Genomic DNA, 128,319 nt, shown 5'->3' on the forward strand with positions numbered 1-128,319 from the left:
CCTTTTATAAAATGACACTGTATTTACACATAACCCTCACATCCTGTTTTCCTTAATCATCTCCAATTGATTATAATGTCTAGTTTAATGGATGTGCTGTGTGGATATTAGTTATAGTATGCTGTTTTGAGAATAATGGTAAGTTTATACACGTTAGTACAGTTTTTTTCCTGAATATTTTCAGATCTGGTCAGTTTTCACCCTGAAACCTCGGAGCCAGCCAGCTGCATCTGTAACCTGGGAACTGTGTAGGCGCAGTGACCATGGGACATGACTGACTGGAAGCTTAGCCTTACTGTTGCTTCCTAGAAAAGGGCCTGGGGGTCTGGATAGTTAGACTGTCTACTGATAGTTCAGAGAAAGACCTGAAGTGTAGTGTCTGCTTAATGACTCAGTCACAACATGGAGGCCCAAATGGAGAGACAAACCATCATAAGCCAGGACCCATTTTTCAGCCAGTAGCTACCTGAATAGTTAGCAAATTCTTTCAACATTACCTGGCCCCAGATGGTTCCCAGTTGCTTCCTCCAAGAACACTTCTAAACCAGAATTTCACTCTGTAGACCCCTACTGAACCACCCTAGACAGGAAGAGTAGAAGCCTTGAGCTCACAGTGCCACTTCCCTACACATCTGTACCAACTCTCCTGCCCCACTCTTGCCTCCTTCCCATCCTGGAAGAGAGGTCCCTCATCTCCAAGGCTACAGTGTTTCCATCGCTCCTATCTTTTGCCTCTGTGATTTTTAAAAGCTCACCAGTTATCTTTGTCTCCTCACCTTTGTCTATGAATAAACTTCTTCATCCTAAAACCAAGCCACACACATTCCATGTCTGTTGCCTCCTCCAGGGTTCTGCTCCTTCCTGCAATACACAAAGCCTCTAGCCCAACTGTGTGCTACCAGCTCTCCAGTCCTTGTGCTTGCCTGGTCCCCTCCACACATGGACACTGATGGACTCTTCTCACTTAGAGAAAGCCACAGTTGTCCCAGTGGCAAGAGTTTCCTTTTCTAAACCCATCCACAGAGCCCAGTGTCTTGACTTCTAGAGAAGACCCACTTCACTGGTCTTTCCTTTTACATTGGACTCAGCCCTCACTCTTTATTGGGCTCTGATTTGCCCCCTCAGCACTTTATTTTTACCATCTGCTTTTGGGCTCAAATCTGAGGCAAAACAAACCTAGTGTAGAAGTGTTTTTGCAACTTTTCTGCTCATGACAATGTTCAAATGTAGGCTATTACAAGTCATTTAGAATATTGTTTGAAAAAATAATTCAATTTGTAAAATTTATGTGAAAGCGATTACAAATGACCTTCCCTTATGGACTGGAAAGGAAAGCAACCATTTTTTGGTTTGTTTTGTGTTTTTCTTCGACAGTGTTTCTCTTTGTAGCCCAGGCTATGCAGTAGTAACCTGTAGTCTTGGAACTCACCTTGTAGATCAGGTTGGCCTTGAACTCAAGAGATCAGAGCTCCAACTGCCTCTACTTCCTGTGTGCTGGTATTAAAGCTATGCTCCATTTCTGCTGCTAACAACTGCTCTTTTAAAACGCATTGGTTTTGCTGTTTTGTTGCAGTAAATTCAACTGCAGCTTGAATTTAGATGTGTGTCTGTGTGTTGTGGGGGAGATGTGGCCTGTGAGAATTAACAGGGGGCAAATGTGGCATGTCTATAGTGGTATTCTTTTTTGGAAAAATATTCTTTATCAGTAACTGTTAGTTTTCAAACCCAGGACGAAGGGCTGAGGTACCTATTTAACATATCGAAGTGGACCTGCTGCCAGGTTCTCCCTGCATCCCTCAGTCCCTGTCTACTACAGAGTGCTCCAGACTGGCACGCCCCACCCTCTGCCCTAAACTTCTCCAACCCAGGGACTGGGCTGCCCTTCCCCCAGCTGTCCTTTCTTATATAATCCATTTTAGCTCCCCCTCCCGTTTTGAATCTTCCAGCTGCTGTACCTACTTCTGTCTTCCTTCCCCCTTCTCCTCCTACTACTTCTCACATGGCTCAGGAACATGTCCGCTCTGGGCTTTCTCAGCCAGATGTCCATGTCTATGACTATGTCCTATGTCTCCCTCGTATCCGCAATAAACTTTCTCCTTCATTCCTAGGAGTAGTGCCCCCTCCTCCCACCCCCTTTCTCTTTTCATTCAGGAACAAACCTTACTACGGAAATGATACAGTAGACCCAGAAAGGTGACACACAAAGGGCTCAGGTTGTTTAACAACCGTGAGTGGTGCCCATGATATCTGTACCCTCGTTAGTCTTAGGAAAGGCACTTCAGGCTGAAGTTTGTAGTAACTTTATTTTCTAAAAATATGCCCTAAAAGCCCATCCTTACTTATTTAAAAATAAACAGAAACGAAAAGCTTATCTGCACACAGGCTCGATGGAGTCAGCCCAGTGCCCCTCGGAAAGCCTTCAGGTCCTTCTGGAGCAGTTCTGCACCCGGCCTCTGCAGGGCGCGGGCCTCCCAGCAGCTCTGGACGATGTTCTGCAGCGTCTTCCCAGTCAGGGAGGCGGTGAACACCGCCCCTGCCAGTGACGGGCGCAGATTGTAGGCTACCACTGCGTACTGCACGTACTGAGGCTCGCCGGAGTAAGGCACCTCCCTGGTGGTCATCTGCCACAGGGTGATGCCAAAAGAGTAGATGTCGGCTTTGGGCGTGGCGATCTCTCCTTTCAGGAGCTCCGGAGCTTGGTGCGTGTACGTGCCCCCGATGTGGTGAAGGGACGCCTGCCGGCACCGCAGATCCTGAAGCTTCTGGGAGCAGCCGAAGTCACTTATCTTACAAACGTCCTTCTCACTGATCAAAATGTTCGCTGGCTTCAGGTCCAAGTGCAAAATGCTTTGTGAGTGGAGAAAAAGCAGGCCGTTAACAATATCTAGGGAATACTTGAGGCACTTTCCCAAACTCAGTTGCTCTCTGCAGCTGAGAGGCTCTGGGGAGCGGGTGGCACCGTAGATGACTTGGTGTAGAGTCACATTGCCCCCAAACTCCATGATTATGGTACCAAGGCTGTTGGAACCTTCCGGCGTGCGCGTGCTGGCAGCCACAACCCGGACTATGTTGTCGTGGTGCAGCCTTGCAATGTTCAGTTCAGCCCAGAAACTCCGCTGGGATGCACGTAGGTTCCTGGTGCACTTGTTCACTTGCTTGATGGCCACAGGAACACCGTGGTAAGTGGCTTTGTACACCGAGCCAAACCCTCCAGAACCCAGCCTATGCAGCAGGCATACCTGTCCCCAGTCTATGAAGCACCAGGCCAGCCGGCGTGACAGCCGCGGGGCCCGAGGAGGAGTGGCCCCCAGGAACTTCCCCGCCTTCCTCGAGGCCACCAAGGGGCTGCTGCAGGACCTCGAGTCCACCGTTGGCGACAGCTCGCGAGGGAGGTAGCGACACAGGATGAGAGGCGAAGGCATTACACCCTCAGATGGGACAGTCACAAGAGACGCTAGAGAGAAATGACCAGGAACACCCAGGGAAGTTTGGAAGCATGGCTGAAGGTTTCCGCCTTCATCCCATTTCCCTTCTTCTTGTATTCTCAAAACCAGCCACAACTGTGCTCTCACGTCTTGCTGCTCAGCAAGGTTGGTTTTTTGTTTTTTTGTTTTGTTTTTTTTTTTTTATCAGGTGGGGTTGGGCGTGCAGATGAAGCCTGGCAGTCTCAGATGAAACGATTGCTCTCTCACAGCTAAAGTGAATCCTTAGCAAAACAACCTCTCACCTGTTAAACAGTACTGGCCTGCCCCAAAGCTCACCTCTCCTTCCAACTAATTCTTGAATCATAATACAATGAAAAAACATTTCAAGGACCTTCTGACGATCATTAATTGGTCCTTAGACTGAAGAGAAAAGCAAAAGTACAGTGAACTTGGTGCACACTTTTCAGGCTATAATGATTGTTCGTGCTAGTCTCCAGCTGCATTAAATCAGTCCCAGCAGCTATTGGCTGCAAGAGTTGCAGTACAAACAGCAGACACTTGTTGAACTACTTGGCAGGGTTATTAGATGCAACCTTCATAAGAATTAACATCTGTAATTTTAATGTCTTTGATCCAAATACAATCTCGGATAGAAGGCAGAACTCGTACCTCCTAAGTCCATCAGAAGGGAGCAATCTGACACTGTATTTCATTTAAACAGCAAGTTAAGACTCCTTAACAACACACTGACTTCTACCGTCCCTTCCTTTCCCAGGCAAGTTAGGTCACAGAGCAAGCTTGCTTCAAGACAGATTCTAGACTTCACAGCAAACAAGTTCCTGGAATTTAACGCAGAGTTGGAAGGAGGAAGAAAGGGACAAAGGTGATTGTGATGACCATAGCTGAAAATAACAGCAATCATGGAGAAACAGGAGAAAAGCCAGGACAGACATGCCCAGAGTCACTGGTCCCCATCAGATACTGAACATAAATTCAGGGTCTGGCCGTCAAACCACACATTCGTCGTTTTTGGTTTTATAATAATGTGTTTGCTTTTCATGCCCTATCTTCCGGGGAGTAGGGAAGAACAACAACCTTGCTCTGTTCATTCAAAAACGGTTTCTCAAAGTGGTTAGGAGTTACACTTTCTAGCCACGCAGGAACGTGTTTTTGTGCACATGGTGATAAGTGGTCAGTGTTTATGTGGCAGCTGTGTCCTTCTGACCTCAGAATCACAGATTTTGAGAAGGCAAGTTGATAACAGAGAGCCATTTATATAAAAAACTCAAAGTTCACAAAACTCCAGGTTTCTGTTTGATGGTGATGATATGGTTTAGTGTCATCTTGCACAGAGTATATAATTGTTACAGCCTCGATGCTTTATGTAATAAATTAAGAAAGTAAACATTTAGGGAGAATAAAAGTTGAGTAGTTTCAAATATATTAAGGGACAAAATGTTAAACACGTAAACAGTGGAACATTTTAATAGAACCCCCATTTTGTACATGTATATCAAACCCAACTGAAAAAGGAAAACAGTGAGCGTGACAAAATTTAAGAGCACTGAAATTACTCTGCAAATTTGCTCAGCCATCACACAGATAAAATTACAGTTCAGGACTATGACCTGTGGATTTGAGGAGCTTTAAGAGTAATATGATAGGTCACCTTGAACCTCTGGGTATCACACAAAATACACTACGATGTGATTTATTATTTTGTAATATTTAGTTTTAAGACAACCTCATAAACACTTCACTTCTAAAGTCCAGTCTAGTATTCATCCAAAATGCAAGGTATCAGTGAAAGGGTGAGTTGGTGTGTGTGCAAAAATCTGAGCTCATTCCGCCCATCAACTGTCTACTCGAGGCTTTTAATGGCGTGCCCACTGCCCTCTACTTGTTTCCTTTTGTGGGTATTTAAAACTGCAGATGGATTATACCCTGATAACCCCATCACAGGCTGCAAACACCGATGAGTGGAAATGCATTTATTAACTGCTTTGCCTAGCAAATGTCAGAGATGGTTGTTAACCCCACGACAGTGCTACAGAGGAGCATCCTTAGCTCAGGGGAGGTGTGTTGAGTCCATAAGGATGCCATATTGTACAGTTAAAACACTGTGGTTGGAGTCAAACCAAGGAAATCTGGGAGACTAGCTGAATTACATTACTATGGAAACTGACCTTACTCCGAAAAGTTCTACCACTATCAGTTTTCTTCCCTTTAACACCTAAGTTCTTATTGTGATTTTAATTAACTTTAATGCAGACTTTGTGTTCACATGTGTACAGTATTTTGGTATTTTCCACCTAGGATGGGGTTAATCAGGGTGTAACCCATCTGTAGTTTCAAATACCTGTGCACATGCAGTTAAATCCCTTGGGTCTATGGGTGGTCGATCTCAAGCAATGGGCTTGAGATTTGTGCATGCAACACAATTATATTTTCACAACTACGTTGCATTTCTGGTAAATACTGAGATTAGAAATGAAATCTTTATCTCAGAAATGGATAAAGCCTGGTTTTAGAGGTAAAGTACAATGGCTCTGGGGTTAGATGGCTGGGGGTTCTTACTGTCCCACCACCTCAGTTTCCATCCCTGGAAAAGACAGTAAAAGCACACCAAGCCTTAGGTTTTCGAGGAAGAATCAAACTCCAAATTCTCCTTTGCTCAAGCTATATAGTAGACAGCATTTAACTATGAAACTCATAGAAATAAAACTCTGGTATTCGGGGGCTTATACCATATAAGAAACACAGCACTAGGTTAAAATAATCTACTGGGGCTAAATAAATTCATTTTATTGTTAAGATAAAAGTTTAAATCGTGTTTTCTGGCACTTTCGTTTTGAAGTTAAAGATATAAAAGCACGTCGTACTATCCGTAAATGTCAAATCCACGGAACTTTAACTTTAAATCTGACCAGGTGTAATAAGGCTTTGTGATCTCCAAAGACAAAAGCCAACATTTGAAGGTAACAGGGCAGGTGCGACCTAGGAATGTAAAGGAGGCAGCGCTGGTCCTGGCCGCTCCTGAAAGTGTACACATCTGTTCCTTAGATCCAGGCTTCAGGATCTGCGGACATCAGTGTGTTTATCAGGTGTGACAACAGATACGGAATCTACAGCTCCCCGGACGCTGGTCAGCGTAGGAGCCCCTCCAGGCTTTTCCTTCCTGCTCCTGGTTCCGGAAGTCGAGCGGCGGCGCCTTCGGACCCGCCCGGTGGCTGCAGCCCGCCCGGGGGACTAGTGGCTAAGGCCCTGGGGTCCCCAGACGCCACCGAGGAGCACCCCGCCCCATTCTGTGCAGGCTAGCGTGTCTCAGGGTCGTCGCGTAACCGTTGGGAGACAGTTTTTAAAAAAGGTTTTGAAACTCCACAGATGTCATAACGACGCTGAGGGCCCGCGTGTGGGGGTGGGGAAACGGGCCACCGCCACGCTCGCGCACGCGCAGTCCTAAACACAGGCTGATCAGGGAGCTGGGCAGCCTCAGTGAGCTCAGGTTACAGCCAGCCGGATTTCCGAATGGCGAGGGTGGAAGTAGTAGTGTATGGGAACCCTTGGTGTTGTTCCCTCCCCATCCCCCCGCGCTCCCTTTACAAACGCTTATTAAGATCGAAAACTTTTTGACTTAAAAAAAAAAAAAACCCAAACGTTAAAACATAAACGAATGCATATGTTACAAAAAATTCCAACGCAAAGATTCGAGTCAAACTTGAAAACACATCACTTATTTCTCTATCTACTTAATGACAAACATTATGCTTTTTATATTCTTCTGAAACTTGAATTTTATGCCTAGGGATAGAAGACTGACTTGTTTCCATATCTATGAAGTGCGCATAGAATTATTTCCATTTCCCTGCGATCAACTTTGAATTTCAGAGGCTGTCTACATTTTGTAGGACTGAAGCAAGTCTGAGGATGAAACTTGTGCGCACGACTTGGTTCTGTCCCTCATAGAGTGGGTCCCTGCCACCATCTGGGCTGATCACTTGAATTCTTTTATTTTTTATTTTAACTCTGAAGATTTACGTTATATTGAAATACTCTTTTTACTTGATAAAATTTCAATACACACAATTACAGACTTAATACCAAAACTTGTTATAGAGACTTTTGAGTTTAATGATATCTTGCAGTTTTCTCATCTTCTTGATCATAAATTATTCATGGATATTTGAAAACACACCTGACTTTAATTTGGTGATTCTTCATTTCTTTATTAGAGCTTAAAGGATTATTTTGTTGGCTTCTGTCTTTGAGCAGAAAATACTATAAAGTCTGTATTTCTTACTGGCGGTAAATTAAAATAACACTTTTGAATAAAAGATTCAAAATTAATACAGGCTATTCACTTTATCGTGTTAATTCATTTTTTGCATCTGTGTCAATATGGATATATGACTTCATACATCTAATTATTAAATGAACCACACTAATAATTATCTTTTATTGTTCAAACTGACTCACTTGGGCAATGAGTGGACCCTGTTCTGTTTGGCATTGTCCCATTGATTGGAATTATTTCTTGTCCTCCTAAATGCGGGTTGGACCAGGTTCACAGTGCCTTGTAGAATCCATTTCTCAAATGTACCCCAGCAAAATGAAGCTGGAAATTATGACTGCAGAGTAACTTTACAGGTAAGTTCATTTTCTTCCTTCTTTCCTCTCTCACTTTAAGAAACAAAAGTTGGAAAACATACTCTTTTCTTCTAAAAGGCAAATATTCCTATTGATTTTTTAAATTTAGTTTTAGCAGTATTTTTCTCAGTTAAATATGTTAGTTATTATTTTTTCTTCCAGTGTTCTTAGTCACAGCATCCTGAGTCTAAGCAGATATAGCATAATTACCAGCTTTTTATCTCAGGAACTATAAATATAGTTCAAGATTTCTTGCAATTACTTTATCTTTACATTGTTAGTCACTAAAGATTCACAGTCACATTGTTTTTTACATAGTAACTTACGCTGTAAGGATTTGCATGATGCATACATAGCACGTATAATTATGGTAAGGTTTGGTGGTGTGAGAGAAGCACAGACTTTAACTATTATCCCAGGTCCCAAATTCACTCTCCAATGCACAGTAGCGTCAAATTTGCTGCAATCCTTCTTCATTAGCCTCCTGGGTGCTAGACTTATGGACATGAGTCCCTGTGTCTGGCTCCAAACCATTAAAAATCATTACCTTCTAAAAAGGTCTGCCTTCTAGTTAACCAACAACATCTCTGGAACTGTAAGAACCTTTTAAAATCTGCTCTCTCTCTCTCTCTCTCTCTCTCTCTCTCTCTCTCTCTCTCTCTCTGTCTCGGGTTTCTTTTATAACATATGCTGTGGTTTTCTCAATTTAATATAATCACACATCACTGAACGTTACCATGTAGAAAACAAAATGATTCTCTAATTTTACTACAACCCAATGTTGGCCCCCTCCCCACCACATCCACCCTCCCTCCTTCCCCCTCCCTGCTGCATTCCTTTATACATGAGACATTTCACCCAATGACTCTTCTTCCTCTTTTTCTTCACAAAGACTCAAACCATTCATTATTCATTTTCTGATGTTTGGCAATGTAGACTTATGTGAGATGAGATTTCACTTTTATCTGTTCTAAAATGTCCAGATATACCGCCATTACTAGACAGAAGAAACAATTCCTGTTGTGTCGTGTTTGCCTTCCTATTGCCTAGGGGACTTTAGGGCTAATAATTTGGGGTTTAATATGTATGAGATTACGGGGACCATCACAGTGATGTTCCAGCATCCGTGCGAGGCATCTTGGCAAGTCAAGCATTGGGAAATGTGTGAGAACTCCACACGAGGTGAGCTTAGGTGATTGGGGAGTGGGGAATGAGGAAGACGGTCCTCCTTATTAGGTCTTGGCTCTTGGACAGGAGAGACGGCTCAGCTTGCTGCTAAGCCTGATGCTCTGAGGTTTATCTCCAGGACTCATGTGGTGTAGGGCAAGAGCATACCCCAACAAGTTGTTTGGTGAACGCCACATGTGTGGTACATGTGTGCCCCCAACACATAATAATACAAGTGGATGTAAATTCTTTTAATAAAGACTTACTTATTTTATGTGTATGAATTGTTTTGTTTGCATATATGTCTGGGCACCACATGTGTGCGGTGCCTCAAGAAGCTGGGAGAGGGTATTGGGAGTTATGGACAATTTAACCCAGCATGTGGTTCCTGAGAACCAAATCTGGGTTCTCTGCAAGTACAAGTGCTTTAACTGATGAGTTATCAGTCCAGTCCCACTCCTCTGTCCCTCCTTTCCTCCCTCCCCACCTCACCCGTCTCTGTCTTTCTCAGTCTCTCTCTCTCTCTCTCTCTCTCTGTCTCTCTCTCTCTCTCTCTCTCTGTGTGTATGTGTGTGTGTGTGTGTGTGTGTGTGTATTTATGAACTCTAGCTGAGGGAAGAGGATTCTACAATCAGCACACACACACACACACACACACACACACACACACACACACACACACACACACACACAGCAAACCAAGACAAAAATGCAGGTGAGAGGAAGCTCAAAGGGAAACAGGCTGATAAAAGCCAACAAGTTTATCTGTAGCAGCCTTTTTGGATAAATCCAGGTTTCCTGTTGCTCCAAATTTTGTGCAAATGAAGATTGTGGTTTCCAACTTTAAGACTCAGTCAGCTATAGTTATGTACTACATTATGTTGTTCTGGCCAGTGAGAGGTGACATATGCAATGGTGGGCCCAGAGGATTATAATGGTACTGACAATCCCTAGGATTTAGTGACATCTTAACACACCACATCACACATGTTCATGGTGATGCTAACCACATAAGAGGAAAGCAGTACAGTTAGGTGTATCGTGCAATTCTTGTTCATATGCATTTGCTATTCTATTAGTTTGCAATAATACCTTTATCTAAACGAAGTTTCCTGTAAAATTAAATGGAATTTAGCCAAGAACTAATTCACCATATCTTCAATGCATCAAGAGCCCATGTTGATCATTGGCCCACACCATTCAAGGTTATGTATTTCTGATGATGGAATTACCTACCCAGACACTCCTCAGTCTATATCTCTGTCCTGAAGCAAGTGCGATTTCAATACTAATCTACACAAAAAGAGGAAACGTAGAGGCTCATCCCTCACCCTGCTACCCAGTATTCTAAGGATCCTTAAGTTTTACTTGAGTTTTTGATGTATATGTGAGACAAGTATGGTGAACAAATATAAATAACTTGATCGAATAACTTTAGTGTTCCCTTATTGATTAGAAATCCAGAACATTTCTGATGATGACTGTTCTCTTTGCGGGGCTACCATGAAGCAGTGAAGTCCTGCGCATCCTGGAGAAGCAGCAGAGGCTTAAGATGTCTTCACAGTGGTGTTCTACGTTCAGCTAGGAAACAGTGAGCGTGAGGAAAAGGTAGGCCCTCAAAGACTTTAATGGAAACTGGAGCCAGGGTCCAATCCATTAAGCCATAACAGATGGGACACCTGACAAGACAGCAGCAATGCACCCTGGGATTGCTGAGGAAGAAAACAGGCTTCTCTGGGCACACGGTCAGTGACCATTTTTTTCCTTTAGAGTTTGAGTGTAGCATTTCCTTCACTTTGCCTCCTTCACTGGTAGTCTTTCTTCTGCTTGATTAGATCTGTAGTGATTTTCACTGGGTCTTGCATTGGCTCACTGAGTTTTTTATAGCTAGCATTTCTATTTGGTGATTTTTCTATTTTTTGAAACTTCCTTGTTGAGTTTTCTTCCATGCTGGGTGACTTTTCCATCCAAATGTCAACTTTCTCATTCATTTTTAGGACTTCTTTCGTTATGAATCTGCTCCCCGCCCCAGGTTCCAGAGGGAATCCATTTGTGATCATTTTTACTGTTAACATTTTACAAATTGCTTTCTGGCACTTTATCTCTTTGAGTATCTCTCTACTCAATGGTTGAAGACTTACATCCTTTGGAGTAGCTATACTCCCTTCGGTTTTCATACTTCATGTGTTTCTAGTAAATAATCTGTACACTTGCTTATTTGGCTATCTCTTTAATCTATTTTTTTTTTTGGTGGGAGGTGGGAGTGGGATGTCTTCTTATTGAGCACCTTCCTTTTGAGGTCTCATTCTCTAGGTCTACTCAATGAAAAGCAGACAAACAATTCTAAGAGTACCATCAAGCTGTACAAGATATATAAAACAGATGAAGGTAATTAGCCAAAACATTTTTTATTATTATTTTTTTTATTAACTTGAGTATTTCTTATATACATTTCAAGTGTTATTCCCTTTCCCGGTTTCCGGGCAAACATCCCCCTCCCCCTCCCCTTCCTTATGGGTGCCCCCCTCCCAACCCTCCCCCCATTGCCGCCCTCCTCCCATAGTCTAGTTCACTGGGGGTTCAGTCTTAGCAGGACCCAGGGCTTCCCCTTCCACTGGTGCTCTTACTAGGATATTCATTGCTACCTATGGGGTCAGAGTCCAGGGTCAGTCCATGTATAGTCTTTAGGTAGTGGCTTAGTCCCTGGAAGCTCTGGTTGCTTGACATTGTTGTACTTTTGGGGTCTCGAGGCCCTTCAAGCTCTTCCAGTTCTTTCTCTGATTCCTTCAACGGGGGACCTATTCTCAGTTCAGTGGTTTGCTGCTGGCATTTGCCTCTGTATTTGCTGTATTCTGGCTGTGTCTCTCAGGAGCGATCTACATCCGGCTCCTGTCAGTCTGCACTTCTTTGCTTCATCCATCTTGTCCAATTGGGTGGCTGTATATGTATGGGCCACCTGTGGGGCAGGCTCTGAATGGGTGTTCCTTCAGTCTCTGTTTTAATCTTTGCCTCTCCCTTCCCAGCCAAGGGTATTCTTTTTCCTCATTTAAAGAAGGAGTGAAGCATTCACATTTTGATCATCCGTCTTGAGTTTCGTTTGTTCTAGAGATCTAGGGTAATTCAAGCATTTGGGCTAATAGCCACTTATCAATGAGTGCATACCATGTATGTCTTTCTGTGATTGGGTTAGCTCACTCAGGATGATATTTTCCAGTTCCAACCATTTGCCTACGAATTTCATAAACTCGTTGTTTTTGATAGCTGAGTAATATTCCATTGTGTAGATGTACCACATTTTCTGTATCCATTCCTCTGTTGAAGGGCATCTGGGTTCTTTCCAGCTTCTGGCTATTATAAATAAGGCTGCGATGAACATAGTGGAGCACGTGTCTCTTTTATATGTTGAGGCATCTTTTGGGTATATGCCCAAGAGAGGTATAGCTGGATCCTCAGGCAGTTCAATGTCGAATTTTCTGAGGAACCTCCAGACTGATTTCCAGAACGGTTGTACCAGTCTGCAATCCCACCAACAATGGAGGAGTGTTCCTCTTTCTCCACATCCTCGCCAGCATCTGCTGTCACCTGAGTTTTTGATCTTAGCCATTCTCACTGGTGTGAGGTGAAATCTCAGGGTTGTTTTGATTTGCATTTCCCTTATGACTAAAGATGTTGAACATTTCTTTAGGTGTTTCTCAGCCATTCGGCATTCCTCAGCTGTGAATTGTTTGTTTAGCTCTGAACCCCATTTTTTAATAGGGTTATTTGTCTCCCTGTGGTCTAACTTCTTGAGTTCTTTGTATATTTTGGATATAAGGCCTCTATCTGTTGTAGGATTAGTAAAGATATTTTCCCAATCTGTTGGTTGCCGTTTTGTCCTAACCACAGTGTCCTTTGCCTTACAGAAGCTTTGCAGTTTTATGAGATCCCATTTGTCGATTCTTGATCTTAGAGCATAAGCCATTGGTGTTTTGTTCAGGAAATTTTTTCCAGTGCCCATGTGTTCCAGATGCTTCCCTAGTTTTTCTTCAATTAGTTTGAGTGTGTCTGGTTTGATGTGGAGGTCCTTGATCCACTTGGACTTAAGCTTTGTACAGGGTGATAAGCATGAATCGATCTGCATTCTTCTACATGTTGCCCTCCAGTTGAACCAGCAGCATTTGCTGAAAATGCTATCTTTTTTCCATTGGATGGTTTTGGCTCCTTTGTCAAAAATCAAGTGACCATAGGTGTGTGGGTTCATTTCTGGGTCTTCAATTCTATTCCATTGGTCTATCTGTCTGTCTCTGTACCAATACCATGCAGTTTTTATCACTATTGCTCTGTAATACTGCTTGAGTTCAGGGATAGTGATTCCCCCTGAAGTCCTTTTATTGTTGAGGATAGCTTTAGCTATCCTGGGTTTTTTGTTATTCCAGATGAATTTGCAAATTGTTCTGTCTAACTCTTTGAAGAATTGGATTGGCATTTTGATGGGGATTGCATTGAATCTGTAGATTGCTTTTGGTAAAATGGCCATTTTTACTAAATTAATCCTGCCAATCCATGAGCATGGGAGATCTTTCCATCTTCTGAGGTCTTCTTCAATTTCTTTCCTCACTGTCTTGAAGTTCTTATTGTACAGATCTTTTACTTGCTTGGTTAAAGTCACACCGAGGTACTTTATATTATTTGGGTCTATTATGAAGGGTGTCGTTTCCCTAATTTCTTTCTCGGCTTGTTTCTCTTTTGTATAGAGGAAGGCAACTGATTTATTTGAGTTAATTTTATACCCAGCCACTTTGCTGAAGTTGTTTATCAGCTTTAGTAGTTCTCTGGTGGAACTTTTGGGATCACTTAAATATACTATCATGTCATCTGCAAATAGTGATATTTTGACCTCTTCTTTTCCGATCTGTATCCCCTTGATCTCCTTTTGTTGTCTGATTGCTCTGGCTAGAACTTCAAGAACTATATTGAATAAGTAGGGAGAGAGTGGGCAGCCTTGTCTAGTCCCTGATTTTAGTGGGATTGCTTCAAGTTTCTCTCCATTTAGTTTAATGTTACCAACTGGTTTGCTGTATATGGCTTTTACTATGTTTAGGTATGGGCCTTGAATTCCTATTCTTTCCAGGACTTTTATCATGAAGGGGTGTTGAATTTTGTCAAATGCTTTCTCAGCATCTAATGAAATGATCATGTGGTTCTGTTCTTTCAGTTTGTTTATATAATGGATCACGTTGATGGTTTTCCGTATATTAAACCATCCCTGCATGCCTGGGATGAAGCCTACTTGATCATGGTGGATGATTGTTTTGATGTGCTCTTGAATTCGGTTTGCCAGAATTTTATTGAGTATTTTTGCATCGATATTCATAAAGGAAATTGGTCTGAAGTTCTCTTTCTTTGTTGTGTCTTTGTGTGGTTTAGGTATAAGAGTAATTGTGGCTTCGTAGAAGGAATTCGGTAGGGCTCCATCTGTTTCAATTTTGTGGAATAGTTTGGATAATATTGGTATGAGGTCTTCTATGAAGGTTTGATAGAATTCTGCACTAAACCCGTCTGGACCTGGGCTCTTTTTGGTTGGGAGACCTTTAATGACTGCTTCTATTTCCTTAGGAGTTATGGGGTTGTTTAACTGGTTTATCTGTTCCTGATTTAACTTCGATACCTGGTATCTGTCTAGGAAATTGTCCATTTCCTGAAGATTTTCAAGTTTTGTTGAATATAGGTTTTTATAGTAAGATCTGATGATTTTTTGAATTTCCTCTGAATCTGTAGTTTTGTCTCCCTTTTCATTTCTAATTTTGTTAATTTGGACGCACTCTCTGTGTCCTCTCGTTAGTCTGGCTAAGGGTTTATCTATCTTGTTGATTTTCTCAAAGAACCAACTTTTGGTTCTGTTGATTCTTTCTATGGTCCTTTTTGTTTCTACTTGGTTGATTTCAGCTCTGAGTTTGATTATTTCCTGCCTTCTACTCCTCCTGGGTGTATTTGCTTCTTTTTGTTCTAGAGCTTTTAGGTGTGCTGTCAAGCTGCTGACATATGCTCTATCCTGTTTCTTTCTGCAGGCACTCAGCGCTATGAGTTTTCCTCTTAGCACAGCTTTCATTGTGTCCCATAAGTTTGGGTATGTTGTATCTTCATTTTCATTAAATTCTAAAAAGTTTTTAATTTCTTTCTTTATTTCTTCCTTGACCAGGTTATCATTGAGTAGAGCATTGTTCAATTTCCACGTATATGTGGGCATTCTTCCCTTATTGTTATTGAAGACCAGTTTTAGGCCGTGGTGGTCCGATAGCACGCATGGGATTATTTCTATCTTTCTGTACCTGTTGAGGCCCGTTTTTTTGACCAATTATATGGTCAATTTTGGAGAAAGTACCATGAGGAGCTGAGAAGAAGGTATATCCTTTTGCTTTAGGATAGAATGTTCTATAAATATCCGTCAAGTCCATTTGGCTCATGACTTCTCTTAGTCTGTCGACATCACTGTTTAATTTCTGTTTCCATGATCTGTCCATTGATGAGAGTGGTGTGTTGAAATCTCCCACTATTATTGTGTGAGGTGCAATGTGTGCTTTGAGCTTTAGTAAGGTTTCTTTTACGTATGTAGGTGCCCTTGTATTTGGGGCATAGATATTTAGGATTGAGAGTTCATCTTGGTGGATTTTTCCTTTGATGAATATGAAGTGTCCTTCCTTATCTTTTTTGATGACTTTTAGTTGGAAATTGATTTTATTTGATATTAGAATGGCTACTCCAGCTTGCTTCTTCTGACCATTTGCTTGGAAAGTTGTTTTCCAGCCTTTCACTCTGAGGTAGTGTCTGTCTTTGTCTCTGAGGTGTGTTTCCTGTAGGCAGCAGAATGCAGGGTCCTCGTTGTGTATCCAGTTTGTTAATCTATGTCTTTTTATTGGGGAGTTGAGGCCATTGATATTGAGAGATATTAAGGAATAGTGATTATTGTTTCCCTTTATATTCATATTTGGATGTGAGGTTATGTTTGTGTGCTTTCATTCTCTTTGTTTTGTTGCCAAGACGATTAGTTTCTTGCTTCTTCTAGGGTATAGCTTGCCTCCTTATGTTGGGCTTTACCATTTATTATCCTTTATAGTGCTGGATTTGTGGAAAGATATTGTGTAAATTTGGTTTTGTCATGGAATATCTTGGTTTCTCCATCAATGTTAATTGAGAGTTTTGCTGGATACAGTAACCTGGGCTGGCATTTGTGTTCTCTTAGGGTCTGTATAACATCAGTCCAGGATCTTCTGGCCTTCATAGTTTCTGGCGAGAAGTCTGGTGTGATTCTGATAGGTCTGCCTTTATATGTTACTTGACCTTTTTCCCTTACTGCTTTTAATATTCTTTCTTTATTTTGTGCGTTTGGTGTTTTGACAATTATGTGACGGGAGGTGTTTCTTTTCTGGTCCAATCTATTTGGAGTTCTGTAGGCTTCTTGTATGTCTATGGGTATCTCTTTTTTTAGGTTAGGGAAGTTTTCTTCTATGATTTTGTTGAAGATATTTACTGGTCCTTTGAGCTGGGAGTCTTCACTCTCTTCTATACCTATTATCCTTAGGTTTGATCTTCTCATTGAGTCCTGGATTTCCTGTATGTTTTGGACCAGTAGCTTTTTCCGCTTTACATTATCTTTGACAGTTGAGTCAATGATTTCTATGGAATCTTCTGCTCCTGAGATTCTCTCTTCCATCTCTTGTATTCTGTTGGTGAAGCTTGTATCTACAGCTCCTTGTCTCTTCTTTCGGTTTTCTATATCCAGGGTTGTTTCCATGTGTTCTTTCTTGATTGCTTCTATTTCCATTTTTAATTCCTTCAACTGTTTGATTGTGTTTTCCTGGAATTCTTTCAGGGATTTTTGTGTCTCCTCCCTATGGGCTTCTACTTGTTTATTTATGTTTTCCTGGAATTCTTTCAGGGATTTTTGTGTCTCCTCTCTATGGGCTTCTACTTGTTTATTTATGTTTTCCTGGAATTCTTTCAGGGATTTTTGCGATTCTTTCAGGCATTTTTGCGATTCCTCTCTGTAGGCTTCTACTTGTTCTATAAGGGAGTTCTTCACATCTTTCTTGAAGTCCTCCAGCATCATGATCAAAAATGATTTTGGAACTAGATCTTGCTTTTCTGGTGTGTTTGGATATTCCATGTTTGTTTTGATGGGAGAATTGGGCTCTGATGGTGCCATGTAGTCTTCGTTTCTGTTGCTTAGGTTCCTGCGCTTGCCTCTCGCCATCAGATTATCTCTAGTGTTACTTTGTTCTGCTATTTCTGACAGTGGCTAGACTGTCCTATAAGCCTGTGTGTCAGGAGTGCTGTAGACCTGTTTTCCTCTCTTTCAGTCAGTTATGGGGACAGAGTGTTCTGCTTTCCGGCGTGTGGTTTTTCCTCTCTACAGGTCTTCAGCTGTTCCTGTGGGCCTGTGTCTTGAGTTCACCAGGCAGCTTTCTTGCAGCAGAAAAGTTGGTCTTACCTGTGGTCCTAAGGCTCAAGTTTGCTCGTGGGGTGCTACCCACGGGCTCTCTGCAGCGGCAGCAACCAGCAAGATCTGTGCCGCCCCTTCCGGGAGCTTCAGTGCACCAGGGTTCCAGATGGTCTTTGGCTTTTTCCTCTGGCGTCCGAGATGTATGTACAGAGAGCAGTCTCTTCTGGTTTCCCAGGCTTGTCTGCCTCTCTGAAGGTTCAGCTCTCCCTCCCACGGGATTTGGGTGCAGAGAACTGTTTATCCGGTCTGTTTCCTTCAGGTTCAGGTGGTGACTCAGGCAGGGGTCCTGCCGCTCCTGGGCCCTCCCCCACGGGAGCCCAGAGGCCTTATACAGTTTCCTCTTGGGCCAGGGATGTGGGCAGGGGTGAGCAGTGTTGGTGGTCTCTTCCGCTCTGCAGCCTCGGGAGTGCCCACCTGACCAGCCAATACATTTTTTAAAAGAAGGAAAAAGGAAAAAATTTCAATAATAAGAATCTCAATTGTAAGTCCAACCTCAGATTTGATCAATATAAAAAGGAAACCACAAAATAAAAAAAACATGAATTTTAAAGAAAATGACCACACTCCCCAATAACACTACTAAAATCATAGCAAAGAGGGAGGTAGGAGCAAACACAAGTGTCAAGAAAAAAAATCAAAGAAAGCAAAGAAAAAAAGATGGTCTAATAATGAAAAAAAGTGTGATAAATTAGATGAATGTATAAAAAGGACTGAACAACGCATAGAATTAACTACGGTCCTGGAAAATATTCTAAAACGTAATGAAGTAATGGGAGAACAGGAGCAAGAAAAGGGGAACGATGCTGGAGCAGGCTCTGTCCGGGACAGTGCCTATTGGACAGAGTAGACTGATAATGCTAGGAGGGAGGGCTAGTTGAACTTTGCGGGCTCTTTCCTTTCCAACGGTTTATGCTGGTATTGAGCCTCGGTAGCTTCCTGCATTGTGCCTGTTCCCTTTCTCAGACCCACAAGTTAACTCAGTTTCAAACACAATGTTCTCTCTCAAGATAGCACCTGGCTCCTTCCTTCTTTCATTCAGCTTGATGATGTGGTATCCCTTTCCACTGCTAACACAACAGAGGAATCATTCTCTCACCAAAACCTGCAACTGGGTTTAAAGCCTGTTAGGGCTGTAGGCTTGTCATGAAGATAGGATTGCCAGTCTCTTTCCACCAGGGCTGCCTGGCTTCCTTTTTAGAGGAAATTTTTTTCAAAATTTTCCTTATCCTGTATGCCTGGAACTGTGTCCAGTCTTCTTTTGTGTGTACTGCCTGTGTGGATTTCCATACTTTTCAGGTATCTTATCAATACCTTGTGAAGTTCTGAAGCTCTTCCTCTCATCTCAAAATAGAGTCTGTTTAACCTTGTCCTCAGTCTTCTCCTTAACTGAGCCATATGGATGAAGCTTCTTATCTATGATTGTATGTGGAATCCAGAATTATTTGCTATGATTTGCTAAGCTACACACTTAATCTTTGCATATTCACCAATACAAGGAGTATAAACGGTGTAAATAGTTTTTGAAAGTTCTAGCTCTTTCTATGCATGCTTTGCAAATTTTATTCTGCCAAAAGCCCATTATCATGATGTTAGCATGATGAGTTGGCATGGTGGATATCTGTAAAAATGTTCAAACCTTGTCGGTAAGTGAGGAGATGACCCTTTTTCGCATCTATGCCCCTGGGGAAAAAATTCTTGAGGTCTTGGCACACAAGATGGTAGTCCATGGCAAGCTTTGTTCCTTGAGCACATCGGAATTCAACAAGGAAGGAATAATAGATAGAAAAGAAAAAAAGACAGAGTACAATTTCCGAACTCTTGGCAAGTAAACAGTACACTTCCAAGTATACTATGTATTGGAGGGAAAAATCTCCACGGCAAATATAAAATCTACTTTTGTGGGACATAAACACAGCAGTGCTACAATGTAAAGTTACAACATTAGATGCTGACCTCTGGAAAGAAAAGCCTCAGATCAGTAATCTACAATTCACGGGGAGAAAAGGCAACATCAACAGAGCCCAGTTGAGTTTACAGAAGGAGATACTTGTAGTAGAAAGTCAACTGAGAAAATCTGTAGAACAAAGGTAGCTTTCCACAAAGTTCAACAAATTAGGCCGATCTCCACTAACATGACACGCAAAAGGGAAGACGCCCATTACTGACCCCTCTGGAAGAATAGCGCCTGCTCTTAACTGCTGAGCCATTTCTCAGGTCTCTGCTCTCAAAAATAGATAAGGAAGCAGAAGAAGGACCAGTTGGGGAAAAGTGGTTCAAGTGGGGATGGGGGTGGGGTAATCTGGGGTGAAAATACTCAAAAGTCATTATATTTACCAAATTGGAAAATACAAATGAAACCATTTAAAAAATGTTTAATAACCGTCCCAAAGGCATTGCAAGTGTGACTGCTGTGTCACATGTGTGTCAGTAGGTGGCAGAGAGGAGAGAGGCTATGTCTACTTTCAGTGTTCTAACCTATGAACATCATAATGATTAGTAGCCTAACATTCCTGGGGGAAAAAGAAACAAACAAACAAACAAACAAACAAACAAGCCTGAGATGAATAGCACAAGCCTGGGGGTGGGGGTGGGGGTGCACAGACCACACCTGAGATGACCTCTGCCCAGCGCCATAATGCATGGGAAGGCTTAGCGTTTTTGGCCCTCTATGGAATCCCCCAATGCTGATAGGCCAAGGGAACGTTCCCATTGGACAAAGCATTTCTCCTCTTTTCTATAAAGAACAATTCACCACCACATAAAAAATTCCCCCAGATCCTGCTTCCCCACTCCCGGAGCAGTGTCCTGCAGCAGTTTGGGGTAAGTGTGGTCAAACTTCTCACATCCTGTGTCCCCAAGCCCCCATGCCCTTTGGCAGAGCAAATGTGGGACCCCCACCCCCACGCTTCAGAGGAGACACTAAACAAACCGTCTGTCCCTCCTGCCCCTCCCTCTTCCACCCAAGGACTCCATTAAAAAACAAAGGAGCTTCCACCTGCCTTTCCCATTACTCCATGTCCCCCAATCCAACTAGGGAGAGATCTCTTACAAGCCTTGGAGGTAATTCTTACCACGCAACCAGAAAGAGACCACATTAGGACAGAAGATATTACTATAAAGAAAACAATATCCAAGGAGACCCTAAAAACCCTCCTCCAAATCACCCCCAATTCTAAGGGCCACTGTTAGGTTTAATACTCCCTGCCTTGGTTGGCTCTCCAACGAAGCCATCTGGGTCCCACAGTGGCCTCTATCAAGGGGGAAGCTTAGAGCCCCCACACAGCTGGTAGAATTAAGAGCTGTTGCTACAAGATTTAAGGGTAACAAAACCATGTGAGTCTGTGAGTCCCCACAAATAAGGTTACCACACATCCCAGCCATCCTTGCCAGTGTTCCCCTATTAACAATAGTCAGATCTTCATTATAATGAGATACTTAAAGGCCTAGAAGCTTAGCCAATTAGTCTTTCTTCCCAGACATTCCTCCCTGCCTGGCCCGAGAAGTCCCACCACCATCCGGAGCTGTTGGGAAGTCCTTCGAGTACAGAGCCGGGGACTAATCTCCCATGGGAGGCCTCCCTATGTTCCCAGCTACGGCCACCATTAATCCCAAGCCTACAACCAACCACGGACAAGCCAAGGATTCCCACCACAGGACCAGCCGGAGTTCCCCCCTTCTCTTGGCCCCAGGCAATCCTGTCCATGGGCTCCACTCCGTTCGCAACTTTTCCTCGGCATCCAGCAGTGCTGGGGTGTCCAAGAGCCTGGGAACCAGACAGCCCCGGGTCTCCTTGCAGGCTCCGGCACCCCTGAGCCTGCTCTGGCTGTCCATCCCCGTGCCTCAAGACTGTGCTTCCTCACCCCCAGAGTGGTGTTTCTGCGGCTTCCCACAGCCCAACACCCACCTGGTGGTTGCATGGGGTAAACAGGTCAAACTTGCCTTGTCCTGCCTCCCCAGTGGCCATGCCCTGCAGTGGAGCAGACTCGGGGACCCCCCTACCCATTAACCCAACAACTTCTTCTCACTCTGGTACTAACTGTGCTATCAAGACTCTATTCTTCCTTTGAACTTTTCTTCAAAGGTGGCCTTTTCATCTCCTTCCAATCTACATTTAGGATTTACCGGCCAAGAAAAAACAAACTGGGGGGGGGGGCGCGGGGAAACACAGAGATCAGCAGGCCCCGCCCCCACTATATCTTAGGCCCGCCTAAGAAAATGGGAAAGTTTTCAGGCTTTGCTTAAATGCTTGTTCTCTCTAACAGGAACACCTAAGACAACGTTCATGCTTCTCAACCCAAGATTTTCATGTCTCTTTATCTAAATGTTTATTTTCTCCCTAGCATTCTTGATTTATATACAAAAAAATTTCCAAGTTTCCTTTAAGGTTTAAAAGTCATCTAATCTACTCCCACAGGTCAAACCAACTATACTGACAACCATTATTTAATCCTTAATTAACAACCAGTTTTTTTTTTTTTCACAGACAAACTGTTACTGCCTATCCCCGATACATAACCAACATGGTATTTTCTTCCTCAGTCATTTAAAGCAGAGATAAGGATGCCTTCCATGACTACACTCCTCAAACACCCTTGCATTTCTAGGATCATAACAGACCATGATGTGCTCCCATGCTCCCAAGCAAACCATCACAGGCTTAACCCACACTACCCATCCAATGCAGACATCCCCCTGCTGGTGTTCTTCTCTTCTGTTGTGATCACTTTACAGGTTTATCTACAATGCTGCTCCCACAGATCCAGCCGAGACTGAACGCCATCTCCTTGGACCTGCCTGGGACAACAGAGATGTCTTCCTCCAGACACCTCATCTGACTGAAGACTCCCGAGACACACGCTGAGATCTACAGAGGACAGCCGAGACCCACAGACTTGAGACCTTCCAGTTACAGATGAACTCTCTTGACAAAGCCAAATGGCTACTGAACTTGGGGAAACTTACATGATAGCGAGGAAAACATGATGTCTAGCTAGATTAATCTAATGTTGTCTAATACCAATGTTAATACCCTCAAACTGTACAACCAATGGAACAATTACTTGGTTCAATGATCCTTTGTCCTCTCAACCCCCATCCTCATCTCTTGTTACCACTCTAGCTTAGTTGTGCTACCTCTCCGGCCTGTTTAGTGTTTTCTTTTGATACTCCAATCCTGTGCAAAAATTTCACTACAAATGACACCTCCCCTTAAAAAAATAAAAGGGGGAGTTGCGGGGTGGCAGGCTGTGAAAGGTGCCCTGATTCCTGGTCAAGACAGGTCGAATCCCCGGAAACCCTAATAGGGATGGCAGGCCCATGCCCAGACTCCTAGATCAGGGCCACACTAGCTGCAGCCCCCCCATAAACCCCTGTAGAGAGGTTTGAGACAGCCCAGTTACTTAGAGCAATGCCCCAAACTCCTCCTCCACTGGTGAGGACGTGACCACAGGTCGAAGGCTCAAGACAGATCAGTCTTAGAAACAGGACCACGCCCCCGAATATGTAGATGAGGTCTTCCCCAACTCTCAAGCCAAACCGCCAAACCAATAGAAGTACCTGCTGTCAGACACTGACGCATCCAAAAAACTGTATTTAAGTGTTGTGTTCAGAATTAAAGGTGTGCAAGAATTATTCCACCGTCTGAGAGCTTCTGTCATAAGAGCTCTAACAACCGCCGCTTGGGGAGGAGATCTGGTCTCTCCGAAATTGCTGCCAGAAGCTCCCCTGCACCCTTGCTGGCTAGTCAGTCTCCTGCTGGGTCAGCCTGCCAGAGCAACTTAAGTGGCAGTGGCAGAAAGGACCGGGAGCTGAGGTTGCAGAAGCAGTCCCCCATCCCTGAGTTCTCTCCCCCTTTCTCGAATCCACAAACCTAGCCAGGGGAGAGATCACTGTGGAGAGACTCCTGGCTCCAGAGCCCCATAGAGAGATGCTCCCTCCCTGTCCTCCGCCATTTACAACGGGCAGGAGAGTTGGCTCCAAGGTCATCAGAGTGGGAGAGCTGGTCCTGTCCCTCATATGCTTCAGCACTTGGGAGAGCAGGCCCCACACCTTGCCGGGGAAACACAGTAGAGCTGGCCCTGGGTGTTGGGTTGCAGGTAAGCTGTCCCAGACGGCATAAGTTTAGGAGAACTGGCCCTATTTCTTATCTTCTTTTTTTTTCTTTATTTAATACTTAATAATAATTATTTGGTTTCCGGGCAAATATCCCCCTCCCCCCTCCCCTTCCTTATGGGTGTTCCCCTCCCAACCCTCCCCCCATTGCCGCCCACCCCCCAACAGTCTAGTTCACTGGGGGTTCAGTCTTAGCAGGACCCAGGGCTTCCCCTTCCACTGGTGCTCTTACTAGGATATTTATTGCTACCTATGAGGTCAGAGTCCAGGGTCAGCCCATGTATAGTCTTTAGGTAGTGGCTTAGTCCCTGGAAGCTCTGGTTGCTTGGCATTGTTGTACATATGGGGTCTCGAGCCCCTTCAAGCTCTTCCAGTTCTTTCTCTGATTCCTTCAACGGGGGTCCTATTCTCAGTTCAGTGGTTTGCTGCTGGCATTCGCCTCTGTATTAGCTGTATTCTGGCTGTGTCTCTCAGGAGCGATCTACATCCGGCTCCTGTTGGTCTGCACTTCTTTGCTTCATCCATCTTGTCTAATTGGGTGGCTGTATATGTATGGGCCACCTGTGGGGCAGGCTCTGAATGGGAGTTCCTTCAGTCTCTGTTTTAATCTTTGCCTCTCCCTTCCCTGCCAAGGGTATTCTTGTTCCCCTTTTAAAGAAGGAGTGAAGCATTCACATTTTGATCATCCGTCTTGAGTTTCATTTGTTCTAGGCATCTAGCGTAATTCAAGCATTTGGGCTAATAGCCACTTATCAGTGAGTGCATACCATGTATGTCTTTCTGTGATTGGGTTAGCTCACTCAGGATGATATTTTCCAGTTCCAACCATTTGCCTACGAATTTCATAAAGCCGTTGTTTTTGATAGCTGAGTAATATTCCATTGTGTAGATGTACCACATTTTCTGTATCCATTCCTCTGTTGAAGGGCATCTGGGTTCTTTCCAGCTTCTGGCTATTATAAATAAGGCTGCGATGAACATAGTGGAGCACATGTCTTTTTTATATGTTGGGGCGTCTTTTGGGTATATACCCAAGAGAGGTATAGCTGGATCCTCAGGCAGTTCAATGTCGAATTTTCTGAGGAACCTCCAGACTGATTTCCAGAATGGTTGTACCAGTCTGCAATCCCACCAACAATGGAGGAGTGTTCCTCTTTCTCCACATCCTCGCCAGCATCTGCTGTCACCTGAGTTTTTGATCTTAGCCATTCTCACTGGTGTGAGGTGAAATCTCAGGGTTGTTTTGATTTGCATTTCCCTTATGACTAAAGATGTTGAACATTTCTTTAGGTGTTTCTCAGCCATTCGGCATTCCTCAGCTGTGAATTGTTTGTTTAGCTCTGAACCCCATTTTTTAATAGGGTTATTTGTCTCCCTGCGGTCTAACTTCTTGAGTTCTTTGTATATTTTGGATATAAGGCCTCTATCTGTTGTAGGATTAGTAAAGATCTTTTCCCAATCTGTTGGTTGCCGATTTGTCCTAACCACAGTGTCCTTTGCCTTACAGAAGCTTTGCAGTTTTATGAGATCCCATTTGTCGATTCTTGATCTTAGAGCATAAGCCATTGGTGTTTTGTTCAGGAAATTTTTTTCCAGTGCCCATGTGTTCCAGATGCTTCCCTAGTTTTTCTTCTATTAGTTTGAGTGTATCAGGTTTGATGTGGAGGTCCTTGATCCACTTGGACTTAAGCTTTGTACAGGGTGATAAGCATGGATCAATCTGCATTCTTCTACATGTTGACCTCCAGTTGAACCAGCAGCATTTGCTGAAAATGCTATCTTTTTTCCATTGGATGGTTTTGGCTCCTTTGTCAAAAATCAAGTGACCATAGGTGTGTGGGTTCATTTCTGGGTCTTCAATTCTATTCCATTGGTCTATCTGTCTGTCTCTGTACCAATACCATGCAGTTTTTATCACTATTGCTCTGTAATACTGCTTGAGTTCAGGGATAGTGATTCCCCCTGAAGTCCTTTTATTGTTGAGGATAGTTTTAGCTATCCTGGGTTTTTTGTTATTCCAGATGAATTTGCAAATTGTTCTGTCTAACTCTTTGAAGAATTGGATTGGTATTTTGATGGGGATTGCATTGAATCTGTAGATTGCTTTTGGTAAAATGGCCATTTTTACTAAATTAATCCTGCCAATCCATGAGCATGGGAGATCTTTCCATCTTCTGAGGTCTTCTTCAATTTCTTTCTTCAGTGTCTTGAAGTTCTTATTGTACAGATCTTTTACTTGCTTGGTTAAAGTCACACCGAGGTACTTTATATTATTTGGGTCTATTATGAAGGGTGTCGTTTCCCTAATTTCTTTCTCGGCTTGTTTCTCTTTTGTGTAGAGGAAGGCTACTGATTTATTTGAGTTAATTTTATACCCAGCCACTTTGCTGAAGTTGTTTATCAGCTTTAGTAGTTCTCTGGTGAAACTTTTGGGATCACTTAAATAAACTATCATATCATCTGCAAATAGTGATATTTTGACTTTTTCTTTTCTGATATGTATCCCCTTGACCTCCTTTTGTTGTCTGATTGCTCTGGCTAGAACTTCAAGAACTATATTGAATAAGTAGGGAGAGAGTGGGCAGCCTTGTCTAGTCCCTGATTTTAGTGGGATTGCTTCAAGTTTCTCTCCATTTAGTTTAATGTTACCAACTGGTTTGCTGTATATGGCTTTTACTATGTTTAGGTATGGGCCTTGAATTCCTATTCTTTCCAGGACTTTTATCATGAAGGGGTGTTGAATTTTGTCAAATGCTTTCTCAGCATCTAATGAAATGATCATGTGGTTCTGTTCTTTCAATTTGTTTATATAATGGATCACATTGATGGTTTTCCGTATATTAAACCATCCCTGCATGCCTGGGATGAAGCCTACTTGATCATGGTGGATGATTGTTTTGATGTGCTCTTGGATTCGGTTTGCCAGAATTTTATTGAGTATTTTTGCGTCGATATTCATAAGGGAAATTGGTTTGAAGTTCTCTTTGTTTGTTGGGTCTTTGTGTGGTTTAGGTATAAGAGTAATTGTGGCTTCATAGAAGGAATTCGGGAGTGATCCATCTGTTTCAATTTTGTGGAATAGTTTGGATAATATTGGTATGAGGTCTTCTATGAAGGTTTGATAGAATTCTGCACTAAACCCATCTGGACCTGGCCTCTTTTTCATTGGGAGACCTTTAATGACTGCTTCTATTTCCTTAGGAGTTATGGGGTTGTTTAACTGGTTTATCTGTTCCTGATTTAACTTCGGTACCTGATATTTGTCTAGGAAATTGTCCATTTCCTGTAGATTTTCAAGTTTTGTTGAATATAGGCTTTTATAGTAAGATCTGATGATTTTTTGAATTTCCTCTGAATCTGTAGTTATGTCTCCCTTTTCATTTCTGATTTTGTTAATTTGGACACACTCTCTGTGTCCTCTCGTTAGTCTGGCTAAGGGTTTATCTATCTTGTTGATTTTCTCAAAGAACCAACTTTTGGTTCTGTTGATTCTTTCTATGGTCCTTTTTGTTTCTACTTGGTTGATTTCAGCTCTGAGTTTGATTATTTCCTGCCTTCTACTCCTCCTGGGTGTATTTGCTTCTTTTTGCTCTAGAGCTTTTAGGTGTGCTGTCAAGCTGCTAACATATGCTCTTTCCTGTTTCTTTCTGCAGGCACCCAGCGCTATGAGTTTTCCTCTTAGCACAGCTTTCATTGTGTCCCATAAGTTTGGGTATGTTGTACCTTCATTTTCATTAAATTCTAAAAAGTTTTTAATTTCTTTCTTTATTTCTTCCTTGACTAGGTTATCATTGAGTAGAGCATTGTTCAATTTCCACGTATATGTGGGCATTCTTCCCTTATTGTTATTGAAGACCAGTTTTAGGCCATGGTGGTCTGATAGCACGCATGGGATTATTTCTATCTTTCTGTACCTGTTGAGGCCCGTTTTTTGACCAACTATATGGTCAATTTTGGAGAAAGTACCATGAGGAGCTGAGAAGAAGGTATATCCTTTTGCTTTAGGATAGAATGTTCTATAAATATCTGTTAAGTCCATTTGGCTCATGACTTCTCTTTGTCTACGTCTCTGTGTAATTTCTGTTTCCATGATCTGTCCATTGATGAGAGTGGGGTGTTGAAATCTCCCACTATTATTGTATGAGGTGCAATGTGTGTTTTGAGCTTTAGTAAGGTTTCTTTTACGTATGTAGGTGCCCTTGTATTTGGGGCATAGATATTTAGGATTGAGAGTTCATCTTGGTGGAATTTTCCTTTGATGAATATGAAGTGTCCTTCCTTATCTTTTTTGATGACTTTTAATTGAAAATTGATTTTATTTGATATTAGAATGGCTACTCCAGCTTGCTTCTTCTGACCATTTGCTTGGAAAGTTGTTTTCCAGCCTTTCACTCTGAGGTAGTGTCTGTCTTTGTCTCTGAGGTGTGTTTCCTGTAGGCAGCAGAATGCAGGGTCCTCGTTGCGTATCCAGTTTGTTAATCTATGTCTTTTTATTGGGGAGTTGAGGCCATTGATGTTGAGAGATATTAAGGAATAGTGGTTATTGCTTCCTGTTATATTCATATTTGCATGTGAGGTTATGTTTGTGTGCTTTTCTTCTCTTTGTTTTGTTGCCAAGACCATTAGTTTCTTGCTTCTTCTAGGGTATAGCTTGCCTCCTTATGTTGGGCTTTACCCTTTATTATCCTTTGTAGTGCTGGATTTGTAGAAAGATATTGTGTAAATTTGGTTTTGTCATGGAATATCTTGGTTTCTCCATCTATGTTAATTGAGAGTTTTGCAGGATACAGTAACCTGGACTGGCACTTGTGTTCTCTTATGATCTGTATGACATCTGTCCAGGATCTTCTGGCCTTCATAGTTTCTGGTGTGATTCTGATAGGTCTGCCTTTATATGTTACTTGACCTTTTTCCCTTACTGCTTTTAATATTCTTTCTTTATTTTGTGCGTTTGGTGTTTTGACAATTATGTGACGGGAGGTGTTTCTTTTCTGGTCCAATCTATTTGGAGTTCTGTAGGCTTCTTGTATGCCTATGGGTATCTCTTTTTTTAGGTTAGGGAAGTTTTCTTCTATGATTTGGTTGAAGATATTTACTGGTCCTTTGAGCTGGGAGTCTTCACTCTCTTCTATACCTATTATCCTTAGGTTTGATCTTCTCATTGAGTCCTGGATTTCCTGTATGTTTTGGACCAGTAGCTTTTTCTGCTTTACATTATCTTTGACAGTTGAGTCAATGATTTCTATGGAATCTTCTGCTCCTGAGATTCTCTCTTCCATCTCTTGTATTCTGTTGGTGAAGCTTCTATCTACAGCTCCTTGTCTCTTCTTTTGATTTTCTATATCCAGGGTTGTTTCCATGTGTTCTTTCTTGATTGCTTCTATTTCCATTTTTAATTCCTTCAACTGTTTGATTGTGTTTTCCTGGAATTCTTTCAGCGATTTTTGTGTCTCCTCTCTATGGGCTTCTACTTGTTTATTTATGTTTTCCTGGAATTCTTTCAGGCATTTTTGCGATTCCTCTCTGTAGGCTTCTACTTGTTCTCTAAGGGAGTTCTTCACCTCTTTCTTGAAGTCCTCCAGCATCATGATCAAATATGATTTTGGAACTAGATCTTGCTTTTCTGGTGTGTTTGGATATTCCATGTTTATTTTGGTGGGAGAATTTGGCTCCGATGATGCCATGTAGTCTTGGTTTCTGTTGCTTGGGTTCCTGTGCTTGCCTCTCGCCATCAGATTATCTCTAGTGTTACTTTGTTCTGCTATTTCTGACCGTGGCTAGACTGTCCTATAAGCCTGTGTGTCAGGAGTGCTGTAGACCTGTTTTCCTGTTTTCTTTCAGCCAGTTATGGGGACAGAGTGTTCTGCTTTCAGGCGTGTAGTTTTTCCTCTCTACAGGTCTTCAGCTGTTCCTGTGGGCCTGTGTCGTGAGTTCACCAGGCAGGTCACTTGCAGGGGAAAAGTTGGTCCTACCTGAGGTTCCGAGGCTCAAGTGTGCTCGTGGGGTACTGCCCAAGTCCTCTCTGCGGCGGCAGCAACCGAGAAGATCTGCGCCGCTCTTTCCGGGAGCTTCCGTGCACCAGGGTTCCAGATGGCGTTTGGTGTTTTCCTCTGGCGTCTGGATGTGCGCAGAGTGCAGTCTCTTCTGGTTTCCCAGGCGTGTCTGCCTCTCTGTAGGTTTAGCTCTCCCTCCCACGGGATTTGGTTGCAGAGAACTGTTTATCCGGTCTGTTTCCTTCAGGTTCCGGCGGTGTCTCAGGCGCAGGGGTCCTGCCGCTCCTGGGCCCTCCCCCACGGGAACCCAGAGGCCTTATACAGTTTCCTCTTGGGCCAGGGATGTGGGCAGGGGTGGGCAGTGTTGGTGGTCTCCTCTGCTCTGCAGCCTCAGGAGTGCCCACCTGACCAGGCGGTGAGGTCTCTCTCCCACGGGGTTTGGGAGCAGAGAGCTGCTGCGGGCCGGGATCCGCGGGTGTGGGTATTTCTTATCTTCTTGATGGTGGCATGGATGAGTGAGAGAAGGCCTCTTCTCCAGCACCACCCCCCCCCCCAATCCTTTGCCATTTATGACATGCAGAACTGTCAGTGGGTCATGAGAGTGGGAGAACTGGCCATGTCCCTCTCTGGCTACAATGTTTGGGAGACTGGGTCCTGCACCTTGCCTGGGAAGCAGGGTAGAGCTGGTCCTGGTTGCAGGGGATGCTGTGAGCTGGCTCCAAGGGCATGAGAGTGGGTAAGCTGGAAGGCTGACCAGCTTAGATACCTCTCAGGCCAGATCCAGGGTTTGATTGGCCCACCCCAATATCTTCCTTGCCAATGAACTGCTGGTCCTACAGATCCAAAATTACAGGATCTGACACAGGGCAACAACAGAATATCTAGAAGGAGTCCCAGTGAGGTTCCAGTATCGACAGAGAGTAGCAAAATCCAGAGGCCTGGTACCAGAGCAATGACTCATTGCAATCAACATTTTCAAGCAAAAAGATGTGGACGAAGGGATACACTGTGGGGTACGTTGTGACGCACTGCAACTTCCACAATAAGATGTTTTTTTCTCTGTTGTTGGAGGGGGAGGTTGCAAGCATGGAGGGTGGGTGTGAGGGGAGGTGGAGATCAGTGGGATTGGGGTACGTGTTGCTAAATTCACAAAGAACCAATAAAAAGTTTTAAAAAGTTTAATGATGCTTTAATGCTATGATATAAAATTCACACATAGGAATAAGGAGTAAAGCAAGTGTTTTTTTTATAAATATGCATAAGTATATTTTGTACATAAACATGCATAGACATGGCAATATAAGTTCATGGAGAAACTTATGACAGTTACAATGCTCATGTCTATCACTGGTCACATGGTCACAACTGGCTTTTCCTAACTACTGATTTATCTGAGTAAGTACTAACTACTTAGTCTGTATCTCTTCCTCTGTCAGCAGAAATTCAGCTGATTTGGTTCTTTACCTAACGAGGGGACCCAGGACTTCAGTCCTAAATGGTCCAGGCCATTAGTAATCCAGCTTGTGATGAACTATTTTTCAATGATCATAATCATAGGGCTTGATAGCAATAATAGCAGTCACAAGGGATATCCTCTATGGCGGGTAGTTTTTCCTTGCCTAGATTGTGTAGGAGTGCAACTTCTGCTTGATGGTGAGGCTCATTTCCCTGTCGATACAGTCATTCTGCTTCCTGCCTATTGATTTAGAGGGATGGGGATCCCCAGCATGGCTGGCAGCATCCTAATCTTCAGGTCAATGGGATGATTGTTGTATTTCCTAGCAGAAACACTTCTCTTTCCAATTAAGACCTCTGTACCAGAAGGACCCAAAGTCACAGGAGGATGAAGCAGACACTCTTTTTAGTGGATTATTAGATCTAATAGTGAATGGTACCATTTCTGTTTCCGTGTCTTGATTTGTATTCTAACTAGGAGAGAAATGGCACCATGAACTTCAGGGATATATCAGTTAGTTTTTCATTACTATAAGGAAATAGCTGAGGCATAACCTATAAAGAGAAACAATGTATTTTGCTCATTATTCTGGAACTTCCAGTCCCAAGTCAGATGACCTCATTTATTTGGGCCTGTGGTAACACGGCACACCATAGCAGCTGTACAACTGCTCTTGGCCAGGAAGCAAAAGAGAACGAGGAAGAGGCTAACGTCTCAGACTGTTTTAAGGATGTCACTCAAATGACCTAAAAACCTTCCAGTGGGCCTTACCTCTAGAAGTTTCCACCATCTTCCCAACTCACCTTGGGAAACCATACCTCTAGCACAGATCACTGGGAAACACACGTCACAGCCATTCTAAAAGCAGATGAAGCTTTCTGGAGAAACTTATCCAGCCCAGTGGAATATCATTGTCTCAGTGGGGCTGGAACAGACTCTTCAAAAGGCAACCCTGCCTTCTGTCAACCCATCTGATTCAGGATGTTGGGAATATGCTAAAAACCCATGGGTTTCATGAGCATGAGACCTAACCAAGTTTATTTTGCTGTGAACTGAGTTCTTTGACCAGAAGCAATATTATGTGAGACACTATGGCAGTGGATAAAACATTTTGTAGTTCACAGATGGTAATTTCAGCAATAGCAGTGCAGGGAAGAAAGCCTATATCTAGAATGAGAATCCTTACTAGCAGGAACAAGCAGGCTAAGCAAGCTATGGGGAGCAAGCCAGTAAGCAGCATCCCTCCATGGCCCCCCATCAGATGCTCCTGCCTCCAGGTTCCTGTCCTGTTTGAGTTCCTGTCCTGACTTCCTTCAGTGATGAACAGTGATGTGGAAATGTAAGCCAAATAAATCCTTCCCTCCCCAAGTTGCTTTGGTCATAATGTTTTGTCACAGCATTAGTAACTCTAAGACAAATATCTACATATATTTTACATATGTCATTACAAAAAAGAAAATGAAAGAAAAAAATCTATGAACACAGACACAAACATCCCTAACATGATACTAAGAAATCAAACCTAGCAATATATAAAAAAAGAATAACACCTCACAGCAACAGCATTATCCTAGGAGCTCAGGGTTAGTCAGGCATTCAAAAATCAATGACATACATATACAGCCACCCAATTAGACAAGATGGATGAAGCAAAGAAGTGCAGACCGACAGGAGCCGGATGTAGATCGCTCCTGAGAGACACAGCCAGAATACAGCAAATACAGAGGCGAATGCCAGCAGCAAACCACTGAACTGAGAATAGGTCCCCCGTTGAAGGAATCAGAGAAAGAACTGGAAGAGCTTGAAGGGGCTCGAGACCCCATATGTACAACAATGTCAAGCAACCAGAGCTTCCAGGGACTAAGCCACTACCTAAAGACTAAACATGGACTGACCCTGGACTCTGACCTCATAGGTAGCAATGAATATCCTAGTAAGAGCACCAGTGGAAGGGGAAGCCCTGGGTCCTGCTAAGACTGAACCCCCAGTGAACTAGATTGTTGGGGGGAGGGCGGCAATGGGGGGAGGGTTGGGAGGGGAACACCCATAAGGAAGGGGAGGGGGGAGGGGGATGTTTGCCCGGAAACCAAAGAATTATTATTAAGTATTAAATAAATTAAAAAAAAAATCAATGAATATGGCCACCGCCACCAGCGAGCGCAGCTGTTCCAGAGCGGCGAGGAGACTGGCCGCTTGACCTCCCCCTCGCTGGCCGCCACGTCCTCAGATTTGTTCCAACAGTCTGTTAAAACATGGTGGATTACTACGAAGTGCTGGGCATGCAGAGACCTGCCTCACCCGAGGACATTAAAAAGGCGTATCGAAAACAGGCACTCAAATGGCACCCAGACAAAAATCCTGAAAATAAAGAAGAAGCGGAGCGGAAATTCAAACAAGTAGCTGAGGCATAGGAAGTGTTATCGGACGCTAAAAAGCGGGACATCTATGACAAATATGGCAAAGAAGGATTAAATGGTGGTGGTGGAGGAGGTGGAAGCCATTTTGACAGTTCATTTGAGTTTGGTTTTGCATTCCGGAACCCAGATGATATCTTCAGGGACTTTTTTGGTGGAAGGGACCCATTTTCATTTGACTTCTTTGAAGACCCATTTGATGACTTTTTTGGAAACCGAAGGGTCCCCGAGGAAGAAGAAACCTAGGCGCTGGCTCCTTTTTCTCTGCCTTCAGTGGACTTCCTTCTTTTGGAAGTGGATTTCCTGCTTTTGATACAGGCTTTACTCCATTCGTGTCACTAGGTCATGGGGGGGTCTCACTTCAGTCTCTTCAGTGTCATTTGTCGGCAGTGGAATGGGCATCTTCATATCAATATCGACTTCAACTAAAATTGTTAATGGCAAAAAAAATCACTACAAAGAGAATTGTGGAGAACGGTCAGGAAAGAATAGAAGCTGAGGAAGACTGACAGTTAACGTCCCTGACGATAAATGGTAAGGAGCACCCGCTACGCTTGGATAACAAGTAATTCAATGCACGCATGTAACAGAAATGCTAAACCATAGCAAGCACCACTTGAGGAATAACAGGAACCTTTTTTTTTTTTTTTGAAGATTTCAAACGAACTCGACTTTCTGTATCACTGTACCTAATCTAAAGTATTTATAATACAGCTCATCGGAGCCCCCATTCGTCAGATTTTTGAGTTTGTTGTTGGGGCCACAAAATAGGACCTTTCTTTTTCTTTTTTTCTTTTTTCTTTTTTGTCTTTAAACTTGTTGTAATCTCTGTATGCACTTTGCTTTAAACGAAACGTGTTCTGAGGTGAGCCCTGAGACGCCTGAGTAGCGCTAGGACGAGATTGTCTTTAACACCAGCATGGCTCTGCTTCCCACTGAGTTGAATTGTGAGCAGTGTCAGCCTGCTGTGAAGTTACCATTGCCAGATGAATGTCTACAGAAATATTTCAACTTTATTTTCAGTATTTAGTGATGTAAGCTATTACTGCATCAATGGTAATACATTTTTGGTTTAGTGTAAATTAAGGATGTTTTCTAGTTGTGCATGGATGCTGGCAACTTTGTCAGTTTGACTATTGTTTAAATGTGCAATGTTAAGCTTAGGTTTAAAAAAAGCTGGTAATTTGGGTTTTTGTCATTTGCTTTAAAAAAATAAATACAAATGTGTTTGGTGTTTCTTTCAAAAAAATCAATGAATGTAATTCACATTAGTAGAAGACTAAATGAGAAGACACACAATCATATTAGAGAATGTACAAAGGGTATTCAACAGCATGATCAATATCGTATCAATATCATATAAAATACGACCAGATTATTTCCCTAACCTAGTGAGTGATAGTTGTTTTTAAAAAACTTCTGGCAAATAATCCTCAAAGTGAGAAACTAGATGTTTCTTTTAAACCTGGAGAACAGGGCAAAAATATTTTAAACGACCCATTTAGAGAGTAATCTATCTCTCTCTCTCTCTCTCTCTCTCTCTCTCTCTCTCTCTCTCTCTCTCTCTCTCTCTCCAAAGAGGGCAATGGACAAAGGCTTGTTTTATTTTAATGATTGATCCACGTGAGGCCACAGCCAGGCCACTATGTACAGACATGGGGGAAGCTTTATTTCTTGGTCTCTTCCTCCTTGGACAGAGTCTTGATGATCTCTTCCTTCTTGACCTAGCGGCACCCCTCCCGGCGCATTCGCGCTTTCTTGGTCTTAGACCTGCGAGCCTCAGTCTGGTCAGCCAGTAGCTTCTTGGGGGCCCTGTCTGCCTTTAGTTTGTGGATGTGATCCACGAGACTCCACTTGTTTTTGAATACATTCCCTTTGACCTTCAGGTCCAGGCTGTGATACATACGGCGGTCAATCTTTTTAGATTCCCTGTATCTCCTGAGAAGCCGGTGCAGGATCCTCATCCTTCTCATCCAGGTCAGCTTCTCGGACATTCGAGCGTTGGCAGTACCCTCCTCTTCCCTATGCCCATATGCCTGCCCTTCCATCAGGCCAAGGTGTTTTTCCCGCAGCGAGCCGGGGGAATGGACAGTCACAGGCTTCCGGATGATCAGCCCATATCTTTGATCAGCTTCCTGATCTGCTGATGGGAGTTGGCATTAGCGATTTTGTTGGTCTCATTGAGGTCCAACCAGGCCTTCTTTTTACCACATTGGAGGACACTAAAGGCAAGCCTCTTCTGTAGCGGACACAGCAGCGAAAGGAAAGAAAGGAAAGAGCTTATTGGTCGCAGGCCGAGAGTAATCTTAAATTATTCACATTTAACATCACACTCAAAGTGTTAACTTCAAGCTATTTAGGCAATATGCAAGTAAAAGGATTTGGAGGCAGATAGACTAGAACATAAGAAATGACACTGTCACCTCCAATCTGATATAAATCAAGAATACCTGGAACTCCCAAGTATAACAACATGCTGTCTAGCATATATAAGGCCCCGGGTTTGCTCTGACAAACACACAGCTACTGAATGATCTGGTGGCTGGCTAGAGGTAGAGTGCTTGCTTAGTAGACACAAAGTCTGGGTTCTACCGCATTGTTGCAAGAACACAAGGTAACAGTACCTAACATTAACATGCACGAGGCTCTCCGCCCATTAACATAGGACCACAGGATAGCTAACATGGACGACCTTTGGAAAAGCCACATAAAAACTCTTAGACGTTTCCTAAAACATGCCCATATACATATAAAACAAAATTTTAAATAAAGTCATCCTGCATGGGACATAATGGCTCTGCTAGATTCTGTAGTTGCCAAACAAAATCACAGTGCCAGGTGTGGGTTACCTCCTTTCTAGTTGTTGGTCAGTGGGGTCCCGCGGACCTCAAACAGAACAGGCGATTGTCATTGTTCCTGGTTATCCTCCAGAATCCTTGATGGTAGCAAACTATTGTTTCAGCAAACACATATTGAGACAAGGAACATACAGAGAAATTCAGCCGATACTGACCTGGAAGCTTCATCCCTAAATGGCTAGCTTTCACAGTGCTATGTGTAGTACGGTGAAGTAACGAACGGTGCTACCCAGTTGCAAATCCTGTGAACTACAAAAAATATGCGCTAGTGCTTACCCATAATCCCAACACTGAGGAAAGGCAGACCTCTTTGACTTTGAGGATTAGCTTGCTCTACATAACGACTTCCAAGCTAGCAAGGGTTATTTAATGACATCCTATTTAAGACAAACAGAGACATAAACAAACAAACAAACAAACAACAACAACAACAACAACAACAACTAACCAATCAACTGAAAAAATCCAAAAGGTTCTTAACATGTGTCATATGTGATATAAACATTGCATTAAAATGGGCCCTAGGGGCTGAAGAGATGGCTCAGCAGTTCAAAGCACTCACTGCTCTTACTAAGGATCCAGGTTCAGTTCCCATTCCCACATGGCAGCTAACAACTGTAACTCTTGTACCAGGGGATCCAACAGCTTCTTCTGGTCTCCGAGGACATTGCGAGCATACATATGGAACATAGATATACATGTAGGCAAAATATCTGTACACATAAATAAATAAACTAATTTAAAAGTGGACCGTAAACATACCTTGAAAATATAATACTACATAAATTCTACAGGAAACTACAGGACAAATCTGCACAACGTTACATTTAGTGATGACTTTTTAGATTCAAATGGAAAAGTACAATTCAAGAAAGAAGAAAAAGCCATGTAAGTGGACTTGGCAAAATGAGAACACAAGCCATAGGCTGAGAAAATATGTGCAGATCATATATCTGACCATGCTTGCAATTAAAGAACTCTTAAAACTCAACAATAAAAATTGATCTAATGAAATATTTTTTTAAATGGGCAAGCAATCTGAAAAAAAATATTTTCCCTAAATTTTTTACAGTTGGCAAATAAATACCCGAGACAGTCCTGGGCATCATTTGTGATTAGGAATACACAGGAGAACTAGAGAGATGGCTCAGTGGTTAAGAGCACTGGCTGCTTTCCCAGAGGTCCTGAGTTCAATTCCCAGCAACCACAAGGTGGCTCAAAACCATCTGTAATGGGATCCAATAGCCTCATGGGGTGTCTGAAGACATCGACAGTGTACTCTCATATACATAAAGTAAATAAATAAATCTTAAAAAAAAAGAAATACAAAGAATCACATTGTAACAATATAGCAGAAGTCCTTACATTCAACACCATCAGACACCACAAAGATGCGGTTGACACTATCCGGCAACACAAGGAAAAGCACTTCGGAAAGTGGATGCATGGAAATCTGTGATAAAAATAATCACAAAAGGAAACACAATCCTAAAACCTAGTCTTCACCCAGACTCTTTGCTACCTAGGGGGATTACACAGAAGACAACGGAAACAGAGCAACAAAAACCGTAGTTATGCATGCTGTTGGCCAAGCTAGACTAAGGTTATGCCCATAAAATCGGAAAAACTTCATGAAGACCTAAGGATTCCATAGCCTTTTCAGATGCAGGTATTATAAACCAAGGTGAAGAAAACTCACTTTCCCAGTTTCGGACAATTTCACGGGCAACTGAAACAGAGATAAAATTCAGCCTTACCTACATGAAAAACCAGATGGCATTCTTTGGAAGAAAATCAGCTGGTCGGTGAAGGAGAAAATCTCAGAAAGGGAACAGACAAATTCTTTTCATATACTCTGCCCAAATTTCTGACGAATTCCTGACATACTCCTGTGTTGGGCAGACTCCAAGCAGCCGCAGGTAGGCTAAAAGAACTTCTGTATGACTAGCAGCCCACCACCCGAGGGATCAGGCTAAAGCAAACATGACCCTCAACACTCATTAGAGCAGTGCTTCTCAACCTCCCTAATGCTGTAACCCTTTACGGCAGCGACCTTCCATCATAAAATTTTGTTGCCACCTCCAAAGTGTGATTTCACTACCGGTAAGGATTCTAATGTAAACAACAGACGTGATTCCCTCAGGCCTTGACCCACAGATCGAGAACCACTGCTGTAGAGAAACAATCAAATCATGAAATTTAAATTATTAGAAATGCTAAGAAACAGGAACTAACGTGCCACAAATAAGAGCAAAAGTGGCGTGTGGAGGCTGACCCTGGGAAGAAGGAACAGTCGGTAGAATTAGCCAAAGGGTTCTAAAAACAGCGCGCATGGAGTGAGCAGCTGTACATTTCAATAAGGGAAAAGACATTATTTAAAAGATATGACGTGTTCTAGAATTTAAATCACACTACTAGAACGAACCATTCCACAGGCTGAGAGCAGGCCTAGCACGGATGTGACTCTGGCTTCCGTTCTCAGCACTGCAACTATGTCAGCAAGCCAAAACGCTATCATAAATATTCACCGAGAGTTAACAGTGTGTTAAGTGGATGCCTCGGAAGCACTGGCACTGTGCGTGGGGCATAGGAGGTGAGAAGTGAAGTGTGACTGTGCTACGGGCAGCGTCTCCATTGGTGGCTGAGTCGGTTTTTGTGTACAAATAAAAGAAAAATTGGGCACGGAGGATGATAGGGGATAGGGATCGGAAGTGATGGGTTGGAGGAAAACTGAAAAGAGCCATCAGAATTCCAAGGGGTAAACAGGATGATTACTGACTTCTGACTTCCCAAAAATAAGGCAAGAGAAATCGAGAAATGCTTAATAAATCAGTCTATGTGTAAAGGAGCTGGATTAACCCAGTAAATATCAACGATGGTAAGCTATATGTAAAAAAGTAACAATTTTTCTCCCCATCCCTCCCCTCCTTTCTTCCCTTCTCCCTTTCCCACAGGCCACTTCCCCATCTCCCCTCTCCTTCTGTCTCTTCTTGTTTTTTTTCTTTTGTTCTTTCTATTGAAAATATTGTTATCATATAATAATATATCCTGATTGTGATTTTGTTCTTTCTATTGAAAATATTGTTATCATATAATAATATATCCTGATTGTGATTTTGTTCTTTCTATTGAAAATATTGTTATCATATAATAATATATCCTGATTGTGATTTTTCTGACCCCTACTCCTCCTAGTTCCTTCCCACTTTCCTTCCCATGCAGATCCACTTCCTTTCTGTCATTACAGAACAAACAGGCTTCTAGTGGATAATAATAAAATAAGAGAAAAGGAAAACTAACACAGCAGAATTGACAAAAGAAACAAAGGAAAAGAGCCCAATAAAAGACAACAATCAGCGGACCCACTTGTTAATACATTAAGGAATCCCACAAAAACATCTGGTAGCTTTCTACCAGATGTGTAGTTGGTAAAAATCTTTCCTATCCTGTAGGCTACCACTTTGTCTAAATGATGCTGTCCTGTGCTATGCAGAAGCTTTTCAGTTTCTCGAGGTCCCATTTATTAATTGTTGATCTTCCTGTCTGTGCTAACGGTGTTCTGTTTGGAAAGTTCTGTTGTGCCAGTGAGTTCCAGGCTCTTCCTCATTTTCTTTTTATCAGGTTTAGTGTATTTGGTTTTATGTTAATGTCTTTGATCCATTTGGAGTTGACTTTTGTGGGGGGTAGTATGGATCTATTTGAATTCTTCTACATGCAGCCGGGCAATTTGACCAGCACCATTTGTTGAAGATGCTGTCTTTTGTCCAGTGTGTATTTCTGGATTCTTATAAAAAAAAACCCCAGATGTCTATAGGTATGTGGATTTATGTGTAGGGCTTCAATTCCATTGATCAAGTGTCTGGTTTTGTACAAATACCATGCTGTTTTTGTTACTATGGCTCAGTAGTACAAGCTCAAATAGGGAATGATGATACCGCCAGAAGTTCTTTCACTATTCAGGATTGCTAGTTAAGCCATCCATTTTTTTCATTGTTTTGTTTTTTGTTTCTTTGTTTTATGTGTGTGCTTAGAGGTGTGCATGTGTACACTCGTGTGTGTGTGTGTGTGTGTGTATGCACACACGTGCATGAGTAATGGAAACTGTATTGAATCTGTTGGTTGGTTGTTTTTAGTAAGATGGCCATTTTTAGTATATTAAGCCTACGAATCCAGGAGTATGGGAGATCTTTTTATCTTCTGATATCTTCTCATACATTATGTGAGGCTATTGTGAAAGGTGTTCGTTTTTCTAACTTGTTTCTCAGTCTGTCATTTGTATTTTAGAGATAAACTGAGCTTTGTGAGTTAATCTTACATCCAGCCACTTTGCTTTTGTTTTGCAGGTGTGGGAGTTCCCTGGACAATGATGGCAGTTATATTAGGCTCTGTTTGCAAGTATATCAGAATATCATTACTAATGTCAGGTCAAGGTTGGGCTCTCTCTCTCTCATGTTATGGGTCCCACGCTGGACCAGTCATTGGTTGGGCACTCCCCAAATCTGCTCCATCTTTTATCCCTGCATATCTTCTAGGCAGGACTAAGGTTTTGTGGGTCTAAAGTTTTGTAGCTGGGTTGGTGTCCCCATTTCTCCACTGGAAGTCTTGCCTGGTTATAGGAGATGGCCGTTTCAGAGTCCATATCCTCTAATGGTAGGAGTCTTAGTTATGGCTACCCTCACAGTTTTCCATATCCTCTAATTGTAGGAGTTTCCATAGTTCTAGGTTTCTAGCTTGTCCCAGAGGTGCCAGTTCAGCATTCCAATTGTCTCTTCGAGTACTCTTTTTCTCCGTCCTCCCCCCGACTGGATCCTTCCTGTTCCCAGCCCCACCCCTCCCCTACATCAGTGCCTTCACTCCCTCCACCCAACCCTCATGTCTAATCTATTTCCCCTTCTCAATGAGCATCCACCCTTGAGCCCTCTTTATTATTTAGCCTCTTCGGGTCTGTGGATTGGAGCATGGTTATCCTGTACTTTATGGCTAATACCCACTTATTAGGGAGAACATACCATGTGTGTCTTTCTAGGTCTGGGTTACCTCACTCAGGATGATCTTTTCTAGTTTCATCTATTTGCTTGCAAATTTTATGATATTGTTTTAATGCATTTTCTTTATCCATTCTTCAGGTGAGGGGCTTTTAGGTTGTTTCCAGTTTCTGACTATTACGAATAGAGCATCTATGAACCCAGTAGAGTAAGCCTTTGTTGGTCTGGTGGAGCATCTTTTGGGTTTATACTCAGGAGTGGTACAGTTAGGTCTTTAGGTAGATCTATTCCTGCTTTTTTGAGAAACTGCCACATTGATTTCGAAGTTACTGTGCGGGTTTGTACTCCCAAGTGCTGCCCTTGCTCCACACTTGCTTTTCTGTTTTTGTGTTTGTTTTGGATCTTAGCCATTCTGACCAGTGTAAAGTGGAATCTCTGAGTCATTTTGAGTTGCATTTCCTCGATGACTAAGGATGGGGAACATTTCTTTAAGTGCTTCTTGGCCATTAGTGATTCCTCTTTCGAGAATTTTTTTGTTTACATCTGTACCTCATTTTTAAATTGGGTTATTTGGTTTGGTGCTATCTAGTTTCTTGAGTTCTTTATATATTTTGGTTATCAGACCCTTGTTCAATGTAGGGTTGGTGAAGATATTATCTCACTGTATAGGCTGCCATTTGTCCTTCTGACAAATGTGTCCTTTGCCTTATACAAGCCTTTCAGTTCGTAAGGTCACATGTGGTAATTGTTGATCTTAGTGCCTGAGCTGTTGGTGTTTCATTTAGGAAGTCGCCTTCTGTGCCCATGCATTCAAGGCCACTCCTTACTTTATTTTCTATCAGATTTAGTGTATCCAGTTTTGTATTGAGGTCTTTGGTTCACTTGGACTTGAGTTTTGTGGGGTGAAAGATGAATCTATTTGTATTCTTCTACATGCAAACTGCCAGTTAGACCAGCGCCATTTGTTGAAGATATTTTTTTTTTCCCATTGCAAAGTTTTGGCTTCTTTGTAAAAAACCGTGTCCATAGATGTGTGGGTTAACTTCTAGGTCTTTAATTCATTCCCACCAATCAAAAATCAATCAATCTGTTTTTATGACAATGCCATGTTTTGCTTTTGTTTTTAATTATTGCTTCATAGAACAACTTGAAATCAGGGATGGTAGTATTCCAGAAGTTCTTTTATTGTAGAGGGGTTGATTGTGGTGGGTTTTTTTTTTTACCTGTATGAAGTTGAACATTGTTCTTTCAAGGTATGTAAGGAATAGTGTTGAAATTTTGATGGGAATTGCATTGAATCTATAGATTACTTTTAGTAAGATGGCCTTTTCACTGTGTTACTCCTACTGATCCATAAGCATGGGTGACCTTTCCATCTTCCATATCATCTTCAGTTTCTTTCTTTGAAGATATGAAGTTTTTGTCATATAGGTCTTTCACCTGTTTAGTTAAGAGTTACACCAAAATGTTTTATATTGTTTGTGGCTATTGTGAAGGCTATTATCTCCTTAATTTCTTTCTCAGACTGTTTATTGTTTGTATATAGGAGGACTATTGTTTACGTTTTGTTTTTTTAAAGCTATTTTTTGTTGAACCACTTTGCTGAAGGTCCTTATCAGCTGTAGGAGTTCTCTGGTAGAATTTTGGGGGTTGCTTATGTATATTATCATATCATCCATGAATAGCGAAACTTTGACTTTTTCCTTTCCAATTTGTATCCCTTTGATCTCCTTTTGTTGTCTAACTGCTCTAGCTAGAACTTTCAGTAGTATATTGAAGAGATACAGAGAGACTGGGCAGCCTTGTCTTGTCTTGATTTTAGTAAAATTGCTTTAAGTTTCTCTTCATTTAATTTAATGTATGTTATTGGCTTCCTGCATATTGCATATATTGTGTTTAGGCATGTGCCTCCTGTCCCTGACCTCTCCAAGATTTTTATTATGAAGGGGTGTCAGATTTTGTCAATGACTTTTTAAGCATCTAATGAGATGATCATGTGATAATTTTTCTTTCAGGTTGTTTACATGATAAATTACATTGATGGATTTTTGTATGTTGAATCATTCCTGCATCTCTGGAATGAACACTACTTGATCATGGTGGATGATGTTTCTTGGATTCAGTTTGCAAGTATTTTTTCATCAATGTTCATAAGGAAAAATATTCTTTTTCGTTGTTGAGGCTTTCTGTTGTCTATGTGTAAGTGTGACTGTGGCTTCAGAAAATAATTTTGGCAATGCACCTTCTGTTTCTTTTTTTGTGGAACAGTTTGAGGAGTATTGGTATTATCTATTTTTTGAAAGTCTGATAGAATTCTGCACTAAAACCATCTGGACCTGGGCTTTTTTTGGGTGGGAGACTTTTAATTATTTCTACTTTCTTTGGGGCTGTGCATCTATTTTTATGGTTCACCTGATCTTGATTTAACTTTGGTAAATGGTATCTGTCAAGAAAATCATCTATTTCATTTAGAATTTCCAATTTTATGGTAAACAGATTTTGGAAGTAAATTCTAATGATTCTTTGGTTTGCTTAGTGTCTGTTGTTATGTCCCCCTTTTCTGATTTTGTTAATTTGGATATTCTCTCTCTGTCTTTTAGTTCATTTGACTATCTTGTTGATTTTCCTGAAAGAACCAACTTTTTATTTCATTGACTTTTTTTTTTTTTTCGGAGCTGGGGACCGAACCCAGGGCCTTGCGCTTGCTAGGCAAGCACTCTACCACTGAGCTAAATCCCCAACCCATTCATTGACTTTTTTTATTGTTCACTTTAATTTATTGGTTTCAGCCCCAAGTTTGATTATTTCCTGCCTTCCAATCCTCTTGGGTTTTTGCTTCTTTTTGTTCTAGAACTTTTAGGTGTGTTGTTAAGCCAATAGTATGTGATCTCACTAGATTTTTTTTTTTTTATTAACTTGAGTATTTCTTATATACATTTCAAGTGTTATTCCCTTTCCCGGTATCCGGGCAAACATCCCCCTCCCCCCTCCCCTTCCTTATGGGTGTTCCCCTCCCAACCCTACCCCCATTGCCGCCCTCCCTCCACCCAGTCTAGTTCACTGGGGGTTCAGTCTTAGCAGGACCCAGGGCTTCCCCTTCCACTGGTGCTCTTACTAGGATATGCATTGCTACCTATGAGGTCAGAGTCCAGGGTCAGTCCATGTATAGTCTTTGGGTAGGGGCTTAGTCCCTGGAAGCTCTGGTTGCTTGGCATTGTTGTACATATGGGGTCTCGAGCCCCTTCAAGCTCTTCCAGTTCTTTCTCTGATTCCTTCAACGGGGGTTCTATTCTCAGTTCAGTGGTTTGCTGCTGGCATTCGCCTCTGTATTTGCTGTATTCTGGCTGTGTCTCTCAGGAGCGATCTACATCCGGCTCCTGTCGGTCTGCACTTCTTTGCTTCATCCATCTTGTCTAATTGGGTGGCTATATATGTATGGGCCACATGTGGGGCAGACTCTGAATGGGTGTTCCTTCAGTCTCTGTTTTAATCTTTGCCTCTCTCTTCCCTGCCAAGGGTATTCTTGTTCCCCTTTTAAAGAAGGAGTGCTCACTAGATTTTTAATGAAGGCATTTAATGCTATGAACTTTCCTCTTAGCACTGCTTTCATTGTGTCCCACAAGTTTGGGTATGTTGTACCTTCATTTTTTATTGAGTTCTAGAAAGTCTTTAATTTCTTCCTTGACCCAGTGGTCATTGAGAAAAGAATTTTTCAGTTTCCATGAGTTTGTTAGAGGTAATGTTTATTCTTTATGTTAAGGTGTATTTCTTAGATGCAGGAGAAGGATGGATTCTGTTTTCACATCCATTCTATTAGTCTGTGTCTTTTTCTTTTTTATTGAGAAATTGAGGCCATTGATGTTGAGAGATATCAATGAGTGGTGTTTGTTGAATCCTGTTATTTTGGAGTGTGTGTGTGTGTGTGTGTGTGTGTGTGTGTGTGTGTGTGTTTGGTGTTGTTTCTTCTCTTTTGACTTAATGGTTTTGGATAATTTATTCCTTATGTTTTCTTGGGTACAGTCTGTAGGTGTTCTATGTGCTTCTTGTAGTCATCTCCTTCTTTAGGATAAAAAAAAACTTTTCTTCTATGATTTTGTTGAAAATATTTTCTATGCCTTTCACCTGGGTTTCTTTTTACTCTTTTGTTGCCAGTCTTAGATTTTGTCATGGACCCCCAAATAAGAGAGGTCCTCTTGTGGGAAAGTATGCTGGCTTCTTGTGGTCCTGGTGTGTACTGTAGCCTAGAAGCAAGAGGGGGATCAGTCCAGTTAACAGGCTGGCTCTCCCAGGGCTGAGGTGATTTCCTCTGGGAGTCTCCACTTGGCTATACCCAAGCTGCTGGTCTTTCACAGCAGGGACCCTAGTTGCTCCTACCTGTTCCAGCAGTCATCACTGAATCGCCCTGTGATTTTTGTATGTGTTTCTATGCAGAATATAGTGTTCTTCAGCAATAGATCAATTTATAGAGGGAATTCATAACTTTTCCAAAAAATGGGAATGCAGAATTGTCGGGGACTGGACTGCCGGACTAGGCAAAGCTAGAGCCCTGCCCTGAACAGATTCCTGAGAAGGGCTTGAACAGGTTCCCGGAAGACTGTTGCCTCATTATCTAAGAAGACTATCTTGCAGTTTAGAGATTCACCTTATGTCTTGGGCACTCCCCGGTTCTCCCCCCACCACCCTAAGCTTCAATTCCTGCTTCAGAGCTTTAAATGCTGTACACTCCTTTCAATAAACAGATCTTGACAAGGACACTGCTTGGTCTCGCTCCTCTTTCTCGCCCATTCCTCCTCAGGTTTGGATCCTCCTCAGTTCCCATAAATTACGAAGCCCCTGCGGGCAGGGGCACAGAATATAGTGTTCTTCAGCAGTAGACCAATTTATAGAGGGAATTCATAAATTTTCCCAAAATGGCCAGAAAACATCTCAATTACTAAAGCTATTCAGCTAACTTCAGGAATAAGACACCTATGTCTGTCATCATTATTGCTTAATATTCTCTTGTATTTGAGTAAATATATTAAAACAGAAATATAAAGTGAATGACATGGATTTATAAGACACACAAAGATATCTATTCAATGACATAAATACTAATTTTTAGTATTGTGCATATTTTCTTAACTATTCAACAACTGACTACTTTTTAATGTTCTGGTATTGAAAATATAGATGTAAAATGGAAAGACAAAAATTAAATCACATACAAAAGATTTTACAGCTGGGCTGGAGAGATGGCTCAGCGGTTAAGAGCACTGACTGCTCTTCCAGAGGTCCTGAGTTCAAATCCCAGCAACCACATGGTGGCTCGCAACCATCTGTAACAGGATCTGATGCCCTCTTCTGGTGTGTCTGAAGACAGCGACAGTGTACTCACATATGTAAAATAAATAAAAATAAATCTTTAAAAAAAAGATTTTAACAAAAAGAGAGTGAATGTAGAGAACCTTTACAGAATATTTACAGACATCAAACAAAATCTTGAAAGAATGGAGGTCTCCCCACCATCTTGGAAATTGATTTGCTCATTATGAACTTCTGGTAAAACAAGAATCTAAATAACTACCACAATTTGGGGAAAACAGAGGGCTTATTTCAACATTAAATAACATATTCTTAAAGTTCTTAGGTTGAGCAAATGCCCATGGGCACAGGTAAAAAAAAAAAAAACTATAAAAAGAAGTGCAAGAGCAGGTTTGTCACACTAGCTCTCCGAACCAGGTAGACAGGATAAGTTAAGGACACTGTACACTATTAAACAGAAGTGTGAGGACCCCAGCACTAGACACTGGCTTACCCAAGTCAGTAAATGACCAGCGCTGAAGGTGGAACCCACAATCTGGTCAGCCTTTGACGCCATCACTACAGTCTGCTCTTCTGGAAAAAATATTAAACTTTCGTCTGCATCTTACATGTGATACTCCAACAAATAGGTTTAAATATAAGGAGTAACCTTATAACAAAATCTGTGAGGCCAGGGAGACACAGGTGGTTTTCCAACAGAGGAATTCTTTTCTGGGACTGTGCCCCACATGTCTGGAAATCTATAACACAGGACAACCTATAACCTACTTAAACAGAAATTTAAAGCTGTAGGGGCTGGAGAGGTGGCTCAACAGTTAAGGGCACGGATGTTTTTCCTGAGGACTTGGGTTCTATTTTCAACAAGCACATGGTGCCCCCAACCTTCTGTAACTCCAGCTCCAGGCGATGTGCACTCTCTCCTGGTCTCCAAAGGCACCGCATGCATGTGTTGTACAGACATACAGGGCTGCAAACACCCAGACACATAACATAAAAAGTAATAAATCTTAAAGAAAAAAAGCAAGTTCAAAGCTTTAAAATGGTTTCTGTGCTGTCTTTTCATGCCAAAGACATAGCAAATAACATTGCTGGAAATTTCTGAAAGCAGATGATAGATGATCAATTCTAAGAAAAAAATTTCATAAATAAATCAGGAACACGTAAGAAAATGAGCAAAGTGTACATAACCAGGTCACAGAAGAAAAATCTAATACCACCAGATATAAAACTGATGTTCAGATCTAATAGTGAAGTCAAGAAAATGAGAATCGGTGGAACAATCGAAATACCTCTCTGTTCCTTTAAACTGGCAAAAATGAACAGGAAAGCAGGGGTAGCTTTTCCCTCTTGGAGTTAGGTAATATCAACTAAAACCCAAGCCGGGCAGTCCTGTACAGATTTGTCTTAATCAACCCATTTGAAGCAGGAATATCTACCCTAAATGTGGGCGATACCTCCTGGTGGCAACCAAGATAAAAAGACACTGAAGAGGGGAGCTTGGCTTCTTGGCTGCTTGTTCTTACTCTTGCTGGCAAGTTCATCTATCCTGCTGTGGAGGCATTCCTTCACTGATACTAGATCCCACATCTTCAGGATTCCGGCATAGACTATAGACCCCAGCAATTGGGACTGCTGAGAGACATCAAGCCTCATGGACTGAGCAACCGCCAGAGCCGTAGCCTCTGTCTTGTGAGACAGCCATTGTTGGACTATATGAACTATATTTTGTAAGTCAATCTAATGAATTCCTCTTTAGTATATACTCATTCTATTGGTTCTGTTCCTCTAGAGAATCCTAATACAAATGATAACCTACATTCCTACTATCTCCCCAAATGTCTTGAAAATTTCAATATCTTACTGATGAAGACAGTGACATCGTTCTGGGAAAATAAGCATGTATCAATAGCAACTTAGAGGTCAAATGCACGCAGACCACTCATTTTCAACTAAGGCAACTTAAATGTACATTGGTGCTGCTGATACGGAAAGCAATCTGGCATGTTGACCACAACTGAAGAGGGTTTGAAGAATTAAAAAATTCTTTCATGTTCTTTGAATTATCTTAGTTTTCTGGGGGAGGTGAGCTGGTAGGTTTTTGTGACTCAATATGATAATTTTTTGACATGTAGTTTTCGTTATTGATCACTACTGAACCACTGAAGTCCATACGCATGTGATTCATGGCAATTTCCTTTTCTTTGGGGCCTTGTTGCTACCTCCCGTTTCATGTGGCCTTATGGGTTCTCCTGATATTATGTCCCATGACCTAAACCACATGTGGTCTTCTCTGTCTCTTTCTATGTCTGTCTGTCTCATTGTCTGTCTGTCTCTCCCCGCTCCTGTGCTTCCCATAGTTTGTATTGAAAACTCAGGAGTTTGGAGCCAAGAACCTTACCAAGACCCTACCAGGTCTGGGTCTGCAGAATGATCACAGGATGTGGGGCTGAGGTGGAAAGTCAAGAAGGGTAGCTTCTGTACTACTACCTTCTAGTTGACTGTAAGCCATTTACAATCAAAACCTCTTTTCCTTCTACACTCAGATGGTGGTGGTGGTAGGTGCCATTACAGACTGGAATTGGGACAGCTGTCATTCCATTGCACAAGTTGGAACCACACAAGGATGTACACATTCGCTCGCTCTCTCTCTCTCTCTCTCTCTCTCTCTCTCTCTCTCTCTCTCTCTCTTCTCCCTCCATTCCATCTCATTCCTTCCTTTCTTTTCTAAAAGTCAGACTCTGAATATAAGTGTCTCTTGAAAAGCCCAGGGCAGCCGAGTTCAGAGGTGAGGGTTTTGGGAAACATGTGAATTATTAGTGCTCCGAGTTTATTAATCGATCAACCCATTGATTGTTACAAAATGTTATGGCACTATTGAGAAGTGGTAGAAATTTAAGGACTGGTACCTAGTGGAGAAGGTGGTTAATGGGTGAGCTCCTGGGGAGGATATATCTTGTCAGCTGCTTCTTCTTATTCTACTTGTCAGTCTCCCATGAGGCAAGCAAATGCTTACCTGCTAGCTAGTTCTTCTACCACAATGCCTTACCACAGCATAACAACAGAGCCAAGTGATCATAAACTGAACTCTCCGAAACCATGAACAAATGTGTCTTTTCCCCTTGAATTTTTACCTTTGGTATTTGGCCAAAATTAGGATGGTTTTGTCTCAGTACGTAAGTAATATGCATTTCAGAATAGAAAGCACACTGAAGTTTTAAATTTTGACCTTTCCCAAGGCTAGCGGTGTCTTTCAATCGCCTTTTGTAATGCTGGGCTACAGCTACCAACTGCAGATCCCAGTCAGCAGAAGAAACAGACAATCTTCAGTGTTCTGCTATGCTGGCTGGTCTTTGTGCACTATGGGCAGTTTCAATTTAATCTATCTGTAGGATGGGAAGGAGCCCCATCCTAACTTAGGAGCGTTTGTATTTGGAAACACTCATGAGATGCTTTCACTCCTCATGAACTTCATCCACCATGATGTGCCACAAAAATAGGAATTGTTTTGTTCAATGTATTCTCAACACTTGGAGGGTTGGGTGCACACTCGATGATTGACAGATGTTTGTAGAACAGGATTGGTCATTTTTGTGGGAATCCTACGGGGGAAGGAATGCTGAGCCACACTTGCCATCAAATCCAGTTCCCTAGTCTGATGGCCTTTGGTTAAGGATCTCCAGTGCGCTTTGGATAGAGGCATCACTGCTTTCCCTTAACTTCTTCCCAGAGTTAGGGTCTCTCTAGATCTGGTTACAAAGCTAAGCTTCTTCAATATAACTTTCTGCTCAAATATTTTTTAGGGTAAAAAGATCCTTTAAAAAGTATGTCCAAAATCTTCTATTTGCCCTCTATCCAGCAAGAGTTGTCTGCTTTCAACTCTAACTAGATTTTCAAGGTCTTTTTTTTTTAATGCTCTTTTTTTCCACATGGAGAGGTTTAATGAGAAGAAGAGGAGAGGAAAGGAAAGGAGGCTGGCCACAGGCATGTGGAGGGAAGGGGGGTGGATAGAGAGAAGGGACAGGGAAGAAGGCAAGAGAAGTGAAGAACAAAGAGAACAAGAGCTTTTTAAAATAATTTTTGAGACTTATCTATGAGTGTTTTGCTCATATGTATGTCTATGTATCATGTGTGTGTCTGGTGCTTGTCCGGGTGATATGGGGGCATCAGATCCTCTGGCACTAGGGTTATGGATGGTTGTGAGCCACCATGAAGGTGCTGGGAATTGAACTTGGGTCTTCTGGAAGAAGCACATGTGCTCTTAACAGCTGAGCCATCTCTTCAGCCCAATTTTCTAACTCTTAACTTCTTATGATGTTATAAGGGTTCAAGTGTCTCCAGACAGCTTAGAGTGGTCCTTACCCTTTTCTAGGTATGGTAAGAATTTAAAGTACCCACGGCTACTTTCATGACTATCACATGTATTTATTACTTTTAAAGATACTTTTTTTCCCTAGCAAATTTCTGATAGTTGTACTAAATCAAGAGTCATTGGTGTCGTTGCTTACTAATTACCTTCTGCTGTTATGGTTTAAGTCTAAATTGTTCCCTAGAGACTGATGTCTTTGAACACTTGGTCCCCAGCCAGTCACAGTATTCGGGAGGTTGCAGAACCGTATGATGAAGTACCTATCTTATGGAAATAGGACACTGGGAGTAGGTTCATGGGGTGTATTATCCCTGGCATGAATTCTGCTTCTCAGCTGGCCAATAGAAGTAGCTTCCCCATGCTTCTAACCATTGAATTCCTCCTGCTGTTTTCCCTGCCAAGGTCTACTGAAGTCTCCCAAACTGTGAGTCATGACAAACCCTTCTTTCCCCATTTCTGTCACATATTTTGTCACAGTAATAGGAAAAGTGGCTAGTGTGGGCATACTGATTACACTTTTGCTTCTGCTAATTGCTTCTATTTCTCAACTAAAAGGAGCTGAATTCATTTTCAGAATTCTTAGGATTCTGATCCAACCTTTTTGCTTGAACATGTGTTTGATAATTGAGTTTGAAATGGTTCCAATATTTTCGACCCCTTCTCTTTCAGTGATGGCTGACATAACATTCTTTTTCAAATGGCAAATATAATTAATTTATAGATCTTAGCCCATCTTCACAACTCAGAGGTGAGACTCCATGACTCCTTTGAAGTTACAAGAATAAAATACTTCAAAGACGCTAATTTCCTGAATTCTACAGTGGGAGTGTTGAGTAACTCCTGTGTAAAGAGACAGAGTAAAGGTGCAGAACTTGTTTACTTTCATCAAGAAACCAGAACAAAAGACAGTTTTGAGTATGAACATGAGACTTAAAGACTGGAGAACACAATTTTCTATTTTAGGCCAAAGTTTTAGTAATTTTTAGATTCAAGTTTGAAATAATAGATTTTTTACTTTAAGAGGACTAAGTCTTAATATGGCTGAGTCTTTTAGGTGATAACTGTGACGTGCCTTTGATCCAAATGGTACGAGTCAATTATCTGCCCTAGGTGTAGACATGTCTTGTGCTGTGCAGTATCTCCAGATTAGATGATAGGTAATGTCTGGAGGGAAATCCTTGTCCAGTGGGTGAGAAAAGATGCATCTTTACAGAAGAACCATTTGGGTGGTAGAAGATGAGTCAAGTTTTAGCATGTGGAACTGCAGGGCAGGAGGAATGAATGAATGCATCCCAGGGACAGAGAACAGGTGATCTGAAGGCAAAGTGTCAGAAAAACCTCAGGGTCTATTATAATGACCAGGGAGTTACTCCATGAAATGACAGTAAAGTAACACAACAACAAGAGGAGAAATGGGTGGATAGTTTTAATCAAAGAAAAAATTTGGACTTATTTAAATCACTATCTTGAAACTCTCTAGACAAAGCTAGCATCTAGGAAGGCACATGGTCACGCTCTACAGAAGGATTTATGGCAGAGAATTTACCTCAGCACTAAGTTGTACTTTATCCCTGCAAAAGGTTTTTAGGGTTGTGTTAAAGTCACCCTGAAATGCTTACGGTTTGTTACAACCACAGCCCACTGGAAATTTTAATTTTATAAACGGAAACGCCTTTGCATCTTCCACTCTCATCCTCTCCAAAGCCTGGGGTCTTGACTGTGATGGTCATTACTTTCTGTGTACATGAGGTGTATCTGTGTATGTTGAATGTGCATACCCATGCTCACACATGCAGAGGCCAGAGACAAATGTCAGGGGTGCTCTATCACTTTCTGCCTTATAATCTTGAGACAGGGTCTCTGGCTGAAGTAAAATCTCATTTCAGCTGTGCTGACTGGCCAGAGAGCTCAGAATCTGCTTGTCTCCACCTACCATTGTTGAGCTTACAGATAGATGCAGTTCTCTCTCTCTCCCTGATGAGGCTGCTGGGACTTGAACTTACGACCTCAAGCTTATATAGCTCTTTTACTCACTCTGTTAGCTCCTCAGCCCATTTGACTATAGTTTTGTAATGAATGAATAAAAAAATGTTTGATTTACAGACATTATTAATTATTCACTGTGAGGCATGGCAGTCTTCCTACACCAGAATGAAGAAATTCTTCACCCTTTCCCAAAGCTTCAAAGTCTTAAATGTCCTGGAATTGTCCATTTCATATAAAACAAATAACTTTCTAGAGTCTGCAGTTCCAGCCTTAAATCAGTGAGTGAAAAAACGATAGTAGTTGTACGTGGATGATCCTCGACCCATGAGTTAGTTATATGGACTGCACAAAGCAGACTCTGTGGGTTGTGAAAAAACAAAAGAACATAAAGTTGGGAGAGGGTAAGGAATGGTTCTGAGAGAAGTGAAGGGTAAATATGATGTTTGTCTGTCTGTCTTTCTCCCTCCCTCTCCTCCCTCTCCGTGTGTGTGTGTGTGTGTGTGTGTGTGTGTGTGTACATTCTCAAAGAATTAGTACTTTTAAAATGCAGTAGAAGAAAAATGTTACAGCAAAGTATTATCTATGAAGATTTGGGGGCAGATCTCTATTATCTATTCTATTCAAATATTCTGTGGCATTCATAAATCTTTTTCCTTACAACAAATACTACTGCAGGTCCCAAGAAGCTGTGGTGAGAAGTGGCGAGTGAGTATGTGTAGTTGGGAGTCTGGCAATGAGCAGCCTCCTTCTCTGGATGTAGGTTTCTAAAATATGGTATTGTTGAAGTTTCCTGCTGTGAAGCTACTGTACAGAGGACACACACACAGACCATCTTTGTCTATATTTTATACAAATACAACAGTAGTTTGTGAATACATTTTAAGTACATGATATACATGATAAGCCACTTGATTTCCCAATATCACAGAATAGCAATTTAAAAGGCAATAAAAATATACAAAATTAAGTCTGGAATGCAGATTTTTTTTCATTTCTATTTGACTCAAAACTTTACCATTAAAACATTTTTTAGAGTACACTAGTCCAAACACTTTTTCATTAGCTAAAAAAAAATATTTCAGCAGTCAGCTTATGTTCAGGCATGATGCAATCCATTTCTCTAATGGATTCCCAGTTTTTGTTAAATTCAAAGGGCTGTTAGTAACTTATAGCATGTTCTTCACTCCACACCCTATGTCAAGCTCACTTTCCATTCTGAGTTACAGTCACCTTGTGGACAAAAGCTGGGTTTGTTCTGGTAACATTTGCACATCCAAGATCTCCTTTTGCAAGCGCACATGAGTACACTGTGGTGGTGTAAAAGTTTGTTAATGACAATTTAAGTCACAGTATAAAAATATATTGTACACCTTTACACCTATAGAGTCCTTTTCCTATGGGTAAAAAAATACAAGTGAATGAGACAGAAGTTTGTAGCACCATGAAGAGTTGTATCCCAAGTGACAGTAGCAGCATGATCCCATAGAACGTTGAAGGAGGGCTTCTGAGAAGACAGACATTCATTCTGGTTCATCTGTACCACTGAAGCTTATACAATGAAGTGTCTTATACATCAGTAATAATCCTGTGTCATCTATAGAGATAGATAACTTATCAAAAGACACTGCCTTCCATCTCCAGGGGCTGCTAACATTGTAGAAAGGCTTATTGGTGATCCGTGCCTGCTATGAAGGCTGATGGCATTAGCTTGCTTAATCTCAGAGGAGTGCTCTGTGGGTACAATACAATTTAAGGTATTTACGGAGGCTTACACAATCAAGCTATGTTGTGTGGTAGACCCGGCTGCTGACATCATGAGTAAAACGAGACAAATTCACCAACGAACTCATTTGTCAGGAAAAAAAACCAGCCTGCCTTCATGAAGGGCGAATATTCAACACTGCAAAGATCTCCTTCAATGTCACATGGATCGCAGTAGGCTAGAAGCAACTTGGGTGAACTGGTATCTTTTAACTTACTTATGGACTGGGAAGACAGTGTGCTTTGAGATACGTAAACCTTGTAAAAAAATAAACCATTGTAAAACCTTATGAAAGGACACACACTGATTCTGTGCAATATAGCAAATCGATAGGAAAACACTGTAAAAATGTACCTGTTTAAAATACCATCTACTATTCTTTGTACACAAAGCATTATATATCAAAGGCCTACGGATATATCGTCTAATGGCACTTGAAATGAATATAATAAGTCTTAAAAATAAAAGGCATAACATATAGGAAAGTTTCTGTAGAAATTTAGGTTCATTTTGAAAGTGCTATATCTTGTAGTATGTGAAGTATAGAGGTTGACCAAGCTCTATTTTTTTTTTAATTGGCCTATATGTGTACTGCTCACTAGATGAATGATCCTGAAATATGTACTCTATAACATTCATTATTAGCTTAATAAAGCAATCAGCTCTGGCTCATGTTTCAGTCAGTATATGGTTTCAAAAAACCGTCACTGTCCAAATTAACACAATATATCACTATATTCCACAAATGACTAGAAAAATAAAGCGCAAGCGACACATAGGCAAACACACACAGCTTGAAAGAAACGCCAACTGAAATTAAAAAGGGAAAAAAGCTGCACACAGACTGGTGCATGATCTGCCAAGGCAACTTACATTTTAGAAACCTCAACAAGTAACGGGATTTTAAACGGAAGCTTAAGAGACATTAACTACAGAGGTGGTATTTATTGGTAAATATCAATGGACTATATTGCTCACAGTGCCAGACCTTTCCTGAAAAGGCGCTCACACTCCTGAAGCTGCACACACATGTGTGGAAGTCAAAATGAACGGGGCCCAGCATCTTGTCTGAGGTCCAAACTCTACACTACACTGTTTAGTTAATGTTAACCCCTTTTCTTTTAAGCTAAGGCACTATCAGAAATCCCGAGGACCATGGAGAATGAGAAGGGCACTAGCAAGGCCTATTGCTAAGCAGTCCTACTTCAGACAGAACGAGTGACAGTATTTTCCATGGGGTAGGGGTTGCCAATTCTGTGTTGCGTTCCTGTTAAAACATTGTGCAATGAAAATAAAAAAGCTGCCTGATTTTTAATATAAAATCTATCAAAAAAGGGTTTAGTGACCACTGCAGTCAATAAAGCGAAAAGAATTTGCTTATTTCCCTCTTACTTTGAAATGTCATTCAAGTCTGTGGGGGCAGCAACAGGCAAAGAGGTGTACATACAAAGGAAAGTAAGACTCTACGTTTTAACACTGGTACCCTGGAAGATGTGTATTAGAGTTCTGCGCTGGGCAAGAATTAGGATAAAAATATATTTATTATATATATATATATACATACATATATATATATATATACACACACACACATATATGGCGCCATTCCCATTGCGAAATGCTTTATTTCATATATCCTGGTACTCCCTTTTTTCAATTAGCAGTGAAATATATACAGCCTACGAAGGCCAACGTCTCAGGTCATAAATGTGACTTCTTAAGTAATTTTTAGATAGAATAAACTAGTGCTTTCATATGTGGTGTCTGTGAACTCTACATAATAATAGGTTTTTTATTTACTTGTGCTCTGTCACCAAATGTCCTCTCCTTTTAAAAGTGGTGATTAAAGCAATATTGAACACTAATCATCCAACTAGAACATTAGGGTACGTGATCGGTTTCATAGAAACTAAGGAAGCGGTCATGCGAAGAGCCCACTTTCTGAGTGAGTGCGCTCCCACCCTCAGCTCAGGAGCAGCTTGAAGAGTTAAAATGTATTTCCTTATTAACGTATATAATTTTAATGCCTTTGGAACACTTTCTTTAATAAAATGTATTTTTCACAATAAAATTTAAATACATACGTATAAAAACTACTGCTCTAGGGTTAGAACCAGGAGCTTGAGCCCTCTAGGGAGCAGCTCTGATTCTATGAAGTGCACTAGGCGTGTGTATGACATATAGTGAAAGCCCCATTCACAGGACAGTTTACACTTCTCAATTTAGACTACTCCCAGGCATTGTAAATAATGCATCATAGTCAGTAATCTGTTTATGCTTAGAGTGATGGGTAAACAATACAATATGCAGTGATAACTGGCCCTTACACAAGGGAAGAAGCTTCCCCAGCCAGGGCTAACGAGTGCTCAGAGATTAAAAAATAGTTTCTTCCTTTTTTTTTTTTTAAAGAGATATATACTCTTCTATAAAACTCCCTGCCCCAACAGAAGGGGTCCAGAATAAGGTGTTAACAAGTGCTTAGTAAGTCTCGTAGGCTGATGCCACAAATAACCCTTAGGAAGATATACGCGGAGCTACCGATGACATTCTTGGTGGCTGTCTGACAAGAGGAAGCCCATTGCTACCTTGCTCAGTGAGCACCACATCCTTGGTGCATTCGTATTCATTTGGTGTTTGCTTTATTTTCCTCTGTTTCCTCTATAAATTCAACTTATTTCTAACATTCCTCCTGTCTCCTGGAGATGTGTAAAAGTGGGCTCTTAACAACTTTTGGTGGTGTAAAACTGTGGAACTCGTCAAGTTGCTTTTTGATGTGTTTAATTTTTAAGTTCTCCATCCAAACACGGCAGGGAAAGATGTATATGCACTGAGCAAGGGCGCACGGGCAAGACTGCTGTTTTAGAAGTGATGCGATAGGAGTCCAGTTCTCAGTTCTGGCAACAGTGGACATTCTCTAGACAAGTGCTGGGGTTTGGCTGTACGTTTTACATCCATCTTCCTGGTGAGGAGTCTATCACCCCGACGATTCAGGCAGCCAGCCACTCTGGGCTTCATATATTTACTGTCTATTGTCCCACAATGGTTCTAAGACTCTGCACTAACTGGACCAACATGCAAAGTAAGAATGCTGGTATTGTGAAGCCATCCTGGGGTATGAAAGGTGAAGGGCATACAACAGAACACTTCTACACTGATCCTGAAGACTCCGAGGCCACACACTGTTAACGGAAAGATGGTTGAAATGTGGCAAATCAGCCTGAGGGCTAGTTCTAACACAGAACACCCCGTAACATCTCTAGGTTTCTATTAAATAGATACTGAAACTTCTTATTTTAGCCAGACAATAGCAGTCTTCAAAATATATTGATCTCAAATGATGGTGTATTTAGGAAACCACTATACTCTCCCCAAACTGGATTCTTAACTCATTTAAAACACACTTGATTATGAATCCATTTAGTGGCTAGTAAAGAAATGTGAAACACTTCAGTTCTTCACACACATTTCATAGAAGATTTACATTGTACTGCACATTTGCAAAAAAAAAAAAAGTCCAATGCCCATTGCTATTAGACAAAAGTGAGAATGTTAAGGTCTAACAGTAATTTGAACACAGGACTTGTAAAATTTAGTGATAATAATGGCGCTCCTCTATGAAATAAAACTCCGAGACTATGACAACTGGCAGGAAATCAGGAGAAACAGCAAACGTAGTTAAACACGAACCATTTCAAAGCTTATCAAAGAGGCTAATTCCTATTTACTGGCTTCATAAAACCTGATATTATACAAAAGGAGAAGTTTCTGTGTTGTGTTAAAGTAGGCACTAGAATATAAATGGTCTTTGCAGGCAGGGCTGCACAAGCACCTCCGGTGAATCCCTCGGCCCAGACCCTACTGAAAGGCCTGGTGGAAACGGGGCAGGGTAGTGCTTGAGCTTAGGCTGCTGGTGAAAGCTGCTGACAGTGAGTGCAGAGAGCCAAGGCCCACTGTGTTCGCAGGATCCTGAAGATCCTGTGTTTGTGTGGGCAGCTGAGAAACAGAAGAATGCGCCTCGTCCTGGGAATAGCTCATCCCAAGGCTTCCCACGGAGAGCGGATTGTAAGGAGGACCATTTAATGGTATGAAATTGAACAACTGAGAGAAATCCAATGCTGGTGTGTTCAGGGGGTCACTGATAGAGATAGAGCTCTTTGACAGGGAGAGGTCCCCAGCACCATCGTCTGGGGAGCCACTCTGAGGCTCTAACCCTAACTTAGACGATGATGCTTGAGAATCCTGGGATGAAGATGGTGCGCCACCTTGTAACTCCATCAGATAACTCTCGATTTCCCCCTTTAAGGGCTGTTCTTTCTCGGGAATAGAGATTGCGTATGAGGTAGAACTGAACGGGCATTTGAAAGCAAGATGATGAGAGGGGTGAACAGCGTCCATATCTATGGGGCACGTCATTCCCAAAGGTAAAGTTGTTATCATTTGGTGAGTAGACCCAGAGCTCTGCATGGACTGAAATGGAGTGTTATAGAGGTTTAACTGCAAAGTGTTGGTGAATGGCTTTGACAAGAGTTCGCTGGAAGGCAAGGACATGACCGGCAGGAGCTCATCTTTTATAGGCACAGACATGTTGCAGGTGAATGGGTCCAGGAAATCGACTGGTTCAGTTTTGACCTTCAGAAGCTCTTGATTGTGACTCTTCTTCATGTGTCGAGTGAGGTGATCCTTTCGTCCAAATCTCTGTGCACAGTACTGACAGAGGAAGTCCTTTCTTCCCGTGTGCACCACCATGTGTCTCCGAACATCCTTCCGGGTGTAGAACCTGCGCTCACAGTGCTCACACTGGTGCTTTTTCTCTTTCACGCCCCCAGAGGACTTGCCTGCGTGAGATTTCAGGTGCTCTAGGAGCACACCTGTGCTCTCAAAAGTCTGCAAACACACCTTGCAGGTGAGGTCGCCACTGGTGGCAGCGTGCAAGGCCAAGTGTCGCTTAAACCCAAGCTTGGTGTTGTAGCTCTTGCCACACTCTTCGCATTTAAAAGTCTCTTTGTTGGGGTCGTGTGTATGGAGGTGGTTCTTCAGATGGTCTTTCCGGTGAAACATTTTCTCACAATAATTACACTTGTGGGTTTTCTCAGGAGAGTGAGTAGCCATGTGCCTTTAAACATAGATATATTCTGTGAGTGATTATCTTAGCAGAAAGGTATGTATTCACTTTTAAAATGGCCAGATAGTCTACTAATGCTAAGACACAGCTCTCTCAATAAAGGATCTACCTAACTAACACACACCACAGGATAGTTAATACACTGCAAAACTTGAGCCATCTAATCGCCACTTTAGTGTTGACTGGTTTTTAGCTCTCATTACAAAAGTAAGCAAGCAAGACTGAACATACTCTTGTACTGTCCACATCCTTTCCATGTAGAAATTTTCTCTCCATAAATGGAAATTCTACTCTCATTAAGCAATTTACTTAAAAAAAATTCAAAGACACTAACACAAATGTATGTGATTTAAAATAGTGCAAGCTAGCCAATATCTATCTACTTAACATTCCCTCTCTGCAAATCAGCTGAGAAATGTGTATTCTGATATACATACACTTACAATGGCTTCAGATGGCCAACACAAGAGAAAGGATAATCTGAAAGACAAATAGAGTGTAGTACCTTTGTAATTTGTACTTAGAAACAAAGGCCTTGGTGCAGTCTTGGTGTGTGCACTTGTAGGGCCTCTCTCCCGTGTGAGAGAAGGAGTGAACCTTTAATTTCTCAACACTGTTAAAGGCCTTGTCACACAGTTGGCAAGGAAAGTTTTTTCTTGGTTTGCTTTCACCACGCTTACGTTTCCCTGAAGGGGCTTTCTGGGTATCTCTTACTTCTGACAAATCACCAGGAATGACAGTGGCCATCGCAGCCTAAACCAGGCCTTCTCGTTGGACACCTGGGAACTGCCCAACTCCACTAAGTGATTTAGCTTTAGGTGGCTTCTCAAGTTTCATGTGGTCGTAAAAGAAAGCAAAAAGGGACTGGAAAAAAAAATAAGAAACAACTAGTTTGTAACTAAACTCAATTTTTAAAAAATTACTTGCTTTGTGATGCTTTTGAATTAAAAAAAGAAACCATAAAATGGATTCAGCTGGTCCAATGTAATATCTGTAGGTTTCTTGGTATTTTCCAAAACAAATATAAATGCATTGCTCAGAATGAACAGTTTATACATACCCCGAAATTCCACCTGACAAACGCTGTACTTAGGCACAACAGAACTGAATTCAGCAACTCTCAAAGCATTGTTCCAAAGGTGGCACCAGAAACTTCAGTTTTCATCAGGAATTAGAAAACATATCTTCCGGTTGAACACCCACTTCAATCTGTGCACGTCATTCTGTGCACATGGGTCACATGAACTACAGGCACTTAGAGCACTTGACATTTTGCAAACACTGAGTCTGTGGAAGAAGCTGAAGCCCAGATGCTAGAGGGTTCACTGCCCTGAGTGAGACCTGACCCTTTAAACCAGCACTATGACGCTCTAAGGGCCTCTGATCAAGAGCAGAATGACATATTTTCATAACAGATATTCTTGAAATGGTAAAACCTTTGCATGGCATGAGGCGAAAGATGAGGATCCTTGTCATTTGTGGAGGTCGGTCAGTTTCCCTCAGCTGCCTTTACGTCAGAGAGATTATTCTTACTAGGTGCTCTAAAGTTGAAAAGCCAGAGCCATTAGGCCGCTTCAAGAGAAGGGATCGCTTTGACATGCCTGAACCCAAGTGTGGCACGGCTGTGGAGCACCTGTTCTAGGATACAACCTCCCAGAGGTATTCCGGGTTGGCCAAAGGTGTGTCAGAATTTTAATTCATGATTAATGCTGTGACAAAGAATGAAATGTGCATATTGTATAAGGAAGGGTTTATTGTAAAAATGAAATAATTAAAACTAAATAGACACCCCCACAGGTAAGAAATAGTAACTATAATTGACTCTATTTCCCAGACTAGGAAAATCAACTCCTTGAAGATTCTACTGCTGTCTAAATTAAATCAGTGGTTCTCAACCTTCCTAACGCTGTGACTCTTTAATACAGTTCCGCATATATGGTGGTCCCCCAACAATAAAATTATTTTCCTTGCTACTTAGGAACTCTAATTTTGCTACTGTTATGAATCATGGTGTAAATATTTGACATGTGACTCCGGTGGAGGTCTTGACCCACAGGTTGAGAACCACTGAGTTATGTTTCTGAAGGTAATTTAGAGGAGTTTTTCCAATAGATCACAGAAATGTTAGCACACATAATCTCTTTTAAAAGGATCCGACTAAAAAATAGAGTTAAATGTCTTATCAATTAATGAGTCCAAGGAAGAAGCTGAGGCCCAGATACCAGAGGGCAGAAGGGAAGAATCCGCCATTTTATATGTATTTTAAAGAAAAGAACCAACTTCTTTATCTTGCCTATATACTGGTGTTAGATTGACACATGCCTTTACACAATTAGATCTGTTACACTTACTTTTACAACTTGAATTAAAAATTTTCAGGAATTCTAAATACCTACATTTGGTAACATTTAATTGTGTTACATCTTTTTGTACTTTAGCACAGCAGCTGTCCCTAAGCAAACAAAACAACGGTAAGCCACTATTTTGATTAAAGCAGTACAGCATTCAGGTAAGGTGAAGACATACAGTTTCTTCTCTGGAAGACAGATGCAGGCCTTTGCACTGTTCTAAATATCAGCAAGTTCCTCTTGCAGTTTACAAATGATATGATGCAACCAGTATCGCAGCATTCGTTCAGGTGTTAGCTGATGCCACAGCACTGATGCAGCTGCTAGCTCTTACATCACAGCACTGATGCAGCTGCTAGCTCTTACATCATAGCACTGATGCAGCTGCTAGCTCTTACATCACAGCACTGATGCAGCTGCTAGCTCTTACGTCACAGCACTGATGCAGCTGCTAGCTCTTACGTCACAGCACTGATGCAGCTGTTAGCTCTTACGTCACAGCACTGATGCAGCTGTTAGCTCTTACGTCACAGCACTGATGCAGCTGCTAGCTCTTACATCACAGCACTGATGCAGCTGCTAGCTCTTACATCACAGCATGATGCAGCTGCTAGCTCTTACATCATAGCACTGATGCAGCTGTTAGCTCTTACATCACAGCACTGATGCAGCTGCTAGCTCTTATGTCACAGCACTGATGCAGCTGTTAGCTCTTACATCACAGCATGATGCAGCTGTTAGCTCTTACATCACAGCACTGATGCAGCTGCTAGCTCTTACGTCCCAGCACTGATGCAGCTGTTAGCTCTTACATCATAGCACTGATGCAGCTGCTAGCTCTTACATCACAGCACTGATGCAGCTGCTAGCTCTTACGTCACAGCACTGATGCAGTTGTTAGCTCTGATGTCACAGCACTGATGCAGTTGTTAGCTATGATGTCATAGTACTGATGCTGCTGTTAGCTTTGATATTTATCACAGCAGTGATACAGCTGTTAGCTATTATGTCACAGCCATGATACAGGTCTTAGCTATGATGTCATAGTACTAATACAGTTATTAGCTATGATGTCACAGCACTGATGCAGTTATCTATGACATCATAGTACTGATGCCATTGTTAGTTATGATCTCACAGTACTGATGGGGTAGTTAGCTCTGATGTCACAGCACTGATGCAGTTGTTAGCTATGATGTCACAGCACTGATGAAGTTGTTAGCTCTGATGTCACAGTACTGATGCAGTAGTTAGCTCTGATGTCACAGCACTGATGCAGTTGTTAGCTATGGTATCACAGCACTGATGCAGTAGTTAGCTCTGATGTCACAGCACTGATGCTGCTGTTAGCTCTGATGTCACAGCACTGATGCAGTAGTTAGCTACGGCGTCACAGCACTGATGCAGCAGTTAGCTCTGATGTCACAGCACTGATGCTGCTGTTAGCTATGATGTCACAGTACTGATGCAGTAGTTGGCTCTGATGTCACAGCACTGATGCCATTGTTAGTTATGATCTCACAGCACTGATGCAGTTGTTAGCTATGGTGTCACAGCACTGATGCTGCTGTTAGCTATGGTGTCACAGCACTGATGCTGCTGTTAGCTATGATATCACAGCACTGATGCTGCTGTTAGCTATGATATCACAGCACTGATGCTGCTGTTAGCTATGATATCACAGCACTGATGCTGCTGTTAGCTATGATATCACAGCACTGATGCTGCTGTTAGCTATGATATCACAGCACTGATGCTGCTGTTAGCTATGATATCACAGCACTGATGCTGCTGTTAGCTATGGCTGTGGGTTTTCTGAAGCTCACCTTTTCCTGTTATGAGCTTATTAAAGAGAGAGATGCTTTGTGTCCCTCCTATTTAGGGGTAAACAGCCACTCTTCAGACAAGTAATGACAGTAATTCAGTGCAGAGCTTTAATTTTCATTGTGATTTCCTCACTTGATGCTTATTTAGATTGTGCACAAGTCAATCATTTTCCAATTGCCAAATCAAAAGGGAATGCAAGGTGTCTAATAAGTAGGCTTGAAAACTGGTGATAATCACCACTGTAACAACATAGTTGTGATGTTGAGAATTCCAGAAGACAAAAGCAACTTTAATGTGACTACTCCCCGCCAAAATACTAAAAGGGCACCATGAAACAACATACATGCTTTTGATCACATTAACTTGGTGATATTCAATATAATATAGCAAATGGATTGTATCTGGATGTACAGACTGAGCAATGAGGAATTGCACTGATACCAAATATTACACTTTTCTAAGACCAGCTGAAAGTTTTCATGGCTGATAATGCTTTTATACTTTAATCCATTACAAAATTCAAGTTACGTATCATAGGTACATTTACAATTTTAGGATCAATATAATGTTGTGAACTTAATGTCTAATAAAAATTATATTTGTAACATGTTTATCAACAAATACTTTAAAGGCACATGCATAGAAAAAGTGATTTTTATTCAATACATACCTGATTAGTGATGGAAAAAAGCCTCAGACTTTGATCTTAGCCAGTCCCATTAACTCTTCGTGGAAGAGAGCAGAATCCATCCCTTCCCATTTTGGCCAATCTACAAAGAGGTTAAAAAAAAAAAAAAGAAGAAGAAGAGGAATGGACCACAATGTAAATGAAACTCGAGGGCAGATGCAGGAAGAAAGCGTGAGCAAACTGCAATTTCATAGCGCATGCTCACATTCCACATTGCTGGTGAGTCGTGCATTAATTCCCACCAATTGCTTGTTTTGATTAGTTGAAAGCACACTTTACATGACCAAATAAATGCGCAGATAAAAAGAAAAGTAGTATTACCTAGAAAAAAATGTCAATTTGTGATGCTGAATGGCTCCCCACTTGTTAATAAAAAAGAAATCTAAGCAAGAGTTACGGACTGTAAACAAAACAGATAAAAATTCATTGAGCTTAATAGAACTCAGTTTCCTCCTGATTACAGTACTGCCACCCACACTGCCACAGTTGTGACTGGGGCTTCTTAGAACCCCCCTTACGCTACTTGCAGATCTGCCAACTTAAACTAAAGAATGGCTAAGGATGGCTGGAACGGAGCAACCACTCTGCTGTACAGATTACAGGTCATGCAAGGGAAGTTAAGTACAGGTCTGCTGCAGGAGGCAGGTATCAGGGAAACGGCAATGTTTGTTGCCTGAGACCACTGTTGAGAAATCTTAAAGATAGCTTTAAGGTGCTTCTTAGTAGCAAGGTCCTTAGCAGACTGACAGCACACATATAAACTATGTTAATGTTCACAAAGGAAAGAAAAGGCAAGAATAACAATGATGTAAAGTCAAAAAGACCTACAATTATTACAAAGAATACAAGGCAAACAGTAGTTAGTAACCTGTGATTATTTTAATTAATTATTCAGAAGTATTAATTTGAAAAACTTGAGAGAAATAATATAAATCAAATACTTAGAAATCAGTAACAAAAGGATATGTCAATGACAGAGTAGGTTAAAGAACTTCTAATATTGTGTAACAATCTAACAGTATTTCCTTAAATAAAATTCTTTCAGAATTTGATGATAGGTAAGGATGATATGCAACAAAAATATTTAAGAGAGGACATTCAAGCATCATTACAAAATTACTGAGTGTATATCAGAAACCAGTATATTCTTATGGTTTAAAAGAAAAATAAAATTTTAGATAAAACAGACACCTTTAAAAGTTCAAGCAAAAGCCCCATTTTTATACAGCACAGGACATGCATAAGTGGAAGAACATCAAAATTGCAAAATAGCAAAATTGGCTTTGTAAATACTTACTTGCCCAGGACATACACTGAATGTTTGGTATGGTAATTATAAATATGAAAGATCACTTTATATACTGTTATCTGGATAATGCAAATACTTCATAGAGGGTTTTCATATTCATCTCACCCCTGCAGTCAGTGACCCAAGAGAGCTCTATCTGTCGTCACTGATCCTGAACTATGTGATGGCATCTGTGTGGTCAAAATGAGACTTCGGTCTTAGACTCCCACTTCACTTATGTTGTATTATAATCTATGACAAGGGCAGATTAGCAAACCAACCTGTGTGTGGATAAATGTTGTCACTACACTTAAAGAATCAGAAGACGGTTCTGTGTTATTTTTCTATGAGAACTTCCAAATAAAATCTCCAAAAAGAAAGAATTAAAAAAGTCTAAAAGACAATTTGCAAGGTAAATTTTTAAATAATTTAATTAAGCATTAAAATAATTAGCAATTCTGAGTGGATGATTTGAGCAGAATTAAATCTAACACTAAACTGACAGGCAAATAATAAATTTGTGTATTCATAAAATTCTATCTATGCTTATTTGTACGGTGACATTTTATAACAGCAATGCTTTGGCAACTAAGTATTTCAAACAATGCATAAATGAAGGTGTCTACAGTCTTATAGTCAGATACTGGATATCTTATAGTCAGAAATAAAATTGTAAATAAAGCGATCACATTAAATTACTTTATCTTAAAATATAACTCCTAAATTATGATTAATTTCTCTAAATTTTTATCTTACTTTGAATTTTTTATTGGTTGTGAAATAATTTCAAAGAACTGGTCATTTTCCCCAAGACACAGGATGTCAAGAGTTGATTAGAATTATTTTTTGACAGAATAAACATAAACGTTAAATACAGTTTATATTCCTATAACCCTAGATAAATGTTAACCGAAGTTATCTGTGTACTCTCTTTCATGTGCTCAAGGCAGCGGTGGGGGAAGAAATCTCATTACTGCTCTAAAACGTCTAAAGGGGTAAAATCCTTAATTTATGTTTTTCGTTTCTGGTTAATTGATCAAAGACTGATCATACGAGTGATGGGCATTCTGCCTTGCCTTTGTCTGAGAAACTGTGAAGGAAGGCAGAGACTACAGACACCCCTCTACACTGCTCCACAGTGAAGTGTTTCAGAATACTATACCCCAGCTGCCGCTGGGACCCAAGCAGACACCGCCTCTACCCCATTCCAAAGGTGATTCTGCATCCAATAGAAAGGAGTGGGAGAAGAGGGAAGGGCGTACGCTTGGACATAAAGGTTCATCTTCTTATGCTGACTCTTACTCTCGGGGAAACAGTGGTTCATGGAGGAAAATAACAAGCAAATACATTGCACGTCAGAGGGTCCATTGAAACCAACTTCTATGAGGTGTCAGCCAAAGGTTGGGTGTACAGTGAAACAGGGCTTTTATTTTGGTTTTTGCTTTTAATTGGATGTCTCAGGTTCTGAGAGTTGCACTGTCAACAGTTATGAGTTTTGAACAATACTTACCGGCATTAATAGTTTTTTCACTTTTAAAAGTCAGATTTTGCTAAGAGCAAATGTTATCAATCACCAAGGCTTTGCTTTTCCTTATACTAATTATAACATACCATTAGTTCACAATTCAGAAAAATATCAACAAGTGCTTAAAACATTTCCATCAGGGTAGATCACAGAAGGAAGCTTAGCAGTGGTAACGTTTTTTAATGTATGAGACACTAATAGAATCTTGAAGACTACCTAGGAGATGAACTAGATTACACAGCTAACTACAACTTTGAAGGAGACGCACCACCATATTAAGAACATTGCTTTAAAACATCATTGATCCTAACTCGGACATTCTCATCAGTTAGCTCTCATTCTATAGAGTTGCTTGCTAATGAAGAAAAAATTAACTATCTTGAATTTACAAAAACCTAAGAAAGGGTAATGGGGTATGTTCGAAATGCATTCAATACATATATTAGACTGTCAAAAAATTAAAAACAAATGCCAAAATCAAGCAAACAAAAAAAAGACCTTCAGAGAATGAGCAGTCAACTGTAGGCAGCTCAGGGCAGGCTCAGGCCAGTTTTAGTCACTGCTGTTTCCCATAAATGACAGTAAAGTAACTGTTGAATGAACAAGAAAGATTAAAACAGAGTAAGTGCTTACCACTAACATAATGACCTATAAGCTTACTCATCACGGTAGCAGACAGAAGACAATACACATTCGAGTAAGATAAATACTAGCACTTATAGTAACTTAAAAGCTATGCAAAATAGCCACTTTGCTAGCATGCTCTGACTGACGGTATTTTTACAGAATTAATTGGCATGAGTAGACGGCATCAATTCATCTCCACTCTTAACAAAAATTCTTAGAGTGAAAACATGCCTGGTACCTGCGTGGGCTGAAGCAGGAAAGATGGTGAGACTCCTGGGTGGAGTTAGCGAGATCAACAGAGAACAGAGGAGCAGAAAGCCCACTGGAAAGCAGGATGTGTACTTAACTCACCTGAATTATGGGTCCTCAAGAACTCAGTCCTGAGACTAGAGCAAGACCACAGTATTTACTTTCCTACGTTAGACATACTTAATCAGTAAACTTGAGGATGCCTTTTTCTACATTTGATTTTTTGTATTAGTTTTTGAAGAATATAGTTCTAGGATAATCTTTTTCAACTTTACCACAAAACTAGCCCTAATTATGTCTAGAAGCATCTTATACTTAAAGTGGATCAGAACCTTAAGAAATGTGAAGGAAATAGCTCATCCTTTCTGTTTTTGAAGGACAGGTAGGGAAATGTCAAGAGATTTCAAAGTTGGCACTGCAAAATTCTCAGAAACTCTCCCCACTCTTCGGTGGTCACATTCTGGTCACACATGCTCTAGACGGCCCGCATAGAATGCTGGCCACCCAAGAACATGGACAAAGCAAACAAATGAGATTTTCCTACTCAAATCCTCCCTTTGGTGATTTATATTACAGAGTAAAAAGGCTAGTGAGGTAGAGGATTAGTGAGCTGTAACTCAGGAGACAGCATTTATGCCGTATGTGTACGAGAGACACTCCATGAAAACTAAGGCGCACGGAGTATACTAGGCATCACTCTCTCCATGTAGGGAAATCAGTCCTTGCAAACAGGAAGCAAAAGAGGAGCTGTGAGAGGGGAGGTGAGAGCAGCAAGCAGCAGGAGTGGATAACTGTGTCTGTAACAGTATAGAGTGAGAATGTCTCATCAACACAAGTAACTCTCTTTACAGAATGTTCTGAGCTTCTAAACATGCACAAAACATTTCCATGTTTACCATGTAGCTACATCAGAAAGGAGGAAGCCCGCAAGACACATTCTCAACTTGTAATGAGCTCACTGTTACTGCCATAGGCTGAGTGAGTTGCTGGGGTACCACAAGGGCTTCTGACACCAACTACTGTAACATACTGAAGCCCTTAAACATTTAGGGTATGCCTCCTAGAATGAGTAATTACTGCACAATTCAAATCACAGAAACAAAATCCAGGCTTCATATGTGAACTCTCAGGCAGTCACATCGAATCTGTGGGTAAGTTCAGAAAAAGGTAGAGAGCGGATGGAATGTGAGAAAGGGTTAAGTATCATCTTAGTTAAACATGTTCGTGTGGAAATCAGTGTTAAGCTATCGTAAAGCAGTGTGCACCCATACATGCAGTCTGTGTGGTGTGAGGAGGTAGGAACACTGCCAGGGAGCATGGTGATGCTCAAGGAACATGAAATGCACGGACAGAGTCCAGGACTCAGGAAAACTCAGCTCTGCAACTGCCACAGCCTGTCACTCTGTGCTACACTGTGGCTGTCAAGGATGAAGTCACACCTAGAAACAAGACTTCTTTTTATTACCACATCACTGAGGTAAACAGATTAGTTCTGAGCAACATCATCAAGGGACATGACAGTTGTATTCCCTAACCAATCCATTTGAAAACCATCTTTCAGTGATTGAATCCTTTACCCCAAATCATTGTTGTCCTGCCATGTAGCAGTAATCTGATAAATTTTGTCTGTCTGTCTGTCTGTCTGCCTATCTATCTGCCTGCCTAACTATCTATCTATCTATCTATCTATCTATCTATCTATCTATCTATCTATCTATCTATCCATCCATCCATCCATCCATTCATCCAGGGGTTCTCTGTGTAATATCCCTGGCTGTCCTGGAATTCAAGTTGTAGACCAGGCTGGCCTTGAGCTCACAGAGATCCATCTGCCTGCCTCTGCCTTCTGAGTGCTGGGATTATAGATGTGTGACACTACATCTGCTTTCCACTGATAAATACTTATTGAGAAAAACTGTAGTAGGGTTTCAGGAATCAAAGCAATCAGGGGAAATATGTTGTGAGCTCTGGAAATCCCAATGGGTTGTAAAGCAAGATTAGAAAAAAGCCCAGCACAGTTAAATAGTTACTGTGCTTTCACAGAGGGGTAGGAACTGGGATGATGCCCAATATAGCCACCTGATGGCTATGCTCCTTCCACATCCTATGAAGCAGCCCTGACTAGGCATCGTGAAGGCAAGGGGTTCAGACACATGCTACTCAAACTAAACAGGCTTGAAAATTAACTGGTGGGCTTTCCAGGTGTTCTGTCCTAGTAACCCCGTAAGCACATGAATTCAGATTGTGGGGGGAAAATCTACAAAGCAAAATTCCAAATCCCTTACAGAGAACATGTTTTATATAAGATTAAGATATGAGGATGACACTGACAGTATTGGAGTAAAAAATTAACTGATTACAATTCAAGGAGATGAAAAAAGGTAAAATTTGTAGAAACAGAGCACAGTTCAAAAAAGTTAGTATTTTTCCTTTTTCCAGCTACTAAAGATAGCTTCATACTAATTGTATTCAGTGGCCTAAAATGGCAAATAATTCTAAAAGGAGGCCACAACATAGGGAGGCAGTCCTGGGGCGAACTGGAATTGGGGAGTGTAGGTAGATGTGATACATTGTGTACATGTATAGGAGTTAGAGGAGTGTGGTTAGACGTGATACATTGTGTACATGTATAGGAGTGTAGGTAGACGTGATACATTGTGTACATGTATAGGAGTGTAGGTAGATATGATACATTGTGTACATGTATGAAATTTTGAAAACCCTAAAAAGCCCCTATAATTTAAAAATACTTCATTAATACAAAAATACTTCATTTAAAAGATAACTCATGGGCTGGAGAGATGGTTCAGTGGTTAAGAGCACTGACTAGTTTTTCAGAGGTCCTGAGTTCAATTCCCAGCAACCACATGGTGGCTCACAACCATCTGCAATGGGACCTGATATCCTCTTCTGGTGTGTCTGAAGACAGCTACAGTGTACTCATATAAACAAACAAACAAAGAAATGAATCTTAAAAATAGATAATCCATAGAACTAAAATAATCATTAGCAATTTTATGAAAAATATTTGTTGTATATAGGTGGCTAAAATTTTATGCTAACTTGATTTTACTCTTTATAGAATGTACTTATTAAGACTAATTTGTGTTCCTTTAATTTAATTGTTAAGCTTTCTTCATGTTTCTAAGGTCCTGTTTAGATCTCAGCCCAAGGCCTAGTTTCCTGAGGGTTGGGGCTGACCACCATAGATGACCAGGTTAGGGGTTTGAGTCTGCTGAGTAACCACTTTTGCTGTTTCCAGTCTCCTTACCCTAGAATATGGAGTCCTGGTCTCTAAATTCCAGCCTTGTGCTGGAGGTTGCACTGACAGACTTACCTGGCTCAAATCCACGTGTGCTTGGGTTTCCAAATATCACTAAACCTTGATTCTGTGCCACTGAGTTATAACTACCATTGGAACTCTAGGTGCTTTTGTGTGTCCTCTTTCCAGCAAAGGTTGGAAGTTGCTCTGGTCACACTGGGCTCTGTACTCTGGGTACAGACCTCGATCTGACCACAGTTAAGATCCTCTCAGCACATGAACACAGTGGTTCCATGGGGTAGTTTACCATTCAGTGATATTCAGAAGATCAAGAGCTTGTGAGCTCATCTGTGGTCTCCAAGAGGAGGAAAAAACCCAAACTTTATTGAAGCTTTCTATTCTGAAGGAAGACGGTTGTTCTTGGCTGATTACAGAGCATAGATTTTACCGACATCTTGTAAACCAGTGCACACTGGCAAGCCCGAAGAGCCTAGCTGGCATGCTTATTATGTGGCATGCTTTTCAAAGTTTTTACTATTGTAGTGCACATAAGTATGGATATGGAATAACTGATCACTTTGAAAATCATGCCATATAATGATAAAAACCACCTACCTGAGACCCTGCTGCAAACTCTAGTTAGGCCACCTTATTAATAGATCATTACAGACTGAAGCATTCTGGGTGCCCAATACCACCAAGGCAGCACTGAGAGGCAACCTAGAAAGAAAAGAAGAATTAGTTTGAAATCCTCAAAGTCAGGATCAATCTGGTTAATGATTATTATTATCATATCAACCAGATTACTTTTCATTCACTAGCACTTATTGCTTGTACTTTATTATAGAGTGGATCAATCTTAAATCCTGTTAGAAGCAAATGTAAAACAAAATATTTATATTAGAAAGTGAAAAGTAAACAAATGATTATTTACAACTTATATATTTTCCTTTGAAATATCACATTTATCTACATTATTTGTATTTAAGTCAGCTATTCTTATGTTTGCTGGTATTTTTCAAGTTGATCATTTACTTCCTTTTTATATATTCTAAACACATCCAGTCTTCTCCAGAACATTTTTGAAAAGGTCTCCTGTCATCTCGTTCTTGTTCTGAGCAAAGACTAAGGAAAAATTGTGCCCCGTGAGTGAGTGACCTCAGAAAGAGTGCAAGGTGGAGGCGAAGCAGGGACACAACTCTTCCTTCAGCTCATCCCAGGAGTATTGTGTATCTTATGTGAGTTCTTTGGGCCAGATCCACCATCCACAATATAGGAAGAAAACCAAAATGTGTCCTGAAGTACACCATGTATGCCGTTAGCCTTGGTATCCCATGGCTACAATTTATGAAGGACCTCTAGGAGCATAATCAGGACAGAAAAGGGAAGCCCCAAGTTCTACATAGAAAATCATCTGCTTTATCTGGAAAGGAGAGCCAATACCCAGTTCTATACAGTTTCTACCCTATTAAGATGAGTATCTGACACTGACAGTAGTAAATATTACCAACACTTGCTACTCACAGTGCTGATCTGAATCGCCATGGGTACTGACAGATGCGATCTCTGCTCTGTAGGAGTGTGCAAACTAGTGCCTATCTTTGGTCCAGTTAGTAAATACTGCCATGTGGTGGTGCTGGTGAGATCGGTGAGAAACAACATTATACAAGTGCCATAGTAAGTCCCAGGAGGGAAATACTATTCATTTCTCATGACTTGCCTTGAAGAATGTTCCCTTAGGAAACTCTCTACCCCTCAAAAGGTGTGTGCAGGTGGAGGGCGATGGGTTAGAACCATCAGCACTGGTCTAAGATGCCTGCTGATTTTGTATAATGTTGCTCACACATTTTCCAAGGGCTGGAACAAGGACAGTGCGGCTCCAATGCTGTGGACAGGCTCACATGCGCATACTAAAGGAAGGATCAGGGGCTTTGGAGAATATAGACACAAGGAAGTGCTGAGAACAACAAAACCTGGGGAGGCAGGAGGACAGGAGGGCGTGTTCTCCTGAGTGAAAGATGTGACCAGAGTAGCAATCTGAAAACAAGGTGACAACCAGTAAAAGGAACATTTCCCAGAAGCAAGACTACTTCTATGTCAGTATTCTCGAAGCAGCAAGAGGAGGGGAGCCAAAGGTAGTGCAGCCTACTCATAGACACAAGCTGCTGGACACCAAAGGCTATCACTAGGAGATAAGGCTACAGAAGTTTTCAAGGAATAATAATAATAGTAATAATAGTAATAATAATAATAAATAATGATACTGATACTAGTTAATAATAATAATAACTACTAAGAGCCACAGAACTACCCACCAATACCACCAAGCAATAACTATTTGGGCAGAAAATAGTTAGTGATAAAAACTATGGGTGTCAGGGGACGGAGCAGCAAGGAAGTATAAGAGGCCTGTCTGCCTGCTGATGAAGGGCTTCCCTTAAGAAGCATTTCAAAGCATTTAACAACAGAAGGGAGTGGGAGGGGGAAAAGGAGAGGGAAGGAGGGGAGGGGGAAAGAGGAGAAAAGGAAAAGGAAGGGAGAGAGGGGCAAGAAGGGAGGAAAAAGGAAGATTTTTAGTTACTTTTCCATTGCTGTGATAAAATACCTTGGCAGTACAACTTAAGGATGGTTTCTTTTGGGTCACTGAGGGTACAGTCCATTGCACAGGGGAATCATGGCAGCAGCAGCTGGAAGCAGTTGGTCCACTGCATCCGCCGTCAGTAGGGAGACAGCTGTGGGAGTCTGTAGTCAGCAGTCCTGCTCTTTGAAGACTCTGGGACCCAAGCCTGGCCATGGTGCGCTATCCAGTTTGAGGATGCTCTTCGGATCTCACTTAACCTAGGCAATGTGATACCTCACAGGCATTCCCGGTGGGTAAATGATCCCGCACAGGTATGCCCAGAAGCTTGTGGCCCAGGGATTCCAGGTCTTCCTAACTAGCACTAACCATCCAAGAAGGATGGAGGAAAGGAGGAAGACAGAGTCACAAAGGGGATCTGGAGGCTGGGTGTGTGTTTTGAGTGTGACCAGATGTAGGGAAGGAATCGTGGAAAGCAGTGAGGCCTTCTAGAGTCACGAATTAGAATGGGACCCAGAGAGACCAGTCAGTTGTCAATCTAAAGTATGAAAACCTGCTTCTCTAGTTAACATGAGGATAACTATGTTCACCTGCTTATCTTTTCTTGCTCCAGAATGAAGAAATTCAGTTTCCTCACATTGGTGAGGGCTGAACAGAGGGTCTTGTTTGTACCTTAAGAATAAAAAAGCAAGGTAGCAGACCAAGAAAGAACAGGGGGAACCAGGATATCCTCCTGAAAACCACAAACAGAATTTGCTACAAAGAATTCAATCTCGGTTACTGCTGGTGGAAGACTGAAGTGTTGAATCTCTTCTGGAATACGTTGTAGTAATACATTAAGTTCTTCAAAGTCCAATACATGGACTTGATACTTTACTTTAGAAAGTTAAAGAGAGAGAGCAAGGGGATGGGGGGAGGAGAGAGAACTTAAGCATAAAGTCAAAACATCACATTTTAAGATAAAGTTGATGTTTCATAAAATGGATGGAAGCCAGTGTATATATAATAGAATAATACACAGCTATCAAAACCTACTGAGTTTTGCTTGGCAGTAGTGGCACAAGCCTTTAATGCCCAGGACTCACGAGGCGGCAAAGCTTACAGACATCACTAAGAAAGAAAAGCTAGGACGCTAGAGGATGAACAGGACTTTCATAGGGCTCGGTATGAAAAAGAACTTACCTAGCAAAAGAACTTCCCAAATTCAACAAGATGATAATATTTCAATTCAAAAAAAAAAGGACACAATCAGGTATTTCATCACATGTATAAATAGGGGCTGGTGAGAGTTCTTGCTGCTTTTGCAGAGAATCTGAGTCTGGTTCCCAGTAACCCTATCAGGTGGCTCACAACTGCTTATAAATCACGGGGATCTGGTGCCCTCTTCTGACCTCGGTGGGCACTTGCACTCACATGCCCATACTTACACATAGATAAACACATATAAAGAGTTGAAAATAAAATAGTGTATTTTTTTTAAATATACAAATGGCAAAAACCAACTCTACATGTTTGGCATCACTAGGTATTGGGGAAATGCAAATTAATAGCAGTGAGATCATTCCATGGATCATAAGTGGCTGACTGGATTTGGCAGCTCTTGTGCAATGAACCTCTCTGAAACTGTATTACACAGTGGGCACACCCATCAATAAGAAGAAGGTAACAATGATGCAATTCACTTTGAGAACAGTTGTAGCTTCTTAAAAAGTCAAACAGGAGCCTGCCATGTGATAGCCACTTATTACATTTCTATCTACTTATGCAAGAGATGCAGACACACATCTTTACAAAGACCTGCACATGAGTGTCCAAAGCGGCTTTGTTTTAATAGTCAAAATTAAATATAACCCATTGCCTATCAATGGGGACACAATTCGCTAGTGAACAGCGGTAAGGAATGAACAACAGACATTTGTAGAAACATGAATAAACTTCAGAACAGTTAATTAAGTTTGCTGAAACAAGCCAGGTTAGAAAAGATACGTATTGTGTGGTTCCATTCATATTATGTCTAGGAAATGTGAAATACACTACAAGTTCAGTACAGGGAGGAGTGATCACGAAGGCTACTCATGAGGCAGCAGGAACCATAGATAAGCTTAGTGTGGGATGCTGAGATGGCCTCACCGTGGTCCATATGGTACCCTGTATGCTTCACATCTGTCTACTTTATAAAAACCAGTCACACCTCAACAAAGCTTTGAGAAAACAAAATGGCAGTTTTTGTACTGAAAATATCAATGGACAGAAAAAACTAATGTCCAGATGGACTTACTGAAATCTCAAGAGAAAACACTGTAAGAATGGACAAGCTGTGATGGGTAGAAGGACAATGTCTTGAAATGACTAAAATCTCTCCTTCCCATTCAGAGTGGGAGACAGTGTGAGAAACTCAGTGTGGCTCGAGGCCTTCAGCCCTAAGTAGGAAGGACACACATCTGAGAGGCCTTGGAGCCGCATTCTCAGCTGTTCTCCTGGGAGGGGCCAGTGTGGCTCGCCTGCTGCTTAGGGACTGGCAGACCACACCACATGATTTAAAGGCTCCAGGAATACACTCTAACGGAACTGAGACCTGAGGATAATAAATAGTTCTAGGATACATTCCATTTATTAAATACCAAAGAAGTATCTGCCGCTGTGTCTGGGTGTAGCTTTTACACTGCTTTAAATACCTTCCTTATTAATACCTTCCTTTAAATACCTGTCTTGCCTTCCAATGACAACCCTTTTTGACTTGACCTTCAGTATTTGGCCAAACGACACGAGATGTTCAATATCTCATTATAAAGCTGGCTTTGTGTTTGGCGATTTTGCTCGATGTAGGCTAACGTGATGCTTGCTAGATATTATGCTAGGCATAATAAATACATTTTCTGCCACAATAAAGCACATTACTTTGTATGCTAATTTAGAAAACGAATTTGAAAATTAAATTTTCGACCTGCAGCACTGATGAGCTTTAAGCTTACAGTAAGACTATGGTCCATCTACTGCAGGACCTAAAGCATTTGTGTGCTCGTAAGCAACCACCTTCCAAGCAAAGACGGCAGTGGTAACTGGCAGACATGTTCCACCAGGAACATCTCCATCTAGTTTCAGAACAAGCAACATGTGACGTCTTATTTTTATGAATTATACTTCTGTTATTTTTTTATTTTAAACACCAGAGCCAAGACAAGCGTGACCAAAAGAACAAATGTGAGGCCTACCTGGGCAGGTATTCCAGGTAGAAGGAAGTAGAAACGGGGCTGGGTAACTGCAAGAGATACGTTATATTTCCAACAAAATATAAAAAGTGGAGACTGGAGCTATGTGTTTAGATGAGTGAAGAGGTCGTGTTACCAGACAATGAAACCTGCATACGGGCCCCATTCCCAAGACTGTTGGGAATGAGTCAGTCCCTATGTGTCTCTGCTGCTTTATAAAACAGCATGGAGTGGACATTACCTTCTGGTTTACAGCTAGCCTAGCATTTAAAAAAACAAAGAACTTCTTCAATTACAAAACTGTAAACTCACTTTGTTGTGCTTGCTGACAGGTGATAACCAAGAGGTCTAACAAAACCTCTCCAATAAGAAGCTTAGGGCCCCAGCAGCTAAGGCAGCCCCTTTTCACCAACCCAACTCCTCAGTGTGCCCCATACCTCTGGGCCCTTGTCCTACTCTGACATGCTGGAGTCAGTTTATACTCCTAGATAGTGTGACTACAGGACAGCGATCTTCTGGCATTTCCCTTTGCACACTGCTCCTTTAAAAGTTTACTTGAATAACAAAAATTCTCAATCTGACTCAGGCTAAAGCAGTGCAGGAGACAACCACAGAGATGAACTGCTTCTGAGAATAAGGGCTGCTTCAAACACTACCTGACCAGTATAACTCTGTGCAGTTTATTCTCTCTTAAAAATTGTATGTAATACATGCACGTATGCATGCATGCACACATGTGGGTCCTGGGGATTGGACTCAGGACATCAGGGCTGGTGGTAGCCATGAGAAGCTTATTTTTCTTCAACATCTTCTTTAGAAGGACGGGAGTGGATACTTAATCTACAAAGTTGTGTTAGCTAAACAGAGTAACAGTGTCATCTTCCTGAGGGCTTAGTATACACATCTACTGCATTCAGTGGGCTACTCAGCAAAAAGTGCCGCTGTACTATGTCCTGATAGGTATAGGACTAGGGCTGGTGAGGTGGCCCTGTGGGAAAAGATGTTTGCTGAGCAAGCCCAGTGACCTGTGTTCAGTCCCTGGAACCTAAGTAAAAGGTAGAAGCAGAGAATCAACCCCACAAAGTGGTCTTCGGACCTCTACATGTGTGTCATGATACATGTATGTCCCTCCCATATCATACACACATTTACACAATAATGGTAATTTATAAAAATAAGAAGTGACCCTTCCTCCTGTTACAGGCTCTTATACAGACCACAGTCCACAGAGAAAGAAAAAGAACATTTCATATAAAAGGCTTACACACTCAAACAGTGAAGTGGCATCTGGAGAAGTAATGTGCTTGTGACTGCACATCTGTAGACAGGCAGAGTATATCTTGGATTTTATGTACTTGCAGTCACAGTAAAACTCGAATCACAACTAAAAGAAACTTTTTTTTTTTTTTTTCGGAGCTGGGGACCGAACCCAGGGCCTTGCGCTTCCTAGGCAAGCGCTCTACCTCTGAGCTAAATCCCCAACCCCAAAGAAACTATTTTTAAGTGAAATGGGACGGCAACTTGGGCAATAGTTTCTAAATAATACTTTTACTATTTTTACATTCTTGTTTACTCCTTGCAAAAGACATTTCTAAACTAGATGCAATTTTAAGTAAGTAAATTTATATTAGGTTCACCTTGTCAAAACATCACTGTTAATACCAACACAGTATACGTTAATCTGTAGTATTTCCATGTATTGGCTGCATTATTGGTCTTCTTTATCTTCTGAAACGGTTTTATTGGCATTGATCATAAAGGAATGCTATGTGGACTTTAATGTATATATTTCTATATATTCATATGTGTGCAACGCTGAATGTAACTTTGCATGTTGTAAGAAACACACTGCCAATTTTTGACTATCCAGGTAAATGGGAAGTAGAAAAAGCCACAAATAATCACGAAGAAACCAAAATCAACCCGATAGATGCTCATTGGTAGTTCTTTTGCATGCTGAACAAAATCTGATTTCGATGATATAAAGCCATGGTTTGATTCAGCTCAGGGAAGACAGGTAACAGTGGCGTCAGAAATGACAAGGAACAGCAGAGAAGCTCTCAGGCACAGGATTTAGACTGCGTAAGACCAGGATCTTGCTTCTACTGCCCATGTCATCTCAGCATTTAGAATATGGAACACATAGGAGGAACTGGATCAAGTATCTGTTGAGTGTATAGAAGAGAGGAAGAGGAAGGAAGGGGAAGAAGAGGGCCCTTTCCACTGTTGGCCTAGTGGATGACGAAGAAGACAGTTGTCTCTATGAATGACCGAGGATGGACAGATTTGAAAATTCTCTGCAGTTTCCGCTGCATATTTAGCATGTAAGGAGGTAAGGTCCTTTTCTTGACTTGGCCCATTCTCAATGGATACCAGGAAGCTATAGTCATTGTGCCACCTTGTGGTCATGACTAGAAAGTTCATTTTCCTTAATGGAACAGATACCCTCCTCCCCCTAGTCTGCACTAAGGCACCAGGGATGCATGAGAAGAAACTTAAAAACAAATGTCAGTCGTCCCACGTAAAGTGTCACTGGGAACACAGATACCTATAGTCTGTAGGGGGAATGTGTGCCAAAGGAGTACTGAAAATTTATCATCATTGACAAACTAAAACAGAAAGTAATACAGGTTAGGAGCAAAGAAAATTCACAGAAAGGGCAGATCTGGGGGAGGGGAGGTTCAGAGTAGGGGTACAAGAGAACAGGACTGGAGTTGGGGGTGCGCGAAGCTTTAAAGAACCAGGTTTTCCTCGATGGGAGCCATGGAAAGGAGTATCAAATGAGGCTGTAAAGAAGGCAGCAGTTAGACTTGGTGGCGGCGGCGATGGTGGCGGGGGCAGTGGCGGCTGAGGCAGTGGTGATGGTGAAGGTGGTGTGTGTGTGTGTGTGTGTGTGTGTGTGTGTGTGTGTGTGTGTGTGTGTGTGTGTGTGTAAGCAGTCTCATCTGGGGACACAGGACAATGTGGTCTGGGAAGGGATTCAGCTTTCCTCAGCTTCAGGCTCCTCAGCTATAAAGAGAGAAATCAAACCCTACTGGCCTGCTGTGGGCGGTAAGCAGCGGATAGGCTAGGGTACATTCTATAATGAGTAGCACTGGCAGTCAGTAGAACTTTATGTAAGTGGGACAAAGGTTAGTAACGTGCAATCACTGAACTGCAGCTTATTCAATAGCTCCTGGAAAATGAGCAGTTAGTTTGTAAGTGTTGTCAATTCCTTTATAGTTATTTCTCCCTAACCTCTTTCAACCTCAAGATCATGTAGGGTCAGTCTTTCATTTCTTAACCCTTTCCCAAAAAGGTTCGATATCTTCCTAGGCAATTGAGTGAGGACAAGATCCCACCAGGCTGGGATCACTTTTGACTCTCTCTCCTAAGTAGATCCAGGAACGTATGGTGACAGGAACAGACAGATGGACAGCATGAAGGCCAGAGATCAAGAAAAGAAACACTACTCTAAGCTTAGCCCTGCTTTTCCAGACCTGGCCCTTGTGTGTGGGAGAGGTGAAGGCATGATCGGCCAGACCTGTAACGCCTAGCAGAGCCAGAACCCTTTGTGGAGTAGACCAATTAAAGTTATGGGTTTGTAGCATGGCTGTGCCTGGTGTTTCAAAGTTGTCATTGTAGACGTGTTCTTAGCTCTGGGTCTCCATCAAGTTTGTATCCATGGTGGGAGGAATAACTAGTCCATGCCTGTCCTAAACTATCACAGGCTGTACTAGGAGAACAGCCGGGTTGAACCAGGGGCAGCCAAGACCCAAGGGTGGTTGAACTACACAGTGGATGCTTTTGTTGGGTGGTATCCCCTGGAATAGCGATTCTTGATTGTAGAATGGACCCTGGAGCCCTTAGATTACAGTACCTACCATCTAGTAGGCTGAAGTGGTGGAAGACGGGCAATGGGTGTAAGAGGTAGGAAGCAGTGTGGCTAAGCTACTACTACATTGAAAGATAAGCAAGTAAGAGGGACGTAGCTGTCCCCACAGGGAGGCCCTGCACTCACTGTTGGGCACTGCTTTCGGATCTGGGACCTCTTAAGTAAGTGAAGAGGTCAGGTGCCTTGCTCTGGGGAAAGGGGACAAGGCCTGATAATTTCACATTGAGAAGTCTCTTCCTCTCAGAGAAAGAACTGGAAGAGCTTGAAGGGGCTCGAGACTCCATATGAACAACAATGCCAAGCAACCAGAGCTTCCAGGGACTAAGCCACTACCTAAAGACTATACATGGACTGACCCTGGACTCTGACCTCATAGGTAGCAATGAATATCCTAGTAAGAGCACCAGTGGAAGGGGAAGCCCTGGGTCCTGCTAAGACTGAACCCCCAGTGAACTAGACTGTTGGGGGGAGGGCAGCAATGGGGGGAGGGTTGGGAGGGGAACACCCAAAAGGAAGGGGAGGGGGGAGGGGGATGTTTGCCCAGATACCGGGAAAGGGAATAACACTTGAAAAGTATATAAGAAATACTCAAGTTAATAATAATAATAATAAAAAAAAGAAGTCTCTTCCTCTACTCCCGAGGGTCCCAGAAGGGAGCAAAGGGAGCACACAGGATTGTCAGAGGAGTTGGGGGAATACAGTGCGTGCTCTCTGCTCCACCTTGGAGCAGCCTCAGTAGGGCTACTCTGTCCAGTACAGGCTGATGGAGAATGTTGATCCTTTCCCAGGGTCCCGTAGCAGAGATTTGATGCTGAAATCTTCCCTGGATGGTTGTGGGACCCTGGGTGGCTCATAGGGCAGAACATGGAGCACCAGGGGCTCAGGTCCTTGCAAAAGCTGTGTGTGAGCTCTGGGTCTGCCATCACTGGCACAGGGCAGTGTCCTGAAGGCAAGATACCTATGCTGGGATCAGACTCACAGCCACTGCCTAGAAGTTGCCCTTGCTTTGGGGCTCCACATGGTCCTTGGGCACCTTAAAGTAGCAGGGGTTAGAGGAAAGGTTGAGGCCCATGGAGCCCTTCCAGCTCTCATACTTGTCCCTGAAGAAGGGGACCACCATCTAGACCTGACAGATGATGGTCTGGGTCAGCTTCAGCCAGAAGAATGTAGCCTGAATTTTCAAAGTGGTCATAGCCAACAAGGTGTAGAGGGATAGCTCTTCTTCCTCCTCTTGGGGGCTCTGAGGGAGGCTCTTCTTTTTGGGACCTCACATGAGGTAAAGCACCATGCAAGGGAGGCAGCCCTGGGATAGGGCATGTCCCAGCAGAGGGCTCGGGGTGGCCAGACTGCACCCGTGGAGGCTGGGTCCCAGCCTGAGGCCATGATAGCAGAGATTTCAAGAGCAGGGTGAGAATTGGGATGCAGCCTAGTGGTGGGATGCTTGCCTAGCATGGAGGAGGCTCTGTCTTCAATAGCTGGTTCTACAAAAATACACATAAAATAATGAAAATAAACAAAGCTCAGGGTGTGCAGAGAGAAGGACGGTGGCAGAGTGTGGGAAGGAACCCAGTGCTGGGAATAAACAGGACAGACAGACAAGGAGCTGTAAGGATGCTTACTACATAGGATGAAAACTCAAGAAGCTGAATGGTCCTAGGAAAATGGGCTGTGTCAGGAAGAAACTGTCCAAGGCGGGCCCCCTTGGCGCTCGCCCACTCCTTGCCACCAAGCTGGCTCGGACTACTCTTCCAGATGCCCCTTTCCAGCAGTAGCCTTCCTTACTTCTCCCCACCTCAGAAGATTCCTCTCTCCTGCTTTGTTTTTTTTGCGGGGAGGGGGGCTCTCCAGAGCTTTTAACAATCTGGAAAGAGCTGACTTTAGGGTAACAGCAGATGTTTGAGGGCAGAACCGGGGAGTAACCCAAGCCCAAATCCGGACAGGCACTGAACTCACAGTCACTTGGCACTTGCTACTTCTGTATTACCTACTAATGTCACTGCCCTTAGTCATCAGGGTGGCCAGGAATGCAAAGCAGAGGAACAGTCTTCCAGATCGGGAATGGTGAGGGCTGCTGAGCATGTGTGAATGTGTGGTATGTCTGTAGGACTATAACTCAAAAGCACCCTGATCATGACGTGTGTGTAGTCCTGATACTTCAGATTCCTCAACTGAAATCCTTCAGAAAGCTGAAGCGCTAATTCAAATGATTATTTTTAAATGATTTTTTTTGGCAATGTGCACAATTTCACTTCAGTTTACCTGCTTTGTGAATTCTAATTAATTTGCTCTGACAGGTGAGAAGCTGTAATTTCAATGTCAAACAATGACAGTGATGATTCTGAACATGGCAGAGAAACGGGGGTTCTGAGTAGCCAAGCAGATGTTACCAATGCACATGCATCCGATGCTACAGTATTCAAGCATGCACCACGCACCTTCTGAATCAGCCTTTTGGGTAGAACAGTAGGTTGGACAATGGGATTTGGAGTACAGGGACGATTAGCAGTCCTAGATCAATGGCAAATGTAAGGATGACACCAGGTGACTGTTAAAGAGAAGCAGGGACAAATACAGGTAAGAAAGTAAAAGCATACACAATGTGGACCATGTTAGACGTTCAGATACAGACATTCTCATGGTTACCGAGGACATTCCCTAGATGTCCAAATGACCATGTGACTGACATGCCAAGGAAAAAAAAACAGGCATTCATCTTTCCGCCCACTCATTTATACCTAAGAATTAAGTATAAATAATGAGAGGCAAACAATGATATTTGCCAAAGGCCACTTAAAAACTATAAACCTGCCTAGGCAACTGGGAGAAAGCTAGACAGTCTGATGCTTATGCACAAAGATCCAGCTTTTTATAAACAAAAGAAGAAACACAGAGAAGTATATAGGAAGCCAACTATCTAATGTGAGGTTTATTTTTGTTTATTTAAAGTGTATTTTTACAACAGAAGAACCCAATTCAGTTTTAATAACTATTATAGACTTTTAAAAAATACAAAGGAAAAATCCATTCATATCTTCTACGCCCTTTTTGATGGGATCCCCCCAACATTGTACTAGGAATAAGGTATCATTCTCATTTCATATTCATGGTTTGTTGTTTATGACACTTAATTCAGTATTACCTCTTTCAGTTCATTCTTTTAAACTTTCCCCTCCTAAAAGATTACTGGGAAGCACAAAGCAGACTCTGAGTTTTACTAACATAGAGGGGACCATTACAATATGTCAAGAAAAAAAAAAAACCCACCACAGAAACCAATGTACAAAACCCCTAAGTGTTGGCAATGCTTCAGGGCAAAACCAGAAACATAATGTCAATGACTATTACTATGTTTAAAAAGATTCATTTATTTATTATATATAAGTACACTGTCGCTGTCTTCAGACTCACCAGAACAGGGCATCGGATCCCATTACAGATGGTTGTGAGCCACCATATGGTTGGTGGGATTCGAACTCAGGACCTCTGGAAGAGCAGTCAGTGCTCTTAACCACTGAGCTATCTCTCCAACCCCAATGTCAATGATTATTAAGGGTAAAAATGGGGAAGGAGCAAGTGTGGGCCAAAAATGACAAGACACGTATCAGCTAATGGTAGGATGGAGGCATGGGCCTTCTTAGATTTGAACCAATGCAGTTGCTAAAAGGATTAAGGGATGGCCATGAACACAAGGTATCTAGTGAGACTTAGGAACTTGTTTTTCCAGGATATAATAGGTGCGCTGAAATCACACCTTAGAGTCTGTACTTTTTGGCAAGACCAAAAAGAATATACAAATAATATGAGATAATTTTATATTAAACAGTCTCCAAGAGAGGGCTGTATTCGGATGGGGGTTGGTTGAAGCAAGCCTAACTGCTCTGGTGTTGCCAAAACTAGGTATGGTACAAGAGTGAATTCTGCTCCTCTGTCAACTTTTGTCTATCTCGGACTGGCCCACGGTGAAGAGTTTAAGTGATCTGTAAAGGCAGCATTCTCCTTAGTGTTGTACAGTGGATCTGTTCAGTATCTGCTACATACATTGTGGTTCTGCCACACAAGATAATGGATCATGTCAAAGACCATTTACATACAATGTATGATGCTCACAGCTTCCAGGAACTGAGAAACGCACACAGCCAATTGTGAGACTTTGACTCTGCGGTGAGGATCTTGACTGTTAATTGTATGTGATATTGATATTTCTGAGGGAGATGGATAATCAAGTAACACTGTAATACACAATTAAAGCAGTCACAGCCTCCCTCCAAATGCAGAGTTGCAGGGGGCGGCAAAAGGGACGGTACAATAATTATTCTCCAGGATGCTTTCCAGGCAGATGACGTTTTATCACGTAGCTCCTAAGTTCTGTACAACATTCATTCGGCACTTCACCACGGTTGATCCTATAGGTTGTACCAGACATTTTCTATAGGCCCAATTCTCGGAGTAAAGAAATAGCTGGTGGTCTATGGCCCTTGCCCTCCATTGTCAGTAGGAAGACTAGATACACACAGGATGGGACTGAGCTCCTAGCAGATTAACAAGGTGGCTGTATACGAGGCAGTATCACCACATCTCAAAGACCAGCTGGGGCATACAGAAGAGAGGGCTCTCTTGTCTCAAGGAGTTGTGCTTTTCAGGGTGTTATGCCTACAAGGTGCCCCTGACCTCTAGCCACAGGGCAGATCACAAGTAAGAGGATAGTAGTCATAGTCACCTTGCAAAGGCAACCTCCACATGGCTCAGAAGTTCCAGTCACCTTTAGGTTAGCAGTCCCACAAGACATTTGGGACAGTCCCCGAGGCATTTGTGAATGCTGTGTAGCTCTCAGGCTGGTCTCCTAACTTGTTCCCTATGTGTCAGGTATGTAAAGTTCCCCCTAACTAGAGCAGGACTCCTGTCTAGTTATCTGACCAAGTTTTTCCAGGCCGATCTTCATTGTTAAGGCTACTGCACAAATGTTCTTTTGTCTTTGCTGCTGTCTCCAACAGTCCTTGTTCATCCAGCCCCTCAGAACTATTCATCCTTGGATTCTCTCTTATTGCTTTCCTACCATGTACCAGTCTGAGGAAGCCCTGTTTACAATCTGACAGGCGACAGTTTAGAACCTGACTCAAAGCTGTACATGCACATGCATAAAACACAGGAGGAAAGCCGAGATGGAGGGAGTTGTGCATATAGGAAGAGGCATGGAAGCCCACAAAAGAAGTAAAGATAGTGAAGCAGCACATGAACAGTACCCCAGGAGGGAACTGGTGCTCAGGGATAGCATGCACAGAGCATAGGTAGTCAGGGAGCCTGGCAAGTGCCAGGAAATGCCAACATGCTAGTCAGCTAGGACAGGTGGAAGCATATGCCACCAAAGGGAAGAACAAAGGAGGTGATGGAGGAGACAGAAAAGCCAGAGTGTAGACTGTGCAGAGTGATGGCACCACAGACCAGACCCATGGTGATAATAAAGACGTCCCTGGATTTGACTTCTGGGGCGCACGAGGTGCTGTTTTCTTTCATGGTAGACTGGATGGCAAGAATGGGGAGAGAAAAGGAAGAGACCACACACAAAACACAAACTTTTCTCACGAGGTTGGCTCTGTTGAGGAAAAAGTTACTAGGGTTGGGATGTAGGGAGAGAGAAAGAGTGGGAAGTTCCAGCACAGGAAGGGCAGCCTAAGTTGGGCTGGCATAATAGGTTGTCTCCAACAGCCCAGTACAGGCCATGCATAGCAAATGGTACAGCCACCTCAGCTAGATAGCTAGACAGCTATATATACTCTCCCTAGGGCTCTGAAGAAGTGTTAGGTGATCCTATAGAAATCCAGAAGCGAAGAAATGCCAAGCAGAAGGCAGTCTGCTTTGGAAAGGAGGCAGGACACCTGCTAAGTCTTAGGCAAAGGGATCAGCAGACATCAAGGGTGGAGACTGCAGGGAGAGGACTGAGCATAGGACTATGTATCACTGCATTACCAGAGGCTCAGCTTGAAATTCAGTGAGTTTCTCTCCCAACCAGTTTAAAAACCCACAAGGTGCTGCTGAAGATGTGACGGAGTCTCTCTTGCTAAGTGTCTGCCCACTGTCATCCCGATACTTAGCCACAGGACAGATCTCCATGGAGCTGTGAACCTCTGTTCCAGGGCTACTCTTCTGTGAGCCTGGCTCTCCTGTTCTTCCTCCACCTGTCCACTACGATTACGCCCTACAGTGGCAGTGCAACTCCAGTTCCAAGTGAGTGACTATGGGTAGTTTTAGGAGTCCTGGGGTCATTACTGATGTTTCAGCTACAAGCTGTAGGAGTGCTGGGAGCCAGGCATTATGGAAAATAAATGTCTAGATCTTTCTGGTGAGCATGGACCCAATGGGGAATACCAGAGTGGAGGAGCCTATGTCAAAGTCGGAGTATGTCTTGTATCTTCCCGCTCAAGTTATTCTGGATTAAGAGGCACCTTAAGTTCCCTAACCCGAAGTCCTCTGCTTGTACAGCTCAAAGCTTTCTATGGCACACGGAGCAAACTCTGACGCTGGCACATCTCCTCAGAAACACCCTCTGAGTATGACTGTCTCGGGGCGCCAGACAAGCAGCACATTTCTGTCCCCTGCTCCTGTTGAAACCATTTCTTTTACCTAGATGTCATCCCCTCTTTTTTTTTTTTTTCTTGCCTATTTCTAACTTGTGCCTTTCCCAAGGCCCATCTCAAGTTTCTCTTCTCCCTCCCAAGAATACTATAGTGTTTGATATCTGTATTATTCGATGGACATGTAAAAACGCACTACCTTTGGGTTCTTTTGGTACCAGTTTTAAAAGCAAGCCAAAAAAAAAAAAATGCAGTAAATATAGGTATCCGAAAAGAGTGGCTTGGGTACCCTTCTTATTTTGTCTCACACTTAGCACAAGAATAAAGTGTAAGCCCTCAGATGCAGGGTATAAACAAAGCTAACTCTGTCTTACTATAGAATGGACCAATGTCACACACTATCATTCTAAGCAGTGGCGCTCGACAGTGGAGTGAAGGCAAGAAAGTTACAGTCTGCATTTAGAACACTGTAAGATCTTGTGATTTTAGATAAATCTGTACAACTGTTTACATTGCTTGGTTAAAATAAGGTCAGCTGATCTAGTCTTGAGGTTACTATGAAGAGGAACAAAATGAAGCAAATAGCTTTGTTTTTTTTTTAAGTTTCTTTGAAAGTGGTAACAGTTCAGTACTGGTTCAAAATTTAATCAAATTTTTCATGGCAGTTATTTTTTTTAAATATAAAAATGGTATTTATGGAGACAGAAGAAATTTCCAACCTTCAGAGATAGGCACATTACAAACTGAAGCACTTGAACTTGGTCTTTTAATCGGGGGACAGCACATACATGGCGATGGTTCCTTTTAAGCCCATCGATACATTTTGGTCTCTGAAGCTCAATATCTAAAATTAACTAACCAAAGCAATATTTTCTACCGCTACCACATAGAATTACATTGTTTACTAGAGCAAAACCATTCAAAACTTCTGAAAGAAACCGTGACCACTCAGAAATCAGGTGGCTTGGGCGGTAAGTCTGTCTGAAAGCAACTGTGTCTGAGACCCACACTGTAAAACGAAGCTCAGATTTATAATATTTTAAAACCTCCTTTAAGTAACAAAGCAGATACATCTTTTTACCAATCCTATATAACTTAATAAGTATTCTTATAACACTTTCTAACTTGAGTTACTCTGCAAACTTTAAGACTAAAATTTTAATTTTTACAACAAATTTATAACTTTATAAGTATGTTAATCTCAGTATTGACATAACTTAGGCTTACACTAAGAAATTAATTTATAATTAGCTTTTATAGTGTGTCTATAAGGAGGCTTACTGAGTGTTTGTTGTACATACCCCTTCTAACTTGGACTGCTTTGAAAATGAGATAAGACAGGTAAAAGCAAGTAGATAATCCTGTGATCCTGCCCAAGCGCTTTACGACTGGAGTGCAGCATCAGTTCTTAAATATGATGTGATATAATTCAAGCCGTGCTGATCAGTGATTCAGAGAATAATGTAACCAATCAAATTAAGTTTCCTTTCCTTTTAAGCAGAAACAGTGTCTCCCCCCCCCGTGTGTGTGTGTGTGTGTGTGTGTGTGTGTGCGAGAGAGAGAGAGAGAGAGAGAGAGAGAGAGAGAGAGAGAGAGAGAGAGAGAGATACCGTTTTAGTTTTGCTTTTACTAGGAAGGACTTGTAATTATAACTTGGCTAACATTAAAAATCTCATGACGATTCTCATCTTTATACACTCTGAACCTCTGTGTTCTTACTCGACCAGTTTTAAGCCACATTTGAAGCACTAGTCTAACTCTGCTTTATTTTAGTGAAACGGCAGAATAGACAAACAACAGCATTTACCTTTAAAGTTTTTCCAAATTTCCGTTTTTTGGCAGCTGAGGACCGTACTTCTGAGCTGCCTAACTTTTAAAAACCTAGCTGGAGCACAGCACCACACACAGAGGCAGAGCATACACAACAGGGTCTGCGCTCAGCTCAGCCTGCACGCTTCTTTTCCACGAGTGCTCCAAAATCTTACCACTTGATAACGCAGCAAATGAGTGCCTGTCGCAGCGGCACTGCCATACACAGGGTGGCAGCACTGAGAGAGAGCAGAGCCAAGCAGCAAGCACACTTGGATGCCAATGGAAGCACACCAGTGTCTGAATCCTGATTAGGAAAAAACGTTCGTAGACACACGGACATTTTGGTTCTAATTAACAAGTTCCTTTTAATTCTGGCAGAGGAATCATGGTCTGCAGAAAGGCTATCATGAGTCAGCCTCGGAAACGGGACTCATTCTTCTCTTCTCAGCTGCTCTCTCCTCCTATTCATGCAGTGGCCAATAATGGGTGAACTGAGTATAATTTCATTCAAGTATGACGCTGGGCCAACGTTCAGCAGAATACCTATACCTGCAGTGCCTATGTTGAGATAATCTGAGCTGCGGTTAAAAGTGCTTCAGTTTCTTTTCAGGACAGTATTCTGTGAGAACAGGTCATGCTTACGAAATAAAAGTAGTGCAAAAAGCTTTAATAAAAGTGAATTAAAATTTAATATCCACAGAGAGGACTTTTGAAGAAAACACTGATACTAGTACTTTTAAAAACACTGAAGTAGCACTGTCCTAGTAAACACAAAAGAATTAAAGCTCCCAAACAGAACAGATGTGCAGTTCGGTATTAGGCTGTTACCACTTTTCTTAGAAAAATAACCAAAATAGTTGAAGATATTAAATTCTTTGATGTCATTCCGGCCATTTAAAATATGTTTACTATCAAAGGACAAATGCTTAAGACCTTTTGCAGACCTCCATACTTTTTAATTTTATATTATTATTATTTTTTAACAATTACTTTATTTACAAACTTCTGGGACTGAAAAAGATTAAAAAACAAAAAACAATTCTTTTGATTAAAATTCTGTCATTTCAACAGTAAATCAACTTATTTAGATAAATATTTAAATCTCCTTTCTGCCCAATTAAGTTTATTATTTGATGGTTTGTTTTCTTCTCAATTTGGGTAAACAATTACAGCAACACATCTTCACATACAGTGCTGGGATGCATGGCAAATTATTTTGAGGAATACCTTATATTTTTCGTTAGAACTGGGGAAGGCTGACCGTGCACTCTCCACAGAGTAGAATGAAGTCAGCTATCTGCACAGCATCAGTTCTGAGGGTGCACAGGCTTTAAGAGAGAGCAGGGCACACACTGTCAGTGAGTCCTACAGACAGATGTACACTGTACTCACCGGGACCTTCATTCGTTGAAAGCCTCTACATGCTTCCAAGTAAGAACCAGCAGGGCTGTTTGCACCACTCTTGGGATAACCTATTTTATCGTACATCTGATTCTACCTAAATGCTGAAATCACATGCATTTACCAACAATTTTCAAATAAAATACTAATAATAGAAGAGAAACACAACCGAAATAGAAATTTACTCAATTAAATTATCCCAGACAATAACAAATTACCAAAACACGGGAAGAACATTTTCTAACATTTACTTAAGCAATTTTAAAGGCACTAGGAGAGCAAATTTATATTTGAAGCTGAGCTTGCAATCGGGTACACTGGACACCACCAGTCCTGATTTAGAAGATATGATATGTCTTACCCAAATATGTAAAGTAACACTTTTTCCCATGAGTTTACAAATGTGATGACAAATTTCATGTCAGAGTAATAGAGCTAATTTCTCTTCTTCAGAGTGGATCACTCCCAGAAATAATACCTAGAAAATGCAAAAGGTAGCCTAAGAAAGAAAACATAATCTTATACAAATGCTGTTCTACCTCACTGCCTTAAGACAAGACACTAGAAAGTTTTTATTATAACTTGGGCATGAAGAGAATTAATTTGGGCTCTGTAATTATAGTATTAAGACAATACAAGGAAAGAAAATTGATTTACTGAGAAAACTTAGCAGAGTAAAATCAACTGGTAATGTTTTGAACCTGCAAAGTTAAACAACCTTAAGCTTCCAGCTTTGGTTTCTTAACATTTTCCTTCTCAAGAACAATTGACTGATGTGTCTTCAGAGAAACAGAACTGACTGGAACACTTTCTGATTCTGCCTTTTACACAAAAGATTTATAGTCCTCATTTAAAAACTGATTTTTAGTTTTCAAAAAAAAAAGTATCTTAAGGATTCTAATGTCCACTGATATTAAATGTTTTTTAAAAGTCAGATGGCAGCTTTTTAATTGTAGCGTTTACTCTGAGAATTAATATTTTCATACTCAGAAACTATAACATAGGAAATTGTAAACAGCTTACAGGAAATATACCAACATTAGCATGGGACAATAATTTAAGTATTAACAACTGAAAGTTTAAAATGTTCAAAGATAGATTTCAAGACTCTGCAATGCTCTCTCACCCACCACTGCAAAGAGCTCGTACAGTCTCTGAGCAGTTTCCAGAGCTAGAGGTAAATTCTACTTCAGATACCACAATAGGCTTCAATTTTCCTTTAGAAAACCAACAGCTAACTAGTGAATGAGAAAGAGAAATGCCTTTAATCAGCAGCTTACACCTTAAAGTATTCTGGAAATTAACAATCTTATGGGTGAAATACTCTTATCTTTATCTTGTCAAAGTTTTTAAAGTGCTATTAGGACTGTAAGAAATTATTCAAATTGCCCTTAAAAGTCCACAGAACAAAACTACTCTTAGACGGAAGCTTTAAAACTTATTTTACTAACCTAAAAAAAGTTTTAAGCATTCTGATAAATAACAAGGAAAGTAATTTTCAATGATTCCTAAGGCTTTTAGACCATTTCACATAGCTACATATTTAAAAACTCTTTAAAAACAGCAGAAATTGACTTTCTCCTTTTCCTTTTGTTAAAAATGAATTTCAGATCATCACTAGAAATCATTATTAGGATTTAGTTTAATCCACATCTACAGGAGAAGAGCAAAGGCTTTGGAAATCTTGTTTTAAAAGGTGATTACAGATCCAGCAACTTGCACTAAAAATATTCTCTGATAAAATTCCCCAAAGTTCCACTCTGATTCTTTCTTTTCTTTCTTCTTTCTTTTGTAAACCTGTGGTTTTTGATTTGTAGTTGGTTATTCTTTATTCATATAAGTTGAATTTTAAATTTTCCATAAATACTATTTTATTCTGAAATTCTTAGTTTTCCAGTTTCTCATCACTATTTTTGAACATTTTAGTTTACACTGATGTTGTACATTTCCATTGTTCAACAGTATTCATATTTAAAAGGCATCAAAACCATAGTTTTGTTCTTTAGTGTCTTCACATTTCTAGATTTTCTATGATTTTAAATTAGGAAAAGGTTCCACTTAAAAATCAAGTCAAAGGAATACTTTTAGCAGACTGCTTTCCCTAAGAACCTAGAATGTAAGTGCACACGTTCACTCACACGTACACTTTCAGAGGTAGTCATCTCAAATTCCCAACACACTGTGGTTAGTTTTAATACCAAGATCCTGTAGTAACTTTGTTTACAAGATATTCAGGGGCTTTTAAATACTAACAATTTTAGTGTAATATCATACTACTTCACTTTTTAAAAATGAGATATTATTTGTTTTGTATCTTTTTTTATACTTGACATGCATTTTTTAAAAAAGTACAATCCTTCAGAATAACAAACACCTATATACACAAATATACAATATATTATATATATATACACAAAATCAGAACTCACAAACATTTGAATGTCTTTGATATGTGAACATCATCATATCCTGGTCAACTCTCCCCGTAAGGGGTAGACACAGACAGGAGAGCACACAAGGTAGAATGCAAACTTCAGGGAGATAGGCCAGTGAATTTAAAAGTAAAAATCTAACTCTGCCTCTGGAATAATTTTTAGTAAGCTTTTATACAGATATATTTCTTATAATATCAAATTTTAATAATTACATACCAATTTTTCATAAAAATTTATAATCTAGAAATACTCATTTACTTTCTCAAATGAAACCTGAAATTAAATTTACACATGTAATATAAAAGTTGTCTCCATGTAAAGGAAAAGCAGTAACACCATGAATTTCAGATTAGAGAGATTCACAAATTACCAGTGAAATGGTTACAGAAACGCAACAATGTATTACTTCTACTGTGTCCTTTTGTCCGAGTGGAAAAGAGCATTTCTTCCTGAGCTCTGAAACCACAGTGAACCCTATAGTCCATCAATCCGAGGTACCCTGCCCTCGATATGAACTTATTTATAAATACTGTTCTATGGGTACCTAAACACTTACTAACTGCTTAAATATGCTGCCTACATTAATTCCTATTAAAATTACTAAAGAAATAATGGTTCACCTTTGTTTTCAAGCCATGACTGACAAGTTTTCAACATAGTCTGTTTCAGAAAAAAAAATGTTTATCAGGTTCTTAAAACACTTTAAATGATGGCTTAAGGGACAGTTTTCCCTTTTCACCCTGAACAGATCCACTTCTTAGCTTTTGCTTGATAGACACTTTTCTCTTTCTGAAACTCTCATCTCATGAGTAACAGGTTAATTTTTTACATGTCAAATTCTCAAAGAACAAAATTACAAATAAATAATATTAAACTACTCATAAAAGGATGAACATTTGGATTAAACAACTTGAGTAAAATGATTACTGAAGTAAACTTCAAAGGCAGGCATGGCATAGGTTTCAGTTGTCTGTCTTTTAAAATTCCAGTTACGATAAGAACATGACATTTAATTTAGAAAACAATAGTTTAAATCCCTAGGTAAATTTCTAGAATATCATATGAAAAATGTACATAATAACAACTTGGATTATTATAATAATGAAGGAAAATTCCCATTTTTGATTGATACTAAAAAAAGCATTCTTAAAATTTCAAATTATATTGATAAAGGCAAAGTCAACTACTTTACTACAAAATGTCTGCTTATTGAACTATTTTGATTGTCATAAATAAATACACAGATATGGGGTTTTATCACTATTAGCCCACACTCACTAAATCATCTACTACAGCAGAAATATTCTTTTCAGAATTGTGAGTAGTAGACACTGGGTATCTAAGACTCAGATAAGCATTTTAATCTGTGGGGTTTCTCTTTAAGTGAAGTAAGAATGTAGAGAATGAGATATCTTTAGATTATTTCTGCAAATTGGTATAATTTAATAGGACTCCCAGCAAAGAAAGTTCAACAGGCAGGGTTCCTTATGCATCAAAACACCTTAATACAATCAATTCAACCAGCTATTATGTGGCACTCCCTATCTAAGGAAGATGTGGGCATTATATTTTTTTAATTTCAAAAAGGAGCTGGTTTTACAAACCCCAAACAATGTGTATATCACTGTATATGAGAATGAATAACCATATCTTAATAGGCGAATTTCTGTGGAGGTTGCCAGTAAAGAATGGGATCCCATTTTTAAGTGCCCAAACACCTTAAATAGCTCAATGAGCTAAGAGAACCAAAAGCAAAACTTGCCTTGACTTTTACTGACACTGAATTTATTGGTAATAGTATTTTGTTTGTGGAAGTGGCAATTGCTCAGTTTCTAAAAGCCTCCTCCATTTTAAACACAAAGCATCAGCCTGACTACTTATAGTCAAAGTAACTCTTTTGAGCCAGCAACATAATGAACATGCAAAATAAACTTCAGAGGGTTTGGTAAGTAATGATGGATACAAGATTATGGTGTGTGTGTGTGTGGGGGGCTATCTTCTTCATTGATACTTTTAATCTCTTTCCAAGGCATCATGGTTTAACAGTGATTTGTGACACTGTTTTCTTTAGTGACTTCTTAGAAAGCTGTAGTTGTTTCCAAAGTGGGAAACCACAAGATGATGTGCTCACAGGTCACTGATAGTGTTTTCATGGAGGTATTTACAGCAAGGTGCTGAGAAAAGTTCAGTTAGAAACAGGAACTAACACACGATGCATTTTCACAAAATAATTTTTATGCAGTATGGCAAAAGAGAACAATGCCTACAAAGTCTAAAAACTCAGTTCTTAACTTTGGTCCATTTCTATAAGTTGTAAAAACAAAGCAAAATAGAGATTTATTTCCCTAACTCCATATGCCTGTGGAAACTGAATGTAAGTAGTTTCCATTCCAGATTAGTTGTGATCTTACATACTATAAAATGTATACATTTTACCTTCTGAAAATACTGTGGACATCTAAGACATAAGAGCAGATAGGAGCTAAGGATTAGTAAACATTTCCTGTTAGACACAAATCACTTCGGCTGGAAAGATGCAAATCCATAGGTTTCGGGATATCCAAGCATTTTCATTTTCAAAGTGCAAAGTTATAACACATGCATAAGATCGCCTTTAAAATTGAATGTATATGTAAACTTTTCCATGGTGTTCATGAGAGCCACTCCCGCCTCCCCAGAAATGTCTACTGCTTACAATGTTAAGGAATCTTCACTACTCTGCCTGTAATTTTCATCCACAAGTCCTCAGTGTACCTGAAGCCAGACTGAGTATTAGGTATTTTACAAAATGGCTGTAAACCCCCATTATGGGCATACATGGCTCTTTGATCTCACTGCACAGAATTCATAAGTGTTCAATAATGCTATACCATTACACCACACACCTTCAACTTTTTCCATTTTTCCACAATTCCTTCCAAAATCAGCTTCCAGGGCAAAGCAATGTAACATGAAAAGTTTCTGGGAGGGCTGTTACATAAAAGAACAGCGTGGATGAAAACTAAGCCACACACATATCCATCTTCTGCTGGGCTTGTTTATCCCTCCTCTCCCTCCATCACTCCTAAACGTGGGTGCACTTGAGTAATGGAAAGAGAAGGCTCTTCCATCACCACACACTTCCAGCACCTCTGCCTTTGGTCCTCAGACAGTAAGTCTGCGTAGGTGATGAAAACCCTAAGAAAAGAGAAGCTGTCCCTTTAAAATGCCCTGCTCTGTCCCAGATCCCACGTGGAACCAACATCAGCAGCACTTTCCCACTAACATCAACGTGATGCAAGAGGCACCATCCTTTTATATACATAAAACCAGAAAACTTCAGTCCAACATTCCTTAGTGAGGGCGAACAGGTGAAGCAAACGTGTCAGGAAGGGAGAAAGCAAACAACTCCCACCCCTCCCCAGAAGGTTCGCCAGTCTTGCCCTCCAGTCTCTCTGGGTAACAGCACCTTTCTACCCCTCCTCTGGAGAGCTCAGTTTAAAGAAAGGAGGGAGCCACTAACAAAACCCTAGGCATAAATGCGACGAAAATGCAATCTAAAGCCGGAAAGGTTTATTCTTCCAATCACACATACTAACTCTATTAAGAAAATGGCATCACTTTTTTCCTACCCCAAAAAGCAAACCCCTCAAAGATCATTAAAAGGGAGTTATAAAATAGCAAATATAGTGTTTATCTTATCTCAGATCAGTCCACATTACCAATAAGTTTAGTAGTTTCTGCACTACCACCTCCCCCTCCCTCCCCATGCTTTTCTTGCATTGGATTTTCACGTTTTCTCATTGTCGGTGGAGTTATAAAAGGCTTTTGCCCTTCGAAAGTTTTAAAAAATAAATAAATATTAACTCCTTGGTCCCTGTAAAGTCCAAATGGACTTCAGGGGAAAGGCGGTTCACACTTTTACCTTTAGCGAGAAAGGGGGGAGCATTCCGGATTTTTAGGGATTTTTTGCGATTTTTTAACAATTTTTATTTGGTTATATGCCTGAGTTCTCCCTCCATTTTGGTTGTTTATGATACTGACAACAAGCTGTCCCTGCTCCGTCCCGATCTCCTGCTTTCATTTAGCACCCCCTCCCCCTACGCCCCCGCCGCCACCCGGCTGGGTCCGGAGCCCCGCGGACCCCGCACCCCGACTCGGCTCTCCCACCTGGGCAGGAGGGCAAAAACAAATGCATTTCTCCAGAAAAGAAAAACCTCTTCGGAAAAGGGGGCAAAGTTACCCCAAGTCACTCCCAGTGCCCCCCAAATATTGCCGACCGCGGGTCTCCGCCAGGCCCTTTGGGAAGCGACCTTCCCCCGGGATGTTTTGGTGGAAAACGCGGAGAGTTTCCTCTCAAAACCGAATTTATATTAATTTTTCCCTTATTTTTCGGGTCTCTAATGTCTTCCGCTCTCGCTGCTGCCGCTGCCGCTGTCACAATATTCACAGCACCAGAGAGGAGGAGGAGGAGGAGGAGGAGGAGGAGGAGGAGAGGAGAGGAGAAGGAGGAAAACTTTTCAAACTTTCCAGACCCTGAATAAAAGGTTTTTTTTTCCCACCGACCTCACCTTCGGGTCCCCAGCCGCGTCGCCCCCTGCCCTGTCAGCAGCGACCACGGGAGTCCTCGCAGCCCCGCCGCACGATTTTATTTGATTTTTTATTATTATTTTTCTCTCTGGGGTCCTGAGCAGGGGCTGGGAGTAGCACAAACTTTTCCTCCTCCTGCCGCCGCCGCGGCTCCTCTGCCCCCTCGGCTAGTCCCATAATTTAAATAACCCTGATATTCCTCCCGCTAAACGCCTCCCTGCCGCCCCGGACCCCGGGAGAACTCACCGCGGGGCTTTAACATCCTCCCTCCGGCCCGTCCGCCGCCTTTACACCGCCCGCGGAATTTCTAATAATTTTTTTCTCATATTTCGGGCTGGACGCGGCGGGCCTGGAAATTGTTTCCTTACGCCTCTTTCCAGCAGCCATTGTAGTGTATGCGCTGCCCCTGCAGCTCAACTTGCAGCTGCCGCCGCCGCCGCCGCCGCCGCCGCCGCCGCCGCAGCCGCCGACGTCGCGCCCACCGCTGCCTCCCCCCGCCCGCTCGGCCGCCGCCCCCGCCCCGCGCCCGCCCGCCGGCCCGCCCTGGCCCCCGCCCGCCGAGATGCCCGCCCTCCTCACGCTCCGCCCAGAGCCCGGCCAGTCCGTGCGTCCGCCGCCGGGTCCAGACGAGCTCATTGGTTGACATGGCTGCCCGTCAGGTCGAAATGTTAAGAGCAAGCCTGCAGGGCGGGGGGCGCGGTGGGGCGGGGAGAGGGCGGGGTCTCGCTCCGTCCCACCCACTTCTTCTGCCAGAGCCCTCCTCCCGCTGCCCGGGGGCGGAGCGAACTGAGCCCGCCCCAACCTCGCAGAGTTCCGGGCGCCTGTCAATCCCGCAGCAGCGCTCGTGGATTGGACCGGCTGAAACGGGGGGCGCGGGGGCAGCACGTTGGGGTGCGCGCTACTTAAGGTCCTGCTGCGTGAGCCACTGACGTGTTTGGAACAGCAACCGGCTCCGGTGCTGGCCGTGTGGTGGCCTGTGGTGAGTGGTCTCCGGCCCCTCCCTCCCTGAACGGCAGGCCGACGACAACACTCCGCTGAGGGCAGACCCCACCAGTTCGTGGCGCCATACCCTCCGCGGCATGCTCCTGCCGCTGCTCACGCCACTCGATTCGTCCGGTCGGGGCAGCGGAAGGTGACCCCATGCAGGTCTGGACACCCCGGATTGTGTCACTCCCCGCCCTGCCCTCCTCAGGTCCCGGCTCTACGCTGCCTCCTTCCTTCCCAGCCCCTTTGTCTTGTTCACCTGTGCCTGCTCCCCACTGTCTGATACTGCGCCTCGGAAGGCGATCCGGGGGACACATCCTTGGGGATTCTTCTCCGACCTCTCAGAGCACTGTGGTCTGTACTTTGACTTTTTGCCCCTGGTCCTCTGCACCCAGGTTTACGGCGTGGTGAATTTCTGCTTCCGGATTTAACACTCACAGACCAGACTGAGAAGCCTGGGGGCCTAGACTTGTTCAGTAACGTGCCCTTCCCCCACTACGGATCAAAGCTACGAGGAGAGTGGGAAATCAGGAACTCCTTTGGTAAGCAGTTTGCCCTTTAGAGTAGATTTTAGAGTTATTTCTCAGGTGTGCTGTAGGTTTGCAGTCTTCCCTCAAACTGGTTTTCCTTCTGAATGTCATCTTGGAAGTAGTAGAGTACTGTAACAGTTGTTCACTCCTGCATCTTCAAAAAGTAAGCAGATAAGGCCTCCTTAGCAGGGCACTCCATCTTGCCCTTCAGCCACACTCCTCCATGTAAATTGACATTTCCTCTTCCTGTACTGTTAACACAGGAATTCATACTAAGGAGGTGGCATTCGGAAATCCATGTTTAGAGTGACTTGTATTTAGGATCCAGAATAAAAAGCAATGAAATGGGAATAGCCTGAAGCAGCAAATTTGATGACTGTGTTGTGTAGATAGTTTTCAAAGAGTTTCTGGCTGATGATATTGAAATAGAACAGAATTTCATGATCAGGACGCAGCGTGAATTCTGCTTGTATCCGATTGCTGTTGAGATTATTATATGCATGGCGTACGAACAAGTGGAGCCCTGTGGAGGCATGGCAGGACAGCTGTGAAGGAGAAGATTGTAGATTTTCTTAGTTCTACTATTCTCTCAGGAAGAGGCAGCCTTATAAACTCCTATCTTCGAAAGGCTTCCAGATACAGTTGGACTCTGTATTGAGTGTCTTCCTGTCTAGATGCTCCTGCCGACTGGATATTTTCTGTGCAGTTCATGAAATAAGTGGTTATTTGGTGCTTATTTAAAGGTAAAGGACTGCAGGCCAATCAGATACTTCCTATCCCATGGGAAAGTTGGGTTCCTTTAGTTTACACATCCTGATCTTTATCAGAATAGAGGAAACTGGGCTGGATGACCATTGACCCAGAATACAGTCATTTACCAGGATTTTATGGGTTTGCATGACTTTTCCTGAATATACATTATTTCATTTAACGTGATTTTTTTGTGACATTTAATACAAAAATTTGGACTTCTCTGAAAAGGCCCATGCATGTTTGTTTTGCTCTGTTTTTTAATTCAGTAGACTTGTGTACTTCATACTGTCTTATTTCTCTGGAATGCAGTTTTTTTTATTTTTGGGTAGAAGATGATTAAACAAGATCAGCATTAGGGTGTGTAAGCCAGATCAGCCCCTTAAGCTTAGTACAGGAATTTTTCAGAGATGCTGGGCAGCTCATAGCAGAGGCCCATACTCAAATAATCGTGACTTGCTTTTCATTCCTTCCCCTGAAAGAGAATTGTTGTACAGTTTCACTTGACCTGGAGTTTGAAGAGCAGTTTTCCTTGGCTATGACCGATTGACTGACTGGATGAAGTACATGACTTGACTTGGAGTAGCTAACCGACACTTAGAGTAATGCGATGTCTTTAATGGATAAAACCTTTGCAAAGCTGTATTTTTAAGACTCAAATTGGAGAATAACTGAGCCATAATAGCATTCCCTGACTTCCTTCAAACCAGGGAAAATGTTAATTTAAATAGAAAGTAGTCCTGGAATAAAAAAATTCATTCATTGTTTTTTAAACTATGGCTTTTTAGAATGCTAAGTAAGCAGAAACTTGGCTTTTTGATATACTCACTGTGTTTCATTGTTTCCTACAGAGTACCTACTACGTTGAGAATTAAATTTTGTGGGTAAATTAAATTAAAAGTACTTGTGGGGCTGATGACATTTTCTGGTCATTTCCTTCTGACATGTTTTTCTCCTGCCTACCTTCAGTAAGAAGTAAGACAAGATGCCCATGGTCACACGGCGGCTGAGAGACCCTGACATAAATCCTTGCTTATCGGTAGGGCGGTTTGTTTTTCATTGTTATGTCAACTTGGGAAAACCAATCTTAATTGTGCGGGTATCTGTCTTACACAGTTATTAAATAAATTATTTTTCTGTAAAAAAGATATTCCTGGCCAGTGTATTTTATTTCACTGTAACATTTTTACATGACCAAAATGTGGCTAACAATGACCCTTTTCTTCAGTTTTGCTTAATTATGAAATAAACAGTGTTTAGTTGTCTCTGTAAAACTTGACAACCACTAAGGAAAGTCTTTAGTCTAAACATGGGACAATATAGCGAATTTAAAACCAACGGTTTTAATCACAGTGATTACTTAATCTGTCTTTGAGACAACCTGGCTTGAGTCATGGGTTCACAGTAGGATTAGCTTATTTTAAGCTTTTCCACAAAGGTATCCTATAAACTGCCCTGTGTTACAAAAGTAAGTTTGACATTAACTGGATATAGCTTGTAACACTTTGTTGTGGCTTTGCCATTCCTGAGAAATACAATGTAAATATTATATCGTTGCTATGAGGAGCTCTAATTCACCATCCTTTATGGCTTTTCCAAAAACACACAATATACATCCATTGGTCTATATAGTCGGTTTTCAACAGCATTAAGTATTGTTTAGATAAGGTGTTTTCCTTAGATCTGTGAAGCAGATTCCCTGCCTATTTGAAACTTTATTTTAGATAACTTCTTCTCAGAGTCCTACCTTTCACTTTGAAGCTTGTTGTCCAATCTGCTGCTAGTTCAGACCGCTTAAGTTTAATTACCAGTGGTACCCACTTCATTTTAAACCCATGGCCCTGTGTTGCTTTCCTTTTGAAGTCACATTAATGATAACTATTAAAGCTGCCTATGTAATAGTATGCTTGCATAACGGAGTGAACGATAGCCAAAAGTGCATCTACATGGGTGCTGTTAATTTAGGTTGCCTTGATGTAGATCGTTTACTTGTGTAATTTACTTGGAATCTCAAACCAAGCCTTAAGATCAAACATCAAGTCAGACAGACCTGGGGAAAGCCAGGAGAGCCGCACTGAGTTGTGGGAGGCTGGTTTCTGCTGTTTGCTTGTGTAGCAGTGTTCAGAGCACCTTATACCTTACTTCAGCTCCGGGAACAAATGACCACAATAAGTGCTTTGACTCAAACTCGTGGGATCAGATGCTTAGAAAACTGGCCCAGACGGGGAAAATTTAGGTTTTTTAAGTCTACCTACTACAATGAACAAAATAAGCCATTTGATATCGGTTCTGGGGAAACAGCTTCAGAAGTCTTTGTGTTTGGGTCTTTCTTAGATCACATTCCACATTTTCAATGATGACTCTCTTACATATTTAAGGAATCTGATGCTTCTACCAGATGTATGGATGAAAATAACTATGACAGGGAAAGGTGTTCCAGTTACTTCTTGAAGTACAAAAACTGCCGGCGATTCTGGGTAAGCCCAGCCTCTCAAGCTTCTTGGAAAACTCTGTTCTTAGGCTTGTGGCCATAGATGATAATGATCAATAATCCAGGCTTCCCAGTAATGACTGAAGGAACACTTAACCTTTAACCTTATCTTCTGATTGATATATCAGCTCTGTGGCCTTCTTGAGAGCTTGTTTCATTTGATTCCAAGGTTTCAGATTCAAGCTTTAATATAAAGTCTTGTTGAAGACTGGATCCAGGTCCTTTCTTCTCTGATAGACTTAGTTTCACTTAGTAATTGTGCATAGCTTTTGAAACTGGACTGTATATACTCTTGTATATGTACTTAGTGGCATATTTCTACCCAACTCCTACTAACAATGCTTTCTTTGTGGATGATCACTTCAGTGTAAATGTTAATAGATTGAAACATCTGGAGTTTCAGAAGTAGGTTTTGGAGTTTTAAAACTTTAGATTTCAGTATTTTCTTTTTGAAGAAGCAACTGAAAATTACTGTCGGATTATTGTTATTTAATATATGACTGACTTTGGTGTTTTCTTTTATGCCTATGTATAGAATTCTGTCATGATCCAAAGAAGACAAAATGGAGTTCAGCCATTTATGCCTACAGCAGCAGAAAGAGATGAAATTTTGGGAGCAATGCAAAAGATGCCCTATTGAGTATTTGCATTAAAATTGTTTCTATAACTTGAAGCAGATTTTTTTTTTTTTAATCAATGATTGCTGAAATCTTAAGACTTTCTGCTGTCATCCCAGGCGATTTTGAGTTGTACTTGGTGAGATGGAATTCGGTTAACCTCAAGTCTTTGGTGTTTGCTTTCAGTGCTGTGATAAGAATGTGTTATCATACTGTCACTCAGAAGGACAGGACTGTTGAGGCTGTAGGACTTGGGCTGTCTTAGGTCTAAAGAGAGATTTAGCATGAGAACAGACTCCTGGGGCTGTTATAATGGTGGTGGTCCTCCAGAAGGGAAATGAGAGAAGAATGCCCTGTGTTTACAATGAGTGATGAGGTGGAGAGGTGACTGGCAGAATGAGTTACAGGTAGATGCATGGTGGACCACAGACCTGGGGATCATCCCTGAAGTCCGTGGCGTGCTGCATCCACCATCTTTAAGGTTAGTCCACTCACTAGGAGGGAAATGGGCACAGGAGAACTACTGAATAGATGGAAGATACAAGAATGTTACTTCTTTAAGGACAGGCTTGATTTCAGGATTCTGGTTAAAAATCCATGAATTTTTGGATCACCTAAGGCCACAGCAGCAATTCTTAGACCATAGTAATACTTGGAAAAAAAAAAAAGGAAGAAAAAAAGAAAGAAACAGACTCTAGAAGTAGGGTTTCTAGTTTCAGAATGAGAGCACAGGAGACATGTTTATTGGATGAATCAGTGTGGGTGAGATTAGAGTTTACCTTCAGTTAATGACAGCAAACAGTGAGTGTTCACTGTGGTGACTGGATGGCACAGAAGCTCTCCATATTCCCACTGTTTTTTCATAGATTCTTGTGTATTTAATAACATTCTAGTCTTGGAAGTCAGAGCAAATCATTGTGTCCCTTTCCATCACTTAAGCTTGAATCAGAACATCATTTCAATGACTGTTGACAATCAACTGCCTAGTCTGAAACTTAGCTCAGAAGTTTTAAAATCAGATGACATCTTTATATTGTTTTATTTTTGAGACAAAGCCTTGCTGTGTCGTCCAGCCTGGCCTGGAACTTGGTGGTCCTCACACCTTAGCCTCCTGGACACTGGGATAACATGTGAGCCACCACATGTGGCTTAACCTTGATTGTTGGATGCAATCCTCAGTAAAAAATGGATTGAGAATATGTTTTGGTTCAGGACTTGTGGGAGTGGCCAAGTTTTGTTTCATTGAGGCCCATGCCAGGAAAGGGAACCCATAGCCTTCATTGCGTAGATGGCTGAGAACCAGAGACTGGATAACTCAGAGACATAGAATTGGTGCCTTGTCCAGTCATCATCAGAAAGGCTTCCTGGGGTGAAAGCAGATGTGAGCAGGTGCAGAGACCCACTGCCAGACACGTGGAGAGAGTCTAAACTGAAGTTCACCAGTGGGTCCCTTCGTTTGGAGATGGAGTTCTGGAAACCCTGAGTTTAAGTATTTGTTATGTCTCAAAACAAAGTAGGCTAAGCATATCAAAGCGGACCTGGCTACCAGTTTTCTCTCAGCATCCTTAGTCCCTCCTCTGACTCCTACTGAAACTCTTCCAACCTTGGTCTGGGCTTTCCTTCCCCACCTACATAATCTAACCAGTTTTCGTTAACTGGTCCATCTTACTTACCCACCCCACCCTCCTTGGTCTGGCTCCTTACCCCGTCCCTCCTACCCCTCCTTACTTGACTTGGCTCAGGCTAGTCTTGTTTACTCTGTACAATCGCAGATGTCTTTGCCTGAGACTATGTACTTCCTTTTATCTACAGTAAACCTCCTTCACCATACCTAGGAGCACTCTTGTCTTTCCTTTTTATTTCTATTTTTTTCTTTTACTATTAGTGTAGTCATTCATTTTGTATCTATTTTTAAGGTTTCTCATTTATTAATGTTTACAATTTCAGCTTTGTAACGATATTACCTCTTAGCCACCAGCACCCTCATCTGAGTATTTCTCCCTGGTACCAAGCTGAGTTATGCTGTAGCTGTTAACTTTGAAAGACTCGAATGGGCTTTTCAGTCTGAGCACTAGGCAGAATTCTAGTCTCCACCTCTTCAATACCTTTGACCTGATGGCAGTCATACTAACAGCTGTGAGTGCTTTGCATTGTTTTGATGGCAAACATTTCTTACATGTCTTCTCATACAGAAACTGACTATAACCAACCAAGACTTTGGAGGCGCTCTGGAGCACAAGACTGCCTCGTGTCTAATGCAAGAGTCTCGGTGCAGGGTCCTGATGCAGACAAGTTGCTAGGCTCTGGGGCCTCTAGTTGTCCTTGGGGATGATGAGCTCTTGCTGGAAGAGATATGTGCTTCATATAGCCTAGGAATTGACCAGCCTGTGAGGTCAAGTGATGACCCTTCTTGAGCTTCACCTCGTCTAGAAAGCAGTACTTGAGGATCACACAGAGATGGAAGGCTTATGCAAGCAGAATCATCACAAAGATCAGAAAGGTTCTGGTCTGGGTGTTCAGTTTTCCAGAGCCTCGATAGTTCCTATGCCTCTGGGGTTTTAGCCCATTTCTCTTCATCTTGAAAAGGCTTTTTCTTCACTTAGAAGAGGGAGTGGCTCCTGCTCTGTTCTCTCCCTCTCCCTCCCTCCCTCTCTTTCTCCCTTTTTCTCTCCCTCTCTAAGTCTCATGGTTGACCTTGAACTGATGTAGCTGAGCATGGTCTTGAGCTTCTGATTCTCTTGCCTCTACTTCCCAAATGCTATTTCAGGCATGAGCTGAACCATGACAGCTGCTGTTGCATTTTCCCAAGCATGGCAGTCCAGCACCACTTTGTCAACTCATACGGTGTCCATACCTTACAGACCCACATTGTCTGGTCCTTCCTAAAATAGCCCAAGGAAAATTGGTAGGAGGCTTTCAAGTACAAATTGACCTGGCAGCTCTACGTTGGTGAAATAATTTTGACAAATTATGGCTGATAGGTAATATGAACCTAATTGCAAAACAAACTACAAGACAAAAAGACACAACACAACACAACAACAAAACAGTATTGGCTGGTTCTGGAAGTCAAAGCTACTAAGAAAAGGTCCCAGAGGTTACTGCTGGAAGGGAGATTAGAAGTCAGAATAAGGAGTCTTAACATTTGTCTCAAAGAAATGTTATCAAGGCAAGATATAGTTTCATGAGATTACAGGACACTCTTGTCAGAGTCCTTTACATGCATTAGATGTAAGATCCTAGATAAAAGGGTTTGAGTTTTCCCCTCATCTATGGCTTGATTTCCACTTAAGGCACCTTTATGAATCATACTTTCTATTTTTGGTGAATGTAAACTAAACATTAACTGTGTTAGAATATTAACCTATGAGGTGCCTTTCCCCCCTTTTGGTACCGAATCTAAGAAAGCATTGCCAAATGTAAGATCATGAAGACTTACATGTATAGACGCTTCTTTTCTTCTAAGAGGTCTATGGTCTTAATATTAAAACATCATTCTGCTTTGAGTTCTTCTGATGTAAGGTCTAAGGTAAGTGTCTACTTTCCTCTTTTACCGATGGCTATCTAGTTTTCTCAACACTATTGAAAAAGACTCTTCTTTGTTCCTTGAATTAGCGTCTCAGTTGCAAATCACTGATTATACATGTGAATACATGGTCATGTCTGCAATCTATTCTGGGGAAGGCATATATGTCTATCCTTGGGCCAACACATGTATCTTGATCATTTTAGTTTTGTATCAGTGGCTTTATTCTGTGATGACCTTCGTTAAGTGTATTTTCTATGAAGCGCTTTGATGACAAACTTATATGTGAGTTGTGAATATTAAGTGTGTGCTTGTGTATGTGGAGGACCCGGGTCTGCAATGGTACCGTCTTCAGACGCGCTCCATCTTATTTTATTGAGTCAGGATATTTCACTGGGATCTGGGATTTCTCATTTAGGCCAAGCAGACTGCACAGTGGGCTCCAGGAATCCCAGTTTCTGTCTCCCTGGTGCTGGTGTTACAAGGATGTGCCACCACAGTGGTTCAAGTCACAGGTGTGTCAAAAAAGGCTCATGTACGTGAACACATGGTCCCTGGTTGATGTCACAGTTTGGGAGGTTATGGAACCTTTAAATGGCAGAAGAATCTTGATGGGAAGGGCTTTGAGAATATATAGCTTTACCCCACATCCACTTCTCTCTGTTTCATTTTGACTATGCGATGTCTCAGTCTCCTGTTCAAACTGCCTACCGCATGTCTTCCTCATCATTATGAACTCTCCTGGAGCCATAGCCCAAATCACCTTTTCCATAAGTCACTTTTGGTCATGGTACTTCATGACAGCAACAGAAAAGCAAGTGATAACACCTGACTTTTTTTAAAAATGTGTACTGGGAGTTGAACTTTCATGACATATGTTTTACTTATTGAAATATCTCCTTAGATCCCTTACTTGTATGTTTGGAGCACCAAACCCTGAAATACACACACACACACACACACACACACACACACACACACACACACACACGAACCTAGTGGTTACACCCAGGCAAAACTGTTCAATTCTACATTTATCTTCAGTAATTCCCTATGTACTTCTTTGCTGTTTTATAAAATAAACTGATAGTTTCATATTGCACTGCTTATTTATTTATTTTACATCGAGAAAGGTTGTGACAGCTCAGGTTGGCTTTGAACTGATTCTCCTGCCTCAGCATCTTGAGTGCTGGGATTACAGACATGTACCACCATTATCAGGCTTCCCAGAATCAACTTTGAGTACTGTAGACCTTCTAGAATATTTTGTCATCACTGTTTGTAATACTTTTATTTTATTGTAACTGGGAAATATTTTACATATTTTATTATTGCCCTCCCCCACCTCTTTCCCTCATATTTGCCCTTTTCTCTATTTTTGGTAGTATGTTAACTTTATGTAATTTTCCTTTAAATCTCATGTTTTCATTCTTAAAGGGTTTCATATCATGTATTTTGAACACATTCACTCTGCCTTTAACTGCTTCTCTTACCACCTTTCAATCTCCCCTCCCCCCATCTCTTCCTACCCAACTCTGAGATCCATTGAAATCTTTCCTTGGTAGTCTAGTTTTTGTTGCAGTCTTGGCCTGCTCTGGCGGGTGATCAGTCCACTAGTAGGTAACGTCATTTAAAAGAAGTGACTTTCTATTTCCCAGCAACCATCACTGCTAATATGCTTCTCAGCCAGTGATGGGATTACACATCCACCTTTCCCTTCAATATTGGCTCTTTATCTGGCTGAGCTTCTGAAGGCCTTGTGCATGGGGTCACAACTGCTGTTGAGTTCATATTTGTGTCTGGAAAACATTGTTTCCTTGATGTTATCTTCTACCTCTAGTTCTTACAGTCTTTCTGCCCTCTCTTCCAGAAAGATCCCTGAGCCTCAGAATGAGATACGGATGTTTAATTTGGGGCTGAGCACTCCACTGTCATTGTTCAGGTTAAGGTCTCTGTGTTAATTGACATCTACTGCAAAGGAAGCTGTTCTTGATAATGATTAGAGATGATCTGATCTATGGGGATAGCAATAATGAAAAATTAGGAGTCGTTTTAATACATCTGTTTTATCCCCCCTTTATTTAACTATGCATTTTAAACTTTCTTATTACTAGGGATTTTCATTTTTTTTCCTTTTCTAAATTCTTGATCTGTTCTGTTCTATCCTCTTATTTTTCCTTTCTCTTATTCAGCCTTGCTTTCCCTAATTTATTCTTTCTTCTATTCTTTCATTTTATTAATTTGCTACTTCTACATTAATTCTATATAACTTTTAAATTTATTCCGCATTAGTTTTACCATTTCTAGTTTCATGGCCATTGTTTATATATCAGAGGGCCTTAATTGATTAAACATTTTTATATCTTGCAAATTTTCATCTTGCAGCTATTACAGTTTTTTTCTCCTTTGTAAGTAGGGCTAGGACTGACCTCTTAAGAGATTGACCTGCTCAATTAGAAGATTCTTCAAATAAAATTTGAAGAGATATCAAAGCCAAAAGACCAATGGGCCATTGAAGAAATCAGGAAGGAAATTTTAAAATTCCTAGACAAATGAAGATCAAAGCAAAATGTATCAGAAACTTTGTGCCACAGCTAAGCTAGCTATAAGAGGAAGGTTTACAACTCTGAGTGTTTACATTTAAAAAAAAAAAGTCATCTCATGAATAACCTGATACCTCATCTCAAAGTCTTAGAAAAACAAGAATGATCCACACCAAAGCAGTTGGCAGAAAAAAAACAACCAAGGTCAGGGCAGAGATTAATGGCAGACTGAAAGAACAGTATATACACTCAGACAGTTGGTTCTTTGGAAAGACAACTAAGACTGACAAACCTCTATTAAATTTAAGAGACAACCTCAGTTAATAAAACGAGAGATGGTACATCAGAGTCCAGTAAATTCTGGACTAGGAATCCTTTGACAACTTTTTCCAATTAGCTGGAAAGTCTAGAAGAAACTAATATATTCCTAAACACAGATGAACTATCAAACTTAGGAAGATATAAGCAGTTTAAATAGATCCACAGAAAGCACTGAGAGTAAAGCAGTGTTTGGGAAAGCTTCATCACAAAAAGACGCAGGACTGAGAAATGGATCGAGTTGTCACAAATTCCTCAGGAAGAGCTGATGCCAACATCTCTCATGCTGTTTCACAAACATGGGGAAGGAGGAGTGTCATCACCACTGTTGAACTTGCCACTGTTACATCTCCCCAAAATCCCGCTTTGTGAGAAATGGGGCTGGTTAAGTTGATAATTTAAATGTGTCAGAATGTTAGTACTTCAGGAAATTTTTATATAAGACAAGTTATCAACTGTCCAAAAGCTACTCACACGCACATGCAAGCGCGCGCGCACACACACATACACACACACACACACACACACACACCACACACACACACGTGTGTATATGTAGTTTTTATCACATACCCGTTCACTTGTTATAGCAGCATCATATTACAGCATTTCAATGGGGTTGGAAGGATGATGTTCTGTGTTTGTATTATGTAAGAATTCTTTTGAGAAACTGCTGTGTTTGCAGAATCCTGGAAGCCATACATGTCTGTGTTTGGGGTAGATTATAGTTTTTAAAATTGAGAAATGTACATATCCAATGTCAGAGGGCTAACAACTCAGTGCAAGAGATCTTTCGAGAAGTAGTCAATGTCAAAAGTTTTCAGGATTTCTTATTCACATACAAGCATCATCAGTATACGTCTTTGCACTAAAGGAACATCATACTATACATGCTCCAGTGTAGTTCGCTTTTTGCTTTTAACAGGCATAGTTTGGAATAATTTGAAGCAAGGCGATAGCAGTCATTTTGGTGCTTGTTATGTTTTACGTGGAAGATAATTTCTACAAGTTGAAGTTTTAGATGGAAGACTTTTGTATTTTAAATTTTGTAGATATTAATAACTCAATTACCTTCTGAAAAGAAGCACAATTTGCTTCTAAAAACAGACTGTTTCTGCATCTCCAGTCCCAACTTTAAATCTCTTTCACCTTTACCAGTCATATGAGTGAAGCCAGAACAAATAAATTCATTTCTTTTGTCCCTTTCTTTTAAGATTCTAGCTGAAAATGAGTTAGAAGTCTCTGGGTATCTTTAGGAAACCATCTCTTTGTCATAATTGTTTTGTATACCTTTTTGCTTTTAGATTTTCAATAATTTTTCTGTACAGTGTTTTATGTTGCCATGTAATTAAATAGACCATTTTACTTATGATTTTTGAAGTCTGAAAATACGTCTTTAATCCTAGCACTCAGAAGGCAGAGGCAGGGTAGGTAGGGAGGCAGGGAGGTGTGTGTGAGTTCGATGCCAGCCTGGTGTACACAGAGGAACCCTGTCTCAGGGGGAAAACACTAAACGACAAGTATGAAGACTCTATCAGTTCAGTTACCTCCCCAACCTCTGCCAAGTGCTTACGACGTGCGGCATACATATGGACGAACAAGTTTCTTAAAGCACTGCACTGCATGGCTGGAGGGTAAACAGCACCGTGGTAGGAATAACAAAGTCATAGCACAGAGGGCACATGTCTATGTCATTTGGGGGAGTTCCTTACAAATGGAAGCCACAGCATATGAAGGGAATTAGCACGAGAGCAAGAATGAGAGAATGCGTTCACATTAACAAGAGCCTTGAGCACTGTGCTTGGTACACCATAGCTTGCTTTATATGTAAGAGAAAGCTTGATAGTGTTTTGAGACAAAAATTCAAAAGCAATTCGTGTGTAAAGCATAATTCTGGAGGCAGAGAGATTATTATAGTGACCCCAGATCCCCGCAATGGCTTTACCTGTTCTACAAAACTGATCCTGCTGTTTTTGTTTTTGTTTTGTTTTGTTTTGCTCTCTCCACCCCAGCAAATGAATCTTTCTAAAATGCAGAAATTGGTTCACTTAAAATCCCTCAGGCCTACCTACCCTCTCAGGTCCTTCCCATGGTTTGCAATGTTCTTGTGATCTGGAAGGTGAAGGGAGTGGATTGGAGGAAGTTACACAGAGCTTGTGCCCAGTGACCTTAGATTTTAGGCATTAGGCACGAGATTATTGAAATCCCTTCCATAGAGCGACATCTTGCTATTTTCATTGGCTAGTGCCAAGCACACCGTGTTTTCTGATCTTGAATATCTGTACTCCGCTGCTCTCTGCTCTGCTCTCTTCTCAGGCTCCATGATAATTTTCAGTTTCAGGAGCCATGTCTGCTGTTGTCAGTGTGTCCGAGAGCAGATGAGCGTCTTGCAACTGCATAGAGTTCTGTTTGTGAGGTTACCTCTGGGCCGTGGACTGTACTTAGCCCTAGAAATTTGTAGGGGTTCTCAACAAATGGCTGGTTTTCCTTGCAAGACCTGGATGGTGCTATCAGACAGTAAGATGCCCGGTATTCACTGGCTATACAACTTCCTTTAGGAAAACTCTGAAATCACAGTTTTGAAAAGACTACTTTGGGGACTGGGATGGTAGCTTTAGCAGTGGAGATCTACAAAGATCACCCCAGTCTACTCCTGTTTGAGACCACTTGGATTTCTCTTTCAAGTCCTGGGAGACTCCTTGAAGAAATGAAGAGAAAGTAAGGGTCATTTCAGAGCACACGCCTGGGTACTGGGCAGAAAGGGGGCAAACTACAAGCAAATTCATACAAAGGGAAGAGCAGAAAATGACAGAGGCATGTGTAGTCTTGAAGGGAGAGGGTCATTCAACCAAGTGCAGGGTACTAGGCCAAGATGGCTGTGCTAGCTCCTGAGACAGCCACAATGAAAGTAAAAAGCCAGGTGTCAGCATCTGAACTAAATGCCCTGATTAATAATGTAAGTATTGCATGGCAAAGTGTGGACAGAGCACTGTGTTTATGTAAGCTTTGGCTGTGCCTCCCGTTGTCAAGATCATCTGAATTAATTGCTTCATCTTTAAGAATCTTCTGTGTTTTGAAATGTATCATTTAAAAAATTGGTTATAGTGACCCCCAAAGAAACCCATGTGTTGGGTGGTAGATACTGGTATTTGAGAGGTGTGTGTAGAGACTGGCTTATTCATCAGCAAAAGCCACAGTGAACTCTAGGCCAGGCTGATAAAATTATGATGCCAGCCACCTAGTCCTTTCAAAAACCCCAACTAGAAAAGACAAAAGTCTTTCGTATCTGCTGGAAAAGGCAACAAAGCACCAAACAAAGCACTCTTTCTCACACCTTTCCTTTTATTGTTCCACCATTTGGTCCAGATTGCTCTCTCCTGAGAATTTTTACTCCTAGGCTGCCACTGTCCTAGTTCCTTCATTCCCATCTGAAATCATCAGTAAGCAAGCGAAGTATAAAAAAGTTCACTGGGAAGCAACTGGAAGATTTCAAAAGGAGCTAGAAATATTTACCATGGAACTGAGAATAAACTGTACCCCTCCCCCCAACGTTCAGGGCACAATTCACATAATGCAGCCAGCTGACTGTGGCTTAGACTGTTCCACTGCCAACTTGAATTCTTCCTGCTCTCTCCTCCCCTCCACTCTACTTTTCAGTCAGTCCTTCATTCCCTTCAGAGGACCTCCTCTCACTTCCTCTGTCTCTGCCTAGTCTAGCCTCATTTAATCTTCCTGAAATGACTCTTGAACGTTACACACAACACTCCCACTCCCATGATGTAGCATGGTGTGCAGGTCTTCTTGACCTCGGGATTACTCGATGGCACAGCTCATTTTATCCTTGCACTGCATGGGGGAGCTCTGGACTTCTGGGAAGTGCAAAGGCAGAGACCCATTGTGGTGCTTCGTACTTTCATTTTCACTTCATAAAACATTCTCAGGAACATAGTTATACTGAAACTTGCATGCAGCTCTGAGAAATCAGCCTTCCTGGTTTGCAGATGCAGGACTGAGCCTCAGTACATTCAAGTGACCTGCGCAGTCGACAACGTTGCCAGTGTTCTTCCTCTGTGCTCTCGGTTGACTCTATTTCTTAGTGTCTGTGCTATTTTTCATGCCTCCTAATTGCAGGTCTTATCCAGATTCCCATTTTTTTTCACCCATTAGTACTTAACAAGTTTGTAAACTAGGGATTGTGAAAGTGAATGAGAGCTGTGAACTCGGGGAGAAAGTTACACATTAAGAATACTTTAAGTACCGCAGTTGATTCTGGACAAAGCCTTTCATCCACTCTAGGAAGTCTTTCAAAAATGTTTTGTGATCTCTACCTATCACCCTTGTCTCACCCTCAGCTACTGAAGAAGCTAAGAGAGGTGATGTTAACAAGAGGTGACAATGTACTCTATGCCACAAAACAGCAAGAAAGAATAAGGCAAGAAGCCTGGATCGTGGCCAAATAGAATATGTATTTTTCCCCCACTGGATAAACATGCTGGTTTGTCATTTTCTTGTAGTAACGACTTCTGAAGAACAACTTCCTTGGGAAGCTGCAAATCCTGGAGGGGTGTTTTCAGTTTATAGGCTACACTTGGCAACCCGTGCCATCCCTGTCTGCTTCATTCACTTAAATATACATGTCCTTGTGGGACAGCATTCCAATCCCATGATGACTCCAGCAGAGCAGTCTCACTTTGAAGAGTATCTTTCACAACCCAAATAGACCACATTTCTCTACCTCTCAGGAAAAACAAACTATATTATTATCACCACCACTACCAAAAACCTCACAGCAGCTTTCTTCTGCCACAGTGCAGTCATGGCCTGTTCATCTCCAGTCTTGTATAGTCTCCTGACATTCCCTAAGGTGAGTGTGTGGGCGACTGCCTCATTCAGTTACCTCTTACGTCTTCAATTTTATTTCTTGCCCATTTTAAACTTTGCACTGGGGGGATGAAAAAGAAGGCGTGGAAAGCCAAGGAGGGAATTACATGTTCAGTGGTTGGAGGTGTGGCTAAGTTTATAGTCCTGTTTTACTTCTAGCTTTGCGTGTGTGCATGTGCATTCAGCCTATGTCAGCCTCAGGAATGCTACCTTCTGTGAGTCATGGTCTCTCATAGTCCTGAAGTTTACTAATTGACTGGCTAGTGACCCTCAGACATTTTCTTGTTTCTGCCTTTCTCATGTGTCACTGAACTTAGCATCTTCTTTGAGTTCTTGGGATCAAATTCAAGTCTTCATGCTTTTGAGGCAAGAACTTGTTTGACTGTGCTAGCTCCCCAGCCTTGGATAGTTTTCTGAAGCTTAGAAGTTTTGTGTGTTCTGCGTCTATAAAATGCCAGCGTTGGAGAGTGTACTTTTGTACAGAGTAAGATAAGGTGTATGTAAAGCTTAACATGATTGGCTGTAAAGGCACTGATAACACTTTACTATTGTCCTCTATTCCTTTCTTTTAAATAGAGGTAGAGTGAAGAAAGGCTCTTGGAATCCTCTTTAAGTAAAGTGGTTTAAACCTGGAGAATAGGAAGCTTATAGCTGGATTTTACTTACTGGAATACTGGGTCAATTAGAACTCATCTATGTTGTTGACTGAGCTTCCTACTCCGAAGTAAGAATTCTTTGGTGCTAAGTGATTAAATGACTTAATTGCTTACTGTAGCATCTGGCTTTGTCTAGGAGGGGGCTGGTTGAGTGCGTATGGCTTAGCAACTCAGCAGTCTTCAAGAGGGCAAAGAAGCTTATTTATAAAGGTAATCAGAACATTATGGCAGTAAGTTTGAATGGTAACTTTCCCCTAGAAACATTTACAGCGTTGAGATTCTTAGCACATCTCTACCCAGTAAAATTGTGAATGGAATGGGTTTCCTTAGAAGAAGTGAATAGCAAAACTGGGGGTACATGGAGCCCTGGGGAGAACCTGGTTACCGTGGGCCAAGGAAATAAGCTTGTTTAAATGAAAAGGCCCGAATAATGGAAAGGTGACATGGAAATCAGGAGGCAGAGAAAAAGGGAAGAGAGGACAGTGTTTAATGTCAAACCGAGCAGAGCTTTGGCTTTAGAGCAAGCATCCAGAAAAAGCTTTAAGACGTGTCTCATGCGAACACTACAACATCCATCGGTTTGTTTAATCAATCTTTACTGCATACCTGCCATCTGCTATGTGGCCTGTTGAAATTTAGATTCATTTCTAAACAAAACAAACAAACAAAAAAAAATCTCTGCCCACATGAACTTGTGTGACTGCAGAGAGAAGCAGTTCACAACTAACACAGTGAATGAGCTAGGCACCATAGTGTAACTTTATAAGTTTTAGGAATAAAAGGATCCACAAGGGATGGTAAGAGTGACGGCTGTGGAGCCTGGAGGGTTAGAAGCAAGTGGTAAAGAGATATTGGGGATGGGATAAGGAGGTATTGAGTACAGCAAGGGTCGGGGAAGCAGAACTCATTCTTTCTTGATAGTGTTACGTAAGGCTACAGTCCGGTGGGGGAGAATTTGCTTCTAGTTATTGTCTGTTAAGTGTGTGCTGGATTTTCAAGGTAGAAGTAAAAGATTTGATGTGTGTCTTTCTGTGAGAGCAGAAAGTAGGTCCTCATTGAACCTAGAGATTTTCCTTATTTAAAAGTAGTGAAAAATGCGACAGTGACCAGCAATAGCAAAGCTTCCCCTGGTTCAGGTAGCAAAGACAATCAGATTTGTGGGGCAGCGAGTAATTGCAACCAAGTTTGAATTCATACAGAAAAGGTATATTGCTATGTATCAATAAACCGTGCATGGAGATATTTCCATGTGCAGATAAACCATGCGTGGAATTTGAAAACATCTTCATATTTGAGTTGTAGAATGCTAAGCATCTTTGAAGAAAAGCCCCTATGGAGGAGTCTAATATCCCAACTGATCTGCTGATATGATACATGATTGTTTCTGGTTGGCTCTCTGTCTTCAGGTTGAGTGCTTGTGGTCCAGTTTGGAACTGGAATCATGTACATAATATCTAGCTGCTGTTTGCTGATAATTTCATGTAGAAAAGAATACTTCTCCCATGCTAGGAAACACACTATCCATTGTCCTGCCTGCTGGAGGCCGTGCTGCTGTAAGCAAATTGATCAGTGACTTTTATTAATGACAGAGACAGCCACACCAAATAAGCCCTTGTCTCAAGATATGGAGGACCCATCTAAACCACCCTCTGGTAGAATTTGCCACCCTCTGGTCTTCTATGGGTTTACACATGGAAGGGTACTGCTCTCTCTGTCTGACCTATGGAGCAGTCCAGGGGAAGGGGAGCAGTTCTTGTGCCAAATTTAGGAACTATTCCTAGAATCATCAGAGTTTCACCAACTGTGCATGTTGGAAGTCATGGGGTGGAAAAAGAGATTTAGTTAATCAGTTTTTTTATATGCTCCAAGATAGGGATTGAAAGCATAAAACAAAGCATTGTCCCCCCAGCATCCACATAGAAGGATTCATTGCAGAATCCCATGCAAGTAACAACCCCATAGGTCTGTAAGTCTCATATCTGCACCCTATGCATCTGCTTTGAGCCACCTTTACAGACGTGAATATCATGTAATGCAATGTAAACCATTGTTAGACTGTTCGTTAGGGAATTGTGTATTACTTCTCAGGACATGTTGGAGACAGTGATGTCCAAATGAATGGAGTGAATGATCACATCCTCTCTCCGGACAGCAGAGTTCACCTAATTAGCTCTCACATACACGATGCTTGTATCACAATGTGCTACGCAAATTCAAATGGTGCTAACTACTGGAGGGTGTAACTGGAACCGTGTGGAACTAAAGAGGGGGAGAGTCTGTATCTAAATACAGACAGACAGACACAGAAGAAGTCAATGGCAAACAGACAGTCCGGTGCCGGGGACTGGACCACACTAGCTAGGATGCTTCATCACAGGGCTACATTCCCAGCTCTTGACATCTTGCTACACCTTACCTTGGCCTGGAATCTGGGATCATTCTGCTTTTACTCTGGAAGTGCAGGGACTGAACGTAGTGCCACAATATCCAATTTGCAGGTGACTTTTTCTTTTGCCATTTGTTTTTAGTTTGGTGAATTCTTTTGCAGCAGATTTCCTGGGCACTAGACATGGTATTGCAGGGCACCACTGTAAAACAAAACAACACAAGATCAAATGTAAACAGATAGAGTGGGGCAAGGCCAGGGACACAGGAAGCTGCACTTACCTTTAATGTGAGTCTAAACATTTTTATAGACTCTGTCAGAGTTTGTTGGTTTGGCTCTATGACTCTGGTACTGATAGCAATTGTTTTGTAGCACAGAAATAAGGAAATGTCTCCCAGACTTGTGTTTCCTTTTTTTTTTTTTTTTTTTTTTGGCTTTCCGTGCATCCGTGTTAAATGTTAAAATGAAAAGGTTTGTTCTGTGGGTCTGGCTGAGTAAACCCAAGTCTGCATCCAGGTAGGACTGCTCAATCAGCCAATGCAAGTGCTTATTTTTGAAAGTGTATTTTTGACTTTTAAACACTTAAATCCATTGTGGTTTATTATGTCAATATGTGTTTTGGCGGCTGTACAGCTCCAAGAAGTCCTCTCAAAGTTCCTTTGGGTGGTCTGTGGAAGGTCCCCACTTCATAGCCCAGGTCCCCTGTGCACAGAGGACTCTGAGGTACATCTCCACCATCCTGTGAAGGAGCTAATGCCAAGCCTAACAGGCAAATGGACCCCCCAGCCAAATCAATTGTGTTTCATTAAGTACAAACATAATCCAAGAGCAGGAGTTTGTGTAGACGACTCATACAGTGAAATATGAATAAATTGATGTCCTACAATTTCAATTAAATGTCAACCCAGGAGCTTCTCATCTGAATTTCAACAACAACTTTGGGTTATATGAGAAGGGAGTATAATGTCCATACTTTCATAGAGGACGAGCACCGAACCCAAAATGCACTTATTGGTGGCCAGGACCCAGGATGGGAGATGGAGAACTGTGTAACATATGATTTGTTTTAATTTCCAGCACATCTGTACAATGCCTCTTGAGAACAAATCAGCTTTACATGACTACTTTAAAGTCTATATTTTCTAATGAACATTTTTATATTAGAAACGTGGGTAGAAATTGTTGCTTTTATTATCCCAATTATTAAAATAGCACCAGAAAGCCTTTGGAAAATCGACTGGAACGGTTTCCTAAGGGAAAACATCGCACTATCCCTATTTATCCAGTGCGTCCTTTCAAAGTTTCCTGTACTGTTCGGAAAAGATGCGTATTTGTGATGTGCTCCAGTCAGGAATGGGAACATTATTTCTGCCAAAAACACTTTTCGGAAGCAGCCTACAAATACTAATTACAAGTTGTCTCCCAAAAAGAGCAATATTGTAACCACTGCTGCAGCAAATGTGACATGACTATTAAAAAACAATAACTACGGTTTTTCAAAGCTTCCTACACACCATGCCCAGGGCCGCATACTTGACAGAAGTACCGTTTGACAGTTCTCACCCTCAGATCAGCAAAGAAAACAATGGGAGCTTAAATAATCATGCTACTTAATTAAGTTTTACACATTTAGTGTGTGTGTGTGTGTGTGTGTGTGTGTGTGTGTGTGTGAGAGAGAGAGAGAGAGAGAGAGAGAGAGAGAGAGAGAGAGAGGATGCATGTGCCTATGTGTATACATGGAGGCCAGAATCAGATGTCTTCTTCAATGACCTTCCATATTTTGAGACAAGGTCTCTCCCTAAAACTGGAGCTCACTGTGTTTACTATACTGTTTGGCTATCAATATTTGAGGACCCTCTTGTCTCTTCCTGATCCCAGTGATGGGGTTACAAGCACATGACACCATGTCTAGCTTTTTCCACGTGTGCTAGAGATTTGAACTCAGGCTCTGAGGCTTGCACAACAAGCATTTTGCCCACTGAGCCACACTCACAGTCCTAATCATGTAATGTGTATGGAATGGAACCAAGATTTTAACTCAGAAACAAAATTCCACAACTAAATGTCAAGTAATACTGCTGAGTGTCATAGTTCGGCTGCTGCTACAAACTGGGTCATATTCGTGAAGCTTAAGGTTCGAAAGACTGGGACATCCAGTACTGAGGAGCTCCATCTGCTGCTTATCTTGTGGTAGAAGTCATCACATGACTAATGAGAGGTGAGGAAGAAAGGGAGATAGAGAGATAAACCCGTTTATCAGAACCCTATTGCCCTCTTTTGGTAAGGTGAGTCTATTCATAACACACATGCATAAGAACAGAGTCATTGTGTCCTCCTCTTTTTAAATTCTCCCACTTCTTAATATTACACTAGGGATTGTGATTCAAACTTACCACGTATAGCAACATAGACACTGAGGAAGGAGATCCAGAGCTGCCATTCTGCTTGACTTACTTCTTTGAACTCACTGAGATCAAAAGGCAGTCACTTCTGTATTTATCGAAGAGAACAATATTTCATCACTTTTTTCTAGGTTTCATACAGACATTAAGGAACAGAGGCATTTAAGGAATAAGGGAGGGGGAGAGGGAAGGGAAATGAAGCGGGGGGGGGGAGTGGCTTGCAAGAAGGTTCTTGAGAGATTTGGATAGAGAATTTAGAAGATAGGTTTTCTTCAGACTGACCTCCAAGGAGAAGCTCAGTGATGACCCGGGTCCCTTGCTAGGACATCAGAGGATTCATAACCATGAGCCAACAATGGAACCACAATGTTCAAGTAAATCACTGGCTTGCTTAGGGAACTCTCTACAGCTTTATAGCTTCTCTTTCTAGCCAGCGAAGATTCTCCAAGAACATGTGTGACAAAGCCGTGGGACTCACAGCTGCATGTGAATGGGAAAATGGAGCTTATTGAGTCTTGGATTCTATACTTCCCAGAGTGGTAGCTGGGAAACCCCAGACACCGCTACCCAAAGTGTCGTAGATATGGACTGAGATGGTATACTCTGACAGCGTCCTTTTGCTTTATGAGCTCAGAAAAGGATTTTGTACATCAAGGCCTGGCAACAATATAGAAGTAAAGGTTGAATTGCTTGAGAAATATTGGCAGGATTCTTGAGCTACGCCTGTTGCAAAGAACCATGTCCTATCACATTTCATAGAAATGGAATTATAGTGTTGCTTATAGAGACGTCAACTGTCAAGATTTCTCTTGTTCTGAGAGCTCGCAGCTAGTCAGCCTTGTTTCCCGGGTTCAGATGCCCACTCTTTTCTCAGCAATGCATTCAATGCATTTAGTATTTATGATTGATGTTTGTAAAGAAAAGGGTGGGGACAGGTTGAACTCATTCCCAGTGGCCTAAATATGCCTGTCATTCCCCAGAAAGTAGATGGATATGTGAGCAAATGCAGGAAGCGCCAAATGCTGGCAGTCAGTCCCATAGTGTCCGAACAGCCATTATTTGAGATTGGGAAAAACTCTGCTAGATGTGTTTTTACAAAAACAAAACAAACAACCCCCACCCCTGATACCCTCAAAAACTTCATTAGATGATTCAGCAGATCTTAGGTTTTGCGAATAGGGCCGTGGTGATGTCAACATGCAAATTCTGGTAAGTTCCACATCTTACAGTGATGGAAGGAGAAAATGCAGAGAGGATTCTACAGTTCAAGTGTAGGATCTGCTCAGTCAGTACTGCAGAAGAGGAGGTATGACTTTAATCTTTTTCAATGCCTATTTTTAATGATGGTTCTTAAACACTGTAACCTCCCTTCTACCCCACCATCTACCAGAGGTAGTGGGAAAGAAAAGACATGGGAGAAACGGACCTGTTTAGAAATGTGGCTCACCAGAGCAGATCCCATAGGCATTGTCAGAAAACCAGCAGTTTGGTTCACAGGTTAGCAGTGGCCGCTCCATCTACTTGCATAACTTCATGGATAAACCAGCAATTCACTTCAGTACTGTTGGGATAGCAAACCTGTGTCAGCAGCAATGGCACTACCTAGCAGAGACAGCCAGGCCTCAGCCATATTGCCATGAATCAGCAGGAGGGACCAGGAGGGACCAGGAGGGACACCAGGGAAAGTTCTCAGTGGTGCCTCTCCCAGTGAAGTGAAGATAAGCGAGACCACAACTGTTGCACAGACAGCTTTATAAGCAGGCCAAGCTCAGCATCTGTCATGGTCCATTGTTGAGTCTTATTTATACCCTCCAAACATCACATGTCCTCCATGGTCTTGCCTTAGCATGTGTGTCTGTCTCAACTGACATTACTCTGCCAGTTTGCTGAGTCCACAAAAGCGGCAAGAAGTCGCGGCATGCCACCAGAAGATTTTTGGTGAGTTTTTTCTCTATGGAGTCCCAGAAAAAATGAGCTCAACTATGCAGTGTAAGGCAGACGAATACAGGCATATAGTTAGCAAAGGCATATCTTTTATCCCGTGTTCGATTACATGCTTGCTGTAGCAGAACATCCTTTCACCTGTGTCTGCTCCAGTGAAACCTTCCTAGACATGTTTGCCCCAGCAGAACACCATTCAACACAACTGACTTTCCAAGGGACCCCTATGTTTCTACTTAAAGGAGGAGTAAGAGGACAAAGAGGAGTAAGAGAAGGAGGAGCAAGAAGAGAAGGAGGAGGGGGAGGAGGAAGAGGAAGAGGAGGAGGAAGAGGAAGAGGAAGAGGAAGAGGAGGAGGAGGAGGACATAGCCACAAAAGTTTGTTTACTCTTGGAGAGCAAGTCCATTGCTTCCAGCCAGCAAAGGATTTCACTTCAGCCCGTGTCCACATAGCCAATGAGACTGCCTGATGAGCAGCCTCTCCCTACTGCAAATAAGCAGGACTCTTGCTATGATCTACCCATTTCTCAAACACATCTCCACTTACCATTAAAAGCAAGAAGTTTTGGGCCTTAGGCATGCAGTTCTGTTAGTAAAGATTGATTAGCATACATAAATCCATGGGTTTGACCCTGAGCACTATAAAAAAAATAGACGTGGTGGCAAAGACTCGTAATCCTAGCAAAATGTTCAAGACCATCTTTGGCTTCATTAGTGAGTTCAAAGCCAGCCTATGTAAGAAACAAAACAAAGCAAGCAAGTAAGCAAATAACAAAAAAGTTTTGGTTTTGTATAGAGTATACATAGTATATTCTTAATTATTGTGTAATGTCACTAGATAATTCTATGGACATATCTCCTTCCCCCCCCTTTTTAAATAAAAGTTCACCTGTGGCATCTTAAAAGAGCTAAATGCAAATGCTCTCTTTGTAGCTTAATAGCCAGGGAGACACCTGCAACATTCAGCTACAGTGAATTACTGGTCGCAGCTTTTAGATTTAACCTCTGCCTCAGGTGACGGCAGAACGGTGTGATCTAAACTGCAGTTTCTTTTGTAAAGTTTTATTTTAGTTTGGTATGTGCACGTCTGTGTTCACACATGTGGATGTGGATGTATTTGGGTATATGCAGGTGTGTGTGCCTGTTTGTGAAAGTCAGAGGGCAACCTCAGGCGTCCTTTCTCACATGTTGCTTGCCCATTTTTTGGGACAGGATTTGTCCCTGGATGGAGCTCACTGAGTAGACTAGGGCTGCTTGCTTCTGCTTCCTAGTTACTGAGTTATAAACTACTATACCTAGATTTTTCTATGTAGGCTTTGGTAATTGAAGTAAGCCATCTCTCAGGACTACTGAAAATATATTTTGGAAAGTTTTAAATGTTTCTGAACAACTTACTTAATTCCCTTTATGTCTAACCTCTACAAATATCTCCTGCTAAATTTACTATTTTAAATACAGCACAGAGGACAGAGAGAACAGAGAGAACACGTAAGCTTGGAGGGGCGCATGGCAACAGTGACTCCTGCATAGCAAAATTTATAGCTATATCGAGATGTATTGGTTGCTTATGATCAAATTTATTTTCACAGAACTGAAGAACACTTGAAGAGGCAAAGTGTCTTGACTAAGCCTCCATGACTAGTAAGTTAATGACGATGGATTGATCCAATGCCTGAAGAGCAGTTCCACTTCCCTTCCTGTGAATGAACTCAGAAACTAAATTATAAGTCTTCAGTCTCTTCGACAAGGGCCCCAGGCCCTTTTAAATAAATATCTCTAGTTCGGAAATGAAAACTTTGAATTGATCAGGAAACATTTTTCATTAGAAACCCTCAGAAGAAGAAGAAGAAGACCTCGAAAGACTTGCCTGAGCCTTGAGCCCGAAGAGATTATGATGGGGCAACAAGAGTCCGCTTGTCCTGAAGGTGCTTGATACATGATCTCAAAAAGCTGGCGTTGTTTTGATAAATGCTCACCAAGCATCTATAGCATCAGGGTCTGCTGCTGTGTCTCAGTGCCGAGGCTTGGGGGAGAGTGGTCTCGCACAGAGCAGACAAACTTCAAAAGCTTAGATCTCATTTATCTTTGGCAGGAGCTAAGAAGTTAGTTATCCACAGGTGCTGAGTATAACTCATTGTTATTCCAAACTGGAAACCACCACCATTACAAGGAACAAAGGCTGACTTTACCACTGTCAGTAACTAAAATGAAGAGTGTTACATCGGACCAGGAGGCCCTTCCTTAACCCAGTCTTTTCTATCTGAAAACATTCAGGATGGGGATATGCTGTGGGATGTTCCTGTGAGGTCTGCCCCTTTCCTTTGGCATTCTGTTTGAATTCAAAGATGCAAAGGCATCTTTCTAGCCTTCCAAATTAGGCTGTGATGGAGACAAAAGCCCTGAGAGGAATATGCAGCTCTTACCTGCCAGGTAACAAGCAAGCAAACTACACTAATGGATTTGTCTAAAGGTTTCCTGGGACATTTCTATTGTAGAGAGGTGCTTCTCTTTAGTCAGGGAGGTGGGTGTCCATTCTGATCCTCTTTCTGAAAGGGAAAAGGACTCTAGTTCTGTCTTCAGCTGACAGGCAGTCCCAGCACTTGAAGAGGGGTGAAATATACAAATCAATGTCAGAAGTGAAATGTAGCCATTCTTCCTGAAGAGCACCAGGGACCAGCCCACCGACAGCTCATTTAGAAGTGTCTTATGGGTAAACTTCATGGTGTTGAGACACCTAATCACATGTCCTGGTAAGGAATCAACCTTGCATTTTGTGACCTTTGACAAGACATTCCACTAGCCTGGTCCTCACTGTCTTTAGGCTCCACATGTTCATCGGTTCTTCCGGGAGCTGCTTTGATCTCTGGTCTAGACTTACAGACCTTGCATTTTAAAAAGAGTCATTGATCTAGTAACCTAAAAACCTGATTGTACTTTACTTCCCAAGCAACTGAAAGTATAAAGGAAGGGCAGCTTACTCACTGTGAGGAATGTCCCAGAGACATTTAATTACAGCATCTGGGGATGTGTCACTCAACCATTGCTGGTTCAAGTTGTGGTCAGCTGCTTTATTCAGTCATTTGTCATCTTCCTAACTTCCCGGCCTGTAATTATCTCAGCCCACCCCACCAGTTTGCGTGAGGGAAGTCTTCTGCGCTCTGAATGTAAACCCTAAGGTAAACTTGTGCCTTCCCAGGCTTTACACTTGAATTATCTTGCATCTAAAAATGTTTCTGCTCATGGAAGTCTGTTGCTTGATTACTTCTATTAATTTAAGAGTCACAGATTTTTGGGGCTGAGGATAAATGTTGAGATTATCCAGTGACATCTCTGTTTCAACTTAAAACTGAAAACAGGAAAAGTAGGCATTTTGCAAAGTCTACTACAGCAGCTTGGTAACAGGGTCATGCTATTTCATAAAAGTGCGACGTCCTTGACTTAAATAGTTCCGTGACCTCCAACCACACCGAGGTCAGAAGGTTCTGACTTAGCCAGAAAGCAGATCTCACTAGAGAGAGATTTGGGCACAGTCACCTGGATTCAGAAATGCCCCACCTGAGCATTTCTGTAAGATGGGCTGCCAGCTAAAGACAGTCACAGGAAAGGAAGAACAATGACAGAGTTGGGGGCATCGAGTCTCTTTATGGTTTGATGGAAGGCAGATTCTAAGTGTGAGTCAAAGTAGCAGAGTCTTAGCTGGATTAAATGATGTCTGAACGTTTTCAAACACTAACATTCTAGCTTCTACACAATGTACTTTTTGCCCAAATCACGACCTTGTTGTTTTTTCTTAAGGTAGACGTGGACAGCATTATTAAAGTTTGCTTCACTTAAAAAGGCAATGGCGGATGGTATTCTTGCTGTTCTGCATTCCCTCATTGCTCCACCACTCACCTCCAGTTTGTTGAGCACCAGGCACTAAGATCAGCCGTTCTGGGGAGACCTGACGAAGAGGGAACCGGCACGAATGTGAGCCTAGTCTCTCATAGACGGGATGGAAGCTTGGAGCAGAGATCAGCAAGACGTGGAGACTAAGGCTACACGGTGCCAAAGCAGGAGGCCACCTGCAGACATGGCCCCTTGCAAGGAGGTGCCTTATGGTGACTTTGTCTTCTTTGGAAAAAAAAACAAAACAAGTCCCTTTTCTTTTTCTCTCAGCACAATGTTTCATTAAGAAAATAGTGAAGTGGAGGTTTCTTTACTGGGTCTTTGTCTGGGAAGGTCTTTTTGTTTTTAGTGAATTGCTTTTCATTTTGATATAATATTAAATGTACAGAGGGCATACAGCATAGAGGATTTTCATGTGCTGTTCACCCGGACCCACCAGATGTTACCAGTTTGCATCAGCCTCCTGCCCCCTTCCTTCCCCTACACATATATTTATGGTTTTTTTTTTTCAGAACGACTTGGAAGTGCATCATCCTTTTGACTTCTATGTGTTTTATAACTGTATGTCTGGTTCCTATGAACAAGAACACTCAGGAAAATATGCACAGTGACCCAAATCAAGAATTCTACATTGATAAATAGTTATTATCCAATCAATATCACATTTGAATTTGGCATCTGTCTCAGTAACATCTTATACATCATTTTTTTTTATTTATTTTTTTTCTCCCGCCCACCCGCCCGCTCCAATTTTTTTTTTTAATGGAAAAATCCAGCCCCAAGTCTGGTTCCATGGGTCTTCAGTTTTCTCTCATCTAGGTGAGCCTCACACTTTCCCCCTTTCATGCCTGATGGTTTTAAGAGTATAGACCATTTATTTGTAGAGAAATTTGGCCGTCCTCTGACTGCCTCATTACTGTAGGGCTTATGTTGTGTTGAGAGGAGCGTTGATAAGGCTGCCGTGCTTTCTCCGTGTCGTATCCGGAGACACCAGATGCTGCTGATGTCACAGATAAATGTAATCATCAGTGTCGCTCACCTAAGTAAGACTACACATCCTAGATGATGGCCCTGTGGTTCCCGTTCCCTTCTGCTCAAAGTTGAACCACTTAAAAAAAAACTCCATGGGATCATATTAAAGCCTAGGGTAACTCTAGAGGAGAGGGTTATGTGCATAAAGGCATAGGAGGCTGGGTTATACCACAGCAAACACAGAGAGTGGAGATTAAACCACCAGTCAATGCTGACATAAACAGGAATATCTTGCTTCAGCTGCCGCACGGGCACGTTTTCTAGGAAGGTATCTGACTGCACATGTCTTCCCCATCTGTCAAGTCAAATCTGAGTCAAGTGTATAGACTTTGAAGATATCATCTGTTTCTGGCCTCCTTGGAAGAACTCACTCGGTCTTCAGCTAAAATGAAGAGATTCAGAATGATCTGAAATGGCGAGTCTGTGACGCCTCACTGCTGTGCCCTCCTGTTTATAGCTGGGAAGGGAACCAACCGATCCTTCATATCCGTGAAAAAATTTCATAAAGACTTTGATAGGATACTCGGTATGTGTGGAACGGTCTCAATAGGTTGATGAGCTCACCAATACTGACCTTTCTGCAGAGGTCACTAGATTTCTAGGGCACCCTCGCTTCTAAAACGATCCTGTTAACACGTAGTTTGTCTATAAGCCTGCGAGGGTATCTTGTTTCAATAACATTTTTAGCTATAGCCAAGCTTCTGTGGTTTACAAAGGATAACCAAATGCTGGCAGCTGAGTGGTCCTGTAGCTCTCTCCTTTATGTGTAGTATGATTTTTGTTGTTTGTTTGTTTGTTTAAAAAAGTCAGATTTACTGTCATCCTACAGTCTCAAGGACAGCAAGGAGGAATGAGGGAGAGAAATAACTTCAAGAACAGCAACGCGCGGGGCTAGGATGTGCAGTAGAGGGAACGCGGTGCCAGTGATTCCTATTTTCTCAGTTGTGAACCAAGATGCCTTAGGAAGCTGTTTCAGCCTGATAAAGCTTCATCACAGCCCAAGGGGGAAAATGTGGTGGCTCCATGCTGCCATCTGGTG

At 41.7% G+C, this 128,319-nt stretch overlaps 4 protein-coding genes, 1 long non-coding RNA gene, 1 other non-coding gene and 2 pseudogenes across 13 annotated transcripts; 3 read left to right on the plus strand and 5 right to left on the minus strand.

Annotated features, from left to right (window-relative positions):
• Positions 1-2,284: 2,284 nt before the first annotated feature.
• Positions 2,285-3,592, minus strand: Mos (MOS proto-oncogene, serine/threonine kinase). Its single transcript, NM_020102.4, has one exon. The coding sequence runs from the start codon at positions 3,420-3,422 to the stop codon at positions 2,394-2,396; it is 1,029 nt and encodes a 342-aa protein (NP_064487.3). The 5' UTR covers positions 3,423-3,592; the 3' UTR covers positions 2,285-2,393.
• A 16,504-nt stretch (positions 3,593-20,096) lies between these two features.
• LOC148005651 (small nucleolar RNA SNORA17) lies at positions 20,097-20,227 on the plus strand. The gene has a single exon (XR_015621581.1). It is a non-coding gene; the product is annotated as a small nucleolar RNA SNORA17 (small nucleolar RNA).
• Positions 20,228-33,511: 13,284 nt separating this feature from the next.
• Positions 33,512-34,443, plus strand: Dnajb6-ps2 (DnaJ heat shock protein family (Hsp40) member B6, pseudogene 2; annotated as a pseudogene).
• A 916-nt stretch (positions 34,444-35,359) lies between these two features.
• Positions 35,360-38,279, minus strand: Rpl19l4 (ribosomal protein L19 like 4). The gene is given in 3 exon segments (XM_087551573.1): positions 35,360-35,832; positions 37,916-38,003; positions 38,250-38,279. Coding segments are annotated over 2 exon segments (555 nt in total). The 5' UTR covers positions 37,998-38,003; positions 38,250-38,279.
• Positions 38,280-45,657: 7,378 nt separating this feature from the next.
• LOC148005652 (uncharacterized) lies at positions 45,658-48,538 on the minus strand. Its single transcript, XR_015620629.1, has 3 exons — positions 48,294-48,538; positions 47,722-47,845; positions 45,658-45,776 (listed from the first exon to the last, which is right to left on the minus strand). It is a non-coding gene; the product is annotated as an uncharacterized LOC148005652 (long non-coding RNA).
• Positions 48,539-54,022: 5,484 nt separating this feature from the next.
• Positions 54,023-98,762, minus strand: Plag1 (PLAG1 zinc finger). Of its 5 annotated transcripts, NM_001436641.1 has the most exon segments (6): positions 54,023-60,066; positions 60,581-60,939; positions 64,921-65,020; positions 72,505-72,609; positions 83,986-84,095; positions 98,583-98,762. In NM_001436641.1, coding segments are annotated over 2 exon segments (1,500 nt in total). In that variant the 5' UTR covers positions 60,823-60,939; positions 64,921-65,020; positions 72,505-72,609; positions 83,986-84,095; positions 98,583-98,762; the 3' UTR covers positions 54,023-58,808.
• On the minus strand, positions 82,233-83,118 carry LOC148005653 (forkhead box protein H1 pseudogene; annotated as a pseudogene).
• A 446-nt stretch (positions 98,763-99,208) lies between the features above and the next one.
• Chchd7 (coiled-coil-helix-coiled-coil-helix domain containing 7) lies at positions 99,209-103,764 on the plus strand. 4 transcript variants are annotated; one of them, NM_001399637.1, is given in 5 exon segments: positions 99,209-99,482; positions 99,716-99,862; positions 101,570-101,639; positions 102,979-103,077; positions 103,627-103,764. In NM_001399637.1, coding segments are annotated over 3 exon segments (258 nt in total). In that variant the 5' UTR covers positions 99,209-99,482; positions 99,716-99,862; positions 101,570-101,585; the 3' UTR covers positions 103,732-103,764.
• Positions 103,765-128,319: the final 24,555 nt, after the last annotated feature.

Source organism: Rattus norvegicus, chromosome 5, assembly GCF_021556685.1.
Source record: "Rattus norvegicus strain SHRSP/BbbUtx chromosome 5, alternate assembly SHRSP_T2T, whole genome shotgun sequence".
In the NCBI taxonomy this organism is placed as follows: domain Eukaryota; kingdom Metazoa; phylum Chordata; class Mammalia; order Rodentia; family Muridae; genus Rattus; species Rattus norvegicus.

Coding starts and splice junctions, on each gene's coding strand:
- Mos (NM_020102.4), bottom strand. CDS start 3,422: ATGCCTTCGCCTCTCATCCTGTGTCGCTACCTCCCTCGCGAGCTGTCG.
- Plag1 (XM_087547835.1), bottom strand. CDS start 60,062: ATGGCTACTCACTCTCCTGAGAAAACCCACAAGTGTAATTATTGTGAG.
- Chchd7 (XM_087551079.1), top strand. CDS start 101,586: ATGCCCATGGTCACACGGCGGCTGAGAGACCCTGACATAAATCCTTGC. Junction 101,640..102,934: donor ACATAAATCCTTGCTTATCG/GTAGGGCGGTTT, acceptor GGTCTTTCTTAG/ATCACATTCCACATTTTCAA.